Below are 144,179 nucleotides of genomic sequence, written 5' to 3' on the forward strand. Positions count from 1 at the left end.
CAGTAACTCTCAAAGAGTTTTAGACGGCACTACATTGTTTGTGTTCGATTTAACGCACGATTTAGGTGCTGACATGTCACACGTGTATCGAAGAGCTCTGGTAAGGTCGGCATAGAATTGACATTTTTCGCAGCCTACGCGAGCTCTGACGTTGGTGTGTTATAGAGAGCTGGACAGCGTAATAGAATTTGATCACTTTAGAAATGCCGCTATACACTGACGTAGACGAGGGACGAGTTACATATCCTTCTAAAATGTTATGCGGTCGAGATTTGGAATGGTTTGGTAAAGTAATGAGCCTTTCCTTAAAAACAACTATGGCGGCATAAGTAGCAGAGATACTTTGGAAGAGGTGTGTGGTAATAAAATAGTCGGGATGAAGAGACTGAAATATCCTATATTGTTTATTTGCAACACGGACAGAAAAAGCGAACCGGGAAGTCACTGGCTCGCTTTAGCGTAGAGGCACCCGGTAGATTACACATGCACGACTCGTGCGGTATAGATTACACGCGAATATGGCCCGAATTTCACGATTTTGTGACAAAATACGGTCGTTTGCATTATTCCTACAACAGAGTTCGTGTGCAAAGTCTATCGTCAGTAGCTTGCAGTCACCATTGTTTATATTTCGGTAGCTGGCGATCTCGAGGTATTTCTAACCACGATATAGTTAGTCATTTCAGTAAAAGTAACACGCTTGCAAACGATTCCATGGTTTTCAGATGGTATGATAATGCCAAGAAGAATATACTCGAGAACTTTAAGAGCTATGGATTTTGACGAGGGAAAAATTAGGTTATTGATAGAGCTGTAGGAATGTTGTCGATTTTTTCCCCGCCGTCACCTCGTCGCAAAACCGGTCTTACTAGGCAACCATACAAGGAGGTGTCAACCCCTGCTTTTAGCGCTGCACGCTGACAGGTACTCGCGGCGATAACGACCGTATTTGATGTAATAGGTATAATTATGTCCAGGGCGAGATTTGACCCTTACCGTCCAATGGCAGGGACGAGGGGCCCTTAGGTCCCCTATTCTTTTATGCGTAACGCTGATGGTGTCGAGAGTATCACGCACCCCAGCACGCAGTAAGTAGTTGGAAGCCGTCTGCCCGAGAGTGAGGTTGTATATTTTGAGTGCTCCATTACAGCGATGTCCTGCTGCTCGTTCCCGATTAAGTATAATGATCAGAAGCGATGGAGAAAGATGTAAACTTTTCTTCAATAAGAAGGAGAAGTATCGCCATCAAAGGACTCTGGAAACGAAGACACCTTGTCTGTGGACGGGAAATATGGTATCCAACGTTTCAGCGATGATGATGTGGATTCAAAATTACCGTTTAGCAACAGGAGAATGGAGGAGAAGCGGTGATAGACAGTTCGCGGGTACCGCGGAGAGACGCGTGGGGAACCTAGGAGGCTACTGACGGATTTAAGCCAGAATTACTGTTCTACGAAGCAATGCTCAGCGGCTACGCCAGGATGGTTTCTTTCAGGACTGGCCAGAACAAATGGTTCAAAAGGGAAGACAGCTAGCCCGGAGAGGATTCTTTTATACGGGCGTGGCGGACAAGGTCGTATGTGCATGGTGTGGATTAAGACTATGGAAATGGTGTGCAGAAGACGACATAGACTTTGAACACAACAGGTTCAGCCCGTCGTGCGCATTTCTCAAAATCACGTGCCCCGTCAGGTTTGATACTGACATGAGATACTGATAACTGTTTTGTAAACTTAGTTGCTTTGTGGATAGAAATGTAGATGTGCATATTTACGAATAAAATTTGTGAAATGTTGTTTTTACTAGTCTCTGTTGTGTTTTATATAAAAGTGTTGACGTTGTCTACCTCGTGGGTATGTTTTGGGGTGGTTTAAACAACGAGGGATACGGTGTTCGCGCGGTCTAGTATTGTAGAGAGCTTTATATAGACTGTCCGACTCAATATCTTCTTTGTTGTATTTGGTAGAATATAACCGCCTTCCCGTGTTGTATTGTAGAGAGCTTTACATAAACTGGAGGGTGTGTTATTTTTGAGTGTCTTGTTACATTTGTTTTGCTGCCTAGTATTGTAGAGAGCTTTACATTGGCAGTACGACATTTACAGACCTCCTTCAAAATTATTATTCATTCCCACTTTGGGTTTACGATACGAGGTAAAGAACGTAACACTCGGTACCACTCTTGCTGCTTTGCCGTTTTCTACCTCACATTTTGTTTCATGTAGAATATCGCCGTCTTACCGTCTTGTATTGTAGAGAGCTTTACACAGACGGGGTGGTCGTGTGATTAAGAGTGTCTAGGTGTTTCTTGCGGTCTAGTATTGTAGAGAGCTTTACATAGACAGCACGAGATTCCCTAGCCTCCTTCAAAAACTCAAATATTATTGGCACGCTAATGGTGCATTTATGAGGTAAAAACACGTCTGAGAGCAATTGAGAATTTAGCTTGACGGATGGATTCTTATGGTGGTCATTTTGGTCTGTGTGACGTCATTAGTAGATGTCATATCTTGTGGCGCACACACACACACGTACATGCACGAACACGTACTAAACGACCATTACCCTTATTTGTGACAGTTCAATGACCACGTGACGTCAATACCGTCGTTGTAGGGCGTGACGTCAGGGGTGGTAGTATATTTTCGAGGTTGCGTCACCATCAAGTGACGTCACTACCTTCGTTTGTAGGTCGTGACGTCACGAGACCTATCGTCGTGACACGTCATACGTGTATGACGTCAGTGTCGTAGTATATTTTCGAGGTTGCGTCACCATCAAGTGACGTCACTACCTTCGTTTGTAGGTCGTGACGTCACGAGACCTATCGTCGTGACGTCATACGTGTATGACGTCAGTGTAGCAGTATATTTTCGGGGTTGCGTCACGTTACGTCACCTCGGAAATGTGCTGCTACCATACTACTAACCTGCCGACAAAGGACAGTAAAGCAACTAGAGTATCACTGATATATATGTAAAACTAGTAATTGAATCTAAAACATTTTAACTATAGGGGACAACACAATATAAAAATGGGCTATAGATCGCCAACAACTGAAGGTAGATCACCATACTAGGAGCCATGGGGATCTCAAATATGTAGCAAATGCTCATCTCAAACCACAATCAAGCTCCCCTCGTTTGATTCTCTCTGGCGTCGTACTATACAACAAGGATACCTCCACACCTCTGTCACGTTTGTCGATTTATCGCATCGTTCCCCAGTTATCAGCAACCTTACTTCGTTATCACAATCGTTACTTTGCTCCTTCGTTACTTCCTTACTTCGTTACTTCCATACTTCGTTACGTCGTTACTTCCATACTTTCTTACTTCCTTACTTTGTTACTTCCATACTTTCTTACTTCGTTACTTCGTTACTTCCATACTTTGTTACTTCCGTACTTTGTTACTTCCATACTTTACTTCCATGCTTTGTTACTTCGTTACTTGGTTACTTCCTTACTTCCATGCTTTGTTACTTCGTTACTTGGTTACTTCCATACTTTGTTACTTCGTTACTTCCATACTTGGTTACTTCGTTACTTTGTTGCTTCCTTACTTCGTTACTTTGTTACTTCGTTACTTCAATACTTTGTTACTTCCATACTTTGTTACTTCCTTACTTTGTTACTTCGTTAGTTCGTTACTTCCATACTTTGTTACTTTGTTACTTCGTTACTTTGTTACTTCATTACTTCGTTACTTTGTTACTTCCTTACTTGGTTACTTCGTTACTTTGTTACTTCCTTACTTGGTTACTTCGTTATATCGTTACTTCCGTACTTTGTTACTTTGTTACTTCGTTACTTCGTTACTTCGTTACTTCGTTACTTCGTTACTTCGTTACTTCGTTACTTCGTTACTTCGTTACTTTGTTACTTTGTTACTTTGTTACTTTGTTACTTTGTTACTTTGTTACTTCGTTACTTTGTTACTTTGTTACTTCCATACTTTGTTATCACAATCGTTCCACTCGCTCTTATCAGCGGTTATCATGTTCAGTTTCTTTGGAAGACTGACAGCCCAGGGAGCCCAGACCACCCAGGGACCCCAGGCGACCCAGAGCCTCTGTTTTACTGGAATATATGTGTCCCTTACTCTTGCAGACAGTATCTATCGAAACATTTAATAATTCATTTATTTTCTTTTGGCAAAACGTAACTCAGCTTTTACATATGTAGGTAGCAAATGCTCATCTCAAACCACAATCTAGTATATCTAGCTCCCCTCCTTTGAAATGGTTTCTCCCTGATGTCGCACTATAAAACAAGGATACCTCCACACCTCTGTCGATTTATCGCATCGTTCACTAGTTATCAGCATCCTTACGTCGTTATCACCATCGCTACTTCGTTACTTCGTTACTTCCCTACTTTGTTACTTCGTTACTTCCATACTTTGTTACTTTGTTACTTCCATACTTTGTTACTTCCATACTTTGTTACTTTGTTACTTCCATACTTTGTTACTTCCATACTTTGTTATTTCGTTACTTTGTTACTTCCATAATTTGTTATCACAATCGTTCCACTCGCTCTTATCAGCGGTTATCATGTTCTTCGACATCATCTACTCCGTTTGCCACACCGATGGCTACCGCACCCGTTCCCACAGCTGCACTTGGAGGTGCAACGGCAATAAATGTGAGTAAACAAAATATTTGTTAATGTTTCTGTATCACTCATTCAACTTGTTCTACCATATGATTACAAGTTCTTTACACCCTTACCGTCTTATTCCTATGTAGCATGTGATTCAACATGGTTGTGTGCCTTACAAAGGTAGTGGGTGAGTGGGAAAGCACTGACAAGTCAGCATGTATGAACGTGTGTAACCGAAGATCGGTCAGTTTATTTTAGGCGGACACTTTAACCACCAGTCTACGCTGACGCCTTTCACGGGTCGTGTGACAAATGTGCAGACTGATGGCGTTGACGTCAGTCAAGGTACTGTCTTGTCCGGACTCATTTGAAGACAGGTGTCATATGGCTGAGGTATTGCTAGATGCGCAGTTAATGTATAAACAAAGCGGAGTAATTCAGTAATCGTTTACATGGACACGCACTTGAATATAGACATCAAAATTGATAAATAAAGTAGGGTGACCCGTCTTATATTTGTTGTTACAGCTTGTGGAAGTCCGGTTCCAGTAGCTGGAAGAGGAGCTCAGAAGGTCTCAGGAGGAGAACCGGCAGCTGAAGCAGGAACTCAGCCGACTGAAAGCTAACGTAAGCCAAACAAGTTAATGTGAACAGTATAACTGTGAAGTCGTGCATACGGCATTAGCAATATGTCTTCTCTTTGCATAATAAGGTAATCGATTACAGGCCTGCTTCAAATATCTCAGCGCTATTAATGTTACTTCACCATATATTGTGACCACTTCTTGGAAGTTTTTCCTGATTACTTTTTTCTGTCATTTGTGGACACATCCACCTGGACCACCTAGCATTTCCAACCTAATACGCCAAACAATATACAAGAGATAAAAGTGAAGTGTTTTCATCTGTGTATGTGCATGAACACAGGTGTACTCTCTGTTCTGTATCCGTTTGGTTTTACAACAGTCGGCAAACACGGCAACATCGGCGGCAGCAACATCAGCGGCAGCGACATCAACGTTAGTCAGCGTAGCCACTCAGACGGTGCCAGTTGTAAGCATGATTCCTTGTTCTGACTATGACCAATGACTGATTAACAAGCAGCTTTATACCTGATAGTAATTTCAATCAGTTACATATTGTTAAATGTGACGGTAGGAGTTCCCATTCCCCCCATAACAACTAAGATTTTTAAATTAATATATGCTAAAATTATTAACAAAACTTAAAACAACAATTACCAGGGAACTAACAAAATGACTAAAAGTAAAACATTTACGTTAGGTTAAGGTTAGGGTTGGGGGGACGGAAGGAACTCTTTACGTTCTCCCTAACTGGATGTACAAACTGAACTAGTGAAGTCTTAATGTGTAAATGTTAATGATTACACTCGATAAACACTACTTCATCCCTGCAGGTTTTCCTTCCGTATCCGGCATCGACCTCCGCCTCGATTTCCACCTCTACTTCCGCCTTGACCTCAGCCTCAGCCTCGACTTCGACATCGGCCTCTACCTCAGCATCGACATCTGTAGCGACAGTCACGCTGGCGACATTGGCAACTGTGAGTAACCAAAATTTCAAGAACAGTTAAACTCGCTTTTACCATGTTGACCTGACATTTCTAAATGACCTTAAACACTGCAATAAGGATCATCTTGATTCCCTTCATTCTGCATAATCGTCATTTTCCACCCATGTGCAGAACAGTATAATCAACATGCTACCCATGAGGATGTTGGGTTGGAACTTATCTCTGGTAGTGGGTGCTGGACCATCTGATCTATTAAGTAGCCTCCTCCTACCAGCACAAACACTTGGTAGACTGAGTATCATTTTGATATGGAACCCGATTATATGGGCCATTGATCACATTCAGTTTTGTCTGTCTTATCCACATGGCATTATTTTCAAACTATTTTATATCTTCAGTTGCTCACCTCTGAAGATCACAATTCAGTAAACTATGCGTGTCGTAAGATGCCACTAACGACATCGGGTGGAGGGACTCGCTTACTTGCTTCACACATATCATCGTATCCCAGTTGCATAGTTCGATGCTCATGCTATTGATCACTGAATTGTTTGGTACAAACTTAACCAAACCTGCAGAGGTTTTCAATTCTTTGAAGAGAGTCGTCCTTGGGGTACATATTATGCATTTTCCGGCTGAAAAATGTCCTGTGACAGTTGTATCAATGTTTTTTGAATAAAAAGATTGAACAATAAATAAACTCTTTTATTTATTATACGGACCCTACCTCCCGGAGTTACCTCCCTTAGCGCATGCGCACCAACTGGGTAGGCTCCTAGACCCGTATCATCATTCCTTCTGCTGAATTCTTATCAGTGAACAGAATTGCGGGGAGGCGGGAGGGCCTACCCCAAGGACGACTCTCTTCAAAGAATTGAAAACCTCTGCAGGTTTGGTTAATTCTTTTTCAGAGAGATCGTCCTTGGGGTACATATTATGCATAAACACAGACTCCCAAAGACCGGAGGCCAGGGAGGAGGGAATTCTGTCCAAGCACACACAAATATAGCGATCGTATCATGGAAAAAAATTGAACAGACGCCATAACACGCACCTGTCACTTGTCCCAGTTTCGCTTCCGCGAGAGGCATTATCGGAGGGGAACTGACAGGGAGAAATTGTGCTCAAAGACGACCTCTCTAGCATAATGAGACATTGCACGTAGTGCGAATGTCAATGAATCCCCACCCACTAAGTGGCTACATGAGAGCACCGTAGGGAATGCAAAATACCACTCACTAACGATATAGTAACTCCGTAGAGAGAATCGAAGGGGTACAGGTTCTCTGAGTGAGCTCACAGTAGCAGATATGTCAATAATGGAATTATTGTACAGTAGCGTCAAAACAAACCAATAAACCAAGACTCACTCGATCAGGGTGGCAGGACACTGTCCACTGGGAGAGAACAGTGCGACCAAAGCTCGCACGATTACGGGAATCGCGTGTCGAGCTGATAATGGCGTATGGCGTGCTTGGCCGGCTCCAAATAGCGGTGGAGCAGATCTCTTCAATGGGGAGTGCCGATGCAAAAGCTTTTGGCTGCTACTGCCCTGACCGAGTGAGCCTTCAACCCCTCAGGGGAGGCTTGCCCTTAGCCTGATAAGCGGCACAAATACACGAGACTAGCCAGCGAGACAAAGTCTGCTTGCTGCGCTGGCAGACCAGCCTTCCGCCACCGTAACAACAGAACAGCTGGGTACCCGTACGGATCCCCTGCGTTCGTTTGATATAGACTTTGAGCGTCTTACGGACATCAACGGGTGAGTGCTCGTAGGAGTGGTCCCGATGTGGAAGGCTGGGTAAGAGTAGGAAGTTCGATAGGAGCTGTCACATGGAAAAGCGTGATCGACCTTCGATCGGTAAGTATCTGGGGGGCGAATACTGACACGATCCGTGTGAAACACAGTCAGCGCCGGGTCGGACGACATAGCATGTAAATCGCCGACCCTACGACCAGATGTTACCGCCACCAGAAAACAGCTTTCCAGGTCAACAACTGAATGGAAATAGCCGATAGGTGTGAGAAAGTGGGACGGACAGCCAATCGCGAGCACGATCGACAAATCCCAAAGGTGGACTGGTTAAGCCTGAGAGCAGGTCGAATCCGTTCCGGCGCCAGAAAGCGCTAATACGAGGGTGCTGCCCCAGAAGAGCACCATCGACAGGGGTGAAAAGTGGAAATAGCGGTGGAGTAGCATGAATGGTCGGCCGCCAGGCCTTCTTCCAAACGAGCTTGCAAAAACTCCAATACTCGGACTAAATCCGCAGAAAAGGATCTGCAATCCCCTTATCTGAACACCAAGCGTGCATAAGCGGGACCACCTATCCTCGTACTGAGCGTTTGTTGAATCCGCCTCGAAGCCAGAATTGTGTCTGCAACTGCTGCAGGAATTCCAGCGTGCCTCGAGGTTAGACCTGACAGAGGCCAAGCCACCCACTGAATCCGTGGATTTGGGTGGGGCACCGTTCTGAGTGAGAATGTCCGGTCGCAAAGGTAATAGAACAGGAGGCTGAGCCAGAAACCTGAGAATTACCGGAAACCAGCTCTGTGACGGCCAAAGCGGTGCCAGTAGCACAAGCAGCCGAGCTGGCTGGGTGGACAGCTGTGAAAGGACACGGGAATGAGTGGTAACGGCGGGGAGCCCAGAGCACTTTGCCCGTCCAATCCAGCAGGAAGGCGCGACGCAGCGCCCTGGGTCGGTATCGAGAGCAGAACACGGGTGTCTGATCGTCCCGTCGGACGCAAACAGATCCACCTCGAACGACCCGTACAACTGGGAGATTACTGTGAATATCTGCCTGTCGAGCATCCACTCGTGCGGGGCCAGGATCCGGCGAGAGAGCGCATCTGCTCGCACGTTCTCCAGCCCCGGGAGATAAACAGGGAGTACCTGACAATCGTACTGGTCGCACCAGAGGAGAAAGTCCCACGCTTCCCGGAGGAGCGCTGGGGACACCGTGCCTCCCTGCTTCAGGATGTACGACATGGCCGTCTGGTTGTCTAACTGAAGACGGACTACCTGGCCACGGACATGCTCTCTGAAGCGCTCGAATGCCAACCGCACAGCTCTCAGTTCCAACACGTTGATGTCCGGAAGCCGACAGACTGCCCAGAACACCCCCCCAGCCCGTGAGGGACGCATCGGTCTGAACGGTGAGAGCTGGCGTCGGGATTTCCAAGGGGACCCCCCTGGTGAGATTCCCGACATTTGTCCACCACTGAAGGTGAGGTGTCAACCACTCGGGGACTGTGAGACTGCGCTCCAGATCCTCCGTGTGAGTCCACAGCCGAGCCAAAGCTTGCTGTATGGGACGCATCCTCAACCGAGCCCGCCACACTACAGAGATCGTCGCCGCCATATGGCCCAGTAGACGGAGCCAAGTCCGTGCTGGTGCCTGGGGCTGGGAGAGGAATGAAGATACCATCTCCCGAACTCTGGTGACCCGGTCGGGTGACAAGGAAACGAGATCCTTGTTCGTTTGGAATCGCTCCAAGAAAAACCAAGTCCTGGGTGGGTACCAGGTCGGATTTCTTGAGGTTGATGATCCACCCCAGTCGAGTTAGAATGTCTATCACTGTGTGAGTAGCATCTTGACTCGCTGGCTGTGTTAGTGCTCCGAGCAACCAGTCGTCTAGGTAATGGTAACAACGCCTTCCTTGCGGCGAGCTAGGGTAGCTGGGACTAACATGAGCTTGGTGAACACCCTTGGGGCGGTCGATATGCGAAGGGGAGCACCCTGAATTGGTAATACAGCCCATCGTAAAGAGAACCGAAGGTACTGCTTGAACGATGGATGTATGGGTACATGCGAATCACATCCTTTAGGTCGATTGGCGTGAGCCAATCGCCGGGCTGAACAGATGAGATCACCGAGCGCAGTGTCTCCATCTTGAAGGATGGTACTTCGAGCATGCGATTTAACCCCTTGAGGTTGAGAATCGGACGGACCCCGCCGTCTTTCTTCGAGACGAGGAAGTACGTGGAATAAAATCCCGCCTGTTCCTCTCCCGGTGGAATGCACTCGATTGCGGACTTGTCCAGCAGAGCCTGAAGTTCGTCGCGCAATATGTCCGCCCTGGCTTGACATGACGGCACCGGAGTGCGACGTATGCCGGTGAAGTCGGGCGGACCTCGCTTCCACAGTGGGAGATGGCCTATGCTGACCGTGGCCAGCACCCAAGCGTTGTTGGTAGCCTTCTCCCATTCCGGCAGGAATAGAGAGAGGCGGCCTCCCACTCGGATATGGGGTAGGAGCGCGTGTGTAGACCCGAGTAGCGGTCCCGAGTCCTGGAGGCAGGCCAGGCAGAACTGGTGCCTCCGCTCTCATGGGGCGGGTGTGCGCAAGGACCGGAATACCAGGAATACTCAACGGTCCCTGCGCTAACTCCGAGAGGGGGACTGGGAGCCCCTCCCTCTCCGGAGCAGCCGAGGCGTCCGGATCCGAAGCCAGAGGCAACGGATCTACAGACGCCTCAAGGCTGAGGGATCGAGCCGAGCCCGGCGATCCCACCCCCGGACTCTCCGCCCCCCGTCCGGAGTGGGTGAGGAACTCCTGCCGGAGACCTCCAACCGACTCCTGAACGAAGGACTTCACGGAGTCCATATGCTGCTGAAACATAGATTCCATTACCGACATGTCAAAACCACTCGAAGTGGCAGGAGAGGGGGAAGGGCCTCGGGATTTTTTTCCCTTTTTGGACGTTCGTTTTGTTTTAGACGGGGGGACCTGCGTCAGGTCCCCTCCCGCCTCACGCATCTCACGATAAAACAACGTATCGGCCGCCCGCCTCTTCTGGGCCCGGGGGGAAACGGCCAGACAAATAGGGCAGGAATCAGCGTCGTGTCCCGTCTTTTCCAGACAGGCAACACAGTTTGTATGACTGTCGGCCCGTGGGATACTCCCCCCACAGACCGAACAGGATGAAAAGGCCTGAAAACAAACACGCAAGCATGTTAGTTAACGGCGGCCAGCAGCATATAAACACGTAGAAAACATTGAAAAATACGTGAAGGTTACCACGGAAAGTAATAGTTGGTTTTAATACGCAATATTACGACCACGCGGCACGCTAAACTTCCCGCCATGGCAGAGCAACACTTGCGTAAACCACGGGAAAGTTCGCGTATTAGAATTAATACAAAGTCACAATGATGAAACAACCAACTGTAAAGCTTTACTGTTCCTTGTTTAAGGCAAATAAAGACCAAACATACAGGTGGTGTCTCAGACATAGCGGTATTCAGCGCTGTACGGCTCATGAATGGTTACATATAACGTCTGTTCACGGCAGTGACAGCAGAAGGAATGATGATACGGGTCTAGGAGCCTACCCAGTTGGTGCGCATGCGCTAAGGGAGGTAACTCCGTGAGGTAGGGTCCGTATAATAAATAAAAGAGTTTATTTATTGTTCAATCTTTTTTATTCAAAAAACTTTGATACAACTGTCACAGGACATTTTTCAGCCGGAAAATGAATAATATGTACCCCAAGGACGATCTCTCTGAAAAAAAATCCATTATTTACAGACCACCGCCATATAGCTGGGATATTGCTGAGTGCAGCGTTAAACACAAACCATCCAACCTACAGTAACTGGTGATCTCTAGTCTGATTGTATATTGTGTTGCGGACTGACTTAGCATTTAAACTGATCTCATCCTAGTTTTAATGACTGTCGTCTTCTAGCTATACTGACCTTTGCTGACAGCATTTTTTAAAAAGTGTGTATGTATATATTTATTCTCAGTATATAATTATCGTCAGGATATGGCTGGATTATTGCCGATGTGACGTAACATGTTTAACGCAAACTATGTTACTATACTATTGCTTTAAATGGACATTATTTCAGACTCAGGCACTCCTGAACCATCAGAGAGACGCCAGGTACAGGCAGCGGACACAGGCCAGACAACAACAACAGCTGCAGGAGCACCAACAACGCCAACGAGAGCAGAGGGCGGAGGAGCAGCGACGGGTTCGTCAGCTCCAAGAGAGACAACAAGTTCAGAAACAACAGCCCTACCAGGATCTCCTTCATCAGTTCGATGAAGCACAGAGAACTTCAGTAAGATTTTACTTTCACAAGAACTATTATGCTTTACATCGTTCTATTTGTCCTGGTACGTGGGACTTTGTAGCCCTTAGCTACAGTACAGGCAAAGTATTTTCTTTATTCGGAGGCCGTATTCGGAGACCTGCTGGTGTACTCCAGATGACGATGGGTGGAGGATTGACGAGTAGGTTCACTGCAAAGAATTCATTCAAGTTACTGTAGTCTAGTTCTGATATCAAAGTAACATAACTAGCCATTCCACAATTCTTTTCTAGTATATTGTTCATATACCCATGCATGTCGTAAAGATGTTGCGGGTTGCGTGGTCATTCACCAGACTTAATGCAGGAGACCGACGTTAATTCCGCCACTGATTAGATTATCTGACTCAGTCACATGTTTTACATTCCGCCTCCATTCAGCTGAAATATTACTCCACATGGCTATATTCAAATACCAACACATACAACTTAAACATACCTTTGGCTCGTGTGTGACTAATTTCCCTTCCTTGTTTCCTTAGGACAATGTTCACCACTGGTACAGGATCAGACATGCACTACTGCCCAAACACGTTGTTCTGTTCACTTGGCAAATACCTTTATGTGTTTTAAGCACGAATGTATTTTAAAACCGTTCAAAGCGGTAAACAAAGTCATTCGCTTAACATCCATTATACAGGTTCCCTCAGAATCAACAACACCAATACATAAAATTGTTTAACTTGGAATGAACTGTGTGAATGACATTTTCATATTATCTCATCAAAAGGAAATTAACTGTTTTTATGTCTTTATTTTCAAAGTTGCTTTTAGTCTATTGGCGACATACTACTCAGTATTTTTACCTCTCGATGGATTTCTACAGAATTTGAAAATATCTCAAGCAATAAACTATGAATAGGAGTCTCATCACCTAATTCTTCGAGTGAGTGAGTGAGTTATTATTTAACGTCACATCGGCAATAAAATTCTTCGAAGAGATTGTCTCAGCTATGTTGACAATTACAATCTACACATCTGCTTATACATCTGCAGATCTTTCCGTGCTCATAATTTTCATTACCTGATGTTACATGTTCACTAAAGTCTTTCCACTTTAGATGTTGTTACAATAGAACAAGTAACTTTTATACGACAACGACGGCAACAACAACAACAACAACAACCACGCCGTCGACGTTAGGTCATAAGGCCGCCAACTATTGACCATGATGTGTCCTGCCTTCCAGTCGCCAGTCAACCCGCAATAAGTCCTTCTCCACCGTCAATCACCATTTTAACCCTGTGTCACCTCTCCTCATGCAGTAAGTAAACTGTTAAACATGAATCATACGACAGGAATTCTCTTGACTTAAAGGTCTCATGATTATCCCGTATACGTCTAACTGCTCATCTATTTGCATGTAAAATTCAGTTAGATAAATATTTCTTATCAAAATATTTCTTCTTCAGGTGTGGTGACAGTCTCCAACACCCCTGCTAACTTCACCGCTTCATGTATTACGAGAAGGCTGACGGCTAGGGAGATTATTGACATGATGAACTTGTGTCAATGTGGCATCGTACTTCATAGCCTTCACATTCTTCTCTGCAAAGTTCATGCCGTGTGCAAGAGCAAAAGCCTGTTCATAGTCTTAAGTTCTCTCACCTAAAAGTCTCCTCTGTATGGCATCATGATTTATCCCACAAACCAACCTGTCCCTCAAGGAGCTATCCAGGTTATCACAAAAATCACATGTCCGTGGCAGTCGTCGTAACTCTGACACATATGCTGCTACAGTTTCTCCATCATGTCTGTCTCGTTTATTGAATTTCAACTATAACCGAAGGCTGTGGATGTTGATGAGCTCTCATCATTTCTATTCTAAAAGTTGTTTGAAAGTCTTGTCACCCGGCTTTTGTGGAGCACATAAATTCCGTAACAGTGAATACCATTTCTTGCCCATTTCGCTCAAAAGAATTGCCCTCTTCTTATCATCTTACGATAATTCTTATCCCAGATGTCTGTGTCTGGGTCGAACTCGTCAAATTTTCCAAACTGGTTACCTTGACTCAGAGTCGCCATTTTGTCTCACGCCCGTACCTCGTGGTCACTCAATAAATGTAAGTTTTCACCTGAATGCAGCTTTGACAGTTCCAGTTTTCTCCTCGTCGCCGATTTATGTGGAGTCCGAGTGGGAACAAACACTATCTTCTTTCAGAAAGCACTTTAATTTATAAGAAATGTCACAATACATGGGACAAGCAACGGACGCACTATGCTGCAGCCGGGGCATGTCTACAATCGGACTCTGCATTCGGCACCTACACTACCCACCTTCCAAAACACGATAATAATGAAGCGCCCCTAAAATGACTATGATTAAACCATAGTTACAACAGTAACATGCCCTCCCTAATGTCCCTCCCAAGATATTGGAGGTGTTGGAATCTCTTTAACATCGTTAAAACCTGATGTCTGCTCGTTCAACACGTAATCTCATGTTACTTCTTTATCACTCCTGACTGGCTGATAGAATTAGAGTCACGCTTCACCTTACTAAATGTTTTGTAGTGGAATGAAAACAAACTAAAATTCTAAAGTAACCCAACTTTTATTTTCCCACAGTTGTTGATTTGTATATACAATGAACTAATTAATTCAAGATAATGCACGAAAGCTGCAATACCTTACTAAGGTCCGATTATGACCGAATAATTTAACATCCAACACACAGATGTTCGACTAACCAACTAACTATCTCTAACACAGCTAATACCATCTGACATTCTAACTCTACCACTCTAACACACCCTCTCTCGTAGGATTACGAAATACGTTTATATAATAGAAACATGCACGTGGAGTGGCGTATCCGCAAAACGTTGTGTTCGCACGTAAAACACGTGCACGTTGTCCGAGAACAAAAGCAAAACATCCATGAATAACTGCAAGTCCCAAAACGCAACTGTCATGTAACCTCCGAAAACACGTGCATCTGGTGTCTGCGGTCGTAGGGTTTCGAATAATCCATGAACTGTTCTTCAGTCCACTAAGGTAAATCTCGTGAGTGAGTGAGTGAGTGAGTGAGTTTAGTTTTACGCCGCACTCAGCAATATTCCAGCTATATGGCGGCGGTCTGTAAATAATCGAGTCTGGACCAGACAATCCAGTGATCAACAGCATGAGCATCGATCTGCGCAATTGGGAACCGATGACATGTGTCAACCAAGTCAGTGAAACTGACCACCCGATCCCGTTAGTCGCCTCTTACGACAAGATAGTCGCCTTTTTATGGCAAGCACATGGGTTGCTGAAGACCTATTCTACCCCGGATCTTCACGGGTCTGGTAAATCTCGAGAATGCACCTGTTTACAGACGTCTCCGTACTGTGACAATATTAACAAACAACTTACCGCGTTTATCATTCTACTATCCTCTTTCTCTGTATGTCCAGGTCATATATTACCTTAATATTGCTGACTGCAGCGTTTAGCAAAATTCCCTCACACTTCAAACAATCCCTATAAACCGACATTTAGTTGTTTAACTTCGCACTCAACAATGTTAAAGCTATATGGCCGAAACCTAAATTTAAAAAGGTCCACACTCGTGAATTGATTACTATGGTTCTTTATTCAAGTAATTAATACCGAAAAATTACAAATACTACTGATATTTTTTCAGATACCAAGACAATGTTCCTTCTCGAACACCTGCCAACTAAACCGCTTTTTGTACAGGAATTCATTCCCTCTGATACTCTCCATATCCATGACTAAGTACTCCAATACAGTTTCCATAGAAACTACTTTATTGTGTGTGAACTTGAATCAGTTATAATATCCTATCGAGCAAGTAAACTATTTCGACGATTTGAAATTCCCATTACGATCTCAAGATTACGTCTTAATGTAATTTATTTACAGTTGAAATGTGAAATAATCGTCCACTTACAAACCCTAGGTAATGTCCCGTGAGTACATACTGATGACTCGGCAGCTTTGATGTGTTGAGGGATCTTTCATGTTTCATGGCTCACACTCCTACCTGAAATACCCGCTAACACCTTCTAGTTGAACGATGATCTGGTTGTATTCTCAAGCATCTTCTGGGTCGCTTGTACTTGGTGAACGGCTTTTGGCATATAATTGTTTCAAAGCTTTTTTCAGGAAAGGATTGTTCTGGTGTATTTCACAGTAGTGTCTACAAACATATCAAATTACCTTAGACTGAACAATCACCATACATGAAACGTTTTTCATTATCATCATGCATAATGAGTTGAAGACACTTGTTCCGAATGATGAGCGGTACTAAGGTATGGTGCTGGCATCTACAACTAAGATGGATATATGAACGGAATGAGCTAATAAGGTTAGTATAACAACTGCACTTAGAAATTATAACACTCCCTTCACCTTTCCACAAGGCTCCAGTCTGTGGTCATTGTCTGAAAGGTACGTTTCAATGAACTATCTGTATAACCAATGAATACTACGGAAATCTAGAAATATCACTGTAATTCACCTACAGCCTTGACCTGTAGTTGTTGAATAGCCCCAATTGTCCAAATCTATTACCAATAGGAATGTGTCCATTATCACTGAAAAATATGCTTTTATGCATATATTGTCGGTATGCATTACTTCACTACTTACAATTTCATTCGGTTCTAATCTCTTAAATCTGTCACTGATATTACATCTAGAACTTGTCGTGCATCTCTTATGATCCATCATCTCTCTCCAACAGGCATTTTCTCCAAGATCAAATCTCAAGGAATGGACTGACCCAATGGCAACGCTGCTCCCACCTGTCGGTGAAGACAATACAACAATCATTATAATCATCATCAGCACAATGGAGTTAAACATATCAACTGATGTCCCTGTCAATCTTCTTCAATCCAAACCAGTGTTCCTTGTTAAATAATACATTGCTAGTAAATTTAACTGTTGCTAATTTTAACGTAACAATTACACGTCTGGCTTAACTGGGACACCAACCTTATTGTCAATGTTTCATAACCCAATCACCACATATAGCAACCCTCTTGTTTGGCAACACTAACTACCCATGTTGTGGTACAACTTACTCAAAAGGTCTCAGGAAATGTATATTGGTCTCCATTGGGAGGATGGATATATACAGGTATAGTTGAGCCATGTTGCCCTGGATGTATACATTCAATTCTTTTTCATGAAAGATCCTCCTTGGCGTACATATAAATTTAAATAAGCACAGACTACACGTCAGTGTTTCTCTAATGTGCACAATAGAATGTCCAGTTACATACAGCCCCAAATTCTCCCTGCATTGGTCATGATCATTATGATACTTTATTTTGGCCTCTGTCAGAAGAATGAAAATTACAGATGTGGTTGAGCCATGCTACTCTGGATGTATTCATTTGCTACCTTAAAACAAGCTTTGGAATTCCAGGGGAGAGTCTTAAAAGAATTGCACTGTATTCAAGTCAGTTTCATGGAAACAAATCTGTGTTAATAATTTCCCATTCTATTAGCAAATCTAATCGCCAAAGCCAAAATTAAGTATTAAGTATGTACATACCAAGGGGCCATAGCATAGATTCGGCAGTTGAGGCTCGTTATCTTACATAGTCTGAAATCTGTACTGACATTTGGAATGCCATTTAAAGCGTCAACGATTTCACAAACACGTTAAAACTTTGACTATTTCCACACGCCAAACCTGTTCGCTTGTGTCTAAATGAATTTATCCCACTATTCACCAACTTTGAGTAACATTGAACGCACGTGTTAAATGGACGTCTGTATACTAAATATCTACATGCTATTTGTAAGTTGTGTTTTCAATAAAGTTTAACGATTAAATTCATCTTTTTGTCAGCTTTTCACCAGGTCACGTATCGTACCAGGATCCGTTGATCGCCAGGTCGATTCCACATACGCTTGTAAACATCAGCACCCTGTCCGCTCATTCTAAGTGTGAGTGAGTGAGTGAGTTAATATTTAACGTCACATCGGCAATATTTCAGCCATATCGTGACGAGAACATTTGATATTGAATTTAAATATATGTATATTATAAAAAACCTGCCGACGAAGGACAGTAAAACAACTAGAATATCACAGATATACATGTAAAACTAGTAATTGAATCTAAAACATTTTAACTATAGGGGACAACACAATATAAAAATAGGCTATAGATTACCAACAACTGAAGTTAGATCACCATACTAGGGTCCATGGGGACTTACATTACTTTTGCTACCTGCATGGGCCCTAGCTGGATTTATATCTCATTCTGAGTGTGACAAACGTGTACGAATGGCACCACTGCAAAAATGTTTAATACGTCAAGATATGACTAAAATACTGTACACAAGGGTGTCAACCTCGTCACGTGTCCCATTGTTTGGCTGTACACTTCCTTTTTCAAAGTCGTTTCCAATTCTAAGTGGGGAGGGGATCAAGCTACCCTCCTACAATTATATCGATCATTGGTACGCTCCAAACTTGATTATGGCTCCATCGTGTATGGTGGAGCCTGCAACAGTAATCTAAAACTTTTAGATTCTGTCCACCACCAAGGTCTAAGACTATGTCTTGGTTCCTTTAGAACTTCACCTGTTGACAGCCTCTACGTCGAGGCTGATCAGCCATCTCTTACACAACGCCGTATACAATTAACTTTACAGTATATTACAAAACTTTATTCCAATGAGTCAAACCCTGCATATAACTGTGTCTTTAATCCCCTATATGAAGATCTGTATAACAAGAAGCCTTCTCTTGTACCGCCTCTTGGTATAAGAGTGAAACCTTTCCTTTCTGCTGCTGGCATAGAGTTAGAACATATAGCTCCTTCCCGTCTTCTTTCTTCTCCTCCTTGGCAGTTGGTTAACCCACAGGTTGACCTAACTCTGACAAAGTTTAAAAAATCAGAAACTAATGAATTACAATATAAACATGAGTATAATCAATTAAAAAGCACATATAATACATATAAATCCTTATTTACAGATGGGTCCAAGGACGGTGGCGCAGTGGCATGTGCCACTGTCATTGGATCCAGAACAATCTCTTCTAGATTACCATATAACAGCTCTATATTTACAGCAGAAGCGAACGCCATCTTAACAGCTCTCGAATATATTCAAAGGCATCCTAAACATAAACAATATATAATCTTTTCTGACTCTCTATCTTGCCTTCAGGCTATTAAAAATCAATCTTGCAAACATCCACTTTTAATTGACATAATTGAATTGTATAATGATCTTGCTACTGGCCAATGCGACATCGTCTTTTGTTGGTTACCCAGCCACGTTGGCATTTCTGGCAACACAATGGCCGATCTTGCTGCCAAGGCAGCACTCAACAAATCTGTGACACCACTTCTGATCCCATACTCTGATTATAAAGCCAGCATTAGAACCTACATCCGCGATCTGATGCAAAAGAAGTGGGATGCCCAAGTAGGTATCAATAAATTAAATGCAATCAAACCAACTATCGGTTACACCCACTTGGGTTGTCAGTCCAGATTTGAAGAGGTCATCATACGACGATGTCGTATTGGCCACACAAGATATACTCATGAGTACCTATTGAAAGGTGAGGATCCTCCGTTTTGTATCCCTTGTGATGAAAGAATCACGGTCAAGCATGTCCTGCTTGACTGTGTTGAATATTCCATCACAAGGGATATCTATTTCAATGTCAAAACTTTGAAGGATCTTTTTTATAATGTTAATTATCATTTAATAGTTGAATTTTTAAAAGAATTAGATTTGCTTACTGATCTGTAAATAGTTAAATATTTTATTGTTGGTAGTTTAGATTAATAACTGAGATTGTTAGTGGCTGTGCCCTCAAAGGGGGTTGAAGTACTGTAAAATTATTGTCCTCCTGAGAGGGTACGTAAGTCCCAAAGCATTCAAAGTAAATTTACATCTACTGTTATTTTTTATCGTAGAATATATGTTCTTTTAATTTGTGGCTTGAATATCTAAAATTGCTAATAGCTGAGGGATGGTGTAAATCAAGCTAGGGTCCATGCAGGAAGCAAAAGTACTGTAAGTCCCCATGGTCCCTAGTATGGTGATCTACCTTCAGTTGTTAGCAATCTATAGCCCGGTTTTATATTGTATTGTCAACTATAGTTAAACTGTTTTAGATATAATTACTAGTTTTTAAATTATTCTTTGTGATAACCTAGTTATTTTACTGTCCTTCGTAGGCAGGCTTTTATAATTTACTATTACTTACTATGTGTACCAATTAATTGTTCTCGTCACGATATGGCTGAAATATTGCCGATGTGACGATAAATTTTAACTCACTCACTCACTCCTTTTTCAAAACGGATATCATGTCAACATGTTCCCGCATGCTTTTCGAGCTCTGTCGATACTAACGTCTTCACTTCTTGGTAATATGGACAGACCGCCTCCGTGATTCAGCGGTTAGAGCCTCCGCTCGGAGGCGCTCGGCATTAATGGGTACAACAAGGACTGGTCGGCTCGGAGTCAGTATACTGTGTCTGAGTGGGGTATTCATGCTTCACTGCGGCATGGTATCTCAGTGGGCTAGCACTATAAAACCAGCTTAAGTCTGGGCTAGTACAAGCAGCTGCACATACACATACACACGCTAGCACGTCGTCATATGTGCAAAATTTTCTCAAGCACGACGTTAAACCCAATTTCACTTCACCTCACCTCATCTGTAATGTGGACAGCACTAGTATTATGAAAGACAGTATATCGTGTTCCAACCAATGCCACATTTTTAATAAATAATGGCCGTCGGTTAAACATTTCCTAATATCAGTTTCGGAAGTGATTGATTGTTTTAGGCCGACATTAAAAGTTGCATACAGGAAGTGGACAGCGGCCGCGTGGGCTACAATTCCCCAGGCTGTCATCCGCAATCTCATTGTGTCTATGGGCAGGAGGTGTCAGGCAGTAAATGACACTCAGGGGGTCACACGCGCTACTAATTATGTAATGTCAGATGACATTCGATGACTGTGAGCCTCGGCTGGTGTTCTTTATCATTTTATTCATTTTTAGTTCATGCCGTAAATGTCTTTGAAACATCCATTAAAAATCTGGCTTTGCGTTACTTTTTTATGAGTAATTTTTGTTTTGTTTTAAAATTTATGGCTAGATTCGTCCACAATTCCCAACATCAGAAGGGATGATGTAAATCCAGCTAGGGCCCATGCAGGAAACAATGTACCGTAAGTCCCCATGGACCCTAGTGCATTTATGGTGATCTACCTTCAGTTGTTAGCAATCTATAGCCTGTTTTTATATTGTCTTCCCACCTACAGTTTACCTGTTTTAGATTTAAAAAGAACTACTTTTATATTTATACCTGTGGTAATCTTGTTGTTTTACTGTACTTCGTTGAGAGTTTTTTTTTTATACTTTGCCTTTAATTATTATGAATCTATAAATTTATTTAGTCACGATATGGCTTAAGTATTACCGATGTGACTTAAAGTCTCACTCATTCACTCAAATGTGAATGAAATTACGCAATTTTTCTGTCATATCGTTCGAGGCAACCTTAAAATCACCTCACTGGGACAACGTCAAAGAAGGGGCTTTGCCAGTGAGTGAGTGAGTGAGTTTTACGCTGCTTATGACAATATTCCAGCAACATCACGGCGGGGGACCCCAGAAATGGGCTTCACACACTGTACCCATGTTGGGAATCGAACCCGGGTCTTCTTCGTGACGAGCGGACGCTTTAACCACAAGGCTATCCCATCGCCCCCATCACATATTAAGCAGTGACACTAACATCGTTTTAAACATTTGAAAGTTATGTCATTTCTGAATCAATCTATACACAATAAATTATATTTATATTCTGGGCCAAAATCGATTTTTTACAGACCGCCTTAATATAGCTGAAATATTACATTGCAAACATATCCCCCAAGAATAAGCAGGGACTAAATGCAGCTATGATGGCTTGGACAAAGTAACATTTATGAATATAAAGTGTCATTAAATTATCTGTGACAGGAGATATTTTGAATAATTTCACAAAATTTAAATGCATAATATACAATGTCTTCGCATCACTCCTTGTTGAATGAGTACGGAGATAACAATCCACATGCTTGGGAAAGTGTCAATATGACAAAATCTGACAAATATTGCTGAAATGAAAGAAGTGGTGGTCCGATATTGAGACAGCATGGACCACGACTTTCTAACTTCTTTGATCAGTAGTATGCCCCGCCGCATTGAAGCCTGCATTGCTGCCCATGGTGACTTGACAAAATACTAACTGTTCACCTGTCTTTGAATCTGGAGTTATGTTCTGCTAATATTCACATTTAATACGCGAGTAATGAGTGAAAAAAATATATATACAATCTTTAAATTCTCAATAATTTCTGGTTGTACTGTATAACCGTTTCATTTCTGATAACGCTCCTTGTACCTGCTCACAAGATAAAAATAATTTAGTGATTTATTTATGCATCATTTATTCGAACTCTTGTTATGACTTTCATTGTTAGAAGTTGCAGTCATCTCTGACATGAGTCTCGTTGTTGTCTTGAGTGCCCAATATTTTCTGAGATTGGTCCTTTCCTTGCAGAAATAATTAGAATTAATTTCATTCTGCGGTAATATCTACTATGAATTCAGCAGAAAAATATCTGGTATGGTTTATGTATCTCTATTGCTTCTATAGTCACTCGACCTGGGACAATGGAACACTCAATTGTATTTGGCAAATGTGTACTCATGAAATCACGTGAAGCAGATCCTTCATTATTTTTTACATCAGCACACCCCAAATATATCTAAACGTTTTACTTTGAAATTATTTACTTTGCAGTGTACAAGTGAAGCCAGGCAAATAAACGAATATTTGGTGAAATCCAACAATTCATCGAAGATAAGATATACTGTAATTGAAAGCATGTTAGCATCAGACATGGAAAACATAATACAAACAAGATCATATAAAATAACTGCATGTACTGTTTCATGAATGTCTCATGTCACATTACAGTGACACATGTTAAATATATCATTTTAAGATAGAAAATATACAGTTTAAACACTTATTTGGTTTTCCTGCCTGCAGTGGGATTGTAACGGCTTGCTGATTAGAGCCCGAGAAAGACACATTTAAGAAAATGTTGGAAATGGTGAGGCTCAACTGGCAATGGGCATGTTTGAGTGATCGTGTGAATGTGGCTCCCACGGCAATGCGCTATTATTCACGTTATCCTCATGAAAGCACGTCGTTGAAGAGTTTAACGAACTGTTGAAACATGACTTGAAAACAAAATCTTCTTTGTACTTTTTGCCTTCTGACAATTATGTTGCCTCACGAAGTGCCTACCTGTGTTTGTTTGTCGTACCAAGAAGCATAAGTCATTCTTGTGGGTTAAGCTTCATATCTTTAGCAAGCATAAATATTTATATATTGTGATTGCTCCTTTTTGCCTACAAAGGATTAGTAAATGTATATATAGCAACAAACATCGACTGTCAAATACACGAATTCACTTTGATCTGCCATTTCTTTCTCAGTAACCAGCCTTGATCATGAAATTCAGTTGGTTCAGCTTAATCTGCAGGTTTTCACCGCGTGTTCGTACATACATTGTGTGATGTTTAAAATGTATTTACTTGCAGCGTCAACACTCTTACATGTAATTTTTTTTATGATTTTTAATGTTTTAACGACATGTTCGTGAGACATGACATACGATTCACAAAAACGGTATTTTTCTGTTTGTAATGAATGTGTTACGAAGGTTTCTGTGCTTGATTCGGTTAGCCGCCGTTTTCGGCATTTAACTACGTTTTTATTTAAACTGTCAATGTCTGCAACGTCTCTGTTTCTCTCATGTGACTATGCAGTTTGTGGGGTCGACAAGGACGCGCGCATCGAGTAAGGGCGCCCTTCTTAGATGTGACGTTATTGCAGCGGTTGTTTTTAGTGCAGTTCTCATGCAGCGCAGGACATGTCTGTGAAATAATTTAAAAAGGACAAGTCACTAAAACATTTTCGATCAATGGGTGACGATTATTTGAACGGGAAAAAACGGTATTGATTCAGCTACTTATTGTGGCTCTCGTGGCGATTCGCGACACCGAGGTTTGTACTTGAAATGTGGCTTTAGCGGCAATTGGTATTTTTCAAATGTAGCTTTCCCGGGCAGACACCAGTCTGCTCCCATAACAACTACATCCCATTTGAATTACATCCCAAATTAGCGACAGGGGTTAATCAGGGATTAATTATCTGAGTAGAGTCACCCCATGGCATGCAATGAGCACAGCCCATCAGCTCTCCTAGAAGAACTACAGTGGTCAAATTTAATACCGACATGGCTGGTAAAATTAAAAGGGGCACTGATCCAGAGCGATTACTGTTTCTCGCCAACAGTCTAATTTCGACCCCAAGCTGCAAGCTGGTCGGTACCTGCTCCCTCGACAGCAAATTTATAATCACTTGGTAGGTAAATCTGTAATTATAAAACCCCATTGTTTCACGCTGATAACCCACAGTGGGGTCCTGAGTTGTAATTGTCCTTGAGCGATTCACATTCTGATATAAATTGTGTAAAAAAATTCATTACAACAAGGAGCAGAAATTCATCTGTAAACTTATTCAATATTCAATACCACAACAGTTCACACGCTTCAGATCAATGTACATTAACATGTTGATTACTCACACCATACGTGATGGTCTCATGAATATTCATTATCAGCAATGCTATTTAGGTTCATATTGGACGTGGTCACTAGTGACACAGTGAGTGAATATAAGGAGAGTTTTTGAAAAATTCAAGCAGAATTTGTTGATTGCCATAACTTTATTCCCGTGCAGCCTAACCACAGATATTCCTTTTGAAAGCTTTTGCACACTCATATGGAGAAAGGAACCCTGGCCTTCTTGTAACGGGTTAACACTCCCTCCTAAACATTTATACACGTGAGCTATTTTACTATCGGGTTCCATGTAACGAATCACATACCTTTCAGTGTTTAAAGTTTAAGAAAAAGGTACGTAATATTATGCATGTCTCATTTCAACACCAGATAATTCTTTTCACAATGGGTCTATTCCTTTCCTCATTAACTTTCAGATCGACCTGCAGTTACCGATTCGTCAATTGTCTATCCTCATCCCGGTATTGGTAAGTTTTTATGCAAATGGTGTGAAAGTAATCTTGACTTTAATCATAGTGAACGAATTTTCCTGTCACCATGCCACCAAATGAGAGAGTGATACTCAAGACATTTATTGGACATTGTCCATGTCTTTTATATATAAAATATTCAATAATATAACTTCGGTGCCATCAACAAATTAAACTGATTTTATTAGAAATTATACAAGTACATATACAATAAACATCTGCCATCCACTTCCATTGATCTTCAATGGCATCTTCCATTGGAGTTCTCTCCCCTGTACGTCCCACACATGAGCACATGTGGTTTACTTGTCTCTGTAAAATTCCAGGTTCACATATTACATTCGATCCTAAGATTGGCAATCGAAAGGAGTGTGTTGAGAAGTCATGCTGGAAATGTGTTGAGAACCATTTCTTTTTTTCTTTTTTTTTGTATCTGTGATATCTGTCATGCTATGTCAGCCTTTCAGTGGCACTGTAGTGAATAGAGGACAGGAGAAGACCTTGGCTAAAATACACCCTCCATTTACCGAAAACAATTCCACAGATCGGCCGACATTCGGACTGAACGGGGGAGCGTGGCGTCAATGCTGACCGTCTTAATGAGTCCACAAGCCGCCCCACGTTCGTAGAGCCCACGTATGTCACGGAAGGCCTTTTCTGAAACCCTTTAGAGAGCTCATCAAATATTTATCCCAGTTAGCCATCGCTGAGAGGGAAGAGTCGCCATTTGCTAGCCATTTGCTTGTCGAGGCCAGCGCCCATCAGCAACTAGCACCTTGTCGGAGGAGTACCCGGGCACGCTCGACTTCAGGCACCATGATGCAGTGACTCACGATTTTCTTCCCTTGCAACCTGAATTTGACCAAGTCTGCATTGTTGATTTCACGGTAGGCTGCACTAGCCACGTGCACCACACCAGACGCACGGAACACACCAGACGCAAGGATAGCAGAAGGTACACGGACCGAGCTGCAAAGCACTCCACCAGATCCACTCGCTCATCTTAAACTATTACCATGGACTCCATGGAGCGCAGCAGTCCCGTTGGTCCTATTGGATAAAAGGGATTCAACTAGTACAATTAGAGTGCGAATGGTTTCTACCAGCCGCACATGCCACACAGAATGTACCATTAGCTTGGACCGTAAGCATTGTTCTCACCACAGAGCAGCTACCAGAAAGGGATGCACACATAGTTTGGAATGTAACCTGTCAGATGGCGCTACCTTGTCTGCAGACATTGCAGATTGTAGTACGTGAGAAGAGCCTGGAACGGACGTTATTAGGTCCTCCACTCAGCTCAGCTCAGCCAGGTACACCTTCCCCCAATAAACTTATAGTCAAAGAAGTTATTTTTCACGATCATGAGGAATTTACAGCACATATTCAACAGAGTTAAGTTCCATTATTTAAGGCCAGAAACGTAAACTGCCACAGTTTTCGTTTCAAACCAACATATTTAAGGACTTGAATCAGGCAGTAATTCCTTGTAATATCCAAATTGTCTTGGACGCTCGGCACCACAGGGTAAAGACGCATGTACTCCTGACAACAGAGATCTTTCTTTCTCACTGGACAAGGATTTCAAGGGATGTACCGTACCCTCTGGAGCACCGATCAAGTGGAATACTGTTACTGGAGCGTTAAGTGTTCTATGAGGAGATACTGTTACTGGAATGTTAAGTGTTCTATGAGGAGATACTGTTACTGGAATGTTAAGTGTTCTTTGAGGAGATACTGTTACTGGAATGTTAAGTGTTCTATGAGAAGATACTGTTACTGAAGTCTTAAGTGTTCTGTGAGGAGATACTGTTACTGGAGTGTTAAGTGTTCTATGAGGAGATACTGTTACTGGAATGTTAAGTGTTCTATGAGGATATACTGTTACTGGTGTGTTAGGTGTTCTATGAGGAGATACTGTTCCTGGAATGTTAAGTGTTCTTTGAGGATATACTGTTACCGGAATGTTAAGTGTTCTATGAGAAGATACTGTTACTGAAGTGTTAAGTGTTCTGTGAGGAGATACTGTTACTGGAGTGTTAAGTGTTCTATGAGGAGATACTGTTACTGGAATGTTAAGTGTTCTATGAGGATATACTGTTACTGGAGTGTTAGGTGTTCTATGAGGAGATACTGTTCCTGGAATGTTAAGTGTTCTGTGGGGAGATACTGTTACTGGAATGTTAAGTGTTCAATGAGGAGATACTGTTACTGGAATGCCGAAAAATGTTTAGCGACAGTGCAGAATCAGATGTGAGTGATTCTTCTGAACATGTTGTCCATCCGAGACCTTCTAACACAGAGGAAACAGCTATGCGATCTGACAGAGCGAGACATGCTCCGACAAGAATGACTTACAATGCGTTGTGTCAAAGCTCAGTTTACAGGGGACACTATTACCACATGGCACCAGTGACCTACTCATTATCCCAGTTTCACAGGTACCCAGTTGTATGGTACCCAAGGCAGGTACCACTAGTGCACATGGTACCAACCATGAGAAGCTGAATGTTAATGTGTTAAGCTTAAGCACTGTTGAGGGAGATCTTGTGATTGATAATGCAGTATATATGATGGATGTTCCAGCTGATATACATGTAAATGTTTGAACAATCTGTATGCTCTATGGAAGTGGTTCTAAGGCTGTACATGGTATGTGAATGATTTTAACATGTTCCATATTTAATAAGATGTTTGTTCACCACTAAATGTGAGAATTGGTATTATGAAAACGGGTAAATAATGCTTTTATGGTATCGGTTTAGGAAATGGATTGATCACCCATCTTTTTGCAGTGAAGGTTAATCCTTTTACAGTTTTCTATGCCTATAATGTTTACTTTAGAAAGCAGGTATTTTCGCAAGACATCAATGTCCATCGGTGAAGAGAATCAGTAACCTCATGTTCGAAATGTTGATATTCCAGTTTTGAGATTATCGTGTTTACAGACTTAGTGAATATTGTTTGGAAAGTGTAGAGACGACATTTTGTTTTGCCAGGGAGTGTGTTAGCCCTTTAGAATTGACATATATTATTTTTGGTAAGTTTAAGCTAAACTTATGTTGAATTAGGTACCCCCTATATTTTTTGTGAGTCGAACCAACAGACGTTCGTTCAGAATACATGACTGGTTGTGAGGTAATGCGTAGATGTGACATCAGCAGCAGATACACAGTGACGCCATCTTATTGGGGTGAAGAATAAATTGACTCTGGAACTACATCACGCTGTTGTCTGTTTTCAGCCATTTTGATAGCAACGACCAACACCCTCTTTCATGGGTGCAACATTAGCACTGTATGCAGAGTTCTTTTGGAAGAGATGGTGGTCGTGAAAAGGACTGTTGGACTATGAGGTTACTTGCTGCTGCTAATGGATCATCACCATTCACGATAATCATGAATGTACAGACTGACATTTACAGTATTAGGCTACGGTGTCATTGGCGTAGACGGGTAAAAACCTTTGCCATACAGGACACAAGGATGGTGATGGTGACAGGCCAATCACATGACCAGATACTTTACCTATAACGATAAAAGCTCATGTGCAGCAAAGTACCTTTCTTTGAGATGCGTGCTTGGTATTGGATCACACTTGAAGGAGATTCTTAAGGGATATAACATATGTAATCATCATTTACATCTGCTGACCTTAATGAGGTGAAAATGACATTCAAATTGTATCTTCCACATTTTAGACGCCAACTTGAAATAGAATAGTAACATAAAATACGTTCCATTAAACTTTCCATTAGAAACATAAATTCTTAGGCTGATAAGCTGTTGTCGTTTACTTTATTTCATGTTGTAAAAGTAATATTAGTCAAAAAAAACTTTTCGTAATAAGGTATATTTCTTTTTCACTTGCTTGTGCCAGTCGCTGATTCACACAAATGAAGACTTCTTTTAGCAGCTGCACCATGCTATTATAACTCCATGTTTGGGGGAAACGGGTGAATATTCTTAAAACCATAGAGTTATGGCCCCTGGCACAAGATGCAATAAAACATTAAATATTTCTTGATATGCATAAGATTACGAATTATATTTAAGCTTTTTATGAATTCATTAGAAATGATTGAAAATGACAAGGAGATGAACGTTATGCTAGTGGTACAATCAAGAATAAAAGATTAATTTGAAACCACTTCATGTGTTCACTAAGAAGGTGTGAACGGGAGAGTGACGTTTGGAAATGGTAACAACAGATCACGGAAATACATCCAAAACTAACAAAACAGTGATTCAATGTCACCTCTAGGTTTTTCTAGACAGATATATGTATTTGTGAAGCAAATCAACGTGGCTGTGGTTCAAACGTGGTTACTCTGAATTGTTACCCATAGCCCATGTGAAACAGATGGAAAAGTCTCATTAGTATATATTTCAGGTTCAGGTGGAAGGCTAATGAATGGTTATTGAATGGTTTCAGATTATAGATAGACTTCTCCATCCCCGATATTACTGCCAAAAGTACTGTTTAAGATTAAGCAGACTCAGACGCTACAACTGACTTTGGTCGCACCTTACTGGCCAGCGTGAGCGTGGTTCCCAGACCTAATAGGGGATCTCGGAAACCCAGTAATCAAATTACCAGATTGTCCGAGTGAGTGAGTGAGTTAATATTTAACGTCACATCGGCAATATTTCAGCCATATAGTGACGAGAAATGTTTTATACAAATAATAAATTAAAGTTACTAAAGAATCAGTCAGCGAAGGACTGTAAAATAACTAGAGTATCACAGATGGAGTCTAAAACTAGCATGAACATGTAAAACTGTTTTATGTACGAAGACAATACAATATAAAAACGGGCTATAGATCGCCAACAACTGAAGGTAGATCACCATACTAGGAACCATGGGGACTTACATTACTTTTGCTACCTGCATGGACCCTAGTTGGATTTACACCATCCCTTCAGCCATTGGCGACAGAAGAGAAATCTAGCCATAAATTAAAAGCACACATATTATACGATTAAAAACCTGGTACACTTAAATTGACTTTGAAAGTTTTGGGACTTACGTACCCCCTCAGGAGGACAATAATTTTACGCTACTTCAACCCCCTTTGAGGGTACAGCCACTCACAATCTCAGTTACTAATTTAAACTACCAATAATAAAATATATATCTATTTATAAATCAGTTAGCAAGTCTAATTTTTTTAAAAAGGCAATACTTAAATGAGAACTTATATGACTAAAAAGATCCTTCATAGTTTTTACTTTGAAATAAATATCCCTTGTGATGGAATATTCAACACAGTCAAGCAAGACATGCTTGACCGTGATTCTTTCATCACAAGGGATGCAAAACGGAGGATCCTCACCTTTTAATAGGTACTCATGAGTATATCTTGTGTGGCCAATACGACATCGTCGTATGATGACCTCCTCAAATCTGGACTGACAACCCAAGTAGGTGTAACCAATGTAGGGTTTTATTGCATGTAATTTATTAATACCTACTTGGGTGTCCCACTTCTTTTGCATCAGATCGCGGATGTATGTTCTAATGCCCAGATTGGCCGAACCTACTAATACATCCGCACACCAAGCAAGTCCACGGAAACCCAACAATGTTTCAGTTACACGTGTGGACAGTATCAAAACATGCTTGAAGAAACGAGGATACTCCGCCAGGGCAGCTAGCGTTACAAAGATCGACTCGTAACCTATTTGACCACAAATGGCTAAAGTTTGACACTTATGCAAGGCGGAAAGGCTTCACTGCGATGATAGCCACTCATCCTCAAGTGGCGGAATATCTGTGTCATCTTAGACAGACCAGACATCTGAAGGGTTCGACACTATCTACATACCTCGCTGCGATCAGTACAGTGATTACTATGAAAACAGGCATCAAGTTGACGAAAGTACCAGAATTACTTGCTCTGCTGAGATCTTTTAAGCTGGAGGACCAGCAAAATAAATTCAGAGCTCCAGCCTGGGATCTAAATGTAATTCTGCGTCATCTTACCAGTGATGTCTACGAACCACTAGATCAGATTACACTCGAGCTGCTATCACAGAAAACGCTGTTCCTGCTTGCGTTAGCCACAGCAGCTCGCATATCAGAGATACATGCGCTGGACTTTGGTCGAACTTCTTTCGACAGTGGGAAAATAATGCCGTTCATCTAGGACTTAGATGGGAATTAATTGCCAAGAACCAACTACCTGGTCAACCAGATAGACAGTTCCACGTACCAGCGCTGTCTACAGTCCTTGGTCCACAGGATATAGAGGACTTACCCTTGTGTCCAGTCAGAGCCCTGAAGATAAATCTTCAAAGACTGAAACGAGGAGACAAAAAATTACAATAAAGGACGTATCTAAGGCCAGCTGTTGAATCCAGTGGCTTGACCCACCACCAATCTGTCGGATTCTATAAGCAAAAGATCATGAGTCAGGATAAGGAATAATATGTATTTTTTTAAGTAAAATTGATACTATATACTTATCCTGACTCATGACGAGAAGCCCTCCCAACCTCCCCGTTGAAGACAGTTGAGATTTTACAGCAGATCCAAGTGTATGGGCTGAAAATAAGGAGAGAGTGACAAGTATGGACACGTCACATGATATGGTTTGCGCGGGAAAGGGCAAGGGAGGTAACTCGTGGGGAGTGTATTTATACGTCCGCTTCGGGAACTTCAAGGGATTCAAGTGTTCTACTACCATTCGAAAGGGAAAGGGAGATAAGCAAAAGATCATGAGTCAGGATAAGTATAAAATATCAATTTTACTTAAAAAATTACATTTTCTATGTGCAGTTTCTTTATGTGGCCAGTATATGTATAGCATGTGTAACTGTAATGTGGTCTATGACATTTATGAAACAATACATGCAGTTATGTTATATGACCTTGTTTGTGTTATTTTTCATCATGTCTGATGTTAAATCTGCTTTCTATGATAGTATATCTCATCTTGATTGAATTGTTGGATTTCACCAAGTATTCTTATATTTGGCTGGCCTCCTGGAAAGGCTGTTACATTTTTTAAAGTCACATTTATTTGCACACTGCAAATTAGATAATTTCAAAGTAAAATCTCACAAAGAGCAATTCATTTAGATAATTTTCAGGTGTGTTGGTGTTGATTATAGAAGCAACAGAGGCACACAGACCATATTATAAATCTTTTCTGCCAGAAATTTCTGCAGAAAAAAAAATTCTGCCAGAAATTTCTGCAGGAAAAAAAAAATTCTGCCAGAAATTTCTGCAGAAAAACAAAATCTGCCAGAAATTCTGCAGAAATGCATTTTCAGAGCCAATGTGTGAGCTTATAAAAATATGAACACACTTGCACATTATATTTGTGGATTCATCTCCTTGAGATCTTTCCAATGATATAAAAACCTTTTGTAGCATGCTTCCTTCTGTGTGTCAAGTTAGGACTGGCTGGCCATTCCTAAGTTGTCCCGCCCGGCCTTATAGGATAATATATCATCAGTTAGTGTCCGTACAACACTGTCTATATTCTGATCCATGCCAGTAATAATATCAACTCGTGAAACATTAGTGTTCTGGTTGTATTACATAGATGACAATGCGACTATTGCGAAATATACTCACATTCAAATGGAGACATAGCCCGTGTGAAGAAAGTAGATTTTGTGTATCTGATTTTGACGTCCCATTTGCAATGTATACACTGAGCAGTTTGCACAAACCAAGAATATCCAGATCAACAATACTGACATTACACATATGGACTGGCTGCAGAGCTCACCAGACGTAGGGCCGATGGAACATACATGAAGCACCCACGTGTTAGTGGTCGCACTCTTTAGTCCCAGGCTTTGGGCAACATGATCTGGCCTTAGTTCGAAGGACACCATATTCCCCTGCAGCAACACGATCGTCTCATTTTGTCAGTGACGGTGGACAAATACGCAACTGAATCTGACGGTCCATCCACTGAAAGCAACTAGATGATTGGAAATCTGTACATGTATGAGCTATTTCTGTCCCTTTTGGTTATCGTGCACAATCTCGTATTTTCTTTTTACATAATACAATTACTTGACACGTGCATTACTAAAACTACTATTCTCAAAACATATCGTTGTGCTTTGTGAAAGTACGTACAAAATAATGTACTGTGCTCTGGTGCAAGTATTACTGATCACTCACTGAAATCCTTCACATATATCATTCTGGTTCTAATGTTGTGGTAGTAATATGAAAATGGTTACGAAAAGGGTATTGAGAAAACATGTCTTTGATATTTTGTCCGAGACGTACAAATGTAGAAAAAGAGACAGCAAGTGAGTGAGTGAGTTTAGTTTTACGCCGCACTCAGCAGTCTTCCAGCTATATGGCGGCGGTCTGTAAATATTGGAGTCTGGACCAGACAATCCAGTGATCAACAGCATGGGCATCGATTGCGCAATTGGGAACCAATGACATGTGTCAACCAAGCCAGCGAGCCTGACCACCCGATCCCGTTAGTCGCCTCTTACGACAAGCATGGGTTATTGAAGGTTCATTCCAACCCGGACCTTCACGGGTTAGTGACAGCAAGAACAACGTTTCCCTAATCTTAAAATGTATACACCAAAAGAGTCAGTGTTCAATACCAACTATGTCGTAATCACTAGTAATTGCATGTGATTCACATATGTGTGTACCCTGCCCCACTGGTGACGGCCATGTCAAGCAATAGTCATAAAGCACGATAGCATATAACAGAGTGAAATTGGGAACTGGATCTAGCATCATTGCCATTGACGCATCAATTTGGAAATACCCTTTCCATGCCTAGTATGAAACATTTTGAAATCTTTTCTGGGGGTTTTAATCTTGCAAGCTTATTTACATCACAGCAAGTTTCGTATGTCGGAATAAAACGCTATATCGGTTACACATACTTTGGTTGTCAGTCTAGATTTGAAGAGGTCATCATACGACGATGTCATATTGGCCACACAAGATAAACTCATGCATACCTATTGAAAGGTGAGGATCCCCCGTTTTGTATCCCTTGTGATGAGAGAAGCACGGCCAAGCATGTCCTGCTTGACTGTGTTGAATTCTCTATCATAAGGGATACATATTTCAATATCAAAGCAGTAAAGGGCCTTTTTAATAATGTTAATTATCATTTAATCATTGATTTTTGAAAAGAGATAGATTTTTTAAATGATTTTTGATATCTGTTTCGTAAATAGAGACAGTTTTATAATTGGTAGTTCAGATTATGAACTTAGATTGTTTGTGGCTGTATCCTCAAATGGGGTTGAAGTAGTGTAAAATTATTGTCCTCCTGAGAGGATGCCCAAAAGGCCTAAAACTTTCCCAGTCAATTTCGCTCAACCATATTTTTTAATCGTAGTATTTTTGTTATCCTAAATTTTGACTAAATCTTCCTACCATCGCCAGCTGTTGAGGGGATGGTGTAAATCCAATTAGGGTCCATGCAGGTAGCAAAAGTTATGTAAGTCCCCATGGTTCCTAGTATGGTGATCCACCCTCAGTTGTTAGCGATCTATAGCCCGTGTTTTATATTGTACTGTCTGCTTTCATTACAGTTTTTTAGTTTTCCATTCTAGTTTTATATCCATATCTGTGATACTCTAGTTATTTTACAGTCCGTCGATGACTGATTATTTACCTACTTGTATTTATTGTGTATGCCAAATAATTTTCTCGTCAATAAATGGCTGAAATATTGCCGAGGTGACGTTAAATTTTAACTCCCTCACTCACTCGTATGTCGGAAAGTCCATGTTCTACTATGCTTCAGTATGAAACTACTCAATACTATTTAACTAAAAACAACGTTGGTTATGGAAAACATTTTGGCATCCATCTTTTGACAACACAGTTTTCACAAAGAAATGTTAAAGATGTAATATCCGACACCCAGCTGTATATCTAATTCCCATCAAGACGTTTCAATAAATTATGACACTGTAAAGATGATTGTCTAGACATGTCAATGTTCACCCACGTGAAGCTATATTTTTATATCTTCTCTGCAAAGTTCCGGACCCCAAAGTGTTCAAATGCAAGAATAATATTTTGTTACACATCTCGTGTGTAAGAGAAGAATACACGACACTCTGCTCTAGAGGATTCCTTTAATTGATGAATGAAATATTATGACAAAAGACGCATCGCTATGGCCAGTTAAAACTGTGACTGTTACATAGTTTATAACCTTAGTACTCCCCAACGTTGTAATGGCAGTGAAGGATATCTTTGCTGTCTCTATCATTTGATGATTAATACATTACAGTAAATGACGGGTTTACTAATTATTTATGCCATCGAGAAATGACGGATACTTTTGTTAGCGCTGCTTTTGAAAGTAAACAGAAGTTTCAGATCTAGAATAGAATTTAATAAAACTCTATTATCTCAAGGAGAAATTCTAAATTCCAGGAATTGTTGTATTGGATGTAAGAGTTTCTAGATGTGTATGGCTATTATCTCAGTCTCAGGGAGAAGCATGAAATATTGTGATTGTATGAAAGAATTAAGAATAATTACTGTAGCGACTACGTTTGATAATTTGATACACTTGTTCACTTCCTCGGTAAATATTCCCATCAGAGGTAATATTTTGGCCTCGAGCCATAACTTTCTGCACATTGAATTAATAATTGAACACCAACCATAAACTCAGGAATACCTCACAACATTTGAAGTAACATTAGCATTCATATACTGTTTCTAGCTGGGATACACAGTTCTGACGGGATATACATACTGTATCAAACAGTAGCTATTGATTCAATTATCGTCTCTTGAAAGAAGTATAATCTCTATCGTTTCATTGTCTTTGACAGGTACGCAGCTTGATTACTGTATGAATAAAAGCTATGAAACATAAAACTATCTTATCAAAAACGTGTTTCTTATCGTTGATTTTCCTTGCAAAGGGTCCAAGAAAAACAAGAGACGTTTCTGCCTATTGTACAAGAGATGTGAATGTTCAAACCTTTTCAGTAAAGCAAAAGCCCCAAGTTTAAAAACACGTCAAGATTACCACTGATCGATAAAGATGATGATGATAATTATCACATGACCCAGCATATCAACGAGGATATAATTTTGCAATGGAGACATTTTGTTTATATTCAATGAAAACACTTCAATACTACAGAATAATCAATTTTGTTTATGTATAGGTTAATCACTCTTACAAGGTGATTATTTAAATAAACTCTGTGAGGGCTTTATCCCGAGCAGAGTTTTTTTTAAATAATTACCGTAGTGAGGGTGATTAAACAGCTTACACCACGAGGGCATACTTATTTAATGCGCGTGTAATGTATTAGGCATGATGAAGATGATCAAAATCAGTTCAGTTTTATTGTTTTTAAATAGAAATAATTGCCCTAGGGCATGACTTTTCCTGGTGGTTTAACTGCCGAAACAGACTCCAAAATAGTGACAATGCCTTTCGTAGGCTGAACAATGTATGGAAGTCGTCACAGTACAGCACAAACACCAAACTTAAACTGTACAAGAGCTGCGTACTTTCCACACTTCTGTATGGCTCTGAATGCTAAGGAATGACAGAGCACGACATCAACAAGCTTTCTATTTTTCACACCCAAAGCCACTGAAACATCCTAAAAATCTTCTGGCCCAAACAAATCTTCTGGCCCATCAAACCAGCATCTGCTACCATGCTGCAAACTACTGTCCTATATCACTAACTAGCTGTGTTTGTAAAACCATGGAGCGCATGGTCAACAATCGATTGATCTGGTACTTGGAGACCAATAACCTCCTTAGTGACCTCAAATGTGGTTTCCGAAGAAAAACGAAGTACCATTGACCATCTGGTGCGTCTGGAATTTTTCATAAAAAATTCCATCGTCAACAAACAATATACTACATCTGTCTTCTTCGATTTAGAAAAAGCATACGATACAACGTGGAAAAATGGTATCTTAAAGATTTACATAAATTTGGATTGAGGGGCAGATAACCTCATTTCATATCTCAGTTTTCAAACAACAGACAATTTCAAGTACGGGTAGGTTCCACATTGTCTGATTATTTCTACCAAGATCAGGGCGTCCCTCAAGGCAGCATCCTGTCTGTCACCCTTTTTAGCATCAAAATTAATAGCCTCACTAACGTCCTGAACAGTTGTGTAGATGGGCCCCCTTTTCGTGGACGATTTCAATATTTCATCCAGATCCAGACGTATCTTTAGATGGTACTCCCATCAAGGTAGTAGAAGAGGCCAAATTCCTGGGACCTGACATTCTTGCCACACATAAAATATTTGAAAACCAAGTGCTTGAAGGCTCTGGACTTACTAAAAGTCGTTCATATACAGAGTGGGGAGGGGATCAGATTACCATCCTTCACTTGTACAGATCTTTGGTTCGCTCTAATCTAGACTACGGCTCCATTGTTTATGGTGATTCTATCCACCATCAAGGCCTGAGGCTCTGCCTGGGAGCTTTTAGGACCTCTCCGGTAGACAGTCTATATGCAGAGGCTAACGAACCTTGCCTTGAACAACGCCGCATTAAACTTTCACTGCAGTTTATCATTAAACTACGTTCAAATCAGTCTAATCCAGCATACAATTGTGTTTTCAACCCCTCTCTATGAAAACTTGTTTCCTAAACTGCCAAGCCTGGTTCCACCACTTGGAATCAGAATTCAACCACACATATCTGCAGCTAAATTGATCTCAATATCATAGCACCTAACCGACTCCTGTCTTCACCACCCTGGCAGATGGTGAAACCAAAGGTCGATCTTACCCTCACTAAACTCAAAAAGTCTGAAACAAATCCCTTGGTGTTCCAGCAGGAATACATCCAGTTACGTTCCAAGTATGACACCCATAGATCCATTTTCACAGACGGATCCAAGGATGAGGGCCAAGTTGCCAGTGCTACAGTCATTGGATCTAAGACTGTCTCCTCTAGGATTCCCGACAACAGTTCCATTTTCACTGCCGAGGCCAAAGCTATCTTTTCAGCTTTGACCTATATTAAACAGCAGAATCATTCCAAAACCTTCATCGTTTTCACAGATTCACTATCTTGCCTTCAAGCACTTCAAAATGTTACTTCAAGTCACCCAATCATTCTGGACATTTTAGAACTTTACAACGACCTCTCTACTGGCCAGTGTGACATCGTCCTCTGCTAGTTGCCGGGTCACGTGGGCATAGCAGGAAACACAAAAGCCAATGGTGCAGCAAAAGCAGCTCTTGACAAGCCCTTATCTCCACTGTTGATCCCGTACAGTGATTTCAAACCCACTATCAAAAGCTAAACTCAGGACCTCATGCAAAACCGATGGGACACTCAAGTAGGAAGAAATAAACTGTATGAATTGAAACCAACTATTGGTTATACCTACTTGGGTTGTCAGTCAAGACGTGATGAGGTAATTTTACGACGATGTCGTATTGGCCACAGTCGGTTTACTCATGACTATCTGCTGAAAACGGATGGGGATGGACCCCCCATGTGTGTCTCTTGCGATGAGGTTTTCACCATCATGCATATTCTGCTTGAATGGGTGGACTTATCGTCTGCAAGGGACTCACATTATAATGCAACAAACCTGAAAGATCTGTTCTCCCGCGTGAGCGCTCATCTGATAGTGAACTACCTGAGGGAAGTTGATCTGTATCATAAATTGTAACTGTGAAATGTGACTATCATAAATTGTAACTGTGAAATGTGACTAACAAATTGCCTGCCTTTAAATTTGGTGCTATGACTTTTTCTGCTTTTAAATGACAATGTAATGAATATATGTTTTTGAAATAAAACTCATTCCGAGTATGTACTTACAATGTTGATTAATGCAAACTTGTTCTCGTCACTATATGGCTGGAATAATGCCGATGTGACGCAAAACCAAACTCAACCCAACTCAACTCTTCCACATACAGTTCCTTTCAGGTGACTGGACACATCACCCAGTGACAGTACCGACCAGTTGACCCCACCTACTGTACTTAGGTAACGTCCTCATTAGAATGGAGCACTGGGGTAACTTAGTGGTTGAAGTGTCACGCTGAAAACCCGGGTTCGATTCCCTCCATGGGTGCAGTGTGTGAAGCCCAATTCTAGTGTCCCCCGACGTGATATTGCTGGAATATTGCCTAAAACGGTGTAAAACCATACTCACACGCTCACTATAGTCGCACAATGCTTTAATGCATACATTTCCATTTTCTGGATTTACCTAAACGCACATATTGCATCTGTATTAACTTTGCACATTCTTTGTCGTACCAAGATGGCTGGAATCTGTTTGCCTGCATTTAATCCACAGGAGAATATATCATCAGCTAGTGTCTGTACAACACTGTCTATATTCTGATCCATGCCAGTAATAATATCAACTCGTGAAACATTAGTGTTCTGGTAGTATGACATAGACGACAATGTGTCTCTTGCTAAATATACTCACATTCAATTGGAAACTAATAGCTTGGTAGAAAACGTAATTTTACATATCGTTCATCTATACTTTCACACTCTTATCTTAAAACTTGATCATGAATTGATAACTTGATGGGATATGGTCGGAATCAGAATTCGATAGTCTCACAACAAATTTTGTACATCAGATTTTGACCTCCCGTTTACAATGTATACACTGAGCACTGCCTGAAGAGCTCACCAGACGTAGACCCGCTTCGGGCAACATGATCTGGCCTTAGTTTGAAGGACAACATATTCCCCTGCAGCAACATGATCGTCTCATTTTGTCAGTGACGGTGGACAAATACGCAACTGAATCTGACGGTCCATCTACTGAAAACAACTAGATGATTGGACATCTGTACATGTATGAGCTATTTCTGTCACTTTGGATTATCGTGCACAATCTGGCATTTTGCTATTACATAATACAATAACTTGACACGTGCATTACTAAAACTACTATTCTCAAAACATATCGTTGTGCTTTGTGAAAGTACGTACAGAATAATGTACTGTGCTCTGTTGCAAGTGTTACTGATCACTCACTGAAATCCTTCACATATATCATTCTGGTTCTAATGTTGTGGTAGTAATATGAAAATGGTTACGAAAAGGGTATTGAAATACCTATGCATGTACTTTAGAAAACATTGCTTTGATATTTTGTGCGGGACATACACATGTAGAAAAAGAGACAGCAAGAACAACGTTCCCTAATCTTAAAATGTATACACCAAAAATATAGAGTCAGTGTTCGATTCCAACTATGTCATAATCACTAGTAATTGCATGTGATTCACATATGTGTGTACCCTGCCCCACTGGTGACGGCCATGTCAAGCAATAGTCATGAAGCACAATAGCATATAACAGAGTGAAATTGGGAACTGGATCTAGCATCATTGCCACTGACGGATCCATTTGGAAATACCTTTTCCATTCCTAGTATGAAACATTTTGAAATCATTTCTGCGGGTTTTAATCTTGCAAGCTTATTTACATCTGAGCAAGTTTCGTATGTCAGAAAGACCATGTTCTACTATGTTTCAATATGAAACTACTGAATACTATTTAACTAAAAAGAACGTTGGTTATGGAAAACATTTGGCATCCATCTTCTGACAACACAATTTTCACAAAGAAATAACAAGGATGTAATATCCGACACCCAGCTGTGTATGCGATTCCCATCAAGACGTTTCAATAAATTGTGACAATGTAAGGGTGATTGTCTAGAGATGTCAATGTTCACCCACGTAAAGCTGCATTTTTATATCTTCTCTGTACAGTTCCTGATACAAAAGTGTTCAAATACAAGAATAATATTTTGTTACACCTCTCATGAGTATGAGAAGAATACACGCCCCTCTGCTGTAGAGGATTGCTTTGATTAATGTTTGAAATATCATTAAAATGTATGAAATATCATATGGTTGTTGCATAATATATAACATTAGTGCTCCCCGGCACTGTTATGGCAACAAAGAAACTTTTTCCTGCCTGTATCGATTGGTGATTAATACGTTAGAGTGTCTGACGAGTTTATCAATTAGTTATGCCATCGCGAAATTATGGATACGTTTGTTAGCGGTGCTAAAGTTTCAGATCTAGAATAGAATGGAATGGAATAAAAGCATATCATCACAAAAAAGAAATGTGTATGTATCACAAGCTAGGCAATACATTACCAGATCGGTAAAATACACATTGTAAATACACATTGCCACAAATTGCACAACACCATTTAGATACGTGCCACGCAGCGGACAATTATTACCTCGTACTGATTCTAACAATTTGTTATTCATATTAAAAGTTGGACTTCTCCTTTACAAACTTAATGCTACAAGAATCTGTTAGTCTTTTGAAAATAGGCTTGCTTAAAACGCCTGCCAGATAGGAGAAGACTGTTCTCATTGGTGAGGCAATGAGATTTCTCAGAGGTAGTTCTCTGTGCTTTCTTTGTTACTCTTGTCTCATGCAATACACATATTAAATCCAACACTGCATATTCTGTTAGTTGAAAAGAACAGTTTGATGTGACAGTTTGGTTACTATAGAGAAGAAAAAGTTAAAATACTTCGAAAAAAATCACTAGTAGAATTAGGGTAAAACTTTTTAATACTGACATTGAAAGAAACGAAGCTTGCATAAAAAGTGTCTTTACTGAACTTTAATAACAATGCACAGAAAGTTTACATTCCAGACATTGTCACATTGGATGTAGGAGTTTCAAGATGTGTTTGTCTAATATATCAGCCCCGAGGAGAAACATGTAACATTGTGATTGTGTGAAGGGGTGAAAAGTTATAGCGACTACGTTTGATAATTTGATACACTTGAACACTCGTCTTATTCAAAGTATTCTGTTATGTTTACATCGTTAGTAAATATTCCCATCAGAGATAATCTTTCCGACTCCAGCTAAAACTTTCTGCACACTCAATAAATAATTAAACACCTTCCACAAAGTCAGAATGCCCCACGGCATTTGAAGTAACGTTAGCATTCATATACTGTTTCTAACAGGGATACTATGTTCTGACGGGATATACATACTGTATCAAGCAGCAGCTATAGATTGATTAATCGTCTCGTGATAGAAAATTAATCACTATCGCTTCATTGTCTTGGACAGGTACGCAGCTTGACTACTTTCTGAATTGAATATATTAAACATTTTCTTATCGTGTTTCTTATCGTTGATTCTGTAAATAGTCCCACACGAACAAGAGACGTTTCTGTCTATTGTGTAGGTGATGTAAATGTTCAAACATTTTCAACAACGCAAACACCCCAAGTTTCAAACACCACACCTCAGGCATGTATGCGTCAATAATTGTACTGATCGATAAAGAAAATAACGATAATTATCATATGACCCAGTATATTAACATACGAAGGAATGACTTTACAATGGAGAAAACATTTGTTTATCCAATGAAAACAGCCAATACCAGAGAATGAACAATTTTGATTATCTGCCCAAACAGACTCCAAAACAGTGATAAAACTTTTAACAAAGTGACATGTGCTTCAGAAAAGTGATATTTCGCCGCAGTGACAGAAATTTAATGTGTTCACTGAGGTGAAAATAACACTTTGCCAGAACTATTTCGTGAAGTTGTCATCCATAAAGTTTGTGATGTATCTATGTGTCACTCGTAAAAATACCCCGTTTTTCACCTCACTCGATGACAGATAAATCCTATTTCACTAGTCACATGAATTCCCTCTATACATTTTAAAATCAATGATGAAACAGTCGCAAAAAGGGTCATGTTGTTCTGCTGCTGTCTGCTGATTGATACTTGCCATCGTGCCTGTTGCTCAAACCCGCATCTAAATCATCAACGAAGCTGTTTTAAACACAATGTAGTACTTCACATCTCACTGTATTACGAGTATTTATTGGAGAATTACAATGACTTGTTTTTGATTGGCATGTATGGTTTTAAACCAAAGTATATATTCGTTACACGGGTACTTTATTCCAGTATTTAACGTGTGTTCTTTACTAACAAAGTGTCTCCTTTCACGGACTGCTAAATTATTTGCCCCCAAATGTTTTTCTTATCAAATTCTATTTCTATTATTTTGACAAGGCCGCTTTACACCATTTGGAACTGGACCAGTAAACATACACGAACCTATGGTAATCGCCCAGAGTTTTAGAACCGGACCAGTAAGAAGTAACGCTCGTCACGGGCGACTGAAGCCACAGCCAGGAGAAAGGACCTGTTTGTGTCGTGACTTTTTTAAACGAATTACACAGATTGAGCACACAACGTGTTAGTTTCGTAAAAAAAGTGTAAGAAAAGTTCATGCAGCATCAAAACTGCAAAGCCAGAATACTTATTCATTTAACTCTAATTAAATGTAGGAGCATCAAAGACGATGAAGTTGGCAGCTAGTGGAAGTTGATTCCTAATTCAAGGACATATTATAAGAGTAACCAACTCTGATTGAACCCTTATAGATTCGGGTTAGAATTGGCCTTCAGAACTTGGGAGTGAAGTGCGAGAATTGGGTGGCACGGCTCGCAGACTTGGCTCATGCATGTCATCATGTCCCAGCTGTCAGCACGTCCCAACTGTCACCTTGTCCCAAATGTCACCATGTCCCAACTGTCACCATGTCCCAACCGTCACCATGTCCCAACTCTCACCATGTCCCAACCGTCACCATGTCCCAACTGTCAACACGTCCCAACCGTCACCATGTCCCAACTGTCATCATCTCCCAGCTGTCACCATGTCCCAACTGTCATTATGTTCCAGCTGTCATTATATCCGAACTCATGCTTGAGTGAGTGAGCGAGTGAGTGAGTGAGCGAGTGAGTGAGTTGTGTTTTACCCTGCACTCAGCAATATTCCAGCTATACGGCAGCGGTCTGTAAATAATCGAATCTGGACCAGACAATCCAGTCATCAACAGCATGAGCATCGATCTGCGCAATTGGGAACCGATGACGTGTGTCAAACAAGTCAGCGAGCCTGACCACCCGATCCCGTTAGTCGCCTCTTACAACAAGCATGGGTTACTGAAGGCCAATATTTTAACCCGGACCTTCACGGGTCACCAATGGACTGAGAAAATTTGGTGCTCATGATTTCAGTCACTAAATTGTCTGGTCCAGATGTATAGTCGGTCGTTGTACCGCTAGAATATAGCAGTGTTTGGAGTTAAAAAAGGCAAAACCTATGAAAAAAACCTACAAACTGACGGCCGTTACACCGCAGAGGCTAATATTTGTAACAGTACTTGTAGTTGCTTACATGTATTTCCAAGGTCTTATATATTTAATAATCAATGGCGAATGTCAACCCTCACAAACCAGATATGTTTTATGATACACAGTAGACCCATTAATATACACAAACCAATGATTAGTGATTGCAACAACTGGCATGTGTGTGGAACTGCAATTTATCACTCAGTAAAATTGTAAATCTATTCATGAATCTGTTATTTGAACCTTTCCTCCTTGTGGTTGTTTAATAATGAATAATCTTTTAAAAAAGCACCACTGTATCAGTCATGTTAAAAACATCACATGTCACATCTTCACAAGGAAATATCCAGCTTCGCAATTTTATTAAATTTCGACTATAACAAAGTTTGAAATATACCTCTGTCGGTTTATTAATCACAGTCAGGGTTTAGTGGCGATTGGTTAAAAGTTCATCTATTTGGGCATTCACATTGAAGAAACATAATAATGCTAGTATAACAGTGTCAAAATTGGTCTATTTGTCTTCTCGTTTTCACTAAAATTCGAAAATACTCCACAATGCATATTTAACTTTACTCTACTCTAACTAACTCTGCTCGCGCACTGGCGACTTGCATAATATCACTTATCGACTCAGGATGCAAGCTGGTTCAACTGGTCAAGCGACGCTACATGCAATTAAATGCTAGGTTACTTTGCGTCCTAAACGGAATACAAGACTTTGTCGATGTAGGGGGCCTGATAGTGTAGTTACAGCTGAACAAGTCATGTATAATCTGTCATAGGAACCAGCACAAACTGTGACATTCCAAAGGCATTTGTAATCTCATTCGCATTATGTAACCTTCATTACTTCGGCACTCAGCGTTAGTGTCTGGCATCCAAGACTTGCGTAACGTAACCAGCATGTGATATTTTCTTTTATCGAAATTGTAAATTGAACATGCTCGTACTGACTTTCAAATTCCGACAGAAGGTCTCGGGTATATAAACAGGATGGTTGCACAATAGATTCATTCCTGCTTTGCCCGAGATCTCATGTTTGTTTTTTGAGGGCGTGGGCATCCCGATGCTAATTTCCAATCAACAGTTCTAGGACTAAAGACAGTAACAAAAACATACTGTTTTAATAGGATTACTTCAACAACAGACACTGGGAAATTTACTGGTACTTTATTGGTACTGTTTTGTCAGTACACGAGATGAAATAAAGGTTTGGTTCTTCGAGAACACAATCAATTTCGTATATCGGTAGGTGAGACGGTATAAATAAATGTGTTCGTTGCACAACCTTATTGATTCGACCCTGCATTCGATTTATGACCCAACCAATCTAAACAAAAACGTCATAACGTGGAAGAAAGGAACTTAACAAATTGTGGTACTGGTACAGTATCTTCCACTGGGCATGTCAGGTTTGATCATTATTAGTCAGTATTTACACTTTACGGCTCTGCGAAACGGAGGATCCTCACCTTTTAATAGGTACTCATGAGTATATCTTGTGTGGCCAATACGACATCGTCGTATGATGACCTCCTCAAATCTGGACTGACAACCAAAGTAGGTGTAACCAATGTAGGGTTTTATTGCATGTAATTTATTAATACCTACTTGGATGTCCCACTTCTTCTTACATCAGATTATGGATGTAAGTTCTAATGCTAGCTTTGTAATCAGAGTATGGAATTAGAAGTGGTGTCACAGATTTGTTGAGTGCTGCCTTAGCAGCAAGATCGGCCATTGTGTTCCCAGAAATGCCAACGTGGCTGGGTAACCAACAAAAGATGATGTCACATTGGCCAGTAGCAAGCTCATTATACAATTCAATAATTTCTAATAAAAGTGGATGTTTACAAGAAATATTTTTAATCGCCTGAAGGCAAGAAAGTGAGTCAGAAAAGATGATATATTGTTGATATTTAGGGTGTTTTTTAATATATTTTAAGGCTGTTAATATGGCGTTTGCTTCTGCTGTAAAAATAGAGCTGTTATCTGGTAAACGAGAAGAGATTGTTCTGGATCCAATGACAGTGGCACAAGCCATCGCGCCACCATCCTTGGACCCATCTGTAAATAAGGATTTATATGTATTATATTTACTTTTTAATTGATTATATTCTTGTTTATATTGTAATTCATTAGTTTCTGCTTTTTTAAATGCTGTCAATGTTAGGTCAACTAGTGGCCTAACCAACTGCCAAGGAGGAGAAGAAAAAAGACGGGAAGGAGCTATATTTTCCAGCTCGATGCCAGCATCAGAAATGAATGGTTTAAGTCGTATGTATAGTAGAAACCATCCACAAAACCATATGCTTGTGTTACAGTGCGACCTTATAGTAAACTGTTGTATAGTAGAAACCATCCACAAACCCATATGCTTGTGTTACAGTGCGACCTTATAGTAAACTGTCGTATAGTACAAACCTTCCACAAAACCATATGCTTGTGTTACAGTGGAGCCGTATAGTAAACTGTTGTATAGTAGACATTCCTTATGGTGATGCATTTATCGCTGCATGTACAAATAGTTGATTTTGATACACTGTGCTGTAATTATCTATTTATCCTTGTAATCAGATAAAGAGCTGTATGTACTGAAAGGTACTGCTTCATAAGAAACTAATGACTTCGTTCCGTTTGTTCGTATTAAACAAAGCTACGTGGAAACGTTGTGGAAATTGTTGTGTGAAAATGAAAATCGTGATAGAGATGTAATTTATGAAGTTGCCCGTCCGGCTTCGACTCAGGTGTTTATTCCCGTTCCCATTGATACATATCAATAACAAAGAACTATTTGTGACATGACTGACAAGCAATGCCACAACCCTTCAAGCGATATATAATAAATAATAGAACAAGAAAAGTTCCATCAAATATTTCCCGCCTGTTGTATTTTGTCCATAATATTATATAACTAGAGTCCACACGAGTAGCACACCGCAAAGTGTGAGCAGTGAGGTTTAGACTGGAACTGATGTTATTCATAATTAGATGCACGCTCCCAGAACCCAGCACATAATTGTTTGTGAGTAAACGGATTTCACTTGGTCTCTGTTTTAAGCTGACACAGAGTGATGTACATGATATAACTCAATTGGGAGCACTCAATCACTAACTCCCTCACTCATTCGCCCACGCACTTACTCACCCACTCACGTAAGCACACACAACATCTACAATTACGTTTAGGCATTCCTCTCGATAATGTCAACAAGTAAAGACAAAGTCAGATACTATAGATCGTCAGTGTGCCAAACATACAGATATAGATGGCGGCACAGACCTAAGATACAAGGAATTTATGTATTTATTTTATTTTTTAAATTTTTTTTAGAATCCCTTAAACTTCAAACAGAAAATCCTTGGATGAGGAGTAACTTTTTAAAAATCCATCGATAACCCTTTTAGTTTTTTTGAGACAAAGTAAAAGAGTACGTGTCCTATAACTTACCGAGCAATTGTTGCCCTGTCTAACTAAGTTGAACCTATGCTTTGGGGTTCGTTTTCATTATCATTGGGTACGCAGTGGAATGTTGTCCTAGCACATGATGTAGAATTGGACAAGTTTACCATAATAGTAATATTTCAGAGTATCGTTGTGTCCGTCAGTCACATGGCCGGATCTGCCTGAAACATTGTATCTGTTATTAAGGCTTCAGTGAGTACTAGGGTTGGTTTTAGTTGGACTAGAGTCCATTTTGAAGAACTCATACTCAGAAAGCAAACAGCACTGTGCTTCTTTTGTCCCGTGCAGCAAACGACACGCAGTGTTGCCGATACTGCGTTACCTATCTTCTGTAAAGTAAGGTGCAGTTTAGAAACATAAGTGAAAGTCATTTGTATGGGTTTGTTTTCAGACATTGAATGTCGTCGTGTGGGGTCTCACGAACACCTAGTATCATCACTATTTCATAGCAATTCATAAACATGTGCTCTGTCATCGTATCGCATGGTGACAATCACTGGAGCTTGCACGTGACTTTTGAGATGTCAGACTACGTTTTACGGCCACTACTAGTTGTGACGCTGTCGTTGAAGGACGAAGAGGTATTACCCAAGTCAAAAGTTTACTTTTCCTCATTGCCATAGAATATGCCACACAACTCTTTGAACAGCTGAGATGTGACACGTTTGGTTTGGGACATAAACCCAGACTGAGTGGTATTTCCTAACTGAAGCAAATTCATTTATACTTGTTTTCTTGAGCTATGTTGATGTCACTTGGATCCTCCATACATCTGTGTTTCTATACCTGCAGGTAGAATGTTTAAACTTAATTCAGCAGTTGTCAAATTGCTCCAGTGTAGCACTCGGTTATTTACCCCAGTGTCGTTGTCTTCTATTTACCCCAGTGTCGCTGTCTCCAATTTACTCCAGTGTCGCTGTCTCCTATTTACCCCAGTGTCGCTGTCTCCTAATTACCCAAGTGTCGCTGTCTCCCATTTGCCCCAATGTTGCTGTCTCCTATTTGCCCCAGTGTTGCTGTCTCCTATTTACCTATGTCACTGTCTCCTATTTACCCCAGTGTCGCTGTCTCCCATTTACCCCAGTGTTGCTGTCTCCTATTTACCCCAGTGTCGCTGTCTCCTATTTACCACAGTGTCGCTGTCTCCTATTTACCCCAGTGTCGCTGTCTCCTATTTACCCCAGTGTCGCTGTCTCCTATTTACCACAGTGTCGTTGTCTCCTATTTACCCCAGTGTCGCTGTCTCCTATTTACCACAGTGTCGCTGTCTCCTATTTACCCCAGTGTTGCTGTCTCCTATTTCACCCCAGTGTCGCTGTCTCCTATTTACCACAGTGTCGCTGTCTCCTACTTACCCCACCACAGTTTACCCCAGTGTGCTGTCTCCCTATTTACCACAGTGTCGCTGTCTCCTATTTACCCCAGTGTCGTTGTCTCATATTTACCACAGTGTCACTGTCTCCTATTTACCACAGTGTCGTTGTCTCCTATTTACCCCAGTGTCGCTGTCTCCTATTTACCACAGTGTTGCTGTCTCCTATTTACGTCAGTGTTGCTGTCTCCTATTTGCCCCAGTGTCGCTGTCTCCTATTTACCCCCGTGTCGCTGTCTCCTATGTACCCCACCGGCTTATCACAAACCAAAACATTATAATAGAGATAATAATACAATTGCAAAACAATACATCAAAGAGTGAGTGGATTAAAAACACGTATAGACACAGTTTCTGACATATAGCAAATTGTTTCATAGGGAAATGTCCTGGACCAATACGTGAATAAATGTACATAGATCGTAAAAGTTATAGTAAAACTGTAAAACTGTCGCTTCGTCACTAAACTACTAGATTACTGAAACACCCAAAACAAGATTTGTTTTAAGGGTATAACTGAGCGTAACGTGGCTTGTTTACGATGTCCATATCATAACTTGTAATACAGGGACAAGCTATTGACATTGTCTTGTGTATGCAGTAGTTCATGACAGCAAATTTATAATCACACAGATAACCCTCATTGGGACTCTCAATTGGTATTGTTCTTTCAAGAAATCTGCATGAGCGATATGTTTCTTCACATGGAGAAGAAATTCATCTCTAAACTTATTCAATATTCAATACAACAACAGTTAACACGCTTAAGATCAATGTACATTAACATATGGTCACGTGGAAAAGCCTGTGCTGCGCCTGTTTTGATGACGTCACAATATATGTGATGGTCTCATGAATATTCATTATGTGGAATGCCATACATGAGATTGCAACGGTTCATATTGGACGTGGGCTGCAAGACAGTGACGAGTGAAATATATGGTGAGATCTTTTTGGTTAAATTCAAGTGGGAGAATTTGTTGATTGCATTAGGCATTGTTATTGAACGCTTGTGAACATTCTTATGGAGAGTAGAACTGTGGCCTTGTGGTATCGAGTGAACACTCCCTCCTAAATATTTATACACGTGAGCTATTTTACTATCGGGTTCCATGTAACCAAAATATACCTTACAGTCTTTGACATTTGAGAAAATGCTACATATACATGTCACATTTCAGCTCCGGAACATTTTTTCTCAATGAGTGTATTCCTCTTTTTGATTAATTTTCAGATCGACCTGCAATTACTGAGTCGTCAATTGCCTATCCTTGTTCCCGTATTGGTAAGTTTTTCTGCAAATATTGAGAACGTAATCTTGACTTTTGTCATAGTGAACGAAATTTGCTGTCACCAAGCCAGCAAATGGGAGAGTGATACTGAAGACATTTATGGGACATTACCCATGTCAATCCAGCATCATTCGGTTATAAAATATTTAATGATATAACTTCAAAGAATTGTGATGCCATTGACTAATGACGAATTTCATCAGAAATTATACATTCCATTAACATCTGTCATCCACTTCCACGGATCTTCCATGGAACTATCCGCTCTCCAGTCATCTCCCCTGTACGTGCCACACATGAGCACTTGTTTTTTACATGTCTCTGTAAAATTTCCCAGGTAACGTGTCCAGGTTTATATGTTATAATTATTCAATCCTAAGACTGGGTAATTTAAAGGACGTACATGCATTCAGCTGGTCCACCGGGCACTAAACAATGTTTGATATGTGGCAAACTTATATCGTCGCACGATGCTCATGCTCAGTGCTGAAAGCGGCTTGAGAAGCCATGTTTGTTTGGTTTTATCTCGACGCTATATCTGTCACGCTGGTTCTCTAGCAGCCCTTGAGAAACAGGGCATTGTAGCGAAAAGAGAAAAGAAATAGGCTGTAATACATCCTCGATTCACCGCAAAATGTGCAATCGGCTGACATTCAGACGGACTCGGGGAACATGGCGTCCACTCTGTATGTCTTAATGAAACTACACCCGCCCCACGATCCCAGATTCAACGTCACAGAAGGCCTTCAGTAGCCTTGAAACCCTTTGGAGAGCTCATCCAATATTTATCCGAGTCACTGACAGCCATCGCTGAGAGGGAAGAGTCGCCATCTTCAAGTAGACGAGCTCGCCTGGAGCCTAAGTCGAGGCCAGCGCCAGTCAGCAACTGTCACCATGGCGGAGCAAGACCCGGGCACGCTAGACTTCAACTCAGCAGTCACCTTGGTCCAGTGACAAGTGGTCAGCTCAATCTCCCAGTCACCACGATGTAGATGCGGCTTAACAGGTTTCTTGTCCATTGACAGCTATCAACCTTTATCAACCATCGTCAGCACAAGTCATGGCTCACGATTTTCTTCCCTTCCAACCTGAATTTGTCCAAGTCCCCATTGTGTTTTTTCGGTTGAGAACACCAGCCGTACAGACCACAGCAGCTATAAGGATAGCGGATGATACATGGACCGAAGTGCAGAGCAATCCATCACATCAACTCGTTCATCTTAGAAATATTACCATGGACTGCATGGAGCGCAGCAGCCACGTAGACCGCACGGACCACTCGGTCCTTTTAGATAGAAGGAATTCAACCAGTATAGATACACAGCAACTGGTTTCTACCTGCCCCACACGCTGCACAGACTGTACCATCAGCTTGGACGATAGAGATTGTTCTCACCACATAGCAGCTGCCAGCCCGGGAAGCACACATAGTTTGGAGCGTAGCCTCTTAGATAACGTCACCGTGTCTTCAGACATTGCTGATCCTAGTACGTGAGAGGAGCTGTAGCTGGCGTCATTTGGCCTACCACTTGAACCATCTGAACTCAACTTATCCATGTACACCTTCCCCGATAACGTTGCAACCAAGCAAGTTCTTTTTCCTCAGATATCCCATCACAAAGAATTTGCAGGAGATATTGCGATGGCATTAAGCTTTAAGCTCTTCAAGGACTTGAATCAAGGAGGAATTTACCATTGAAATCTCCCTCACTGGACAGAGATTTCAAGGGATGTGCTGTGCCCTCTGGTGCACTGATCAAGGGGAAAACAATTAGAGAGTTCGACGAGTCCGTCCGTTGAATTAACAACCTTCAAGGCCTTAATTACTGACATATTTCTCACGTGAGAAAGATGCTACCCTGTAAGATGGAGGAGGAGGCAGCTTCGGGATCCCTAGTTTCAGCAGCGATGACACTGACACACTGGCTGTTAAACAGAATGATCATCAATCTGAAGATCCTTATCTGGGAATACCCGAGATGACCACACAAGTTCCGGATGGAGTCTGTATGGAATCTCTGATTTCCATAGTGTACTCTATGATGTCCCAAGCATATCTTCACGAACTAATATCTATGCTTGAAAGGGAGACAGCAATTTCAATATCAGTAGCTCAATTATAAGCACTCTTGGTCTGTCATACCTCCATCTACAACACGTGATTATTCACGGATATCTCGGCGATTTCCTTTCTCCACATGCCAACATAGACGATTCGTTACATCACCCAATCCATCTAACTTCTTTGGGAATTTGGGGTTCCTAGTTCACCCAGAAAAATTGGAACATAAGTACATAAGGGTACATCAATGCTCTTAAGTTATCGTTTATATCCTGAACACTGTCAGGATGTCACACACTATGATATCGAAGTTCCTGAAATCTCAACACACTCTAAGGTAATGGATGTTGTTATTGGGAGTACTCACATATATGCAGGATCAACCATTGAGATGCCATCTACGTATCGGATTATTTCAGAATTTGATTATTCAAAATCGAGGGAAACATCTAGACTCTACGGATCTAGCGTTCAAGGAACCCAGTTGGTGGAGGACCCTGACAATGTCATACATGCAACCCTGATCAGGATGTGGTCACCAGATTGTCAATTCTTCACAGATGCTTCTCTCACAGGATGGGGACCTCAACTAGAAGATAAGAAGACAAGGGCTGAGAACTCCACACTTCCAGTTGCCACTGAACTGGGATTTGTCTGTGGTTTTGTGGGCCTATTAAACCATTTTTTTTAAAACCATAGATAATAAAAACTCTGTCTCATCTTGCTTGGAATACTGCATTCCTTATGGCATTGGCCTAAGCCTTAAGGATTTCAGAACCGCATGACCTGGATGTTAGATGGCTTGATGATTCTTGAAACTTCCATCCAGAATCATGATCAGAGCATTACAGGAACTTGGTGTCCGAAACGTTAACCGGAAGTGACGTCAGTTACATGTTGCTGGAGGTGGTGTGGCTGATGGTTTGTTTGTGCCACATTGGTTGATCATTGGAAAACAGGAAGAGACTGAAGTACATTGATTGTTTAAACAAAATAGTTTCAGTTATATTTCACGCAAAATCCTTTGCCTCTTCACCTCATCATCGAACCAGTAGTTTAAATGCTCATTGCATGGGCTCAAATTGATCAGGTTTTTAGTCTTGGTCACGTGTTTCCACGACAGACAGCCTCCATTCGGGAAGCTATGAGGATGCTACCCTGCCTTATTATTTTGGGACTTGAAACCTACCACGTCCAAAGAGCATCGTTAACATACCCATCTTTTTCGCAACCCTATTTACACTCCCAAGTAATAGCTCATAGATACTGACTAAATACGCACTGCCACAAATTGCACAACACCTTCAAGATAATATTTGTGTCTTTGTACCGAGCAGAGGACAATTGTTATCTTCTAATGATACTAATAGAAAACAAAAACTTTATAAGTTGGACCTGTCCTTTACCAACCTAATACTACAAGGATCTGTTAGTCTCTATAAAAAGGTTACTTAATACGTCTGCCAGAAGGGAGGAGATTGTTCTCTTTGATGAGGCAATGAGGAATCTCTCTCAGTTCTCTGTGCACTCTTTGTTACTCTTTCCTCATACCATACAATTAGATGCTTAAATTTAACACTGAATGTTTTGCTAGTTGAAATGGAGTATTGTTGTGTTTGTTTTTCCTTACCATAGACAAACCTGCACACCAAACATAACAAGATAAAGTTAAAACACTTTGAATAATTCAGTCGTAGAATTAAGATAAAATGTGAATACTGACATTGAACAAAAGAAATGTGCATACAGATGAGTCTTTTGAAACTGAAAGTTTGAATTAAAGGAATTGTTGCACTGGATTTAGAGTTTCAAGATGTGTAAGTCTATTATCTCCGCCAAAGGGAGAAAACCCCTAGGAGAAACAGGAAACATCGTGATATGGGTGATGTTGTGAAAACTTATAGCGACTACTTTTGCTAATTTGATACCATTGAACACGCGTTTTATTCAAAGTATTCTGTTATGTTTACATTCTTAGTAGATATTCCCATCTATAAACTGATTAATCGTCTCTTGATAGAAAATTAATCACTATCGCTTCATTGACTTGCACAGGTACGCAGCTTGATTACTTTATGAATGAAACATATTAAATATTTTAACCGTCTTATCAAAAACGTGTGTCTTGTCATTGATTCTCTCTCCCACAAAAAAGCCGTTTCTGGCCTATGTGTTAGTGATGTAAATATTCAAACCTTCCATAACGCAATAAGATGTTTCAAAACACATACTTCAGGCATGTAAATACCCGTGAAGGTCCGGGTTAGAATATTTATCTTCAGTAACCCATGCTTTTCATAAGAAGCAACTAACGGGATATGGTGGTCAGGCATGCTGACTTGGTTGACACATGTCATCGCTTCCCAATTGTGCAGATCGATGGTCATGCTGCTGATCACTAGATTGTCTGGTCCAGACGTGATTATTTACAGACTGCCGCCATATAGCTGGAATATTACAGAGTGCGGCGTAAAACTAACTCACTCACTCATTCACGCATGTATACGTCAGGAATTCCACTGGTCGATAAAGACGATAAAGATAATTATCATATGACGGAGCATAGTAAGACACGAGGGTGTGACTTTGCAGTGGAGAAAATCACTTATGGTCTTGTTTATCCAATGAAAACAGTCAATGCTCTGGGAGGGAGAGAAAATGTTTATTTAAGTCTCACTTTCTGTATATCATCATATAATGCAAACATTTTGGTGAAGTTTTTAAGTGCAGATACCACCCGTTACGTTCTGAGAGACTACTAAAACTAATAAAAACATTATAAACATACAGTATGTACAAACAGACGAACGTATACATTTTAAGTTAACTAAACAAGTACAGTACAGGTATGCATACACACATGCAACAAACATACATACAAACATATATACACACATACATATACACACACGCATGCATACATACATACATACATACATACATACATACACACACGTGTGCAAGCACACATACTATACGTGCACGCACACACATGTACCTACCTACCAACACACATGCACACGCACGCACGCACATATACACATACACACAAACATATTGTGGTAAGGCTCGTAGGCTTGCCTCGTGCATGTCATCGTATCCCAACTACGACTATCGATGCTCATGATTTCAGTCACTTGATTGTCTGGTCCAGATGCAAGTATGTATAGTCGGTCTTTGTTCCACTGGAATATTGCATCGTTAAAAAATCGCTCAAATTGACAATCTATTTGACGGCCGTAACACCATAGAGGCTAATATTTGTCGAAAAGTACTGGTAGCTGTTTACATGTATTTCCAAGGTCTAATATATTCAATAATCAATAGCGAATGTCAACACTTACAAACCAGATATGTTTCATGGTACACAGTGGACCCATCAATAAACACAAACCATGAATAGTGATTGCAACAACATCAATTCATCACTCATTAGAATTTTAAATCTATTCATGAATCAGTTATTTGAGCTTTTCCTCTTCGTGGTCGTGTAATAATGAATAATTATCTTATTCAAAACTCCACTGTATCGGTCAATGTGAAAACAACACATTTCATGCCTTCACAGGGAAATATCCAGCTTCAGAATCCTATTCAATTTTTCTGGAAAAAAACTATTTCAAATCGACTTTAATAAGGGTTGCTATACAGTATACAGTGTTTAAATGACAGAAAAGTGACATGAGATTACAGTCGGCTGCATAATCGCATTCTGGGTTCAGTGGGTTCCACATCTACGTGGGCATTTACACAGAAGAAACATTAATGTCATACTAATGCTAGGATCACTTCAACAACAGACACTGAGCTATCGCTGATAATACTTTGACTGTTCTGTCAGTACACGGGATCATATCACGGTTCGCTTATTCCAGAACACAGTCCCTTCAATATATTTCATCTATTGCTAGGTGATTCGGAATCACAAAGTGATTGAATTAATAACAGTATTTGACTGATCCTGTCTGATTAGGAGCGAATATCAAAGACTATTTTCTTAGCACAATTTACTTATTTGATCACGCTTTCGATTTCTGACCCGACCAATACATCATAAGGTGGAAGAAAGGAACTTAACCAAATGTGGCACTGGTACAGTATCTTCCACTGGACATCCAAGTTGGGATCATTCGTAGTCAGCAATTAGACTTTTCGGCTCCGACAATCTGCAAAACCTTATTGAAAATGATTAAGAGTAAGTGTAATTTGTTCCAAATATATTTAGGTATTTGTGTGTTGATTTGGGGAATTGAGTAATTACGTCCATACGACGACAATGGATATGTAGTTCTGACTGCCCACCGATCATACTCGTTAAAGGTGAATTAGCAGAGAAATTATGTGAGTGAATAAAAGAATCAGTGGTGGTAACAGGAATTAGCGAAACTTGTGAAGGTGAATCATGAATCCAACACTGTTATATTATGCAGGGTTTTGAGGATGTATCAGGGTATGGAGCTGATGAAAACACCCAGGATAAACATACAGAAAATGGAGATTCTGGCCTGCGGAATAGGCGATCCTGTAACAAACGGAATGTGTACATGAACGAAACTATCTTTAACTTTGCAATAAGGGAAATATGATCTCTGGTTCACATTAGGGTTCTTATAACAACCTTCTTATTATACTGTTTTATCCACAAACACAAGTAGCCGATTGTGCAGAAAATGCTTGGGTCCACGTGATCCAGTTGTTGATACTACACATTTGATCAGAACAGTTTTCTACAATTTTCTGCAAACACCAATTACTACATTTTTGTTTAGATATGGATGAGGAATACAGAGTGACTGCATGACAAATGGAATACCTTTCCCATAGTTAACCTTATAATGATGTTGAGCAATATTACAGCAGTGTCAGAGTAGTTTCTACACTGTACACCTTTCGAAGCGCGTTCATGATGCTCTTTCGATGAATATTTCAAAGAGAGTCATATAAGTCTTACTGAAAGGTGGTTGGCGATTGCTACAACCCTTAATGCCTGAGAAAAGCTTTGTGGTAGATCATGCACAATCATTTCCATTTATCCTTGTAATTGTTGTTTTCGTTTTCATCCTGAACAATTAACTTTCCTCTGCGTGTGTTTGTGATATCCTCGACCTGTATTACAGGATATGCCCACCACGCAAACACATGGTGTCGCCATATTAGATATTGATAATGCTAAAAGAATGCGTCCACAAAACCACATGCTTGTGGTACAGTCGTATCAGTACAGTAAACTGTTTCAGTAGATACTCCTTATGATGATTCATTTATCGTTGCATATACTGGTAGTTGATTTTAATACAATGGGATGTAATTATCCATGCATCCTTGTGATCAGGTTAAGAGTGGTGTTTACTGAAGCGTACAGCTTCTTAATGGCATCAGTATTTGTTCATACTAAACAGTACATGAATGTAAATCGTGATAGGGATATGATTTATGAATTTGCACATCCGGCTTCGACTGAGATGTTTATTCCCGTTCCCATTGGATACATTTCAATAACAAAGAACTCTTTCTGACATGACCGACATATATTGTACATATTTACAATAACACGGTAATATCAATTCATGTAACTAAGGGTGGCGGGGTTTTGTAATAATGTTAATGCATATACTGCGGTCTCGTGGAAATGGTTTGAGATTAATGAAAAACGGTGAGTACACAAGTAACTCGGGTCAACAGGAGTATCACACTGCATGGTGTAAGCAGCGAGGTTTGGATTGTTACTGATGGTATTCCCAGTGAGATGTAAACATATGTGAGGAAAATGTTCTGCTCTACGGATTTCGCTTGGTCCATTCATTGAGCTGACACCCAGTGATCTACATGATTAACTCAATATTCTCAATAAGTGTCAGCAAGTAAAGACAGACACCATGGAACGTCTGTAAGCCAAATACGCAGATATAGGGGTCACAACAAACCTGAAATACATGGTAAATATTCTTTTGTAGAATGCCTGGAACGTCCTACAGAAAAAAACCTACAGAGAATCCTTGGATAAAAGAATAACTCGATTTTTAAATCCATTGATTACCCCTTTAGTTTTCAAAGATGAAGTAAAAATGTACGTGCCCTTTAACCTTATCGTGCAATTAGGGACTGTGGGGTAGCCTAGTGGTTAAAGTGTTGGCTCGTCACGCCGGAGACCCGGGTTCGAATCCCCACATGGGTACAATGTGTGAAGCCCATTTCTGGTGTTCCCCTCCGTGATGTTGGAATATTGCTAATAGCGGAGTAAAACCAAACTCAGTCAATATCGTTCAGTTGTTGTCCTGTTATGTCAACCTTCAATAATGTTCACTATCTAACGGAACTGCCAGCATACAAACGTTGAACATAATTATATACTGGTTCGTTGTACTAAGATGACAAAGTCACGGGTAGATTGTTCTCCTAAAACATGATGTAGCATTGGACAATTGAAACCTTCATAAACATTTCAGAAGTATTGTTGTGTCCGTCAGTCGTAGATATATTTACTGATGGCTGGTTCTGCCTGAAACATAGATGTATCATTAAAGCTCCAACTAGATCTCGAGTACTGGACTTGGACTCGCGTCCATTATGACAAATTCGAATACTCAGTAAGGAAACAGCACTCTGCTTGTTGAGTCCAGTGAAGCAAACGACACGCAAGTTGCCTTTAAAGCGTTACCTACTTACCGTAACCTATCTACTGTAACGTAAGGCACTGTTCAGAAAGATAAATAAAAGTTAAATGTCACAAAACGCACTGTCACAAAAACATGAATGTCGTCGAGTGGGGTTTTGCGAACACCTGGTATCAACACTATTTCATAGTGATTCATAAACACATGTTCCTCATTACCAAAGAATATGACACACAACTCTGTGAACAGCTGAGATGTGACACAAACTCACTGGTAATTCCTAACTGAAGGAAATGGATTAATACTTGATTTCCTGACCCATGTTGATGTCTCTTGGATCAGTACAGTAAACAACCCTGTGCACTTAAAAGAACTCACGAATCCGTTGGTAAATGACCAGATGGTGGCCACATGAATACCTGCAAAAACACCTAGTTGCGGTTACAGCAACGTGCAGTAAAACCTTGACAAAGTACTGTGACTATGTGTCCCAGTCCACCCAACTGTGAATGGGTACTTCGTAATGATTGGAAAGACACATTCGCTTGGTGCTATGATCCCCAGGGAGTTAAGATTGAAAATACGATGTGCCGTTGAGATTGTCATCCAGTGATCTAGGGAAAAAACAAAGCGCTTTGAGCATGCATGTAGATAGGATGGACTATAGCGCTTTATAAATATCCATATAATTAAATAAAATATAAATCCATACATGAGTGTTTGTATACCTGCAGGTAGAATGTTTAAACTTCAGCCGTCACCAAATTGTCCCAGTGTAGCCTTCGGTTAGTTGCCCTAGTGTAGCCGTCTATTATTTAGCATGAATTTTCATCATTATGTAATTAACTCTTCAAACTCACTTATACAGTACTCTCCCTAGTGTACTGTGATGTCACTTGCATTGTTACGTCATAGTCCTAACTGCCAGTTCACCTGATGAAGGGACCTGGAATGGTCTCGAAACGTCGTGAGAGAAATTAAAAAGAAGTTTAATCCATAAAAATATCTTGGACGTCTCCTATTTACCCCAATGACTTATCCCGAACCAAAACATTATAACGGAGATAATAATACAATTGCAAAACTCGTGGTTGATGAGTAACATTATATCAAAGAGTGGATTAAAAACACCTATCGACAGTTTCTGACATATAGCAAATTGTTTCTTAGGGACATTTCTTGGACCAATACGTAAAAAAAATATGTACACAGATATCGTCAAGGTTTTAGTAAGACTGTCGCTTCGTCACTAAACTAATAAGTTATTGAAACACCCAAAACAACTGTGTGAGTATTATACTGTGCGAACCACAGTAAACGTGGCTCGTTTACAATGTCCATATCAGATTTTGCAATACAAGGACACGCTATTGACATTGTCTTGTGTATGCAGTGGTTCATTTCAGCAAATTTATAATCACACTGATAAGCCACATTGAGACTTTCAGTTGGTATTAATTTTTCTCGAAATCTGCATGAGCGATTCATATTGCGATATGAATTGTGTAAATTGTTTCTTCACATGGAAAGAAATTCATCTCTAAACGTATTCAATATTCAATACAGCAACAGTTCACACGCTTCAGATCAATGTACATTAACATATGGTCAAGTGGAAATGCATGTGCTGCGCCTGTGTTGATGACGTCACAATATATGTGATGGTCTCATGAATATTCATTATGTTGAATGCTGTATAGGAGATTACAACAGTACATATTGAACGTGGGCAGCGACGCAGTAACGAGTGAAATATAAGGTGAGATTTGTTTTGTTAAATTCAAGTGGGAGAATTTGTTGATTGCATTAGGCACTGTTATTGAACGCTTGTGAACATTCTTCTGGAGAATGGAACCGTGGCCTTGTGGTAACGAGTGAACACTCCCCCCTAAACATTTAAACATGTGAGCTATTTTACTATCGGGTTCCATGTAACAAAATATACCTTACAGTCTTTCACATTTGAGAAAATGCTACATACATGTATATACTGAGTCAAAAAAGAAACTTCACATTCTTCATGGCACTATAAAAGAACAAGAGATGGTAAGATGGTTAAATTGTTATTATTTCATTGCTGAGATCTGTGTGATGTACTCGATACACTGACAGTGCCATAATCAGTTCCATTAGGCTACACCACCGTTCCAAAACATGGGTATACAGAATGTCAAGTCACAAGAATAAAAATGCTAAATTTCTCAGTTCAATATCGTGTATGACCGCCCCGCGCATTCGCCACTGCCAAACACCGTCTCTTCATCGACTGCCTGATACTTGTGAACACATGGTTGGGGATTCTGCGCCATTGCTCTTGCAAGGCAGCGCCAAGTTCCTGCAAATTCTGAGGTTGGTTCCTAAGATCACGAAGCCTTCTCCCAAGTGTATCCCAAACGTGCTCTATTGGATTAAGGTCAGGGGACCTCGATGGCCAGTCCATGACGTTGATTCCAGCGTTTTGAAGGAAATTTCGTGTCAACATCGCGGTATGCGGCCGAGCATTATCATGCTGGAACTGTAAACCTGAGCCATGAGCCGCCATGAAAGGAACGAGTTCAGGGGTGAGCACCTGGTCGCAGTAAGCAGCAGCTGTGAGGTTTCCACGGATGACCAGAAGTCGGGAACAGTTGTTCCCACAGAAAGCACCCCACACCATGCAACTTCCGCCCCCGAATCTGTCGACTTCCTGTACACAACATTGGGCATACCGTTCACGACGTCGTCTCCAGACTCTATGCCTGCCGTCCGCGAATCTGAGGGTAAACCTGGATTCATCGCTAAAGACGACTCGATTCCAGTTTCTCTGGGTCCATCGGAGGTGACGTTGGGCCCACAGCAGACGTTGACGTTGATGAAACGGCTTCAATATTGGCCCACGATATGGACGTCGAGAATGGAGATTGGCAGCCCGCAACCGATTTCGAATGGTCTGTGAGGACAGTCGACCTCTAAACATCTCAGCCCTGGTTCGTGTAGCCGGCAGAAATCTGTCACGTATGTGACGTAGGACGATTTGACGGTCTTCTGCTCGTGACGTCATACGTGGACGACCCGACCTTGGGCGATCAGAAGTGGTGCCAGTTTATTGTAGACGACCTCGCAAGTCATACACAGTACGACGGCTGCATCCCATTGCTCTTGCGACGTCAATAACTGATCTTCCCGCTTGCAACATGCCAACGGCACGTTCACGTTGCACATTTGACAATCGTGGCATTTCAAGTACCGTTATAACTGTGGTTTAAAACCGTTTTTTCAATTATTGAGGCCAATGCAAACACGTGCGAATATCACGTGATCAGCTGCACGTGCAAAACCTGATTTGGCACTAACGTCATTTGCACGAGGAATGGATGGGTGTGAGTGGGTTTTGCTAACGTTTTTCTAGAGTCGACAGATATGGATCCCATTTCGGATACATAGATGTATCATCAGTGAACAATTAGATTGTACCATCAGCTGGACGATAGAGATTGTTCTGACCACAGAGCAGCTGCCAGCACGGGAAGCACGCATAGTTTGGAGCGTAGCCTGTTTGATAACATTACCGTGTCTTCAGACATTGCTGATTCTAGTAAGTGAGAGGAGCTGGAGCTGGCGTCATTAGGCCTACCACTTGAACCATCTGAACTCAACTTATCCATGTACACCTTCCCCAATAAAGTTGCTACCAAGCAAGTTCTTTTTCCTCAGATAACCGATCATGAGGAATTTGCAGGAGATGTTTCAATGCCATTATGCCCCATTATTTAAGGCCTGACAAGAACGTAAACTACCACAGTCTTTGTTTCGAACCAACATCTTCAAGGACTTGAATCAGGTAGGAATATAACATTGAAATCTCCCTCACTCGGCAAAGATTTCAAGGTACGTGCTGTACCCTCTTGAGCACTAAGGTAATGGATGTTGCTATTGGGAGTGCTCACATATGTGCAGGATCAACCATTCAGAGGCCATCTACGTATCAGATTCATTAAAAATTGGATTATTCAAAACCGATGGAAACGGATCTAGTGTTCAAGGAACCCACTTGGTGGAGGACCCCGACAATATCATACACGCAACCCCGATCAGGATGTGGTCACCAGATCGGCATCTCTTCACAGGTGCTTCTCTCACAGGATGGGGACCTCAACTAGAAGATAAGAAGACAAGAGCTGGGAACTCCACACTTCCAGTTGCCACGGACAACAGCATGATAACTGTCTATGTCGACAGACTTAGAAGAAAACACTTATGGACCTTACAACCTTATAAGGACACATCCCAGGGAACATCAACAACAAGTTGACCCTTCATCTGGATGTTTTCACGCAGGCAGCAGTCGAATGGGAACAACCTCACATAGATCTGATCGTGACATTACTCAACAATCATTTGCCGACATATATCAGTCTAGTCCTAGACCTTCATGCCTATGCAGTGGATGCCATTTTGTCATCTTGAGAAGGAAAGATTGCCTCTGGCCTTCCTCCTACTCATCCCACAAGTCCTAGCTAAGATCAGGAACCATCACATGACAATGTTTCTGTTGGCACCAGGATGGCCAAAACGATCAAGGTTCCCAGATCTCTATTGATCTCTTTTCTGAAAGACATACCATCATCCTAAGACAGGCTGCCAATGGGTCTATTATCATACCTATGAGTGTGGATTTTTCCTTAAACGATTTACGCTTGGGAAGGATCCATTTCTTACCACCATGCTGCGTTCTTTTGAACAAAAAAAAATATGAACTGGGATTTGTCTGTGCTTTTGTCGACTTTATTAAACCATCCTTTTAAAACCATGATAATAAAAGCTCTATCTCATCTTGCTTGGAACCATTCACCTTATCATCATCGTTTAAATGCTCATTGCATGGGCTCAAATTGATCACGTCTTCAGTCTTGGCCACGTGTTTCCACGACAGACAGCCTTCATTCGGGAAGCTATGAGGATGCCACCCTGCCTTATTATTTTGGGATTTGAAACCAACCACGTCCAAAGAGCATCGATAACATACCTATCTTGTTTCGCAACCATATTTATATTCTCAAGCAACAACTGATAAATAGAGACTGCTGTCCACCCGAGGGCTCAGTTGACTCGGAGCTGTCATGGGACGCAGACGGAAATAGGACAAGCCCAACCATTGACTCTCTGCCACACGTATGTTTAAATCCATTCGAAAAGCATGACTGACCACCCTCGTTCATGCTTCAACCAAACAGCATCAATATACCATACAAAGATTGTACCAACGCCACCAAATGCATCATTGCATTCTGAAAAGCTGAAGCAAAAACGCAGTGAAAGTACTTCTTTCGGCTGAGAGGGTGGCCTTAAAAGGACGCAATCAGTTGTTGCAATGGTGTGTCCTTGTCGTTAGCTATCGGCAAGCAGAGTGTGTTCTTTTGATGACTAAGCCGTCCTGGCTGTTGAGGCGCCAAGATTGGTAATACCCGCCTGCCAGTAGATGAACGTCTGTGTTACCTGATGCAATATAGTGGGGATGGTACATTGACTGGTGTTTTGTCTCGCAGTTTTAAACTGACAGTCCTAACTGCAGCAGCATCCCCTTCATTGTCACCCACCACGCCACAGAAAGGAAGCACATGGCGCAAGTCAACACCACAAATCAACATCCAAGCTGGGTGAGTGAGTCAGTTTACTTTTACGCCGCACTCAGCAATATTCCAGCTATGTGGCGGAGGTCTGTAAATAATCGATTCTGGACCAGACAATCCTGTGATCAACAGCATGAGCATTGATCTGCGCAATTGGGAACCGATGACATGTGTCAACAAAGTCAGCGAGCCTGACCACCTGATCCCGTTGTGGCAAGCATGGGTTGCTGACGACCTATTCTACCCCGGATCTTCACGGGTAACATCCAAGCTGAAAACACCCACCCAAATCTCAACAACAGGTGCAGTCCAGTCATGTAAAGAAGAAGAAAACCTCTGTCCATCGACATTACCTTAAATATTAAATAGAGACAACCAACAACTTCCTTGTAAGTTCCATTGTAGCAGTCGCAGCTACAACACTATCAGGTATGAAATACTGTAAGGGACATTCTCGCGATCTCGACCTTTGGAAACAAGCTAAAAATGCTAAAAGTGCGAGAATGCGAGATCGTGTATGTGCAGCTGCTTGGACTAGCCCAGACTTAAGCTGGTTTTATAGTGCTAGCCCACTGAGATACCATGCAGCAGTGAAGCATGAATACCCCACTCAGACACATTATACTGACTTCGAGCCGACCAGTCCTTGTTTACCCATTAATGCCCAGCGCCAGGCAGGGTCCAACAAGTACCATATTTTAACGTCTTTTTGGTATTACGCGGTCGGGGATTGAACACTCGGCCTTCCGCTCTCCGGGCGGACATTCTAACCACTACACCACGGAGGCGGTCACATGATAGATGAGATATATCATTCTTACATGATACAGAAAATAGTTACCAAACAAGAACTACTAGCCAGTAAATTGACTAGACATATAGAAAGCAAACCATAAGCACTTTCATTAAATTGTATGCCGTGTATTGATTTATGTTTTGTTTATCATGGGCATATTTTTACCTATTTTGTGTAACGATTTATAGTAGGATTTAATTTACTATGTATGTAACAATCAAAATGTATAATAACTAACCTTTGATTCTGACCAAGCTATAACTTCTATCCAGTACTCATGCAATGGAAGTGTAGTACAATTCGATAGTAATATGGCGGATAGCATGCATATTTGAAATAAGACCAATTAACTAAGAAGCTAATGAAACTAAGATGACAAAAACAACAACATAAAAATAGACTAATACAAATACCCTTCAAAATTAAGCAAGCCCTGTGACACAGAACTGTACATAAAACACAAACACAAGAGGCAGCTGAACTGACAAATAATTGCAACTTAAATACATAAAGAAGTCGTCGTCTGCGAGACCACTATATCCTGATATTAGATAATGATGATTAGTTATTCATTTACGTACACAATATACAACCACTTAATTCATCCCTGTTACATTCCTACTTTCCTGACTTGATGAAATACTCCACAAACGTAGCCCTACTGAATATACATGATGCATGTGAATCGAATCCTTTGACAGTAATTGTACACAGGTGCCTTAAAAAGTTCGATTAGAAAAACATAAAATGAAAATTAATATTCTTCCCACCTCCAATTTTTTGCAAGAAATTAATCAAACGCTGTATATCAATTTAAATCACCTTCACAAGCTCGGCATGCTAAAACTGGAAATAAACCCCCATTCACAGCCCGTGGTACGTGCATTGCTCTGAATAAGTGAGTGAGTTTGGCTTAACACGACTTTGAACAGTATTTATCTTTCAGTTATATCATGGCTTGTAAGCTCGATATAGAATGAAACCCACCAACATAGGTTTCTAGCACGCTCAAAGGACGCAACTCCATTGCAACGCCTCAGACGACTAAGCTACCCGTGATCCCGGTTCAAGATGACTGTATAGGTAATTGGCAGAAAAATGCGAGATCGCGAGATTGCGAGATCACAAGATTTGTCAAGTGTCGCAATCTCGCGTTCTCACGTTCTCGTGTTTTTGAAATCGTTACATAGAACTGTATGGGTAATTGGCACAAAATCATGAGAACGCGAGATCGCGATGTTTGTAAAGTTTCGCAAAGTCGCATTCTCGCATTCTCATGTTTTTGAAAATCGTTACATAGAAATGTATGGGTAATTGGCACAAAAGCTCGAGAACGCGAGATCGTGAGATTTGTCAAATGTTCCCAATTACGGAGATCGATGCTCATGCTGTTGATCACTGGATTGTCTGGTCCCGGCTCGATGTTTTACAGACTGCCGCCATATAGCTGGAACATTGCTGAGTGCGGCGTAAAACTAAACTCACTCACTCCATTGACAGCTATCAACCTTGATGAACCATCATCAGCACAAGTCATGGCTCACGATTTCTTCCCTTCCAACCTGAATTATCCAAGTCCCCATTGTGGAATTCACCACACCAGCTATAAGGATAGCAGATGATACACGCACCGAGGTGTAGAGCAATTCATCACATCTACTCGTTCATCTTAGAAATATTACCATGGACTGCATGGAACGCAGCAGTCACGTAGACCGCACGGACCACTCGGTCCTTTTAGATAGAAGGAATTCAACCAGTACAGATACACAGCAACTGGTTTCTACCAGCCGCACACGCCGCACAGACTGTACCATCAGCTTGGACGATAGAGATTGTTCTCACCACAGAGCAGCTGCCAGCACGGGAAGCACACATAGTTTGGAGCGTAGCCTGTTAGATAACGTCACCGTGTCTTCAGACATTACTGATCCTAATACGTGAGAGGAGCTGTAGCTGGCGTCATTTGGCCTACCACTTGAACCATCTGAACTCAACTTATCCATGTACAACTTCCCCGATAAAGTTGCAACCAAGGAAGTTCTTTTTCCTCAAATGTCCGATCACGAGGAATTTGCAGGAGATATTGCAATGGCATTAAGCTCTAAGCTCTTCATGGACTTGAATCAAGGAGGAATTTACCATTGAAATCTCCCTCACTGGACAGAGATTTCAAGGGATGTGCCCTCTGGAGCACTGATCAAGGGGAAAACAATTAGAGAGTTCGACGAGTCCGTCCGTTGAATCAACAACCTTCAAGGCCTTAATTACTGACATATTTCTCACGTCAGAAAGATGCTACCCTGTAAGATGGAAGAGGAGGCAGCTTCGGGATCCCTAGTTTCAGCAGCGATGACACTGACACACTAGCTGTTAAACAGAATGATCATCGATCTGAAGATCCTTATCTGGGAATACCCGAGATGACCACACACGTTCCGGATGGAGTCTCTGATTTCCATAGCGTACTCTATGATGTCCCAAGCATATCTTCACGAACTAATATCTATGCTTGAAGGGGAGACAGCAATTTCAATATCAGTAGCTCAATTATAAGCACTCTTGGTCTGGCATACCTTCATCTACAACACGTGATTATTCACGGATATATCGTCGATTTCCTTTCTCCACTTGCCAACATAGACGATTCTTTACACCACTCACTCCATCTAACTTCTTTGGGAATTTGGGGTTCCTAGTTCACCCAGAAAAATTGGAACGTAAGTACATAAGGGTACATCAATGCTCTTAAGTTATCGTTTATATCCTGAACACTGTCAGGATGTCAGAACTATGATATCACAGTTCCTGAAATCTCAACACACTCTAAGGTAATGTATATTGTTATTGGGAGTACTCACATATATGCAGGATCAACCATTAAGACGCCATCTACGTATCGGATTATTTCAGAACTTGATTATTCAAAATTGAGGGAAACATCTAGACTCTACGGATCTAGTGATCTAGGAACCCAGTTGGTGGAGGACCCCGACAATGTCATACATGCAACCCCGATCAGGATGTGGTCACCAGATCGTCAATTCTTCACAGATGCTTCTCTCACAGGATGGGGACCTCAACTAGAAGATAAGAAGACAAGGGCTGGGAACTCCACACTTCCAGTTGCCACGGACAACAGCATGATAATTGTCTATGTCGACAGACTTAGAAGAACACACTTATGGACCTTACAACTTTACGAGGACACATCCCAGGGAACATCAACAACAAGTTGACGCTTCCTCCGGATGTTTTCACGCAGGCAGCAGTCGAATGGGAACAACCTCACACAGTTCTGATCGTGACATCACTCAACAATCATTTGCCGACTTATATCAGTCTAGTCCTAGACCTTCATGCCTATGCAGTGGATGTCATCTTGAGAAGGAAAGGTTGCCTCTGCCCTTCCTCCTACTCATCTCACAAGTCCTAGCTAAGATCAGGAACCATCACATGACAATGTTTCTGTTGGCACCAGGATGGCCAACACGTCAAGGTTCCCAGATCTCTATTGATCTCTTTTCTGATAGACATACCATCACCCTAAGACGGCCTGCCAATGGGTCTATTATGATACCTATGAGTGTAAGCGATTTACACTTGGGCCGGATCCATTTCTTGCCATCATGCTACGTTCTTTTGAATAACAAAAAAATATGAACTGGGATTTGTCTGTGGTTCTATCTCATCTTGCTTGGAATACTGCATTCTTTATGGCACTGGCCTCAGCCTTAAGGATTTCAGAACCGCATGACCTGGATGTTAGATGGCTTGATGATTCTTGAAACTTCCATCCAGAATCATGATCAGAGCCTTACAGGAATTTGGTGTCCGAAACGTTAACCGGAAGTGACGTCAGTTACCTGTTGATGGAGGTGGTGTGGCTGATGGTTTGTTTGTGTCACATTGGTTGATCATTGGAAAACAGGAAGAGACTGAAGTACATTGATTTTTAAAAAAAATAGTTTCAGTTATATTTCACGCAAAATCCTTTGCCTCTGCACCTCATCATCGAACCATTAGTTTAAATGCTTATTGCATGGGCTCAAATTGATCACATTTTTAGTCTTGGTCACGTGTTTCCACGACAGACAGCCTCCATTCGGGAAGCTATGAGAATGCTACCCTGCCTTATTATTTTGGGACTTGAAACCTACCACGTCCAAAGAGCATCGTTAACATACCCATCTTTTTTGCAACCCTATTTACACTCCCAAGTAATAGCTGATAGATACCGACTACTCTCCACCCAAGGGTTCAGTTGACTCTGAGCTGTCATGGGACGCCGACGGAAATATTGACTCTCTGCCTCACGTATGTTTATACCCATTCGAAAAAAAACAGTCCTGGCCTCACTGGGTCATGATTCAACCAAACAGCATCAATATACCATGCAAAGATTGTACCAACGCTACCAACTGCATCATTACATCCGGCAAAGCCCAAGCAAAACACACTTCCCACGGCTGAGAGGGTGGCTCTCTGAAGACGCAATCAGTTGGTGCAATGGTTTGTCATTGTCGCTAGTAATCGGCCAGAAGAGTGAGTCACTTTGACGACTAAGCAGTCCTGACTGGTGAAGGACCAATATTGCTATTACCCACCTGCGTTACCTGATGCAAGACAGCGGCGTGGTACTTTGGCTGGTGTTTTGACGCGCAGTTTGCTGAACTGACAGTCCTAACTGCAGCAGCAACAACCCCCTTATTGTGAACCACCACGTCAGAGAAAGGAAGCACTAGGCGCAAGTCAACACCGAGGCTGAAAAGACTCACCTAAATCTTAGCAACTGTTGCAGCCCTGAGATATATGGTTTTGAGAAGCCATGTAAAGAAGAAGAAAAAGTCCCTCCCTCGACATTACCTTAACTAGAGACATCCAGCAACTTCCTTGTAAGTTCCACTGTAGCAGCCGCGGCAACAACACCACCAGGTCTCAGTATTTCACAAAGACGCTCTCTGCTGTGCAGTTGATCAGCAAATCCAGGCTATTCTGAAACAGGCCCGTCTGAACTGAGAAAGTGGATTGCCTACCCTGGCCTCTGTGGTGGATGCTTTGATGTCTGGCCTGTTGGGTGAAAGATCATAAATAGAGGGAGCATCATTTGATTCGTTTTATCCCCACAACCATGAAGCATGCACTAAAAATGGTGAATGGGTGGGTCAAATGGCATTTGCTCAAGTCCAACCTGTTGGAACAGAAACGGCTCCACACACTTTAGGATATAGATGCCATAATCCGAGAAGAAAGTGTTCCCTTTAGGGACAGAGAGAAGCAGTATAACACCTTGTTACAGCAGACCTGGGCGTTTCAAGACAATGCAGCACAACGAACCAAAACACGACCCCATGAAGCAGCTGGGACCTCCATGACTGGAACCAGTATGACAACTTGTATGACTTACAGAAAGGTTCTAGATAAATGAAGTGGGTCATATTGTTTCCAAAACCCTACAATCAAAGGCAAGCATCCAGGCACATCCTGACTTGGGACAATTCCTAGTGAGTCCTGATATATAATCGATATAGACTGTCCCCTGTATCATGTCTTTTCGCAAATATCTTTTGAGGTTTTGATATGTATACATATAAAGTGGGGGTGGGTTTCTAACGGGTATATCTAACACACTTGCATGCATGTAGAGTCGGAGAGGTGGGTGGGTGTTCTAACGGGTATAACTACGAGGGGCGTTCAAATAGTAGTCAGCCTCACCTAGCATATGATACAAATGCAGTTGTTTTTATGTTTTATTTTTCTACATATTATCTGTCAGCCTCAAGCAAATTGGTTTTGCTATGTTGCAGCCTCACGATCCCATTTTGTGAGACTTTGTATCTTGGCTTGGTACTCCCCAAAAACGTAAAATCTGCGATCAAATGCATCACAAACTTCAGGAAACAAAATATGCTATGTTTGAGATTGGTAGAAGTCGGCTAGAATCAAACTTAGATATAAAACTGCACAAAAAAGCAATTTGAAACTACAATCGCTTGTTCAAATGACTCCCCATTCTGTTTACTGAAAGAACTCGAGAAAGAAATGATGGATTTTGTTCAAATTTGGTACCAAGGTTTATTGACTGGAGATTGGAGATTTACCGACACCACATGAATTTTGTGACCTTGAGGTCATTTTAAAGGTCACAGCGAAGGTGTAACTGTTTTGCACATGCCAAGCGTGGTAGCTGCGAACTCAGGAATGTATTAACATATTTTGATCCAATTTTATATCAAGGTGTATTGGCGGGATTCCCCCAACACCAATTGATTGGGAAACTTGTGCTCATTTTAAGTTCACAGTGAAAAGTGTTTTGCACTTTTTAGTGCGAAAATACAAGACAGAACTAATATGTTTTGCTTAAAGGTAGTACCAAGATGCGTTGGGTGTATCGTCTAACGCCAGTCGAATTCAGTGACCTACGGATTATTTTCAAGGTCACAGCGAGTATTCTTGGATATCTCCTAACATAATGGATGGAATTTGTTCGCATTTTGTATCAAGGCATCAGATGACAGTTTCGGTAACGTTTACATAATTTTCAGGGTCAGACAGAGGATAATTGCTACATTCAGATATCGACATGTGGCGGGGGTAATAGCTATATGTTTGTGACAAACGCTTTGTCATTACTAATTTTCAAATTTTTGTCAGGATATGGTTTCTATAATTTCATGTTAATTCTACCAGCTGTGAAATTATTCGTGACACGTCTTAAAAAAGCCAGAGATTATTTGTGTATGTTTCGAAAATTAAAGTTAATTGTTTTTCATTATGGAGTTATTTTCGATGTTGACGCAAGGACATATTTTACGAGCAATAGCTTTTAATAATTTAATTTTATTTCTATTACATTTTGAAGTTCTTCATAACATATCCCAAAATAACAGGATATTATTTGTTTACGCTTTGAAATGTACGTTTCTTTTTCTTCATTTTCGAATTATTTTCAATGTTGACGCAATGACATATTTGAAGTTAATTTAATGTTTTAATCATATGTGATTTATTATGATTTATGTTTCGATCATACATTCATATATTGCGTTGTCATAGTTTAACCTGCTTCGTATTATTTTCTTCATCATATTACTACATATTATTGTATTTTTATGAAAGGGAATTTTAAGTTACATTTGCTTAGGATATCATAAATCGCTGGCGCCTGGTTATTCCTTGCCACATAACAGTCAATCTGTCTCCTCATTTGTTGTATTTGATTGATGCATTTAAAATAAAATGTAGAAATGATATTGAATTGCATCATTTGCTTCAAGGAATCGATCAGATGGGCTCGTTATCAAAGTAAAGTCAAAACTTCTTTCTGTAAGGTATACAGTGGAAGTTGACACCTTAATTGTTATGGGTAGACCAAAGAAATCATTTATTTATTTTCACCGCTCAAATACAACAAAGAATTCAACGGGTGGCATTAACCTCAAAGAATGATAATAACAATGCTTATAACATACGAGGGCAAATTGATCGGGGATAATATGTTTTCACGCGATATGCACCGGGTAAAATATCACTTTGTCATGGTGACATGACATCATGAACAATATTATGACGTCACGTTGCTTCTAAGAAGCCGCCTTCTAAATACAACGATGACGGGGAGCCTGCCTTTGTTGGAAAGTAGATTATCGCATAATTTCCGCAATTAAAGACTTCGTGAATAAATAGAAAATTATATTCGTGACAATAATATGCTAGGTTAACGAGCTAAATATCGGCATATCCCTTCTCTGATTTCGAAAATACCAAGATTTAGGCATTTGTGTTGTAAACTAATATTTATCTTCTATAAAGTCGGCTATATTCAAACCATGAGAAATGTCGTCAAATAATGTCTGATGACAGTTACCAACGTCCCAATAGTGTCCATATATTTTAGAAATCTATAACAATAGAGCACAACCTCACTACTTTTTTTGATAAATGACAAAGGATTAATCAACCATATTAAAAGGTTTCCAGGGTTGAAGGACGAAGCTCATTAAAATCTATTGCCAGCTCCCTTTAGAGGCTGATAAAAGGTTCCAAAATGTGGGTCATAAATGCATGAAAGTTTTTATTGTTGTTCATACCCATTAGGCCTCCCGCCTCTACATGTATTTGAGATATAACCGTTAGAACCACCACCACCCCTTCTATGTCTTAAAGTATGCTAGATATACCGTTAGAACACACCACACCACTTTTCTGCCCATTTATTCAATTGGGTTAAATCATAGTTTAGAGTTGCTTCTATGGATTTTACATATTTTCCCGCAACACCGATTGATGTGTCATCGGCCAACATTATTGTGATATTTTGTAAATTTCCAGGTAAATCATTGATATATACAAGGAACACAAATTAACCAAGGTCAGATCCTTGAGGAACCCCTGCAGTAACATTTAGTTTTTCATAATGTTCCATTAACAGCAACACACTGTCGTCTATCAGGGCCCGGTTGTTCAAAACTCGGTTATCTTTTAACCAGCCGTTAAGTACATTTAACCGACTGTTACCTAATAACAGAGGGTTATCTTGTTGTTCAAAACTCTGTTAACTTTTAACAGGCTATTAACGTGACGTTAAGTTAACACACCTAAGAACCGCCGCTTACTTTTTAACAGTGTGGTTAACTCGCAAAATGGCGTTCATGGCTAATACTGCTTTCATGATGCCAGTTCAGCAAAGAAAGGATAGGGTGTATCGTGGACTGGACTTCGATATTGGAAATTATTCTGACGAAGAGTTACATTCGAAACTGTATCTATGCACATCATAGGAACTAAAATACATGTTGTACAAGTACATGATGCCTACGTTTAATCTTTTAACACTTTTGGAAAGGTTTATATATGCTTTACTACACTAAATGTCTGAATTTCTTCTGTAAATATTATTCAAACAAACACTTTCAAAGAATATAACACGTACACCCTATACCCACGTATGATATGATATTGAATAAGGCTACATGTAGATAACTAAATTAGTTTCATGAAAAAATATCCGAACGATTACATTATGATACTGATATGGTGATTGTGTATACTCTTATTCTACCGACCTTCACCTCAGAGAAATTGCCAAATACACTCCCATTTTAAGATAGAAAAGAAGCCAGAAATGCCGATTATTACCGTTGTCGTTCTGCGTGATTTTGCGTCAGTCATGGCGTCACGCAGCACAGAAACTTGACAGTTTCGTGTAAACACATCACATTCCTGTATTGTATCTATTTTTAATTTCCTATTTCTTGCTACTATGCTCTTTCCATGCAAATGGGTGTCTGAAAATTTGAGAAAATGCTACACAGTGTAAAGTCTGAAATTTTCTTTGTTTACATTTCAAACAGGTGTTGTCTTTCGAGCACAGCAGTTGTTTCCACCCCCAATATCTTTCGTTTCTCTTTATCTAGACACTTGGTATTGGTGCGAAAAAGACCAGTTGTAATTAGATTCTAAAATGTATGAGGAATTCAGTAGGGCTGGGACGAGTAGGAAACCATGGAATCGAGTACCCGCATGTACGTACCCGAATCGGAATCGAGTACCCGGAAATGTAAGAAATACATTCGGGTCAACTTTCTGAATATTCAATCACGATTTGACAGAGATTATTGTAGAAAACTTGAACAGTTGGTAATAAGACATTAAAACTGACCCCAAGCTATTTAATTTACGTCTGTTTAACCAATATAGAGAGTAACACCATTACTTACACGCCTCGTTATAACAACGAACGTTTTGTTCCTGCTGCTACTGTAACTTAACTACTCACTGCTCATGCACCGATAAATTACAGTCATTAAAACTATGCTCCATTAATTGGACAATACCAATGATGTACAAACCCGTGAATTTCCGGTTTAGAATATGGATCGTCAGTAACCCATGCTTAGCGTATGAGGCGACTAAAGGGATCGGGTGGTCAGGCTCGCTGACTTGGTTGACATATGTCATCGGTTCCCAATTGCGCACATCGATGCTCATGTTGTTGATCACTTGATTGTCTGGTTCAGACTCGATTATTTACAGACCGCCGCCATATAGCTGGAATATTACTGAGTGTGGCGTAAAACCAAACTCACTCACTCACTCACTCTTTGATGTAAATGTGTCTTACGTCAAAAATGAAAAAGAAAAGCTATTGTCTGCCCTTGTCATTACAGAGCTCTCTCCCTTTCCAGATACTCGATTCCTAGAAATAGGACTCGATTCCAGCTGTACCCGACCCGGATTCGAGTACCCGAGTATCCGTCCCAGCCTTAGAATGCAGTGATTCGTGAGTATGAAATACAAGTTATGTAACTGGCGTTTCAATACCGGCCTTCGCGAAACGTGATTTTGTAAACACTATCCAATAGGGCGCAAAGTGCACTTGGGCGTTCGTGTGAGTGTATTTATGAAAACATCTGAACACGATTCCAGGCTTATCGGCAACGTTTCAGAATTATAAGTGATTTTATTAAAAACTGATATCATTGTTAATTAATATGCTATTTTTGAAAGTCTGTACTCCAAGTAATTATCCGATTTTGTTTTAATATGTCCGTCTGGCATCCCTTCCCATAGATGGATTTTAATTATATTTTTACTAATCATTTCAGCAATAGGCCTAATTTCTTTTTCATTCGTCGAATGTTTTAATTGAAGCAAATCATCTATTAAAAATGCTGTATTAATTGATGAAAACTTAGTTAGCATAAACATTGCTCTCGCAACTGATGTGTAGGAAAATAAACATAACATTATTATGTATCTATTTCTGTTGTGAGTGATATGCAGGCCTACGTCGTAGTAACTTTGATTAAATGTTATATTTGAATATCGAAACCTTTTTGTCACAGCGAACACAACACTATCTCTTGTCATATTACACGATAATATTTGGAATGTTTAACTTATTTTATAACAATATCTGAATGCTAATGTTATACACTGATAGGTTCATAGAAGGAATACTATGGCACAATAGTATTTCTGTGCCGAATCGTTGCAGCGTTCTATAATACACTTATGAAATATAATATATGTTTTCCGACCGTGAAGTCGTTAACAAGAATTATGCATTTTCTGCAGTCACTTGTGAATTGAACTAAATGAAGGTTCATCTGATTAATGAGTATCGAGGAAATTATGTTCATCTATAAATTAGACGCAGCTTCACGTTTTTCAAGGCATTTTTCCGGAATATGCGTCTGTGAAGGCGTTCAGATAATGATGATATTGCACAGTATTATTCATGAGATTCTTGTCAAAATCGGATAATAGATCGATTTTATTCAGCAATGTTGGCCCTGGGGCCTATAGTACAGTTACAGTTTGATACATTGCACGTGGTGCTAGTAACATATTAAGTTTCTATTGGTATTGAATGCATATTTCAGATAAAAGCTATGGTATTAATTACACAACATGTATATTGTTTGATGTTACAAGATTTGGCAATGTGCGTTCATACATTACAATTTTGACAGACTTGGCAAATAATTAATAAATGATATTGATAGCATCTTCACGACTTGGCCATACAGTCATGACAATTTAAGGAGTGAAAAGTGAGCGATGGGTCTTGTGAGAATTCAAAGATTCATTAAGACTGTAGCCATCTAAGCGTAACTCTGTGTGTAATATTTATACATTTTCTATCCACTGACAACATGCTTCTAATATTAATATTATTTTCATGGATTCATCATATTTTATCTATAACTGTGCAATAGTATTTCATTAAAATGTCTTTTCTGTTGCTGGAATTGAAGTAAGTCCCACACAGAGCTGGGATCATATGTCTTTGAAATATAAATTATGCAAACGGCTGGAACCTTGTGTTCCAATACAAAACGTTCGTAACGCTACGACATTCGCATGCCTATGATAAACTATAGAGTTGGCCTCAACCATTGACTGGATTACATTCTTTTCGTCAGCAGAGAAATTTCGACTTCTCTTTTTCCTTGGGGTGCAGGCGACAGTATGCGTTTCCATTTTTAGTAAAACGGAAGTAAACAGAACACGGAACTATGGGATATATGGAAGCTAACCAGTGACGTTAACCACACTGTTAAACTTTGACGGCGACGTTAGCTAACGGCATGACTAACCATGTTCTGAACAACGCATATTTAACGTTCGGTTACCTAACGGCCGGTGAAGGATTTAACCGGCCGTTAGGAGTTAACCGGCGGTTAAGATAACCGAGTATTGAACAACCGGGACCAGATAGATAGTTAGTTAACCAACTAAGTACGTTTCCACGAACACCATCATTTTCTAATTTGTGCAATAAACCTTTATGCCATGCCCTGTAAAAAGCTTTTGAAATATCACAAAACAGCATACAGTAAAGGTGGTGATTATCTAGGACTGAGCATATATTATGATAAATGTCTGTGTTGAGATGTAGTAGAATGACTAGCAGTAAAACCTGACTTGAATTTACTTAAAATGTTATGATCATGGAAATGGTCGTGCACATGCTTTACCATTATTCTTTCAAGGATTTTCCAAAGGATAGGTAATATTAAACTAATAGGTCTGTAATTAGTTGGGAGGGATGCATTTCCTTCTTTCAAAATAGGAGTAACATTACCCGTTTTTTACAATGTAGAAAATACAGTCACTCAGTGATATATTATACAACAAACAAAGAGGTTCAGCTATAGATGTACAAATTCGTCTTAACACTCTAATGTTAATGCCATCAGGTCCACTAGATTTGTTTGCTGGTAAGGTCTAATCAGATACCTCCTTTTCGGTTACAATGACATTTGTTATACATTATATATACAACATATTCATTTAATGTTTGAGCTTTATCCAAATCTGTAAAACCTGAAGGTATCCCAGAATCATCAGTGACAAGAAGGGGAATGGGTCCCGATGAAGTAGTAACAACCTGATTGAGTAGACTGAAGTGATAAATAGTTATCAAAAATAGATTAAAAGTTTCCCTTGGCTATTCTTTTCAGATTATTTAATTATTCCTTTGCTTTTTGTATTTAAATAGCTCAGAAGTATTCAGAGATCGAAATGTTTTTTTCCTTAGACGTTCTCATTTCTTTTAAGTATGTTACGAGGGGCGTTGAAAAAGTAGTCAAACTAATTATGTTCTCGATGTCCAATATTTGAAAAACAGCTTCCATTTTATTTTGAAGGAATCATTAGCAAAGTCATATCCAAAATTTCATGTGGGTAATGTGGTTAACGAGATATTAGTCATCACAACATTGGGGTATTATGTTTCTTGCAAATTTGCAGAAAATGGAAAACGATCTCCCATTTGGTATCTAGTAATAGTAATAGTCCGCTTATATGGCGCTCACATCCAGGCACATTGCCTGCTCACAGCGCTACGTACATTACTATCCCTGATCATAGGACACTATCGTAGTTTCCGATACTTTTTCAACTCCCTGGGGACTGTACAGCCATGCTGCCTGTTAGGCGCAATGGACTAAACACTCACATTGACAGCACATACTCACGGGTACCCATTTTACAGCTGGGTGAACTGAGTTAGTGTAGATCTAAGTATCTTGTCCAAGGATACTACGCAAATGTGCCCCATCTCGGGACCCGAACCTAGGTGCCTCCTCGAAACAGGCCCTGATAGGCAGACGCCTCACAACTGCACTATTGCGCTATCTCTTGGATAATGGTATACCCTCAGATAGTATCATATAAAATATGTTCAGCATAATATTGGATGACTTCCCGTCATCATCAACATTCAAAGATTTGGATTGCTTGATTTACATTTAGACGGGGACTGAGGACACCCTCATTTTAAATTTTCAAAAACATTGTGTCCAGATATACAACATATTGAGAGCTGACACTTGTGTGACCATTCAGTATTTAGTTTGAACCCTTGACACCATGTATGAATAAGTGAAAACTTTAGGATGAGTTAAATCCTTATGATGACGTCAACTGAAAGGGGGTGGGTAGTGTCTCCAAAACAAGCCCTTTCAGTAAACATGAAGGGGGAGTCACTTGAACAAGCGATTATAGTTTAAAATTGCTTTTTTGTGCAGTTTAATATCTAAGTTTGACTTTTACCAACATACAACATGTTTTTTGCATATTTTGTTTCAATTGGTGTAGGGGGATTCCCGCCAATACACCTTGATATAAAATTGGATCAAAATCTATTAATTATTTCCTGAGTTCGCGGCTACCAAGTTTGGCATGTGCAAAACTGTTACACCTTCGCTGTGACCTTTTAAATGACCTCAAGGTTAAATCTCGTCAATAAACCTTGGTACCAAATTTGAACAAAATCCATCATTTCTTTCTCGAGTTCTTTCAATAAACCGAAGGGGGGTCATTTGAAAAAGCGATTGTAGTTTCAAATTGCCTTTTTGTGCAGTTTAATATCTAAGTTTGATTCTAGCCGACCTCTACCAATCTCAAACATACAAAAATGTTTCTTGCATATTTTGTTTCCTGTAAGTTTAATTTGTGATGCATTTCATTGCTAGTCAGCTAGGCTATTCCATTTGTCCGAACCACAACATACGGAGACAGATCATTTAGCAGACCGGGTGCTGTACTCTGGAATTGATTACCTGAAAATGTCAGAAAATCGGAAAATATCAACAGTTTCCGATCGTGTCTCAAAACCATCCAAACGAACATTCGACTAAGCGCACATGAGCAGGACTCTGGATATGTAGCGCTATACAAATGTCTAATTTGATTTGATTTGATTTGATATACCCGTTAGAAACCCATCCCCACCCCACCCTACTTTATATTTATACATATCAAAACCTCAAAAGATATTTGCGAAAAGACATGATACAGAGGACAGTTTATATCGATTATATATCAGGACGAATATCATTTTCGTCATTTTGTCAATTCATTCTTGGGTTATCGCGCTAACAATTTTTATATTGGTAAAACCCTTAGAATTTTGCTGTAACCTTGAAACTCATCTCAAGGTCACTCCATTTCACTTGTATCGGTGAATCTCGCCAATATACCTTGGTACCAAATTTGAACAAAATCCATCATTTCTTTCTTGAGTTATCGCCCTAACAAGCTTATTTGATGTATGAAATGCAACGAAAAACAAACACCCGCGTATTTACGAGTGATTAAAACTGTTATTACAATTTACGTAAATATTTATTACATTTTACCGCAACGAAAATTATTACAATTTACGTCAATTTTTATTACAATTTGCGTATTACAATTTACGTCAATTTTTATTACAATTTACGTTTTTACTACAATTTACGTCAAGTTTATTACAATTTGCTGCAAGTATTACAATTTGCGTTTTTATTACAATTTACGTCGTATCACCACAAAAACACGAAATCGTGAGAACGCGAGAATGCGACATTTCATTTTCTCACGTTCTCGCGATCTCGCGATATCGCGTTTTAGAGGCTTTCGTTTCGTATGCGTAATATCATAAGGTCAAGGCGCATACGCATCTTAGTAGTGCTGTGGTCATGCTTCTTTCATGCTTCTCATTTCCCAAGTAGCATTTAGCAAAATTATGACATAGCTTGAAAATGATATGTAATTTACATACACGATGTGTAGTGTAGTGTTTACAAGTCCGCTCCCGTTGTAACAATTTCATATGTACTTAAAAATACTCAACATGTTAAATTTTATTCAACAAACGATATTGTTAATATGAATGTCCAATAAAAGTGAAAACTTGAAAGTGTCCGGAAACTGGAAAAAATGTTAACGTCAGTGAGTGATAAAATAGTGCTTAAAGCCGCATCAATTCGCAGCTACACCGTCAGTTATAGAAATAATCACCGACCAGTGAGTTTCTCCATGATGCGATATCATATACGGCTAGCATATTCATTCAAAGAAAATTCTAACAGACCAATTTGTAGCAGTCGGCTAAAATGAGCATTTCTGATGTTTTACTCGACACCATATTCGCTGGTTTATAAAATATTAATTAAAAGATTTTCTTCCGCTCCCGCCTGACTACAAAACACTCTGTCTTACATGATTCTTTCGTGTCCAAGTACCAAGAAATAAAAATACATTTGTACCAATAATATTTGTGTTCCTCTAATATTTTCTTTCCCTCCCGCCTGACTACAAAACATCCTGCTTTATATTATTCTTTTGTCTTCAAGTTCCAAGAAATAGAAATACATTTGTATCGATAATACTTGTGTTCCTGTGGCAGCCATGATATAGTGGAGTTCCAATGTGTTATTAACCACAGACTACGGGTTATGAGTGAGACATCTGTTTAGTTCCATATCGTGGTGTAAGAAGACACCCTGTAATAACAATAATATACACAATATACATAACATAAAATCACATCTGATGAACATGTCATCATAATAGATATAGTGCATAAAAGTGCACGTACAGGTATTACGCGATGCAATATAACACAGGTAACTTACGTGATCACATGTTTACAGCTACCATTTTTTTGGAAGTCGCGGTAGCTGAGTGGGTTGGGCAGCTGACTTTGTGTGCTGGCGATTAGGTGCCTGACTCTGAGGGTGTGAGTTCGAATCCCGGATGGGGCTCAACTCAAAAAGTACTAGAATTTGTACTTTACTAAGTGTAATCCCAAATATAACATATGTTACATTTGATCACTTTCTAAATGACATTGTGTACAGTGATATACAAAATGAGTGTTGGCATAAAGACTTATAATAATACATGGTATAATAATGAAATAGACAAGAGATACTGTTCAAAGAAACCTATCCTGTGGATGACACGAGAGTGTGTCTGCACATCCTGCAGCCGGACAGTCAACGCATGCAATAATCCCATATAAGTACAGCACACTGATCAAATGTATTCAATACATTACATTATACGTAATAAATGATGTGAGATGAAATTTGGGTTTAACGTCGTGCTTGAGAGTATTTTGCTCATATGACGATATGCATGCGTGTGTATGTGTATGTGCGGCTGCTTGTACTAGCCCAGACTTAAGCTGGTTTTATAGTGCTATCCCACTGAGATACCATGCCGCAGTGAAGCATGAATACCCCACTCAGACACATTATACTGACTCCGAGCTGACCAGTCCTTGTTGTACCATTTAATGCCGAGCGCCAGGCAGGGGCCAACAAGTACCATATTTTAACGTCTTTTTTGGTATTACGCGGTCGGGGATCGAACCCGCGACCTTCCGCTCTCCGGGCGGACGTTCTAACCACTACACCACGGAGGAGGTCACATGATAGATGAGATATATCAGTCTTAAATGATACAGAAAATAGTTACCAAACCAGAACTACTAGCCAGCATATTGACTAGACATATAGAAAACAAACCATAAGCACTTTCATTAAATTGTATACCGTGTATTGATTTTTATTTTGTTTATCATGGGCATATTTTTACCTATTTTGTGTAATAATTAATATTATGATTTAATTTACTATGTATGTAACAATCAAAATGTACACTCTTCAAAAAAAAAGAAACGCAAAACCCAAATACCAATGAAAATTTGGTGTTATTCCAGGACGTGTAGATCAGCGGAAAAAGAAGATACATGAATGACATTTTGTGGAGCAATGCATTGCTATCTTGCCCATATTTCATGAGAATAACAGTCATCACAGTCATTACTGCTGTCCACCAGGTGGTGTTGAAGTCAGTACCTCGTATGACCACCTCCAGCTGCTACCACTGCCCGACACCTCCTGGGTACAGATCGAATCAGTCGTTGGATGTTTTGTTGTGGAATCCTTCTCCATTCCTCCTGCAGCATGTGGAACAACTGTTGAAGATTCTGTGGTGGAATACAACGTCGACGTACCCGTCTATCGATCTGATCCCAAAGGTGTTCGATTGGGTTTAGATCCGGGGATCTGGAGGGCCAGAGGAGGGTATTGATGTTGTTATTGGCCAGGTAGTCCACGGTGGCACGTGCTGTGTGGGTCCTGGCGTTTTCCTTTTGGAAGAGCTGCCATTGACGGTCAACAAAGTGAAGGACGTGCGGACGGAGAATCCGGTCGATGTATCGATGGCCGTCAGATTGCCTTGGACAAGCACAAGTTCCGATCTGCGGGTGTATGAGATCGCTCCCCACACCATAACACTCTCGCCACCGAATCTGTCCACCTGTCTGATGCAGTTAGGAGCAAAACGTTCATGACGTCGTCTATAGACACGGTCTCTATCATCACGTCGCCTAAGGAGATAACGGGCTTCATCGCTAAACCATATGCGCCTCCAGTTTGCCAGGTTCCATGGCAGCACCGTGTTATACCATCTCACTCGTCGACGTCGATGTAGTCGTGTCAAGGAGAGGGCAACTTTTGGACGTTTGGCACGTATTCCTACTTCTCGGAGACGGTTCCTGATTGTCTGATCGGACACTCTTCGGGCTCCAAACTGTTCTTGTGCTGTGTCCCGGGCGGTACGATGGCGGTCACGTAGATGGGTTACCGGATGTACCGATCTTGGGCAGGTGTGGTGACTCTAGGTCTTCCTGATCTTGGACGGTCATTTGTCGAATTTGTTTGACGAAATCGATCCCACAATCGAGTTATTGTGCTGGGATGAACGTTGAAGATCCTTGCCACCTCACTCTTTGATTCGCCAGCTTGCAATCGACCAATTGCCTGATTTCGATCGGCAGCGTTGAGACGTCCCATTTTCGCGTACAGTACTTGCAAAGATCGTGGATGAAATTGTGAGATTCATTTGGGTCTTTTATAATCACATGCTGTACTCATGGTTTGCACGTGAGAAACAATCATTGTGCCTGATATTCGTGCTGCATGACATCCACGCACATCATGACAATCCTGATTAATAAAACCGTTCAAAATCATTTTTGGTTTGCGTTTGGTCAAGCGTGATCTTCTAAAACATTCCAGAAACAATGTGCTACCCTAAAAAATGTTTGAGTTTACATATGTGTACAAAATTGTAAGTATCATTTTTGAATTTCATTTTGCGTTTCTTTTTTTGAAGAGTGTATGATAACTAACCTTTGATTCTGACCAAGCTATAACTTCTATCCAGTACTCATGCAATGAAAGTGTAGTACAATTAGTTAGTAAGATGGCGGTTGGCATGCATATTTGAAATAGGACCAATTAACTGAGAAGCTAATGAAACTAAGATGACAAAGACAACAACATAAAAATAGACTAACACAAATACCCTTAAAATAAGCCAGCCCTGTGACACAGAGCTGTACATAACACGCAAACACAAGAGGCAGCTGAACTGACAACTAATTGCAACATAAATACATAAAGAAGTCGTCGTCTGCGAGACCACTTCATCCCTGTTACATTTCTACTTTCCTTACTTGATGAAATACTCCCTGCACAAACGTAGCCCTACTGAACATGCATGGTGCATGTGAATTGAATCCGTTGACAGAAATTGTACACAGGTGCCTGAAAAAGTTCGATTAGAAAAACATAAAATGTAAATAAATTTTCTTCCCGCATCCCATTTGTTGTAAGAAATTAATCAAACTATGTATATCAATTTATTGCGGCCTTACCTTCACAAGCTCGGCATGCTAATACTGGAAATAAACCCCCATTCACAGCCCTGGGTACGTGCATTGCTTCGAGTTTGGCTTAACACGACGTTGAACAGTATTTATCTTTCAGTTATATCACGGCCTGTCAGCTCGATATAGGATGAAACCCACCAACATAGGTTTCTAGCGCGCTCAAGGGACGCAACTCCGTTTGGACGCCTCAGACGACTGAGCTACTCATGATCCCGGTTCAAGATGACTGAATAGGTAATTGGCAGAAAAACGCGAGATCGCAAGATTTGTCAAGTGTCACAATCTTGCGTTCTCCCATTCTCGTGTTTTTGAAAATCATTACCTAGAACTGTATGGGCAGTTGGCACAAACGCATGAGAATGCAAGAACGTGAGATCGTGAGATTTGTGAAACTTCGCAATCAAACGTTTTTGAAACTCGTTACATAGAACTGTATGGGTAACTGACACAAAAGCGCGAGAACGTGAGATCGCATGATTTGTCAAATGTCGCGTTCTCGTGCTTTTGTGCCAATTCCCCATGCAGTTCTATGTAACGATTTTCAAAAGCACGAGAACATGAGAATGCGTACAGCAGTACATCGCCATCAGCAAAATCAACCTCAAATGTCAGATTTTGTCCAACAACCTTGGCACTCTTAAAATAGTTGTGGAATTCCTTGCTTTCATCATCATATTATTATTATCTTTTACAGATTAAAGACAATATGCAGCAGAGAGGGTTCGGGTGATCCTGGCACAGTCAGGCTGGTAAGGCTCATCATCAGCTCAGGGCCCTCGCACCCTCTACACGCAGCGCCGACAGCGAATGGGACTTCTCCCAGGAAACACTACCTAGTCGAACCCACCAAGAACTTTCCGGATAATATGAAGGCTCCCCAACACTGCAGCCTTCTGCATTACCCAGAGTGTCAGAAGGGCTGTGCTCACGGTGGAGAACCCGGGCACTCTCCTGATCTGCGCCAAGAGATCAAGAGGTACCAAACCAAGGGCACCGAGAACAATGGGGAGCCTGACGACAGTGTATTTGGGATGCAAGCGAGACATTTCAAAGGCGAGGTCCACATACTTAGTATGCTTTTCCTGAATCTTGCCAATCACATTGGTGTCAAAAGGGACCGAAAATTCAATGATATATATAAATTCATAGGCTTTATCAAAAAGCACAAGATCAGGTTTGTTTGCTGGAATTCTCCTCAGGCTGTATATGGGCCTATTCCACAAAAGTTTGAAAGCATCATTTTCCATGAGAGCACCAAACGAAACTGTTTCTCTGAGATTTTGCTATTGGTGAGACCGGTGTTGAGCTTTGTTGAGCTTTGCTTCGGCCAGAATTCTAATGTCATCGTTTTTCAACGCTTTACGCTGCAGTCTGCGAGATATGTACTTCAGGGCCAAACCCACCAACCCTGCCACTCTCGCTTTTATTTCGATGCCTAGCACCACGGGTGCAACAACGACGGTTGATAACAGCCTGCCACCTGCCGCGCCTAATCCCATGCCAGCTGCCATAATGCAGTGTCGACACCATCCATAGAATTTTTTTCTGCAATGCCGACCATGTATCGCGTTCAGGGTCTACTTGTTGTATGATGTCGCATAACTGTTGCAAACGAAACCCAGTGTTTTTGTCACGTCATCCACAACCGCGTACAGTCCCATCCTGTATATATGCCTTTCATAAAGGGTATTTAATTGGTCATCCGTCAATAAATGATGAATAGACTTTAAGCTGATGAGGTATAAGTGTTTGTATGTAAAATTTGTATATAAATTTACTGTTACGCGGACCTGTGGAGAACCGAGAATGAATGTGTTGGCACGTTGTATCAAGGACTTTGTTGGGATAACTGCCGTGCGAACGACCTACGTTTGGGAAGGTTTATGCACAAGAAAATCTCATTGTGATAGTAGCAGGGGACAAAGCCATCGCTGAGGGGTACGGGAACTTGTTTTGCATTCCGCTCGAGTTCGAGCTGCTCCATGGGCACATGCCATTTTATCAGGCCGCACTGGGTGACCGGCTGGAATACAAACTCATGTTCAACGACTACAGCTAGAATTCGCAAGCAGTACTCAGGAAAGCTGTCCATTCTGTACGATCACATGCTGCGGCACCGGACGATTGTCAAGGACAAGAACGACATGTTGTGGAACATCAAAATGAACGTGAAAGCTCGATCAATGAAAGGCTTTTAGTCATTCCCATGGAGGAATATGAGCCGTTCAAAGAAACAGCGAATTCACTTGGAATCCCGAGATCACAAAAGTTGAAGTGACCATCGAGGGCGTGCCCAACCAGCTGTTCATTCAGGGCATGCGAGCTCACCAGCAGTGGGACGAGATAAACAAACTACCAGCCATCCAGCAGCACATGCCAGAAGTCAACCACATCATCAAAAAACTGGGTCTATCCTACGTATTGTTCTGTATTTACCTGGATAACCATTACGCACTGTAGCTGGACATGCGATCAACTACAATGACAGCAACTCAATATAGACAATGGACGATTCGTGCAGGTCCTTTTTTGATTTACCGCGTGATCCGCACTGCGTGATTGTGTATGGTCAGATTTGGTGCAGCAAGATGGCATTCATGCTGGACATGCTGGAAGGCTACTATCGTGACGTGTTCGACCATGTCATCATTCTCTGCTCCACTTTACGGGTGAACAAGACGTACACAGAAAGAGCGCGGATGATGAAGAACCTGGACGTGCACAGAGTCGATCCGGGAATTCGTCTGCAGGACTGGTTACACGCTAACCATGACAAGTTGAAAGGAGAATCGACGCTGTTCATCCTGGGTGACTGCAGCACCAACAAGGAAATCGTGAAAAAGAGAGACGAGCTGACATACCTGGCCTTTTTGGGCCGACACACAAAACGCAAAAAACGCAAGAACACGAAACCTGTGGGTTGGGGTATGTGGTTCGTTTGATGTGACGGGAAAACGAACGATCCCGTGGTCTTCCAAGGTCCCAATGCGGCCGAAACATTTCTCACGTCCCTGCAACACAAAGAGAGAAAAATCAGGGAAGCTTTGTCAGACTCTGTCCCTATGGATATGACACCAGAGGATGAGCTTGCTCTTAAGAAGGCTAGGAATTGCCACTTGTGCAACGAACCTATGTGCGATGACGATGGAGAAATTGAGAAAACGTGTTAACATGAAGCTAGTCAGATCCAGTGAGGAAGAAAAACTCAGGAAACTTATAGCCAGCCCGGCATTCAACAGGAGCAAGCTAATCAACGATTTGGCAGCGCTGCACATGAACAAAAGCCACATCAAATTCAACCAGCCCATTTACGTGGGGATAGGCATCCTCGACTTATCCAAACACTTGATGTACGATTTCAGCTGCAATGAGCTGAAGAAGCAGTACGGCGACAGTACTGTACACGGACATGGATTCCTTGCTGATGGAAATTCACACTGAGGACGTGTACGAGGACATGTAGAAAAACACGCATCTGTACACCAGCAACAACCCTAAAGATCACCCTATGCACGACACCATAAACAAAAAAGTGCTCGGCTCATTGTGTGTGCATATATAGAGATGTTGGGTTTTGTATAAACATGCTCATTTTTTGTGTATAACAAATCAACAGACATATTTTGTGTATAACATTTTGCATAATCAGACAGACATGCGTTTTGTTTATGGTGTATAGCCTGACAGGTTAGAAATTCTGTCAACAATAGCATGACAGGCAGCAGACACATAGGTGTTACATTGAGTTTTGTCTGCGATCGAACTGCACAGTTAGAAGTGACTCGGTAAGAAGAACGTGTGGTGAAATAGACAAATGAAATTATACAAACAGTTAAATCGGTAATCTACTGTCATAATATATAAACAGCTCGCGCCTGTGAAATATCAACAAAACATTAGAAAAATAGCTCACACCAAAGCCTTCACCGAGTATTCACCAGACAACCCGCTTCCAAGCTGCGTGAACCTATTCACTGCGCATGTGCTATGAGCGCAGCCCAGCTGTTGAAACCACTTTTCCCCCAAGCGCTGGGGGGAAATTAGTGAATCTTTTGAACTTCGATTTCGGGCGGTTTTTATCGCGTTATTTTTCAACTTTATAAGCTGAAATTGCATTTTTGATGATTTGTTTCGGTAAGTCCATACCGAAAGGTATCAGAATCAGCAAAGTTGTGTTTTACGTTGCATGTACCTTTAAGTTTATATATGAGTATCACATTTTAGGGTGTTCCCATACTTTTTTGTTTTGTTTGAAGAATATTAACCGAGGTGATGACAGCACTTTAAGACATTGGCCATTAAAAGGATCCAAGCCAATCAAATCACTTTGATTTGATTCGATTTTCATGGAAACAATAACAACCAAACTACTTGCATTACACAATTTGTATTAATAACATCGTCTTCATTAAGATGTGTTCATAGATCCTGTTATTCTGAGCTTGCAACCAAATGCGGCGCATCATTAGTCATGTCTAAATGAAGTAAATATTGATTATCTGTTCAAAATCTTCACAGAGCCAGAAGCCCCAATTAAACGTAGAAGCCAATTTGTATACAAGCCATCGTATGTGTTCCGCTTTACCCATTACAGTGCATGACTGTAATGTTAAACATTGGTTGTTGTCAATGCACCCGACCCAATCTTGCCCTGCTGATAGTGATAATAATACATTCAGAAACCACCAGGAGACGAGTGAAGGATGTTGCTGTCTATCCCAGAGCTGGTGTTCACCTTGAGTTGTATATTGATGCAAGGTACGTAGAACATTAAGTCACTAGTCACGATCTGGTTGAAATTTTGGCGACATCAAGTATTTGAATTTTTACTCCCTTATTAAATGGAAAATCTAATCCATGTTTAGAAGTAAGAAAACAAATGCATGTGTGTATGTGTGTGTGTGCGCGCACGTATATGTGCGTCAGCATGGCGTGTTTGCGCTTGTGTTCACGTGTGTCTGTTTGAGGAAGGATTTGTTTGTTTGTCGCACTGAGCAGTGTATGATCGTGTTTGAACAGCGATTTACGACTTACGCAGTCGGGATACACTGACATGTATCAACCTAGTCAGGTACATCGGCCATTCGATCCCTTCAGTCGTCTTTAGGTCAAGCCTGGGTTGCTGAAGACCAATTATTTATTACGACTTTATTTATTATTTTTATACTCGTCACGATACGGCTGCAATATTGCCAATGTGACGTTAAATTCTAACTCACTCAATAACAAACCTACTGCACTGAGGAAGGACGGGGCATCACCATGTTATTCTATCCTTGTCTTCCCTGTCAAATCCGCAACTGGCCTAAGCTATATGTCACCAAGAGTTGAACTCATCAATGTTGGTTATTACAGTTAAGGTGCATGTGTTATTACTCGTCTTTCTAGCTATGCACACATTATAACAATTGCATTCCAGGAGGTCGGCTACACGTCAAGGCAGAAAATATCATGCTCAACAAATTAAGTATCCTAAGCACCACTTACACTTCCTACCCCAATCATGGAGGCAGTGGTGGTGTTGCTTACCACTCTCCCTATGCCAATGATGGAAGCCAGAACAATTGGCCAGCGAGAAGTAATTATCAGAAAGGCCCGTTCTGGCAGGGAGACCTGCAAGGTTTCTACATCGTACACAACATCTCTGTCATAAGTGACACCTTTGGTTATGGTGAGCCATTATTCGTGGTAATAAGCAGATTACCACATTCTATTTTAACAGGAATCGCATTTACCAAGAAAAGATGACCGTTACCTATACATTTCACAACACCCCAATAAACTTTACTTCTGTAGACGACCAAGATCCTTTAAATACATTGAGAATACATCAATAATGTATTATCGTATAGAACACATAGCAAGTAGCAGACTGTCTATTTCATGTTTGAACATTTTACCTGTGCCTCTTTGTGTCAAGGTTTTAAACAGCCTGTCGGAAACGGTACTAATCTATTGAGTCAGGTATACAGTTTTACTGCAGACACAAGTATTATCCCTTAAATGTTTCAGCTCCAGAGCTCCGTGGTGCATACATTGGTGTATCGTCAGTAGACGTTGGTTGCCCGGATGATGACGTGATCTGGTGTGGTCAATGGCCGCCAGATACGTTAACCGGAGTAACCTTGACCTTCAACTGTACCCATGAGCAGCCTGTGAGATTTGTGAGGGTATGGAGAAACATCACAGGCTACCTGGCTGTACAGGAAGTGGAGGTGGAGGGCACTCCAAGAAGAAAAAACGGTAAGTATTTGATATTTACAGTTCATCCTCCTGTTATCACACGCATTAAAATCATATGATGTAAAATGACACTTGCTACCCACATACGCACCCAACGGTATTTATGCTCATCCCAGATGTTTTCTTCCATTGTATGTGAGAATCAATGTTACAGTGCTTCAAAACACCAACCACTTCTGCTGTTTATCTCCTTCATTCTAGAATATTTCTACTTTCTGTATTTTAGCTGCTAAGTACGACAAGAGTCTGAACAAGAAGCTGACCACACCCGCGACCTCAGTGAAAGCCATATCAGCCAATGACTGTGGTATCCAGTGTCACAAGACCCAACCTTGCCTCGGTTTCAGCTACAATCCATCTGGCGATCCACCCTGTCTCTTGGCACCATCTACAGCAACGACAACAGCCACCGGCTGGGTTAGCTACGCCATATCTACCTGCTCCCACAACATCACGTGTGATCTGACAGATCAGTTCAAATAATGGGGGTTATTTACGTGAGTCTGCAGTGCCAGTATCTAAGAGTCTATCACAATATATCAGTACATTCTGGTAGAACTGTAGGAAAGATCTGTCTGTCAAAGTAGAAATATCGATTCACAAATAGACGTAATGCCATGTAATATATGATTTCAGAAAGCACAGACTTTACTATCCTACAAATTAGTCTCGTAAATGCTTTCGGAGGAAAGCATTCATTCAATCACACTCCCAGACAAAGTGCCATAAGAAGAAAAACAGATGCGTAATGTTTGTGAAAAATCACGTCAACACCTTCTCTTCTAATGATACTTCAATTTCACATCCTTTTTACCAATGACAAGTGATATTTCTTCAACAGAGAGGATTTCGACCAAACTGAGTTGTTTGGGGCTGTTATGCAAACATTTGGAACAATACAGCTGAAAGTGTTACAATAATATCCTACTCTTACATTCTATAACCCTGCAGTAAGGGACTGCAAACATCCTTGTAAAGTAAACTAGCTGACTGAGTGAAGCTGAATTTTACATGATGTTTCTCGACGTGATGACATCTTGTTTTGTTTCTTATGGATTTCATGGTGATACTTTAAAACATTTTAATATACCATGTCCTCCCTATAAGGACTACTTGGTTTAAGAGTATACATTTAATTGTTGGTTATAAGTTCATTTGGAAACATTGTTTTTCATGTGTGCTGATGTATTTGACCTTCTTGTTTGTTATTGGCAATTGAGCCATGTTGGCTGTCTTTGTCCTGTCTTTCTTCATATAGTGCTGTAATTATAGAAGGTTCTGTAGATACATTATCTTGATGTGTCTGAAGAATCAAAACGTTTAAATATTTAATCTTAATTACGAAACTAGGCAGATCATGACACCGATTCTTCTTTGTCTCCATATTTATTCTGTATTGATAACACCTTTTTATTCACATACCAGTTTAACATTCGATATTTTGAACCAAACTTCTTGTTTACTGAATATGCCAACGTCTCAATGACGCTCCTGACACAAGCTGAAGTGATGATGACGTCAACTATGTAATACACAAGAAGCTATCATCCATAAAATTAATATTTTTTTTCTTGAATGGCAAAACATAGTTTGAAAATATATTCATTACATTTGTTGAAGGATTTGATTTTATGAGTGTGTATTTTTGTATGTGTTTTTTTCTAATATGTATTTGCAAACCCCAATACCCAACTTTCAATAATATAACTAATATCCGTGAATGTACATTTACTAACATATGGCTTATTGAGTAGAATAGGCCTTGGCAAAGAATTAGCATTCCTACCATTAATTAACTTTTCATGACAATTGCTGAAGAGCCATTAGTTTGATTTATTGTATTTGTGTCACTTTGTATGGACTTTACTTTGGAAGCCGTCAGTGTAACTGTAACCTGTAGACTCAGTAATGCTACATTCACTTTGCTTCAATGTTTCACATGGCTCTCAGTCTGTATTCAATCCTTGTTTTCTTTTTTATTTAGTCAAATAAAACGTTACGCTGTATCGCATGGACTCTCAGTTAGACTTTCAGTTGGACTCTCAGTCAGACTTTCAGTTGGACGCATGGCTACTTCCTGCGTGCGTACGTACAAGTGAACAATTTAAGCTGTTAAAATATTCTCAGGTGAATACCTTTGAATCCAAGATCTTCAAGATAACATTAAATTCAAAATTGTAGTACAATATTCTTCCGTTAGTTCAGTTCAACAACTAAACATTGAACTAATTCATATACAGGCAGGGTGTCCCGGTGAACTACATGATCGTGAAAGGCTTTGCATGTTATTCTGAGTGGTAAATAGCAGCTCCATAGCAGAACCATCATGGCGGAGGCACGCGTGTCGGTTGTATAGACAAGTTACTGGTTGGCCATCGGGGGCGTGTCGATTTCCAAAACTGAAGGTCGAAGTTCAGCCTTGAAACCTGCAACAGAGCCTAACAGTGATTCAGTGAACTGAAGGTTTAGGTTTATCTTCATAAATGACAACACATGGGGTCAAAATGTGGGACAGCAGCAACAAATAGAGATATATCGAGCATGTGCGTCCTACTTTTTGTCACAAATGAGGACCTTCACCAGCCAGAGCAAGAGAGCAACATGCGAAAGTAATGTCTTTGATACCCATTATATCATTATTATCTTTAAGTTTGAGTCCTTTAGAATGAACTGTTATGACCGCCTTGTTGTATTAGAAAACCACAATGTTCGAAATTATACGGTTCTATACCGGAATTACGTCACAATACGATTCGAAGGCGTCATCAGTGCCGTCCGGATGACGAACAAACAGTGGTGCACTTGGGGTGATATTTGCGACAAATCCACAGAATTTATGTACTCTGTTATTCCTGCGAAGATCAATGATTATGTTGAGAGACGCAGGATTCGGAATGCAATAGCAAAACGGCAAAACGTTTGTTAAGTCATGTATACTACCGTTCTAAATAGGACTAAATCACAGCTATGTCACATCAGTCGGAATGGTAGACACAACGCGTGACGAGCCACAGAATGACTGCACAACTGCTTCTCATTGATGGCGTCAACGTTGTTGAACCAAACCTCCCCATGGTGTCCTAGACAACCTCCCGAGCAACACAACCTCCCCATGGTGCCCTACACAACCTCCCGAGCAACACAACCTCCCCATGGTGCCCTACCAGCAACATAACATCCGAATGGTACCCTATCAACAACACAACTTCCCCATGGTGTGCATTCAGCAACACAAACTCCCCATGGTGCCCTATCAGCAACACAACCTCCCCATGGCGCCCAATCAGCAGCACAACCTCCCCATGGTGCCCTATCAGCAACACAACTCCCCCCATGGTACCCTATCAACAACACAACCTTCCCATGGTGCCCTATCAGCAACACAACCTCCCAATGGTGCCCAACACAACCTCCCCATGGTGCCCTATCACAACAACCTCCCCATGGTGCCCTATCAGCAACACAACCTCCCCATGGTGCCCTATCAGCAACACAACCTCCCCATGGTGCCCTATCAGCAACACAACCTCCCCATGGTGCCCTATCAGCAACACAACCTCCCCCATGGTGCCCCATGGTCCCCATGGTGCCCTATCCCCATGGTGCCCAATCAGCAACAACCTCCCCATGGTGCCCTATCAGCAACACAACACATCAGTAACCTCCCCATGGTGCAACACAACCTCCCCCTATCAGCAACACAACCTCTCCCATGGTGCCCTATCAGCAACACAACCTCCCCATGGCGCCCAATCAGCAGCACAACCTCCCCATGGTGCCCTATCAGCAACACAACCTCCCCATGGTACCCTATCAGCAACACAACCTCCCCATGGTGCCCTATCAGCAACACAACCTCCCCATGGTGCCCTATCAGCAACACAACCTCTCCATGGTGTGCATTCAGCAACACAACCTCCCCATGGTGCCCTATCAGCAACATAACCTCCCCATGGTACCCTATCAGCAACACAACTCCCCACGATGCCCTATCAGCAACACAACCCCCATGGTGCCCTACCTACCTATCAGCAACACAACCTCCCCATCGTGCCCTATCAGAACCTCCCCGTGGTGCCCTATCAGTAACATAACCTCCGAACTTGCCCTACCATGGTGTGCATTCTATCAACAATACAACTTCCCCATGGTGTACATTCAGCAACACAAACTCCCCATGAAGCCCTATCAGTAACACAACTCCCCACCGTGCCCTTTGCTCATCACAAACGTCCCTATGGTGACCCTCAGCAGCAAAACCTCCCCACGGTTCCCTGTCAGCAACACACAATTATCCTACGCCCAGAAGGGAACAACTAGCCTTGAACCTTGAACTATGAACCTCCAACTGTCGACCCGGATGCAACAGGGAGCAAGGTCAAGCTCCTTACATTCACCTCTCTGGTATGAAGAAGGTAACGTGCGTGTCAAACGCTTGGGTAGACTTTGCACCATAGGCAACTGCAAGATGAATGTCATTATTGTACGGTCTCTTCGTTCATTATTTTTCGCCTACACTGGGGACAACTGAATTTAACAAAGGTTTCCATCAGATAATATGTAAACATCAGTCATCTGAACGACACCTATCAAGATCGTCACACACAAGATACAGATTTCCCAAACTGTTTCTTGTGATAATTATCCTCCTCGTTATGCTACCGCATGAAGTTTGGTAGGAAGTATACGAATTATCAAATATCATAAGTTATACACTGGATTTGTATTAATATTATGTATGAGGAAATGTCTCTTTTTCGACAATGTTATCATCACACTTTGATGCAATATAATGCGTTATCTATATTTGAACATTAGGAGCTATCTGCCTTGCATGCATTCTCTCCCAACAGAGGCTATTCCCGCGTAACCTCTGTTATAATAAGGCCATATTTCCCGATTCTCGTAAAATCCCAAGGCGGCAAAAACTCGCAACACAATTTATTTCCATTCTTTCTATCAAATCAGAACACATGTTACATCGACTTAGATCCAATATGGCGGCCGCCATGGAGTTAGTTCTGTCTAGAAGAAACGTTTGCGCATCGCTCAGGGGAAGACTTTCTAGTTTTCCCGAAGCATACGGAAATAATCGAGGCTTTGCGAATGATCACTTTTGAAAGAACTAAATCTGATTGCAACCAATCACGAATCCTGAACACTCGCACCATGAAAGGGACGTATTAGAACAGAGGTTACGCGGGAAGATATGACTTGAGTAACCTTTGTGGGAAGAGAATGCCTTGCATGAGACTATATTGTATAATATAGTGGTCTTTTATCTTCTCCGCAATTGTATAACATTTGCACTTCATCTATATATACATGCCCAGATTCCGACAAACTACTATACGTTAATACGTCCAAATAGGGGTCTGCGTTGAAGACAACATACGATAAATAATATCCCTACAATAAACATGTGAACAGGTGTGATGGAAGAGGGAACAAACACATAAAAATGTAGTGCTAACATTTATTGTTTTATTTTCTGTAATGCATAGGTTTCACCATTTCCTGGTGGCATTTTAAGTAAATTTTATGCTGTTAGAACAAATTTAAACATGGTCATCTGTTAAAAATGACTTAATTGCGGTGGCCATCTTTGTTTACAGCTGAGGGAGATGAAAGTAGTCCGAAAATATTGACCAATCAGGAATTGTTGAAAAGTTACCAAAATGATACCTCCTAGGATATATGAAGTGATTTCCTCTATATGATGTGAAGCTGAATCATCAACAAGAGGTAGAAGCATGATGTCTGTAATATCCTGATGTATGTAACTCATAATTACTCAGTGGGTACATTGGCTGCATGAAACAAAGATGTTTAGAACATACTGATTATAGAAGGAATACTATCTACAGTTACATAGTTTGCCTGGTATTCAGACCAGAGTTCATTTACATCCATTCTAAATGTTTTACTGTAAGACAAGTAAATGCTTTCCACATATATTTAATCATTCACCTGAAGAAAGGACAAGGAAAAGCCCAGATACGTTGTGTATACAATGGAAGGAAGTTGGCAGCCATACTATTTTGTCTTACACACACATATTCAATGCTTAATATTCTGTGTGCTCTTTTGGGTGTGCCTGATTACCAGATTTGCATGATGAAATAGTCATTCCAATATTCCAAGATTCCGGATATACGACAGTGTCAAGGTAATCTTAAACATACTACAAGCAAATCACTTTAGAATTTATAACACCAACGTGGTAATCCAGCAGCCTTTCCATTTTTATGGCTTAAGAAAACTCTCTGTCTGGAACTTCTCCGATAAAAGATCACCAGTGAAAGACAATTCGTTACCATGCTCACAGGTATGAGAATCTATCAAGTCCTTTACAAAACAAAGTTTGACTCAGCAACAGCAACTAGATTCAACAGGTTTCGGAAATACATGGGTATCAAGTGTTATTGTATTCAGTGGAGACCCACGATGTAAAGCTGTTTCAAGCTATTCCAGAACGTTTTAAATCCCCATATACAGCTTCCATAATATCTCCACTCAGTTTAATGTCACAGGCATGTTTCTTCTACACACAGTTCCTCTCAGATGACTGGACATATTTTTTTATATAGATAACTTAATGGGATATGGACGGAATCAGAACTCGGAAGAACTGTCATGAAATAGTCTATTATACTACAACCTGTGAGACGAAAGTAAAGTTGGTATATCTGATTTTGTCCTCCAATTTACAAACTATACATTGAGCAGTTTGCACAAATCAGGAAGATCCAGACCAACAACGTACATTACACATGTGGACTGGCTTGACTCCGATTGAACATACATGGGAGATCCTTGGGTGACTGGTTGATGACCGCACTATTCAGTCCCAGGCTCTGGGTCGACTCGATCTGGCCTTTGTTCGAAGGGCAACATATTCTCCAGCAGCAACAGGAGGTATGTATGTATGTATGTATGTGTGTGTGTGTGTATGTATATGTGTGTGTGTATGTATGTGTATATATGTTTGTATGTATGTTTGTTGCATGTATGTATGCATACCTGTACTGTACTTGTTTAGTTAACTTAAAATGTAAACGTTCGTCTGTTTGTACATACTGTATGTTTATAATGTTTTTATTAGTTTTAGTAGTCTCTCAGAACGTAACGGGTGGTATCTGTACTTATAAACTTCACCATGGTTGACCTGGGACGTCCGCTCGTTCGTTTGCCTTGTGGGTTCCACTGTAGAGCTTTTCGGGTGGTGTTTTCTGGGTCTTATCGTGGGGTGTCCCCAATCCATGTCCATTTTCTAGCAGGAGGTGGTAGCTGTTCTGTTCTTTTTTTAGCTGTTCTGTTCTTTTTTTAGCTGTTCTGTTCTTTGCCAAAGTTCTTGGCCAACAGATTCTGATGACCTTGTGCAGTGAGTTGTTGACGAAGGACTGGATCATCTTTTCTGACCAGACTTGTGCGCCAAGTTTCAGCTCCGTAAAACAACATCTTTCAAGTTGGGAGTTGAAAATTCGCATTTTCGTCGTCATCTTGATGTTCTTGGCATTCCATGCTCTTCTAAGCAGGTTGAAGGCGGTTCTTGCTTTGCCTATTCGGACTTTGATGTCTTGGTCTGTGCCACCAGTTGTTCCCACTACACTTCCTAGATATGGGAATGATGGAAATATTGGAAGAATTAACCTAAGTACCAGTTTCAAATGTAGTGTGCTTTCCTAATTATGCATTTTGGCAGACATCTAGACGTTTTCGCTTCCCTGTGAGAAAATCTGCTTGAGAGAGTTGGCATGTGAATCCGCTTCAAATTCATGTTTTAGTTTTTTCCTTTGATATGAACATGGATTCACCTATGTTATTTTGTTTCATTCAGACAAAAAAACTCAACAAACTCTAAACGGATACTCACAATGAAGCTTGTCCAAGCCGTTCTGATACTAGCTGTTCATGCATTGGTCATCTCTGCTAAAAGGAGACGTGTTCAATTCCTTAACTGTCCATCCTCAAAACCGAACAGTGATTTAATGACAACACCCACTCGAAGCAGGATCGAGTGCTCTGTGATGTGCCTGAATGACCCACACTGTCTGTCAGCTTCCTTCTGCAAGACTAATGGTGCCTACACGTGTCAACTGAGTGGTTTTTACCCAGAGTGAGTGAGTGAGTTAATATGTAACGTCACATCGGCAATATTTCAGCCATATCGTGACGAGAACATTTGATATTGAAATGAAATATATGTATATTACAAAACACCTGCCGACGAAGAACAGTAAAAATACTAGATGATCACAGATATGAATATAAAACTAGTGAACAAAGCTAAAATAGTCAAATCAAAGAAGACAATACAATATAAAAATGGGCTATAGATCGCCAACAACTGAAGGTAGATCACCATACTAAGGCCCGTGGGGACTTACATTACTTTTGCTACCTGCATGGACCCTAGCTGGATTTACACCATCCCTTCAGCCATTGGCGTTTATACTGAGATTTAGCCTGACATTAAAATGACAAAAATACTACGATTAAAAACCTGGTAGACTGAAATTTACTTGAAATGTTTTGGGACTTACGTACCCTCTCAGGAGGACAATAATTTTACGGTACTTCAACCCCCCTTGAGGGCACAGTCACTAACAATCTAAGTTTACAATCTAAACTACCAACCATTAAAATACATCTACTTACAGAGCATATTAATCAAAAATCAGTAATCAAATCAATTTCTTTTAAAAAAACCAAGAATTAAATGAACATGAACAGTGTTAAAAAGATCCTTAACAGTTTTAACATTAAAATATTTATCCCTTATGATGGAGAATTCGACACAGTCAAGCAGGAGATGCTTGACTGTGACTCTCTCATCACAAGGGATACCACAAGAAAAAAAATGGTGATTTCCAAAAATTTCCAATTTGGAAATATCATCTTTCCAAAAATTTCCAAAATTGGAAAGATGATATTTCCAAGGTTTGGAAATTTTTGTGGAAATTTAGGAAGGATTTTACCACTACTTCTTTCAGTTTATCCTTTTCCCAAGGATCCCCGTGAGTGTATAGACTGTGTATTCGTCCTCCTAGGAGTGTATTCGTCCTCCTATGCGAGCAACTATAACCAGGGAGACTATAAGACGTTGTAGATTATTCCTGGTATAACTTCTCTCGTCTGCATCCTTGTTGTTCTATGTGTCAAAAATTGACATTAACTGTCATATTTGCCCTGATATGGCTAGCATTTTCCAAAATACAGTTTTAAGTGTATGGTTTACTTATTATCCACAAAAGCGCAAATAGTTTTTGACCTGTCACGGTTTGCATAAACACAAATTACATAGACCTACGTTACATCATTGATTAAATAAAAGTTTACCGGACCCACTGACTGACTGGCCAGGGTTTATTACATGTCATAAAAGTGAACCCTTGCCAGGGAATAATAGGCTTATTGTAGTAGAATACATTCTTTAATGGTACCCTCTAATTAACACCTGACACAAGGGCTGGACCGTTTGGGTGGTTTATCATTGCGAAATCAACAGTCAACAGACCATGAAATGTTGTTTTAAGACTGTAGGCGAATAGAGAGCAACCCGTTTGGGTTTGTGGTCAGAGACGGTGTTATGCAGTTGGTGTATTCACGAAATATCATGAACTTAATAATAGATAATTGGTTATATTGTTCACACACAGGCGGACTGGGGCAAAAAGAACCCAAATGAATTCCTTCTTAAAAACTTCATACTGTAACTAATTAATTTGGTCATATACAATAAAAGGTGACTAAATGTCGCTATTTTAGATAACGTTAAATAATTTCTAGAGAAATCACTACACAAGTTCATATCACAGGTGATTCCAGAGACAAATAGTTTATCAGATTCTAGTTTATGAAAAGCATTAAATTCCAAACAATTCTCTAATGCTCAGGAATTATTACCACTTACATACCATAGTTTGAGATGTCGACTCAGGAAGCCGACCTTTCGATTCTTATAAGGCTCAGGACATTGACAAGGGGTACGCTTTAAAGTTTGGGTGTTATTTTAGCACATGGCTAATCTCATGTGACGTGTTATTACAAGCTGGTGGTTGATGGAAGTGAACACATCGCACACTGAAGCCGATCGTGTAAAAACATGATCAAAACAATCATATGGTAAACACATTTAAAAGGGCACTGATCCAGAGCAATTTCCGCGCACTGGTTGTTGCTTTTGTTATTGCTTTTCTCCCCTGAACACCCGGATGATATCCCAGTATTTTCGATTGGTTCGTGACCTTTGCTGCGCAACCCGCATGCGCAATTGATCGTATAGGTGTAGATTGATCAACAAAAATAAAATCTTGTTTTACTCGATAATATTTCCATCATTTTGATTATAACAAATGAAAACAGTTTGAAGTTTAATCATCTGCCATGACTGAAAAATAACGAAGTCAATGTATGTGTCAGGGTAGAGACTGCGATCTGGTAGAATCTCCGATCCTACCAGTAGAGATTGCGATCGGAGTCTCTACCATTCCTGCTGGCAGTTCGTCTCGTATTAGTTCGTATTAGTGTTGAAGAATTTTACTTGTTCTGTACTTCTCTCAGGTGATTGCATTAACATAACTACCCTTAATTGGTGCAGCTAGTTATCCCATGTTTGAGAGCGAAACTTCGCGAATCAGTGACCAAGACGCTGTCAAAAATGGGACACTACCTCCACATAAAGGAACAATATGCCATTGATCTGCAGCTGACAAAGAATCCTGTTCCATGTCAAGTGTCTTTTAACAGTCTAATACCCGAAAAGGGATACATCGATTCAGTTTTCACATTGGTGTATAATCTCATTGGTAAAGGTAATTTAATTAGCCAATAATGAGCATTTAATCCACTTGTGTTTTTCTTGGCTTGGTCATCTCCTCCCCCACCCTCCCCACCCACCCGTACCATTGTCTTGCTAATTAACATGGTCTGGTGATCCTCTTACGCCTTAAATAAACAACTTGCCCGACTGGTAAAGAGGAACACCCCCATCAACTTACTGGCGGTTAATACATTGAAGGAAAGATGTTGTTTTACACAGGTACAGGGTACAGGACAGGGTGTAATCAGTATAGATTAGTAAATCTACATACATAAACACTACCTTTTGACAAATCCGCTGTGAAAGAAAAAGTAATTAATCAATCAGCGTGTTATCGGTTAACCCTTTGATCAATGTTTGTTTTGTATCTCAGCTGATAATTCGTCTTGCTGCAGTTCCATGAGCATATTGCATAACATGTAATACATTTGTCACATCAGACCTTAATTCATAATGCTGAGTAGATGTATTTACTCCAGACACAAGAAATGCGAAATGGGAACCTTTGGCGGGTAACTTGATTGGTATTACCATCATACCTGTTATAAATTCATTAACTGACCATCAAGTGAATGATGACAAATAACATGTGTAAGTTTATACCACCAAACACTCAGCTGGTTACAGCAAAGGGGTAGTAATCGCTGAATTGCATGCAATGTTAATTGCCTGAAAAAGTTATGGGCCGACACTGTTTGGAGGATACGAACGGAACTTAACGGAACGCATAAGAAATACATATAAGCATTGGATGTGTACTGAAGTTAAAATTGTATATACCTGAGTACAGTTTCATTTGTCATAAATACAATATGTAATAGACATCATATGTTCACATGGCATGATTAAATATCGAGGTAAAAAAAACACAGAAATAAGATCAAATTGGAAAATTGGATCAGTCACTATGCCATCTATGCATTAAAAAATCCGAAAAGCATATACAGTGTACTCTGTCAATACCGGCATCAGTCGGGACCAAATAAAAATGCCGGTTTTGACAGAGTGCCGGTTTAGCTAGGTTCGCTTATGACGCCTGCGCACACGGAAGTTCGCTGTCGTACTGTCACTTTAGCATTAACAAGATGTTTGAATAAGAAACAAGGCAGTGTCTGAATGCACATTCATGTTGTTTAAATCAAATAAAAATGTCTGAAATCTCTTAGTAAATTTCAACTGATCATATATTATCGGCAGAATTAAAATTATAAACTATTTTTCGCAATGTTACTGAAAACAACGATTCTTGTTTATGCTTCGGCAGCGGGTCTACAATAGAGCAAAGAGCAAAGTAACGATGTTTCAAACATCGAGGAAATCATGAAATATATTGAAATCAACAATAACATTCATAAAAGTTGTCAAACGTACATATAAAATTACTATTTCCATACTTTTGTGCGATCATGCAATGTAAGTCAAGTCACTGACAAGTTACATCTCGGCTTTCACCGCCTCCGTCTTGACGCCCGGACACGACGCTTAATGTGAAAATATATGCATGAAGCATTTTTGTCATAGGCCATAACCTAGCACGATATGTCCAATACGTTCCATAATTTACGTATAGGTAGCGATGTCTTTCTTAATATGTTCAGAATAGCATTATTTTACCCAAAACCGGTATCCATTTCCATAATATGATTGGCTGCTTAGGTCACGTGTCTGATTTTGACCAATCACGACCCTTATAAGCAGAGTGTAGTGAAAAAGCGTCGTTAGAAACAAATCTTTATCCAATAAAATCGCTTCTTACAAATGTGAAAATACTCGACACGTGCCACTCACTAATTAACAAGAAACTGATTGACACTTCCCGTTTCTGAATAATCTCAGGAGTCAATACCCGCGAATCAACACAATGTAAACATTTGCTTGTTTATACAGTCAAACTGCCCACTACATGTATTAATTACTCAGTGTAAGTGTTACGTACCACTCACCGATTAACAAGATACTGATTAACACTTCCCGTTTCTGAATAATCTCGGGAGTCACAGCGAATTGTGTTCTTACATCATTTGGACCTAATTGCATCAAAGGGTTACGCCGTCTTTCATGTGCCGGTTTTTACAGATCCGTTTTCATAACAACTTGTTCGTTGGGACTGAAAAACAATGCCGATATCCTGAATAGACAGATGCCGATGTTTACAGAAGTTTCTAAATGATAATAACGTGCATTTCTGCCGGGACTGAAACTTTGTGCCGATGTAGACAGAGTGTCGGTGTTTACAGAGGCCGGTATTGACAGAGTCCACTGTACACTGCTTGTATACTTTATTGCAATCAGACAGGAACTACTGGGGTATTCTCAAATACATGTAACAACATCTGATGAGCATCCACCCTTCCTAATGTCCCGCTGTTTGGGTTGAAGACATTTTGTCAAGGTGGCCAGAAGCCCAGTCCCTGTGTCCGTCATGGTTGAGGGAGCAGATACCGACAAGCGTGCAGTTTGGTTTGGTAATTAGACTGTTGGCGGGAAACATTAATCGCTCTGGATCAGTTCCCCTCTTATTACATGGGGATATATACATGTAATGAGAAGAAGCATGAAAGTGTACATTCGATTTCGATTAAATAAAATCTGTCCATATAGTCTCCGTTACCACTCGTGGCTTACGCCTTCTATGTTTTTTATGTGTTTTATATTTCAATGTTTATATGCTGAGACTGAAATGAAACACTATCTTTATACATATATTTGGCTCGTTTTCTCATTTGGTGTGCTGTCATTCGCATAATCCGGAATATCCTCTTCTATCAACACGTAGGCCTGTCATTGTCTCTATAATCCAATGTTAATTTGCTAACGGACGGGACATCAACATTTCTCTTAACTCATCTGTTTGGACCAAAGGTCGATAGAGGGAGTTTCCATGTATATTCTCACGCCGTTATCAAGATAACAGTTACTACAACCAGGTGAACAGAAGTATATATGCATAGTGACTAGCAGCAAATTAACACCAGGTAATTCAGCAACTAGCACATCGTTGGGGCCAACAGGAGAGTAAGATCAACAAGTCTAAATCCACTCCTTTGTCCAAGTGATGGAATCAATGAACATTCAATCAGCTTGTCTATCCTGAACGTTGTACATCGGAATGCCGCTCTATGCAATAAACATGGAGTTGTTATCACATAAGTGGTATGTTTCGTTGTGTATCCCCATACTGTTTACTGCAGTATAAGTGGAAACTGCTTCACTTTGCGAATGACCAATCTTTTGAAGTTGATTTAAGTTCTACTTAAGTAAATTGCTACCTAACAGATTCATCTCAGATTAAAACATCTCATTCCAAAGTCGTGTTTTCTATTTCAGGTTCTAAGAAATACTGCATTTTTACATATTAGACATAAATCTATCGGTACCAGTTTGACGTGTCTGGTCATGAGTTAACTAACATAGTGATTATATATTTTTGACCATTACATGTGTCATTCACACGTCATGTATGCCATTCTAATGTTCTCTGATCCATTTCATCATACAGCATTTATTTCATTCAATGTTTTGAAGCTCATATGAAAACATGAAAAATGTTACTGTTCCAGTTCCTTTTGAAGAATGAAATTATTTTTGTTTTGGAGTGTTCCAACCAATAAAGTCATTATGGTTACAATCGGCCTGATTTTAATTAATACATATCAAGTTAGATGTTATACACGCGTGCATGCACACACACCCACAAAAACATCCGTAATTTGTGAATTCTGTTCGGACGATAAAGACATATCTAATTTGATGAGAATCACTCTATAAATTATCTTCCCTTACTCTGAGAGAAGCATGGCATTATTCATTCATTTTTAATAAATTTATCTGCATAAAAGAAGGTATTATCAAAATGTGAAACAAACTTCCGTATACTACCATTTCACAAACATTGCGATATTGACCATGGAATAATGTTAAGTTTAGTCTGTTTTCAATGTCATAATATGTGAGGTTCCTCATTCACACATACATACAAACTGACAGCATAAAACAAAACAATATGCAACCAACCCAATGTAATACAATACAATTTTCCCCGCCTGTGCATACCGCACTGTTGACGAATCTCTCAGGTGTGTTAGAGCAATAATCACATCGCTACATGATTAACAAACCTACAGCTCAGCAGATTTTAATAACTTACCTTTTTAATCAGAAAAATAAGAGTTATGGATGTCTACTTCTTTATTGAGAATAACACGAAGTTTCGGAGCATATGCTTGCTCCTTCATCAGGTGAAAATCAGGTCACAGTAATGCATTCCACTTCTTAATGCCCATCAAAGATTTAACTTACTTCCAGAGGCTTCTTTAAGAGGCATAAAAACGTGTTAATTAACAAGGCAGTAGGCCTTGTTAATTGGTGACTATTAACTGCCTTGATTCACTCATCAATCAACAAGGGATTAGGTCCTGGGGCGTGCAAAGAACAATAATTTACCATCACCCACCAGTTATCTCCCTTTGTAGATATATTCCAAAATTGTACATTTTGGGAATCTCATATTTCTAAAATTGGAAACATTGTTCTTGAATATGTCATGCTTCTTGCATATTTCATGCAATTCGAACAGTAACTGTTTGACTGCGTTTCTACTTTTTAACACATCCTTGCACTTTGCTATTGCTAGAAGACTCTGAAAATTTACTTAGGTAAATAGGTAAATACAGTTTTAGCACACAGCAAATGCTTATATGTATTTCTTATGCAACAATGAAGTTCTGTCCGTATTCTCAAAATAGTGTCGGCCCATAGGTTTTCACATGCAATACAGCAATTAATACTCCTTGTTGTAACCCGTGTTAGGTGGTATAAACCTACACATGTCATTTGTCATCATTCACTTGATGGTCAGTTAATGAATTTATAACAGGTATAATTGGTGGTAACACCACTTAGATAACCCGACAAATGTTCCCATTTTGCATTTCTTGTGTCTGGAGTAAATACTCAACATTATAAACATCGATCAAACGATTAACCCATACTTTTATCTTACACAGCGGATTTGTCAAAGGTAGTGTTTGTGTATGTAGATTTACTAATCTATACTGAATACACTCTGTCGTGTCTGTGTCTGCGTAAAACAACTTCCTTCTTTCAAAGGATTAACCGCCAAGACATTGATTCTCATTATTGGCTAACTAAATTAATTTTTTGTAAAGAATGGCGGACATTATGCAATTAGTTCCCAGGTATGCTATCTTTGGTGACCAATGAGACTATATACCAATGTGAGATACCTGAAACGATATATCACTTTTCGTAAACATGTATTAGACTGTTAAAAGACACATCATTTGGAACTGCTGCAGGTGAATAGTATATCACTCATTTTTGTGGATATTGATGGATACATTCCTTGAACAAAGTAATCGCCTGACATTGTTCTTATAACTCTAATCTGTTTTAATTTTAATAATTGCATTTTGTTTTTTTTTCATTTTCGTAGCATTCCACAGAATCATTGTTTTCGTCGTGAAGTAATGACACATACACTAGGGCGTGTGCGAATTATGATTTACATTGGCAAACTATAAAATGTCTAGATATTCCAGTTATAAGTATAGGCAGATCGCCTGATTTTTATTTAGTTTCAAAATGCATACAAGTATGATAATAAACTAATTAGGATAATAAGACCAAATATAAAGACGCACGTTGACTAGTATCTACATACTGGTGAGTGGACGTTTACCACGTGAATGTAGCAAGAAATTTATTGGGCAGTATTGTCACTTCCTCGCTTCCGAGGAAGAAATCGTTATGTTACAAGTTGTGTCATGCCAAATCCTATTGGCCATTACTCAAATACATGTTTAACTACGAGTAGAAAGTAGTTTCGATTTTCTAACTTGATGAAAACAAACCATAATCTCATTAATTCTTTAACAGACTTTAGCCCGTGATGTTACGATTATTAAAAAAACATCAGCCAGTCTGAGGATAAATGCTATTTAGGTTTGTTTTCACCGAGTTACAAAATCAAAACTACTTTCTACTGGTAGTAAAATCTGTATTTGATTGATGTCAAATAGGATTTTGAATGACATATCTTATAACATAACAATTTCTCTCGTGGAAGCGAGGTGGGTGTCAATATAATACTACTTACAATATTATTGCCACTTCCACCACAACCTCGCTTCCGAGAAAGAAATCGTTATGCTTCAAGTTGTGTCATGGGAAATCTTTTTTGGTCATCAATCATATATTTATTGTACTACAACTAGTAGGTTGTTTTGATTCTTTAACTTCCGCGAAGCGATCTGAACATATTTAAGATATCATTCCAAGCTTCCACAACGCTCGCTTCGCACTCACAAACATAACCCATCTAGCACGAACTACGGGGTCCGGTGGAAGTTAGTGCATGGTGACACCATCACTCGACCCCCTAGGAGGGCAACGCAACGATTGATGGCAACGCAACGATTGATGGCAACGCAATGATTCGTTTTGCCTCGAGTAGGTTTCGTTGTTCAGACCATCCTTTAATGTTGGAATATGGGCGAAAAGTAAATATAAAACAACATGAGCGATTCTGCCCTCTGTGTATTGTACTTACCATTGAATCAGAGTACCAATTCTTTATTAAATGTTCATTTTACTGTGATCTGAGAAACAGCCTGCTACAACAATACTACATAAATAATCCATGTGAAACTAAATTTATGAACTTATTATTGTCTTCCAATTCTACAACTGTTAACAATCTTGCTAAGTTTATATTTTTTGCATTGACAAAAAGAGCGAAGTTGTCGAATATAGAGTATAAGGTTAAATAAGACATTGTACATGTAAGCATACAGCTTAATATTATATATGGCGCTGGATTGTATTGTTATCTTCATAATTGTATAACGGGTCGGTGGCCCTTGTACGAAATTAACTCTCACTCACTAGATATAAGCTTACGATGACACATACTTAAACTAAACGTGACAAAATTCACTTTTCACCCAAAACATTGAACATTTAAAATGTGTTCACCACTGCAATTTCGACTAGTCAAGTCGATTATCCTTTCGTTAACCCCTTAAACAATCATTACTAAAACAACACCAAACATCAAAGACTACCGCCAGTCGCCTTAACGACCCCATGAAAGACTCCATGCCGCCCCATGCCACTATTGCAATTAGCCCATGCAGAACAATAATTTACCATCACCCACCAGTTATCTCCCCTTGCGGATATTTCCAAGATTGGAAATTTTGAAACATCATCTTTCCAAAATTGGAAAGTCTTGGAAACATCATCTTTCCAAAATTGGAAATGTCTTGAAACATCATCTTTCCAAGACATTTCCAAGCTTGGAAAGATGGATTTTTTCCAGTGTCTACTTGGGTGTTCCACTTCTTTTGCATCAGATCACGGATGTAAGTTCTAATGCAAGCTTTGTAATCAGAGTATGGGAGCAGAAGTGGTGTCACAGATTTGTTGAGTGCAGCCTTAGCAGCAATATCAGCCATCGTGTTCCCAGAAATGCCAACGTGGCTGGGTAACCAACAAAAGACGATGTCGCACTTGCCAGTAGCAAGCTCATTATACAATTCAATAATTTCTAATAAAAGTGGATGTTTGCAAGAAAGATTTTTAATAGCCTGAAGACAAGAAAGAGAATCTGAAAAGATGATATATTGTTTATATTTACGGTGTTTATTAATATATTTAAGAGCTGTTAGTATTGCGTTTGGAAAATTGAACTGTCATTGGGTAGTCTGGAAGATATTGTTTTGGACCCAATGACAGTTGCACAAGCAACCGCGCCACCATCCTTGGATCCATCTGTATATAAGGATTTATAGGTATTATATTTATTTCTTAATTGACTAAATTCTTGTTTATACTGTAAATCATTAGTTTCGGATTTTTTAAATGTGGTTAATGTTAAGTCAACGTCTGGCCTCACCAATTGCCAAGGAGGAGAAGAAAGAAGACGAGAAGGAGATATATTCTCCAGCTCAATGCCGGCAGCAGAAAGGAACGGTTTAATTCTGTGCCCAAGAGGCGGAACAAGAGAAGGCTTTTTGTTATATAAATCTTCATAAAGAGGAGTGAAGATGCAGTGAAACGCAGGATTAGAATCGTTAGAATATAGCTTCGTAATATACTGTAATGATAATTTTATACGGCGTTGGGTAAGAGAAGGCTCATCTGCCTCGACGTAGAGACTGTCAACAGGAGATGTTCTGAAGGACCCAAGACAAAGTCTTAGGCCTTGGTGATGGATAGAATCCAGCAATTTTAGGTTGCTTTTACAGGCTCCACCATATACGATGGAGCCATAATCAAGCTTCGAGCGGATAAGTGATCTGTAAAGGTGTAGGAGCGTAGCTTGATCCCCTCCCCACCTTGAATTAGACACGACTTTCAATAAATCGAGTGCCTTCAGGCATTTAGTTTTTAGAGATTTAAAATGCGGAAGAAAAGTTAAATGAGAGTCGAAAATGAGACCTAAGAACTTGGCCTCTTTTACAACCTTGATGGGAGTGCCATTTAAAAACAGTTCTGGGTCTTTATGTGGTTTATATGTACGGCAGAAATGTATGCAATTAGTTTTTGATTTAGAAAATTTAAAGCCGTTTTCAAGACACCATTTATTTATTTTGTTTAAACACAACTGTAGTTGCCGTTCAATAGTATGCATATTCTTACCGCGACAAGAAATGTTAAAATCATCCACAAAAAGTGATCCATCAATGGAATCGTTTAAAACCTTGGATAAACTGTTAATCTTAATACTAAACAATGTTACAGACAAAATACTACCTTGTGGGACACCCTGATCCTGATTATAATGGTCAGACAGGGATGAACCCACGCGGACTTGAAATTGCCTGTCTGTTAAAAACTGTGATATAAAAAGAGGTAAACGACCCCTTAAACCAAAATCATGTAAATCCTTTAAAATGCCATGCTTCCAGGTGGTATCGTACGCTTTCTCGAGATCAAAGAATATCGATACTGCATGTTGTTTATTAACTATAGCATTTTTTACAAAGGATTCTAATCGTACCAAATGATCAATGGTACTACGATTTTTCCTGAAACCACATTGAATATTTGTTATTAGGTTATTGGTTTCAAGATACCATGTTAATCGATTATTTACTATTCGTTCCATGGTTTTACAGACACAACTCGTTAAAGAGATTGGTCTGTAATTAGACGGATCGGTATGATCCCGGCCAGGCTTTGGTATAGGGACTACAATGGCATTACGCCACGAAGGTGGGAAATTCCCTGAAGTCCATATTGTGTCAAAAATATTTAGAAGAGTTTCCAAACATGATTCTGGTAAATGCTTCAAGAGCTGATAGTGTATATTATCAGCTCCTGTTGCTGTAATGTCATGAGCTTGCTCAAGGGCATTGTGGAGCTCATGTAATGAAAATAATTCATTATAGTCTTCGCCATTGTCCGAGTTAAAATTTATTCTCTTCTTCTCCTGTTGTTTCTGATATTGTTGAAATTGTGGGACGTAATTCGACGAAGAAGAGTGTTTGGCGAGCGTTTCACCAAGCTTATTGGCAATGTCAGACTTACCAGTTAATATATTGTCACCATCCTTCAGATGGTGAACAGTAGATTTGGAACCTTTGCCCTTAATTCTTTGGATCATGTTCCACACCTTTGAAATCTGTGTACGTGAATTTATGTTAGAAACATATTTCCTCCAAGACTGACGCTTATTCTGCTTAAATGTACGTCGAGCCTTGGCATTTAGAATTTTTACTTTATTCAAATTATGGACAGTAGGATGTCGGCGAAAATATTTTTCAGCTTTCTTCCTGCTCTTTCTGGCCTGTTTACATTCATTATCAAACCATGGTTTACGAATATGTGGAACCGCAGAGGACTGAGGAATTGTACTGTCAGCAATGTCATTAAGGATATCAGAAAACGACTGAATAGGATCTTCACTGTTCCTAAAACGATCATGAGTTAATTGTTCAGCACACAAAGTCTCATATAATGACCAGTCAGCCCTGGCAAAGTTCCTTCTTGATAAAGGTGGATCATCCCCAGGGTTGACTGTTTTGAGAATGGTGGGGAAGTGATCACTCCCACATAGGTCATCATGGACCGCCCATTCAAATTCATTATACAAGCTGGAGTCGGCAATTGACAGATCCAGGGAAGAATATGTTCCCGTAGCTGGATGTAGATAAGTGGGAGAATCATCGTTATATATACATAGGTGATTATCGGAAATAAATTCCTCAAGGATTTTGCCTTTAGTATTAGTATGGCCACTTCCCCAAAGCGGATTGTGGCCGTTCAGATCGCCCATGATGAGACATGGCTTCGGTAGTTGATCAAACAGATTTTGAAGATCTGATTGTTGAATATTTGAAGAGGGAGGTATATACAAGCTGCACAATGTCAGAGCAATGTGCAGAGTGAGACGCACAGCAACAGTTTGAAGAGTCGTATTTAGAGGTATAGGGCTATGTATGACCCTCTGATAAACCAAAATAGAAGCGCCTCCAGATGCTCGATCTCCCGGAGGAGAAAAAGAATGATAATCACTATAGTGTCTCAGATTAAAGCTATCTGTAGTTTTAAGATATGTCTCTTGAAGACAAAATGCTGACGGATGGTGATCTTGTATGAGTAATTGTATCTCATTAAAGTTAGTTTTCAATCCTCTGCAATTCCACTGCAATAAAGTCGACAATTGAGTCATGGTGGCTCAATTGGCGACCGTTCACGTGAATGGGAGGAGGAAAAGCTCCTCTGCCTGTCCTGAGAGGACAGAGTGACCTCCATATCAAGAGGCCCAAATGAATTTTGGAGAGAAACCTCCGGAGGTGATGGGGCAGAATGTTGGTTTCTATTTAATTTTTTTCCTTTCTTTTTCTTCTTTTTAACTAGATCAGCTGATTGGGAATTTGCTGGTTGTGAAGCAGACGTTTGTGAAGTCTCAGGCTGAAGTTCAGTCTGAGACCCTGACGTAGATTGACTGACTGGGGAAGTAGACTTTGAAAAAGTAGTTTTTGTGGCTGAAGAGACAGGTTTTTCTGACTTGACCCATGTCAAGTCAGTTTGACAAGCAGTGGAGGACACCGCAACAGAGCGGGTGACTGCAGCAGAATAGGTGATATTTGATGGAAGTGATGACTGAATTGTGAAAAGGTTCTTGGCCTCAAGGTAAGACATATTCTTTTCACATTTTATTTTCATTATTTTTGATTCCCGTTGAAACACAGGGCAGGATCTGGATGAGGCTGGATGTGAACCAGCACAATTAGCACATTTGTAGTCCTTTTCGCAATCTGTAGTTTCATGGAGGTCACCACAACGATGACACACCACAGAATTACGACAAGAGTTGGATCCATGTCCGAAGCGTTGACACTTGTAACACCGGAGTGGACTGGGGATATACACATCCACCCGATGTTAAAATAGCCTGCTTTGATCGACTGTGGAAGGGATGATCTAGCAAAGGTCAGGAGATATGTATTTGTGTTTGTGGTTTTGCCATCTTTTTAATAGAAAAACGTTTCACCGCCGTAACGGCCTGGTCTTCAAGTTCTGCAGCTATGTCCTCCTCTGACATGTCAGAGAGACAACGAAGCCCTGTCTCGTACGATACCACGGCACGAATTGAGAGTCCTGTGCACGGACACAGCAACCTCAACATTAGCAAAAGTTTTGATGGACAAGAGATTAACAGATTGCTGTCTCCGTGCGCACTCCACCAGAAGTGAACCACTACGAAGACGGGTAACATTTTTAACTTCCCGCATATCCCATGGATAGCTTTAGAAACAGCAAATGGATTTAGTTTAATGGGTAGAAAGTCAGAAGCTTCGATCACTAAGAATCTAGGCCAGGAATCAACGTTTGACGAAATTGTTTCAGTTGGACGATCTAGTTCGTCCAGGCGTCTCTTTTTGTCATAGCGAGATGAACCAGCTTGTGGGGATGCCATAATGAAAGGAAAATAATTCAGCATCCCTGCTCCCCACCCACCATGGAGTGTCAACAAGGACGATGTCAAATAGCACCGGATCTCCAAGATGCCAACACCAGGGATACAGGGATGTTATACGCCAGCAAATATGACACATATAGCAATATTTGTGTACCAAATCAAATGCCAGGGTGGTTCTGCCCATGACAAGTAACTGGACACATATTGAATGTGGAGGTCAACATTGCCAGATTGGCCCATGAGCCACCGCCTTCTGGCATAGGACTCTAGGCAGTTGAAAGTAAGCAATACTTTATATACAATAGACCAAAATAACCAAGACCAATTTATAATTTAAATGTGCAAAAATATTCCTCATGCACAGGGCTTGGCGTGACCAGCCGATTGATTGAACCGGGCCAGTTCAACCACCCGTCTAGGTGAAGTAAGGGTCGAAGTGGTGTGTTGGGCAAAAGGAACACGGTTCCAGGCTCCCAGTGCCCTCAACCACCAGACTCCCGTCCTCCACCGACACAGGGGCGCAACCCACGGCAAACGGGTTGGTGGACCAAAATATCCCCCCCGGGTCCACAACGGGGGGTTGAAAGGCGCTTAGCGTGACCCAGCACCCACCACGAGGAGGTGGCCTTTCATGGGTGCCTTTTTACCCAGAGGGAAGATGTAATGAGGTTTGTGCTGAGGATGCCTGCAGTCTGTCAGCTATGGTAAGTTAAAATATTCTAAAGGGAAATTGATCTAGTTGGTTGGTTGATTGGTTGCTTAGTTGTTTAACTTCGTACTCAGCAATGTCCCAGCTATATGGCGGCGGTCTGTAAATAATCGAGTCTGGAACAGACAATCCAGTGATCAACATCATGAACATCGATCTACGCAATGGAGATGCGATGACATGTGTCAACCAAGACAGGTAGTCAGACCCCTCGATCCCGTTAGTCGGTTTTTACGACAAGCATGGGTTGCTAAAGAGCCATTCTAACCTGGTATTGTGCCCAGATCTCTGCTGCACCACCCGCAAGCACAATTGGTAGTATAAGGGCGTATCCATACACTGACCAGCAATGATGAAATCCATCTTCGTCTTGAAATTAATTGGGTACTATAGTTATCTTTTTGACGTATTAATGTGATTATTATGACAACAAATGAAAACATTTTGAAGTTTGACTTCATCTGTCAGAGGTAAAAATTGTTAATATTGACAGTGTGTGTGAGTGAGTGAGTGAGTGAGTTTAGTTTTACGCCGCACTCAGCAATATTCCAGCCATATGGCGGCGGTCTGTAAATAATCGAGTCTGGACCAGACAATCCAGTGATCAACAGCATGAGCATCGATCTGCGCAATTGGGAACCGATGACATGTGTCAACCAAGTCAGCCAAACTGACCACCCGATCCCGTTAGTCGCCTCTTACGACAAGCATAGTCGCCTTTTATGGCAAGCACATGGGTTGCTGAAGACCTATTCTATTGACAGAAAACAAAGTGAATGTATGTCTTTATATTTTTGCCTCATAATCCTAGCAAAATTCAAGCGCGATCAAGTGAGTGTTGTCTGTTTCACATTGAAGAATTTCATGGCAACAAATTAAATGAAGTGGACCGATTATGTTGAATGCTAAAACAAATGAATAAAACCGAAATACAAATATCAAAATTACAAACGACTAAAGTTGTAGCAATAATATAAGGCTATTACTACGTTCGGGGGATGTATCCGTCAATATCCACATACAGGAACGATATCCCATCTACTCCATGTCATGGGTCTATAAAGAATCAAACACTGAAAACTTGTATGTAGCGTTAAAGGTGAGGTGAAATGGGGTTTAACATCGCGCTTGATAATATTTCGCTCATATGATGACATGCATGCGTGTGTATATGTGGCTGCTTGAACTATCCCAGACTTTAGCTGGTTTTATAGTGCTAGCCCATTGAGATACCATGCCGCTGTTAAGCATGAATACCCAACTCAGACATATTATACTGACTCCGAGCCGACCAGTCCTTGTTGTACCCATTAATGCCGAGGGCCAGGCAGGGACCAACAAGTACCATATTTCAACGTCTTTTGGTATGTCGCGGCCGGGGATCAAACCCACAAAATTGCGCACTAACCACTACACGACGGAGGTGACCGTGTAGCGTTTTAGTGATAGTTTCTCAACTGGTCACCTGATTTTATATGAGTTTTTTCACATTGGTGTATAGTCTCATTGGTCACCCATGACAGCACACCTGACAACTATTTACATGATGTCCAACATAAATTTAGCAAGACAATAATGAGTGAGTGAGTTCAGATTTTAAGTCACATCGGCAATATTACAGCCATTTCGTGACTAAATCAAGTTATAAATATATTAACAATTAAAGGTAAAATATAAAATTCTGTCAAAGAAGGACAGCAAAACAACTCGATTAGCACAGATATAAATATAAAACTAGTAATAAAATCTAAGATATTTTAACTATAGATGAATATACAATATAAAAACAGGCTATAGATCGCCAACAACTGAAGGTATATCACCATACTAGGGACCATGGGGACTTACGACAACAATGAGCAAACAATCAACGTATTGGCGGTTATTTGAATAAAGGGCGTTGTTTTTACATCACGTGACGTGCATAAAGTACAAATTCAATATAACAGAATGCAAAGTAAGGAATACGTTTGGCACTAGTCTGTGTACGCATATAACAAGGCAAGAATGGCAAGTGTGCCAAGGTGGACAGCTGCCCAGTCTCCGTGACCGTCACGTTCGAGGGAGCAGGGACTGACCTCCTAGTAATAAGACGACGTAATTTGATTGTTGTCACAAAACATGAATCGCTCTAGATCAGTGCCCCTTTAACTAGACTGTGAGTGGAAAAACATATGGTAAGAGAGTGATAAGGTGAGCGAGTGAGGTAAATTAATTATAACTTAGCTCTTGAGGAAAGAATTAATTAGGATCATTACATGAAAGATAAAATATAATACTTTCTTCACATTTTACAAGGTTTTATAGTTTTGGGTGAGACTTACGATATGATCGTGAAATCTGAAAGACTTTATTCGTTGCATGTCAATCCATGCGAAAACGGTGCGACTTTCGTTCCTCAGAACAGAACATGTCTCTGTGCTGATAGCTTTGTTGGTGATTACTGTCACAGGCGCTACAGAAGTGAGTACTGAAACAACAAAGGCAATACTAAGTACGCCTAACATCTGAGGATAGAAACATCTGCATTTTCTTCCAGCAATCGGGTCATGCATGTCATCTCCATGGCACGTCAGAAGCTCATGAATCCTGGTTTGAATTCAGGTTTGCTCCTTTATGCTGCTAGGTTTGTTAGCACCATACCTATGTTCGGGGATTTACCAACATAGATAGTATATTGTATTGTTCTCTTTGAAAATATCGTTTTATGATAACATGCTAGTTCTACACTGATAGTTTTACTGTTCTTCGTCAATAGGCTATTAATTTCTTATCTTATTGATCTACAATACAATAATTAGTTGTTCTCGTCACGATATCGCTGAAATATTGCCACACCAAAATAAATAAATAAAGCCCTGTATCATGGCGGGGTTCAACAGTGTGAGGGTTCAACTGAAGTGAAAGTGAGTGAATGAGTTATTATTTAACGTCACATCAGCAATATTTCAGCCATATCGCTGAAGTGAAAGAGTTATATACAGTTAAACAGACAATTTGTTTCATTGGCCCATTATCAAAGTGACTTCGTGGTATGAATGGTTTCCCACGACGCATTGAAATCATCAACTCATAACAATCATTAGTTAAAGAAATTGCACTTGTATCTTGGTACTTACATGCACATGTCATCCAAAGACATACATCAGACTCACAGTGATATACAATAGCATGTTAAGTGCAACTGCATACAACGGATATTTCACGAACTAATGGTAAAGCTTTGTAAATACGCCATAGCATGTTCAGATGTCTCGGCTTTTCTAGAAATTTCATTGACTGCACTGCAAATAAGTGCTACACATTTTTTCCACATCTTTCATACATGTGTCATTAGACTCACAAAGATAATACAAACACCGATAGCTGGGATATTAAGTGTAACTCTAAACCATGATATCACAGACAAATGGTAAAGCACTGAAAATGCTTCTTGGCACGTAAATATTTATCATGAGTTCTTGATTTCAGTGACGACAAGCCACTTAATACATAATTTTGTATTTTGTATATATGTAATTTCTATTTTATCTTATTCCAGGTTGTGAGGCGACACCAGGAAGGTATGGGCTCTACCACATTCAGTTTTGGTCAGACTATATCTTTCAACGGAAATGCAGTGGAGCAATTACCAATTCACTAATCGGGCATATGCGTGATTATAATTATACCAGAACGTGGCAGGCAATAAGGAGTGGTGTTCCCTTTGTGCCAGGAAGCTTTTACTTTCTCGGCCTGGAACGTTTACATCAGTTGAGTGAGTGAGTGTGTGAGTTATTATTTAACGTCACATCGGCAATATTTCAGCCATATCGTGACGAGAACATTTGGTATTGAAATGTAATATGTGTATAATATAAAACACCTGCCAACGAAGGGCAGTAAAACAACTAGAATATCACAATTAGATTTAAAACTAGTGTGGAAGGTTAAAACTAATAGCACTATTAGGACAATACAAGATAAAAACAGGCTATAGATCGCCAACAACTGAAGGTCGATCACCATACTAGGGACCATGGGGACTTACAGTACCTTGGCTACCTGCATGGACCCTAGTTGGATTTACACCATCCCTTCAGCTGCTGGCGATTGTAAGAAATGTTAGCTACAATTAAAATGACAAAAATGCTACGTTTAAAAATCCTGGTAAGTTTAAATTGACTTTCGAAGTTTTGGGACTTACGTACCCTCTCAGGGGGACAATAATTTTACAATACTTCAACCCCCTTGAGAGTACAGCCACTAACAATCTAAGTTACTAATCAAACTACCAATCATTAAAACACAGCTATATACAGAATATATTAATCAAAATTCATTAATGAAATCAATTTCTTTTAAAAAACCAAGAATTAAATGAAGATGAACAGAATTAAAAAGATCCTTAACAGTTTTAACATTGAAATATTTATCCCTTATGATGGAGAATTCAACACAGTCAAGCAGGAGATGCTTGACTGTGACTCTCATCACAAAGGGATACAAAACGGAGGATCTTCACCATTTAACAAATATTTGTGAGTATACCTTGTATGGCCAATACGACATCGTCGCATGATGACCTCTTCAAATCTGGACTGACAACCCAAGTTAGTGTAACCGATATTGGGATTTATTTCATGCAATTTATTAATACCTACTTGGGTGTCCCACTTCTTCTGCATCAGATCACGGATGAAAGTTCTAATGCTAGCTTTGTAATCAGAGTATGGAATAAGAAGTGGTGTCACAGATTTGTTAAGTGCTGCCTTAGCAGCAAGATCGGCCATTGTATTCCCAGAAATGCCAACATGGCTGGGTAACCAACAAAAGACGATGTCGCACTGGCCGGTAGCAAGCTCATTATATAATTCAATAATTTCGAATAAAAGTGGATGTTTACAAGAAATATTTTTAATAGCCTGAAGGCAAGAAAGAGAGTCAGAAAAGATGATATATTGTTGATATTTAGGGTGTTTTTTAATATATTTTAAGGCTGTTAATATGGCGTTTGCTTCAGCTGTAAAAATAGAGCTGTTATCTGGTAAACGAGAGGAGATTGTTCTGGATCCAATGACAGTCCTTGGACCCATCTGTAAATAAGGATTTGTATGTATTATATTTATTTTTTAATTGATTATATTCTTGTTTATATTGTAAGTCATTAGTTTGAGATTTCTTAAACCTTGTCAGAGTGAGGTCAACTTCAGGCCTCACCAATTGCCAAGGAGGAGAAGAAAGAAGACGGGAAGGGGCTATATTTTCCAGCTCAATGCCGGCAGCAAACAGAAATGGCTTAATTCTTAAACCAAGAGGCGGAACAAGAGAAGGCTTTTTCTTGTACAAATCCTCATAGAGAGGAGTAAAGACACAGTTAAATGCAGGATTAGACTCGTTAGAATAAAGTTTTGTTATATATTGCAAGGACAATTTTATACGGCGTTGTTTAAGAGATGGCTCATCAGCCTCGACGTAGATACTGTCGACAGGAGAGGTTCTAAAGGACCCAAGACAAAGTCGTAGACCTTGTAGGTGGACAGAATCAAGTAATTTTATGTTGCTTTTGCAGGCGCCACCATATACGATAGAACCATAATCAAGCTTTGAGCGAACCAATGATCGATATAGGTAGAGGAGGGTAGTTTGATCTTTCAACAAATCGAGTGCCTTCAGGCATTTGGCTTTAAGGGATTTAATATGCGGCAAAAAAGTTAAATGTGAGTCAAAAATAAGGCCCAAGAACTTGGCCTCCTTTACAACTTTGATTGGCGTACCATTTAAAGATAGTTCTGGATCCTTATGAGGCTTATATTTTCTACAAAAGTGTAGACAATTGGTTTTTGACTTGGAAAATTTAAAGCCGTTTTCAAGACACCATTTATTTATTTTATTTAAACACAACTGTAGTTGCCGTTCAATGGTATGCATATTCTTACCGCGACAAGAAATATTAAAATCATCCACAAAAAGTGATCCATCAATTGAATCATTTAAAACCTTGGATAAACTGTTTATCTTGATGCTAAACAATGTGACAGACAAAATACTGCCTTGTGGTACACCCTGATCCTGATTATAATGGTCAGACAGGGTTGAACCCACTCGGACTTGAAATTGTCTGTCTTTTAAAAACTGTGATATAAAAAGAGGTAAACGACCCCTCAAACCAAAATCATGTAAATCCTTCAAAATGCCATGCTTCCAGGTGGTATCGTATGCTTTCTCAAGATCAAAGAAAATCGATACAGCATGTTGTTTATTAACTATTGCATTTTTTACAAAGGATTCTAAACGTACCAAATGATCAATTTTTCCTGAAACCACATTGAATATTTGTTATAAGGTTATTGGTTTCAAGATACCAAGTTAATCTATTATTCACCATACGTTCCATGGTTTTACAGACACAGCTAGTTAGAGATATTGGTCTGTAATTCGACGGATCTGTATGATCCTTGCCAGGTTTTGGAATGGGGACTACAATGGCATTACGCCACGAGGGAGGGAAATTTCCCGACGTCCATATTTTGTCAAATAAATCTAAAAGTGTGATCAGACATGGCTCAGGCAAGTGTTTCAGTAGCTGGTAATGAATGTTGTCATCACCCGCTGCAGTGTCATGAGCTTGCTCAAGAGCTGTATATAGTTCATGTAATGAAAACAGTTCATTATAGTCTTCACCATTATTTGATTCAAAATTAACTTTGGTCTTTTCCTGTTGTTTCTGATATCTCTGAAACTCAGGGACATAATTTGCCGATGAAGAATTTTTGGCAAGAGTTTTGCCAAGTTTATCTGCAATTTGAGACTTGTCAGTAATTAAATTATCACCATCTTTAAGATGGTGAACAGCAGATTTTGATCCTTTGCCTTTAATTCTTTGAACCATGTTCCATACCTTAGACATTGACGTACGTGAGTTAATTTTGGAGACATAGTTCCTCCAAGATTGCCGTTTATTTTGTTTGAAGGTGCGACGTGCCTTCGCATTGCGCATTTTAAATTGATTTAAGTTGTGGACAGTTGGGTGATGGCGGAAATATTTCTCTGCCTTTTTCCTCGCTTTTCTAGCATTTTTACAGTCTGCATTAAACCATGGCTTTCGCACATGTGGAGTTGTAGAGGACTTTGGTATACACTCATCAGCTATTACATTTAAAACGTCAGAAACACTGAAACATTCGGGTCTTAGTTTAGATGTGCATAAAGTTTGAAATAAAGGCCAGTCTGCCTTCGAAAAATTCCATCTTGTAATAGATGGAGAATCAGTTGGATAAGTTTCTGATAGTGTCGTGGGAAAGTGATCACTGCCACAGAGGTCGTTGTGTACTGACCAGTCAAATTCATTAAGTAGATTTGAGTCTGAAAGAGAAATCCAGAGAAGAGTAGGTGCCTGTTGCAGGATGCAGATACGTGCTTGAATCATCATTAAATATGCACATGTCATTATTTGAGATAAAATCTTCCAGGATTTTGCCTTTAGTGTTAGTATTTGTACCACCCCAGAGCGGATTATGGCCATTAAGATCACCCATGATAATGCAAGGTTTCGGAAGTTGATCATAGAGAGCTTGAAGATCAGTCAAGTGAAGTGTTGAAGAAGGCGGGATGTACAGTGAGCATAATGTAAAGACTCACTGCAATGGCTTGAAGATTAGTTGTAAGTGGGACAGGGCTGTGAATAACATTCTGCTTAACAAGGATTGATGATCCACCAGTGGCTCTATCACCCGGAGGTGAGAAGGAATGATATGCAACGTACTGACGTAGATTAAACGTATCTGTCTGTTTCAGATATGTTTCCTGCAGACAAAATGCTCGTGGTGACAAATCTTGGACTAAAAGCTGCAATTCATTAAAGTTAGTCCTTAACCCTCTACAATTCCACTGTAATATATTTTGGGAATGATTCATGATTTGGGTGCACTTATTGGCGATCTACCACGCCTTGATTTAGAAGGCGATGAACTCCCTGACCGGTGATGGATAAGTTCGGATGTATCCATATCTTCGAGAGACCCATACTTGTTAAAAAGCTGGATGTCATCTTTTGAACCTTTAGCGATTCTATCGCTATGGTTGATTCTATTTAGTTTTTGATTTTCTTTCACAGTTTGCGTAACTTGAGTTCCATGAACAGATTTAGATGGACACGAATCTGATTTGGATTTTGAATGAACGGTTGTACCGGAGGACTTCCCTTTATCTGGTTGAGTCTTTGGACAAGCAGAATTCTTCTGTGAAGAAGGCATAGACTGAGGTTGAGAGGACGTCACTGTAGCTTGTAACACGTCTGCAGTCTGGGTAGCAGATTCTCCTCGTGTCAACAAGTCTTGATTTGGGATGGGTTCAGGAGTAGAAGATTTTATCCATGTCAGCTCTGTTTGACATTCAACTGAGGCTGTGGTCGTGAGTGGTCTTTTAGTAACAGAAGCATAAGAGTTACTTGGGTAAACAGATGGAACAAGTTTCTTAGCTTCAGCATAGCTGATGTTTTGAGAATGTTTTATTTTATTGACTTCCATTTCCCTCTTCCATACCGGGCAATCTTTTGAAGAGGAGGAATGCTGTCCTGAACAATTGACACATTTTTTAAAGTTGTTTGTACAATCTTCTGAGCACAAGTTATAGGGTTTGAGCAAGAATTTATCCCATGACCAAATTTCTGGCATTTAAAACACCTCAATGGATTTGGAATATACAATTCAACTTGAAGATTGCAATACCCGGCTTTGATTGATTTTGGTGCCGTTGGAGAGACAAATGAAAACAAATATGTGTTTGTTGGAATCACTTCTGAATTCTTACGCCTCGTAAAACGTTTCACGTACGTAACACCTTGATCTTTGAGTTCAAGCATGATGTCAAGCTCCGTCATGTCCTCCAAAAGATGATCTCGATCCCTGACAATGCCTTTACTTGAATTCAGTGTACGATGGATTGACACTGAAACAGGGAATCCAGCCAAAGTATCAATTGACTGCAGGTTAGCTGCTTGATGTCGTTTACTACATTCAATGAGCAACGACCCAGATCTCATTCGCTTGATATCTTTAACATCTCCTGCAATACCATACACTGCTTTAGATACAGCAAACGGATTGAGTTTAATTGGCTTTTTGTCTGGAGATTCTATCACTAGAAATCTTGGCCAGTAGTCTATCTGTGTCAATGGTCTATAAGTATCATTTGTGCTTTGATCATTATCAAGCTGACGTTTTTTTCTCAGGGGGGTTTCAGGTTCCATGTTAATGTATAAAAGATTCATCAACCCAGCTCCCCACCCACCACGGTGTGTCATAAAAGACGGTGCTATATACAAGTGGACCTCCGACTTGTAGCACCAAGGATACTGGGATGATATACTCAAGCAGAAAGATTAAACAAGTAATCAATCTACCAGATTGGCCCATGAGCCATCGCCTTCTGGGCATAAGACTCTAGGCAATGTAAATAGTACATATTTCAAAATCAAGCGATGATTTATAAACAAAAATGCGTCAAGACCTAAAGTCAAAAATGTAATACATAATATAAATTTTGTGCAGATACAATTTAATGCACAGGGCTCGACATGACCAGCCGATTGGTAGAACCGGGCCCATTCTACCACCCGTCTAGGTGAAGTTAGGGTCGAAGTGGTGTATTGGGCAAAGGAACGCTGTTCCTGGAGCCCTTGCCCTCAACCACCAGAATCCCGTCCTCCACCGACACAGGGGCGCAACCCACGGCAAACAGGTTGGTGGACCTAATATCCCCCCGGGTCCACAACGGGGGGTTGAAGGGCGCTTAGCGTGACCCAGCACCCACCACGAGGAGGTGGCCCTTCATGGGTGCCTTACATCAGTTGACACAACAGGGTTCGTACAACATGTCTGCGACAGTAGACACTGAAGCTGATGATCTCGGGGTGCTGTGGTACAGAAACATTCGTGTGGACTCAGAAGCAGAGGGGTATGCGCTGCACTGGGATTACTTTGAAACGGGCGATATGCCGTACTTAGTCAACGTTAGTATTTTCCAAGACGGCTTTGGGGGTGCAGGTGATGAAACCAAGAACTTGAACGGAGCTCGGTTTGGAACATATGACAATGACGTCAATGGATGTGCCGCTGTGAAGAATATTGGATGGTGGTACAACCCACTTGGATGTATGATTCTTGACTTTACTCCAAATGGAGCGTACTGGCCAGTTAACCGAAACGGAACAACAGTTTTCTCCGTTTTTCAAGCTTATGCTGTGGCCTGTGAATATGTATGTAGAAGATGACCTCATGTTTTAATCTGACTACTTCGATGACCACATGTACTTAGAAAGTGAGTGAGTGAGTTGGGTTTTACGCCGCACTCAGCAATATTCCATATACATAGCTGTGGTCTGTAAATAATCGAGTCAGGACCAGACAATCCAGTGATCAACATCATGAGCATCGATCTACGCAATTGGGAACGAATGACATGTGTCAAGCAAATCAGTGATCCTGACCACCTTGAGAGCAGCGTTAAACTAAACTCACTCACATGAGAGGCAAGAATTAAATCCCGTCATATAATTGTTTGCTCAGCATTCAAGAAGTTTGTTGGTCAATAACAAAGCATACAACTTTATGGAGAAGTTCTTGTTTATTGCATAGAGCAACGTTATGGTGTAGATACTTCCACTATTTTCAAACTAAAAGTGAACTAGCTCCAAGGCTAGGCGGACTGAAAGCTGCTTTGAACCTTGATAAACATCAATAGTTATGAGCAGTTAAGAAAAACGTATGGGCACACCTCACACAAGTCAACCAACTTATGTAAGCTGTTTTGCTTAAGACTCTTTTGTCAAATTAATTATTTTCCTAAACTGGTACTATGATTTTTGACATTCTAATTCAGCGCTAATCTGCAGTGATGACATTTATCATGTGCCTTGTGTTACTGTATAATAACAAAACTAAAAACGAAAGTGTATGTTATTTCTCGCAAGAATAATGTCGTCTCTGCATATTGCTTGTTCACAAAGTCATGACTGTCTTAATATTTATGCAAAAATAATCGTTATTGGTGTAAATATACAAGGGCCCTTAACTTAAAATTAAAGAGAACTCTTTCACGTCATCAGGAACCGTTTAACCATTTGTAAGTTGTCCTTCACAACATATTGAATACACTTGTTCTGATTTTGGTTTATTAAAATAGTTAATTATGCCTGTATGGTTGGAAAAAATGAAAGTCATGCAAAGATGTGCAATTCGTTTCCACTGCACAACGACACAAACACATTAATACATGCAGTGTACACCCAAGAAAATTAAAGTTCTCTCTCCAACTAAATACTAAAAGGACAATTAGTGAACCGCAGAGACGACCACTTTATCAGGCGGTCAACAATGTGGCAATGGTAAAGGCTGGCTGCTACAACAAATATAGTCTTACATATTATTTCCATTTTATTGCTTCAAAATTATATTCAGTATAAACACGAATATTTTATCAGAATATAAACAATATATTTAGCAAGTTCTGTTCTTTCCAAAGTATCATGCTAAAAGAAAGCGTCTCCAAGGATCTCTTGCCTTACATTCCCCAGTCTGGCAGGAGTATTCTTGGAAACTAGAGATTCCCGATTTCTAACGTCATTTGGTACCTCTGTAGCCCTATTTCTAATATATTGCTAGCAACGTGAAGATTGAAACTGGTGTGTTAGACTTTTATCTCTTGCCAAATTGTAGAGGACAGCGTTATGGGGGAGTGAGAGGTCGAGTCAGTTGAGATTTCATTCATGTCATGACAGGTTTTTACGTTATACATTTATTGATTTGAATATTGATATAAACTGTTCTCGTCACGATATGGCGGCAATATTGCCGATGTGACGTTAAATGTTTACTCACTCACTGTCCTCGTTGATGCTCAATAGTGGGTGGGGAGCAGGGATGCCGAATCTTTTCTTTCATTATACCACTACAAGCTGGTTCATCCCGAAATGAAGAAAAGAGAATAAATATTTGCAAAAAAGTTAACTTGTTAACTTGATTTAAGACAGTAAAACGACAAGAATATCACAGGTAGAACTTTAAAACTAACATGTAACTTAATACTACCATTCTGGACAATACAATATAAAGAAGGGCTGTAGCTCACGAGCAGTGACAGTGAGTTAAAAGTCATCTTTGACGAAACGATTGTATTTCAGCCATGGCGTAACTGGAACAAATTAAACAGTCGCAAGACATAAAGGTAACTTATAAAAAAATGTCAACAAAACACACATGCAACTTTGAGGAGGCTACACTGTTCAGTCAAAAGAAAATATGAAACTCTGCAAGACTCATGGAGCGCTGTTTATTCATACTAATTTATTGTTTACTTAATTTATTATTTACGTATTGTGCTGACGCAGAACGTTCCCGAAACAAATCGATAAATGTGTTCTATGATGTCAGCATATAGACATACTAAATACTGGTGGATCGTTTTAACATAAATATTGATTACATTTAAGTTTTTTTAAAGGAAATTGAGTTGATTTGAACATTTTGATCAATATGTCCACTCCGATATATTATAGGGGAAAAAAACGATTCCTGTCACGTATGATGTCTCGACAAGAATGTAGAGTTGTGTGCACTGATACAGCCACCTAAGTTTTGGCAAATGTTCTACAGACAAAAGATTGAGAGATGTTGTGTCCATGCACTCGACGTGAACGACTACGGAGACGGTTGACGATGTATACGTCCCCACAAACCTCATAGATACCATTAGAAATAACATACGGGTTTAGTTTGATGGATTGGTAATCAGAAGCTTCAATCATTAGGAATCTAGCCCAGGAAATAACGTTTGAAGAATGAGTCTTAGCTGAACGATCTATTTCGCCTAGAGGACACTTGTCTTCATTTCGGGATGAACCAGCTTGTTGTAGTGGTATACTCAGGCCCTCCTATCTATTTGTCTAAAAAGAGGCATTATTGGATGTAAAGTAAACTATAATGTGGGTTTAGCTACCACATGCGAAGGAATAGCATTAAATGTGTTGTGAATGCAGCAACTATCGCTGTAAAAGCGGTTGGCATCGGAAGCACTATACAGCCGCTATTGGAACCTAAAGCATCGGCAGCCGAAAACTTTCGGTCATCTCCGATAATTTCCGCGTTTCGCCGAACAACGCCAACACTTCCTGTCGTCACAGCGAGCGAAAAATGGCTGCCGACAGAGGAGGAGGGAAAAGGGTAAGTGTTTCAATCAACGCTTAGCTCCACATACTGTAATTCTGATTTAGAAGGTGGTGTGCATTGAACGCATGTTATCATCCCCCTTTGATAACAATACTTCATCTTCGTAAAAAATGTATTTAGTGTCCATTATCTGCGTTTTTGTATGGAAGTCGAACGGATTTCAAGATGAGGTCGGCGGAATGAGGCTACCAACCTCCTTCGTTTTGAGTGAATCCTTACATGGCTTTAGAAAATTTATCGTGAAGGGATTCAGTGAGGAGCAAAGTGAGACTCAGTGTGAATATGGTATTCGGGGTTATTACGGACGATGACGACTTGAGCAATATTTTCATTGACCGGCTACGTCCGAGAGACCGCAGTTGTATTTTGCCCCATACTTGTAACGTATTCATTTTTAAACTGGAGGTGAGTGCGAACAGTATGCATTTTATTCTAGTTGTGATTGAACCTATATTAAATTGTGTAACAGATACACTTACCAGACCATCATGTTTGTTTTGGGAAATACAGTCGCCGAGTGTGCTTGGATTTGGTGGACGGATGGGCGAGATGTCTGACAGTTGTGACCTCCCTACTGTTGCCGAAACTCCTTCGACAGAGATTATACATGGAGTCTGACCAATACCAAAGTCTTCCAATGTGCCAGAGTCACCAGCTGTGATTCTCACACAAAGAGGTAGATTATTGCCCTTCAGTTTCAGTTCTCTTTGGGTTTTTTCGGTTAAATTAGATTGTAAAGATATGTGACAAACATGACACACACACCCCTTTTCATTCCATGTTTAAAATATAACTCATAATAATTAGTTTTGAATAATATTTTCTGAATTTATTTCATAATGTTATTCTCTTGGTTTGCCACTTACAGGTCACAGTCTGCAGAAGTGTTCAAGACTTGAGCAACAAGATGACACAAGTTTCCTGGATGTGTCTCACTTAGATGAGACACCGATCAAGCTTCCAGGATAGGTGAGACATTGTTTGTTGCAGCAGAGACTGAGCACAAACCATCTTTACAGTGTGGGACCTGAGGGAAGATTGTCAAGACCTAAGGCTCCTTGAACCTGCAAGTGAGGCGCCACACTAAAGATGTCAAATTCTCATGTGAATTGTGTGGGACGTTTTTCCTTATCAACCAAACGCTGAAGGAACATGTTGCTAAAGTACACAAACAGACTGGTTTGTCAAGTGCAAGGTTCGCAGTATAGTTACAACATTTCGGGGTATGGAGGAATACAAGTCTGCTCCATGACCCAGATAGCAAAGGTGTGTTGGGCCAATGTTGGTATATGGTTGGTTGGTTGGCCAACAGTTTGACAACATTGGCCCAACGTTATCTTAATGACTTAAAAGTAACGGTGGCTTTTGACACGTTGGTCCAACGGTGGGCCAACATTTGAAAAACTCTGCCTATTTGCCCTGATCTTACATCTATTTCACAAAGTTGGGCCACCGTTGGCCCAACATTGTGAATAAAAGAGTGAGCACACGGCCATTTATAGCCATGTTTTCTTATAAAGATTTTGATGACAGTTGAAATAATTACACAGACAAAAAGAATGAATCCATTTCCTTGTCTTTCAACTATGATGCAGTGAATTTTACAGCGTTGTTTTCTCCAAACTGAATACCAAACTTGTCATCATTGATAGCTTTACCTGATATTCAAAGAGCAGACGACACTACATTTCTGGAGGCCTTCAACTGGTAAATATGCATTGTTATTTCTGCGAATATATTATGAAATAATTGGTTTAAATCATCATTTAGGCTAAAGAAACTGACACATACTGTATTGAAAGGCAATTGATTGAGTGGATAAAAGATTTAATTGACTCTTTTCTTTAGGTAGCCTGTTTTAACCACTTTGATAAAATCTCATTTCATTTTAAATTATTTAAATTTATTATGTTTACTTTATTAACATTATGTGTTTGTCAGTTACACTCCTGTTTCCATATACAACTCTCTCTATTATTCATCTTTACAACCAATAATTGCTAAACATCATCATATCAGATATATGTGTCACAGTTATAGTAGTTATGCGTCATATCCAAATAAAACTTTGTTTGAACAGCATTCTGGAAGTTTGTGAGTCAAAAATGAAACATACAACTCTATAGATGACAACTTCTTGTTTATTGTATAGAGCGACGTTTCGATGTAGAGTCTTACACCGTTATCAAGCTAAAAGTGACTACACCCAAATGATGAGAAGTATATATACATGTACATAGTATGTTTTGTCAAATAAACATAATTGGGAGCGGCCAAATGGATCTAGTGATGAAACCAATTAACAAGGGAGGGAGGAGGGGGGGTGGGGTGTTAGGTTGTAACAACCTGATAGGGTGATTTGATAGAGTCTATAGTTTGATTAGTTCTTCATATCCCATTGGTATGAAGTATCCTTGGTCTCTATTGATCAAAGGTTAGTGGCGGCTGATTTTGATGGCTTCCAAAAGTTTTCTTTTTGTGAAGTCCTGATTCTTGGTGGATAAGATTTCGAATTTGTCAAACCAGCCCCTAAAACTAAGTTTGGCGTCATCTCAACCCTGATCAAGCACGCTAAGAACATTGCACCAGCGGCCATGACCTAGAACATGAGCGGAACCACCTACAACATGTCTTCACGAGCCTTAACCAGTAATCCACCAACACATAGTCTGTTTGATTTCATTTGAGACCAGGGGCCGTGGGGTAGCCTAGTGGTTAAAGCGTTGGCTCGTCACGCCGAAGACCCGGGTTCGATTCCCTACATGGGCACAATGTGTTAAGCCCATTTCTGGTGTCCCCCGCCGTGATATTGCTGGAATATTGCTAAAAGCGGCGTAAAACCAAACTCAGTCAGTCAGTCATTTGAGACCAATGAATTGCTCACTAACACAAACTCTAATAATTGCAACAAAACCAAATTTTGCAGTCACATGAAAACGACAGACCAATGAAGAACTAATCAAACTATAGACTATCAAAGCACCCAACAGCTTGTTGTTACACCTGAATCCCCCCTTGTTTATTGGCTTCATCACTAGTTCCATTTGTTGTTCTTAGTCCCCATCTGGCCTCTCCCAATAATGTACCAGTTGTTATTCAATTACATGTTGTTGTTAATGTTAATCTGCTGATTGTCAAAACATACTACGCATATACTTCTCATCATTTGGTTTTAGCTTGATAACAGTGTAAGAATCTAAATCCGAACGTCACTCTGTGCAATAAACAAGAAGTTTTCAATCATTAAGTTGTATGTTTCAATAAAACATAAGGTCAAATACTATGTCCTTTTACGATAGTTCTCATGTCTAAAATTATGATATCTGACAGTTTCATGAAAATTTTGGGTTGTTTTTTTCAGGAGCAGTTCGAAAAACCTGTCAGCGGCTACAGCCAAAAGACCTAAGACAAGAATATTTTCAAGAAATACAATAATGTTCAAATAACAATGAAAAAAAAGAATTAAATAGTTCACTTGATTAACTTGTGTTGTTTATATATGTTTCTGATTGCAGAGGTCAAGAAAGAGCTAAATGTTGAAATACAGTTGTGCCAACATAAGGCCAACTAAATCACATCGTTGGGCCAAGTATGGGCCGTGGTTTTAGTACAAAGGTCAAGAAAGAGCTAAATGTTGTAACATGGTGGTGCCAACATAAGGCCAACAAAATCACTACGTTGGGCAAACTATGGGCCATGGTTTTGTGTGAATTTTCATTCGTTGGCCCAACAATGAGCCAACATGATGGGCCACTGTGGAGCCGATGAGCATATCCAAGTGGGCCCATCGTCAGGTTGACAACCATGGGCCAACCAAACCGGTGATTATGGGCCAACTATGGGCCAACATATCATTGCTATCTGGGGATGAGCATGCACCCAAATACAGGTTGTGGTAAACTCAAGACATTTTTTCATTGGTAGAATGAATGACCATGGCCAGTTGTCAAATCCCAAATACGTAATTTGGAAACCCGACTTATAATTGCCACGATAACCATACCACCTTTGCTTATTTGAAGTTCATTTGTTTAGATTTAGTAATAAAATTTCCTCAAATCTTTTTTTCTGTTGTTAGAGGTTGTAAATTCTTGTTGATGTTGGAAAATACTTGTGCATGCTTGTAATGTTTGTTCATGTGACTTTGTGTTTTGAAAGTAGTAGGAAGGATGCTTGGCTAACCAGGTTAGCTATATGATAATGGCAAAGATAACTAACAAATAACTGCAATGATATGTTTAATGTTGTTTTTATCAACCATGTTAACTTGTAATAAAGATATATTTACAGACATATATGAAGTTCAAGTGTTTTATTCATTGACAAATCTGAATATGACTTTCTTTGTCCAATGATAATCAGTAGATAAAAATGTCTTATTTTCTGTTTACGTAAGACAACATCACATCATATCCAACTTTACAATTCCCATATTTACACATTATGAAAGTGCATATGTAAAAAACATAACAGATTCAACACTTTGAAATCTGTTCATCACAGTGGGCAACAGAAAGACCAGCTCTTATAAGTCGCTTCATCTTGCTTTCCTTGACTTTGTGGTAGCTCCAAGACCAGGTTCATGCACACTTGACATAACCTTCACTGGTTTCCTCGCACAATGAGCCTACTGGGGGCATCAAACAAGTGGTCCTGTAATAGGATTGAAGAACACTTTTAGTGGAATGCAATGTGTGTGTCAGTGTGTGTGTGTGAGTGAGTGAGCGGCTTAACTTTGACGGAAGAGGACCAACATTATTATACTTGAAAATATCACACCAAGACCTCTGCAAGATAGCAATCAAACAGTTAAACCTGTGGAATCACACTGTAAACCATGGCACACTGATCAGTTAGTCATCTAAACAATAAGCTACCACACTGCTAGATTCTACATATTTAATAATGCTATTAATAGTAAAAAGTAATGGTAAACAAAACTGTCAGCCAGTGTTTGTTAGAAAACGCCATTAGTTAAACATATATAACTTTTAAATGTCAAACAACACCAGCCTTCCTAGTATGGTGTGGGACTTACCTGGTTGGATCTTGTCTTACAATGCTCTCCCCACAAATTTTGGACGTGTTGACATGTAAACCCACTGGAGGGAAGTGGACAAGTCAACCAGTGACAGAAGGAATTTCTTGAACCCGTAACAATAAGAAATATAGCAATTTCATGAAGTTAGGAGAGTTAACGTTTAATCAGCCGTAGCTTTCATTATGGATGTGTTCATATTACAATGATCTGTAGTCCACAGAGGAAATTCGAAATCAACTCACCTGTATACCCATATGTATCATCCTGCATCTGTCAATAGCTGATATCCCTGGGTCATCACACGCCTGGAACCACTCACGAACCTGAAATGTGTTTAATATCTCTTTACCAAGAGTCCAATTTCAACCAATTAACATGTTAATCAACATTGAGATACCAAATGCATGATCATCATATATTCTAATGCAAGTTACACCTGACTACATATGAAATAAGTTACATATTTGCGCAATTGATCATGCACACCTCTTAAGTAATTCAGAATTAAAATCAACAACATATCCTTTTATCAAGTTGTCAGCTGAAAACAGCCATAAACCAACATTCCCGATATTCACCGTAATTTCACTTGGCACAACTGTACTCGAGATCTAAACAAGAACACATTCACTACTACATATCTTAGACACAACATAACATAAACTGGTACCAATGTGCGATTTGGAGAAATCAAACCCGCCTCGATTAACTTTCAGCCTGCAACACTTCTTTCAGACACAACTGTGTAACCTAACTTGAGGCTGAACAGTGAACACACTGACGAGGCCGAACCCTACCCATTTATTTACGGTAACTGATTAAACAAAACACGTATTCCACATCAAATGACAAATCCAGCTGCATATATACATGATGGTTGATCAATGATGTGGGTGTTATGCATAAAAGTCAAGACTTCAACCCGGAATATACAAAAGAAACTACTCACCTTGTCACTTGTTTCGTTTCGTCCGCCATTTTGTCGTACAATGTTTTTCCGGAAATGGTGTTGTCATTCAACTACGATCGGTTTTTCACGGATACAGTCGAAGTTATTCCGCTGCATTTTACTGAGTTTCGCATAGCGGCTGTACGCGTATTCCGCTAACAGCCGCTGTCAAATCCGATAGTACCTCTTTTTGTTCGTATATGAACTGCATTAGATAGCAATACAGACGCTATGCTACCAATACGCCATCATTATGATCTCATTTAACGCTTTTTCATCACATAGATAGGAGGGCCTGATAATGAAAGAAAAAGATTCGGCATCCCTGCTCCCCACCCACTATGGAGCATCAACGAGGACAGTGAGTGAGTTAAAATTTAACGTCACATCCGGAATATTGCCGCCATATCGTGACGAGAACAGTTTATATTAATATTCAAATCAATAAATGTACAACGTAAAAACCTGTCATCGAAGGACAATAAAAATACAGTATCACAGCTATATAAATTTAAGATTAGTGCGCTATCGTAAAATGAAATCACTATAGACAGTACAAAATAGAAACGGGCTTTAGATCACCAACAACCGAGGGTAGATCACCATACTAGGGACCATGGGGACTTACAGTACCTTTGCTACCTGCATGGACCCTAGCTGGATTTACACCATCCCCTCAGCCGTTGGTGATTGAAGACAAATCTAGCCATAAGGTAAAAGCACACATATTCAACGATGACAGTGTCAGGCTGCACTTTATACCATGATGCCACCAGCTTGGATACAGGGGTGCTATACTGAAGGGAGTGTGACGCTGATAGCTGATAGCTGTATTCACCCCCTATTTATCGTGCCAGACGGGATCTGCCCGTTACAAGAAACTGGAGTGAGTGAGTGAGTAAAAATGAATAGTCACATTGGCAATATTTCAACCATATCATGACTAAAACTGCTAACACGTTAATACGTTAACAATAGATATTATTAGAGTATACAATCTGTCGACAAATGACAGTTAAACAACCAAAATATCGAAATTTTAGATATTAAACCTAGCATTTAATTTAAAATCATATGACTATGGCTGAAGTTCCATACAGGCAGTTTGATTTGTCGGCCAGTACAAACGATCAGCGCCAAATTTGAACATCGCACAATTGCTTGTTTGAGTGGCATTTTAGAAGTTGAGACGTACAATATGGACCAAGTTTTTATGGATAACAACTTCTTTTTTTCGTGAGTGCGACGTTTCGATACAGATTCGTGTACCGTTGTCAAGCAAGAGTTGCTTGACAACGGTACAAGAATCTGTATCGAAACGTCGCACTCATGAAATAAAGAAGTTGTTATCCATACAAACTTGTTCCATATCGCACAATTGAGCGGGGTTATACCACCATGATGCATTATTTTCAAGGGCACAGCCGTTGACATCATTGTCAAATGTTCCAAAACGGGCTCCATTTAAGCTCATAGTGGGATCCCCTTCTGCTCCGAAACCATCCAGCAAATAATCGATGTTTTGATCGGTAGGTGGTATTTCTTTCGACCTTCCCCCAACGCAATGCATAGCCATTTTCAGATGAATCCACCCGGACTTTTCTGTACCATACAGTTCCTTGTACTGTAAGTTTAGAATCAAATAGCCACACAAACATATCATACACGCCCTGCTTTGTTAATTGGTGTTGAGCTTTAAGACAAAGAAAAAAGTAAAAGTGCTATACAGGAATACCTTCCGTCAGTTGCTGCCATGAATGCATTTGACTTGTATCAACCCATGAGTCTAACCTGTTGAATACGTGAAATCTCTATGACATTTCGATTCAAAGATGTAATCACTTCCAAAGGGCTGGACCAGATGAGACTTGTATTGTGGTGTCACAGTGCAATCTGGATTATAAGAAAGATAACAAAATCATAATAGCTAGGAGTGAGTGAGTGAGTTAAGATTTTAAGTCACATCGGCAATATTTCAGCCATATGGTGACTAAAGTAAGTTATAAATATATCAACAATTTAAGTGAAATTATAAAATTCTGCCGACGAAGGACAGTAAAATAACTAGATTATCACAGATATAGATATAGCTAGGAGTGAGTGAGTTAAATTTAACGTCACACCGTCAAAATTGCAGCCATATCGTGACGAGTCAAATTATAAAAGCCTGTCAACCAAGGACAGTAAATTCTACCATGGCTACGTGAAATGCTCAAATGTGATTGGTCAATCAATAAAATCAGACGAAATCAATTTGGATTGAAAATGCGTCTGATTTCACGGCGCTTCACTGCGCACGTATACAACACTGCCGCACTACTTCACCTTGGCCACCAACTTGACTAATATCAACACAACAGACGTGATGGAAATGCTAATGAAACATTTATTAAAACTCGAAAAATACAATTATACGATTTCTCCTCCACAATATTATTAGGGAACCTCACTATCATAACTATTAACTTCTATTATAAAATATTCAAACTCAATTACAATACACAGCCCCAAACATAAACAAACAATATCTAACATATAAATCAGAAAACCTTGTGGCTTGTAAAAATACATCCCTATCTATCCCTATTTGTGCGGCAAAACATTCGTAAACATTTACCTACCTGGTAAATTCTATATTTGTTTCCGTTTAGAATGGGAAATTCGCAAGATAACGGTCAGGCGAAACACAAAATTTATGCCACTCATACTCCATCATGTCCAGCTGCATCGTTCAAAAATTTAACCACGAGAATTCCGCGCTCTGCCACCTTCCCCGCAGGGCTGTCACTGCTATGTTCGTACACTTTGAAAAGCTTGGCCACAATCCAGTCCCAAATGATGAGAAAAATGTTCCAAGGAATACCAAGTTAGTCGCATGTACACAAAGCAGCACTGTCACTCTTTTCGTCGCATGCCGGGGTGGAGGCACCTACAGCCTATGTAAGTGAAATCATGATCCACACTCGATGGTCATAGAAATCTTTGAATAGTGGTCGTAGGTCGATCAGAAAAGGATCTATTCTTCTATTCTGCAGGGTTCAGATTCGACATTCAGTCAAGTATTTTCCACTGTCACTCAAAATGTAAACACTGGCTGTCCGCCATTTCAAACTGATGCGTAACTGTCAACAACTACAGATTGCACTTCCAAGAATTTATTTTAGGTCAGACGATTCCATTATAGTGTGGCCAGGGGGTTAGAGTAACACGGCACGCAAAACAATAGGCTGGTTTCGGCCGTGTGGAGTTGGGATTATATAAACCAAGCTCTTAGGTATTACATTATTGCATTGAATAAACAGTAGTTAGTTTTCTTTGGACAGAATATTATATATGTTGCAATGTTTAAAAAAATACGAACGGCGCCTTCCTCTCCCTTCACAGACGAGTTCAATTCGCCTCTCGGACCATGCCGGATTTCGCAGTGTCTTCCGTGGAAGGAAGGAGTTCGATTTTAAATCGGTTATGGTAGAATGGAGATAAACGTATTGTGTTGGAATATTAGATGAATGTTAGGCAGAATTGATAGTCTCTAAATTAATGCGTGAGGTTTCAAATGATTAATTTAGAGACTATCAATTCTGCCTAACATTCATCTAATTTCCCAACACAGTACGTTTATCTCCTAAATAGCTAGATCATCACCGATATAGATATATAACTAGTATGAAAAACTAAATACTTTTAACTATAGAAGACAATACAATATAAAAATAGGCTACATGTTGCCAACAACTGAAGGTAGATCACCATACTGAGGACCATGGGGACTTACAGTACATTTGCTTCCTGCATGGACCAATAATAGCTAGGAAATATGGGGATTTATTTGATATGATATCCAACTGCATTGCATCTAGAAAAATACTTGTGATCCCATTACCAAAAGGGTTATGCACAAATGATAACTAGCTCATAATACAGTACGATTCATTTGATGGTATATTATGTCACGAGTCACGTGTTTGTCTACATATTTAAAAGCCTTCTAGAAATATACACCTGGAAAAAAAGTTAAGCACCCCTAACTATGTTGACTGCTAACAGAACTATGTTCATATGATGATGAGTATGGTAAAAATTGGAAACTGTCTCTATACACCATTCTGGGCATGTCTAGAAACAAATCCTAAAAATGTTCATGAGTGCATTGCGAGCACGTGCCACATGTCAGTCTTTAATCTGTGTGGGTCACACGCTTCCATAGTTGTTGGCACTATTGTACAAATAAAGATTATTACAGATGGCTAAGTATCGGTATGCATAACTCTGGTATGTCCTTTAAAGCAAGTGGCTGGGAAATGAAAGCCATTACACAGTTGAGAGTCGTAAACACTGTTCATTACTGAGGCTCACTCGATGACATCCACAAGCACTGTTTTGATGCACCGCTAGTTACTATTTCGCATGGTTTCAACGAGAACACTCAGGAATTGCTTAGGAAATGCCGAGCACAACTCTAGAAGGGTCATCAAACGCCCTCTACTGAGCCATCATTGCCAGCAAGCATGTTTGGCTTGGTCTTTAACACGGCAATAATGGAATCTGAGGAATTGGCAAAAAATACATCGGTCTGATGAAAGCTGATTCCTTCTTCATGTAACTGATTGACACTTAAGGATTCTGAGGCAGTGAAATACAGTATTTGCAGCAAAAAACATCCACACCTGTTGCCTTTAGTTTTGGTTTCGTCATGATGTGTTTGTGTGTGTGTGTGTGTGTGTGTGTGATGAATTTCACGGGTATCTCCCACGCCACTCGAAGATAACAGATACTGGCGTGGTGAGAAGAAGGTTTCATATCACAGAAACATTCTCCCTTGTGAGACATCGTAATGTACATGTTAGACGATTTGACCCGCTCGATACGCGATATGGTATCACATACTGCATTAAGCTTCTGTTTCAGTGTGCGAAATAGTTTCCAAATTTTGCAAGCCAGTCGTGATGGCTATGCCTGAAAGTTACTAGCCCACAGAATAATTCACTAGTCCGACATAAGTCATCATTAAGCTGCTAATATGATGAACATTTTCATCCGGACATAATCTTGAATGATTTAAAAGTGTATTATAACTTAAAAAGTCGGAGAGAGTGAGAAATTTACAAAATAACCCCATAGAAATTCACTAGCCAGTCGGGCCAATGACTGTGGAGATTTACTGGCCCGACTTGATTTTTACTAGCCACGGGCTAGCGGGCCATTGGCTATTTTGCACACTGTTCTGATGACTGAAGTTTGTAGTCTTTGAACTATATTGTGCTCTGTACATTGACTGTTTTGACAAAGCACTGTTTACAGTCATATCTCCTTGATATGGTTTCACAGCTGTTACGGGTCATGTGACATGGCCTCGTTACTCTTTAGAAGCGTGAAACAAGACGGCGTGGGCACATACAGCAACTCAAAACACGTTGTGAAGAACCTCTTCGTGGTGACTGCAGGGTAACGCTAATAGCTCTTCCCCCGTGTCGACCCGGGGTTGAATTGGCATGACATGCGCGCAGTTAAGGTTAACATTAACGTGCTTTCCAAAACATTCAAGTGCTAAAGAATAATCAACCTTTCTTAATTTTGAATATCAGGTTTGGGAACTTCAGGTGTCAAAGTGAATAAGTTGATTGTGCACAAAGTGCATTTGGAAAGGTTGTGTGCCGAAATATATTTCCAGATTCAATACATATATTCGGCTTCCAAACTCACATCCGATATTTGACCTTCATTAATTCACATAGAACGAAATGAGGGGATATATGGAGTCAAAAGTACAAAGACAGCAAGCCCTTGTTAACCTATCACCGGTTAGCCTGACTACAGTCAAAATCCCTATCAAAATGTTCATTTTTTTTCCCAATGCCCAAGTGTACACCTGAAGGTTTTTTTTTCAAAACGGATGTGATGTCAGCATGGTCCTGCCTTCATTATGAGTGAGTGAGTGAGTGAGTGAGTTAAGATTTAAAGTCACATCGGCAATATTTCAGCCATATCGTGACTAAAACTAGTTCTAAATTTGTAGTACATACATATAATATATAAAACTGTCAACGAAGGACAGTAAAACCACTAGATTATCACAGATTGAGTTAAAACTAGCTAACATATATCTTTAAAAGTAGAAAATTATTTCTGGACAATACATTGTAAAATTGGGCTATAGATCGCCAACAACTGAGCCTTAATTATGAAAAATAGAAAGAGCAGTAGTCGCGTTTCTTGTGAATATAGGAGCTGAACTGACAGTATCCGATGCAGATGGTGACAACATTCTTCATTTGGCTATTTTGGGGCGAGATGCGGAGATTGTGAAGTATATCCTCACAAAACATTGTTGGCAAACATTAGAGAAAGTAACGAAATGACATCACTGTTGCTTGCAAAAGAATCAGGGGCAAGAGATGTGTTCGATTTGCTGATACAGAGGAGCCGATGGGTCAGTAGTGAATACTAATGGTGACAACGTCCTTCATGTGGCCTGTCGGAGAGGAGATGAAGACACTGCTATTACTCAGCATGCCGATATATCCACCAAGAATAAACAGGGACTAAATTCAGCTATGATAGCTAGGACAAAGTAACATTTATGAATAACAAGTGTCATTAAATCATCTCTGCGAAAGGTCATATACTGCACAATACACTAAACCCATATTGTGGAATAATTCCAAACCTCGCTCACATTGCACTTCTAACATCTACTAAAACCCGGATATGTTAACATCGGAGTGAAGCTCCAATTCCTCTCCCGTTTTGCAAGTGCCAAACGTCTGGTGATTGTGCCAAGACCTGTACATGCAGCATGGTAGGCTGTTACAGCGGGGCTCCCGACAGCCCTGAACGCGCTAACGCAATTAAGTGTGCTAAAATGTCTACATTACAAGAGAAGAAAACACTCATTATTGACAAGGCTCAGAAAGCACGAAGGACTATGTTGACATCACATTCGTTTTGCAAAGAAACCCTTCTAGTGTACAGTCAAGCAATGGGACCCTATCGGAGTGGATCACGCATTCGTGTACAGTATTTTAGTTATATCTGGACGTATGTTACATTTCTGAAGTGATGGCGTTCGTGCACGTATGGCACCAGAAACCGAGCGGATAGTGCCGTGATTCTTCCAAACTTATGTAGAATTCGACCTGGCGATCGATGGATCCTGGTACGACATGTGACCTGGTGGAAAGTTGACAAAACTACGAAGTTGTTCATTAAAACTTTATTGAAAGCACAATTTACAAATAGGCACGCAATTATGTGGTATACAAACGTCTATTCAACACTGCGTTCGTTCAATGTTACTGAAGTTTGGTGAACAACGCGATAAAACCATTTTGATACAAGTTAACAGGCTTTGCATATGGATATATATTGAAAGTTTGTGGAATTGTTGCCGCTTTAATCGGCATTCCAAAATATCAATTCAGATCTATGTTAGCTAACGAACCTCAACTACCGAATTTAGTATGCCACGATGTCATCCTTTAGTAAAGTAAATACTTAATGACAAAATTTCGACTTTGGCGATTGTATTTGGAGGTACAATTGGAAATTGTAAAGAAAGATCTGTTGAAAGTTTCCATGAAAGTGACTTTGATACAGTGTAATCCTTTTGAGACTCCCATTGTGAATTCGAAAGTTTGTTTGAAAGTATGAAATGAATACATCCAGAGTAGCATGGCTCCACCACATCTGTATGTATTCATTTTTCTAACCGAGGACGAAGTAAAGTGTTATTATATGATCGTGACCAATAGAGCGAGAATTTGGGACTGTATGTGAACCTTTACAGGTATGTAGACTAAACTAGAAATTTAATTCTATAAACTTAGAAATACACTGACATTAATTCAGTACATATTTAAATTTGAATGTATACATCCAGGGCAGCATGGCTCAACTACTCCTGTATATATCCATCCTTCCTATGGAGACCAATATACATTTCATGGGACGGTTTGAAAGCGGTAACACAACATGGGTAAGTTGTCTTGACAAACAATAGGGTTGCTATGTCGTGATTGTGTTATGGGCCACTGACAATAGGGTTGGTGTCCCATTTAACCCAAGCGTACGTTGAACTAGAAATAAAGTTTACTGGCAATATATAAGTTAACAGGGCATCTACCTCACTTTATTATTCTCACACCAAGAACTTAGTTTATATGGAGCACTGCTTTCAACAGCTAAGAAATATAACTTACTTTATTATGTATTTCACTACATCTGCACAGGAGAATTCCCGGCGAAACATAAGTGGAGAAAGATTGTAGTAAATGAAATAAGTAACCACGAGGAAGAAGTATGGAAATATATTCTATCATGCAGAGCTGACTTGTCTCAATACTCGAAAATCCATACAGCACTTTCACCTCGTGTGTTATAGAGCATGGCATTTATACATCTAGAACTGAGAGAAGAATTACAATATGTAATAAGGATTGGATCCGGAAGCAAACTATCAAAAGAATGTAAAAAGTGTAATATCTTTGCTAATGATTACTATCACCACGTTATCCTAAACTGTGGATATCTACCTTCAGCGAGAGATATATTTTTCTCAACTCTCAATATAGAGATGATGGAAGAGCATGACATGCTGGCATTATTCCTTGGGGCCAATAACAATATTGATGACATAACATGGCATTTTACTATTATAGAATTCTAAAAGTATTTGCATAAGCTAAAAGATATCCTCAATCACCTGTGGTAATAATCTAACCAATACCCGACTGTAAATAACCTGTATATATTTGGGGAAACGTTCCCATATTCAATGTATGTACATATATATATGTGTGAGTGTATGTTGAGTGTTCTGTTAATTATATATTTATATACGCATTATGTTTTCATGATCTTTGGACCTATCTGGAGGAAATAAAGACATCCATCCATGCATTCATATGTTAACTATCGTACTGATGATTATAATGATTGTTGTATTGTCTTCATCGACAGGGGAGAGCAGCATGGCCATTGGGTCAATCCATTCCTTGAGATTTGATCTGGGAGGAAAAGCCTGTTGGAGAGAGATGGTCGATTATTAGAGATGCACAACAAGTTCTAAATATAATGTCAATGAGAGATTTTAGAGATTAGAACCGAATGACATTGTAGCAACTGCTATAACGTGTGATGTCTTGATGAGCAAAGTAATGCATACCGACAATATCTGCATGAAAGCTCATTTTTCAGTGATAATGGACACATTCCTATGGGTAATAGATTCTGACAATTGGGGTAATTCAACAACTATTGTTTAAGGTTGTAGGTTAATTAGTGATATTTCTAGATTGCCGTAGCAGTCATTGGGTAAACGTATAGTCTACTGGAGCTTATCCTTCAGACAATGACCACAGACTGAAGCGTGGAAGGTGAAGGGAGTGTTATATTTTCTAGCATTTCCATACCTAAGTGCAGTTGTTATACTAACCTTATTAGCTCATTCCGTTCATATATCCATCTTCGTGGTAGATGCCAACACCATGCCGTAGTACCGCTCATGATTAGGAAAAGTCTTCAACTCATTATGCATGATAATATAAAACCCTTCATATATAGTGATTGTTCAGTCAAAGGTAATTTGATATGTTTATAGACACTAGAACGATCTCTTCCTGCAAAACGCTTTGAAACGATTATATGCCAAAGGCCGTTCACCAAATACAAGCGACCCAGAAGATGCTTGAGAATACAACCGAATCATCGTTCAGCTGGAAGGTGTTAGCGGGTATTTCAGGTAGGAATGTGAGCCATGAAACATGAGAGACCCCTCAACACCTCAAAGCTGCCGAGTCATCAGTAGGGTCTCACAAGACATCCATGAAGGATTTGTATGTGGACGATCGTGCCAGGTGTACATACAAAACAGACTGAGTTCATACCTACATGTGAAGATGGAGGAAAAAGTGTATGCAGAGAGTTGAATATGGACTAAATGAAGGTATTAACTCCTAAACATGAAGCGGTGTAGT

At 40.1% G+C, this 144,179-nt stretch overlaps 2 protein-coding genes and 1 long non-coding RNA gene across 5 annotated transcripts; 2 read left to right on the top strand and 1 right to left on the bottom strand.

Annotated features, from left to right (window-relative positions):
* Nucleotides 1-50,273: 50,273 nt before the first annotated feature.
* Nucleotides 50,274-93,530, top strand: LOC124262459. Of its 3 annotated transcripts, none has more exons than XM_046696966.1 (6): nt 50,274-50,327; nt 50,620-50,670; nt 89,960-90,038; nt 90,700-90,951; nt 91,293-91,523; nt 91,750-93,530. In XM_046696966.1, exons 3-6 carry the CDS (start codon nt 89,984-89,986, stop codon nt 92,004-92,006), a joined length of 795 nt encoding a protein of 264 aa, XP_046552922.1. In that variant the 5' UTR covers nt 50,274-50,327; nt 50,620-50,670; nt 89,960-89,983; the 3' UTR covers nt 92,007-93,530. The 3 variants fall into 3 exon arrangements, with proteins under 3 accessions (XP_046552922.1, XP_046552923.1, XP_046552924.1); XM_046696967.1 differs by lacking the exon at nt 50,274-50,327 and adding an exon at nt 50,401-50,472; XM_046696968.1 differs by lacking the exons at nt 50,274-50,327; nt 50,620-50,670 and adding an exon at nt 85,430-85,514.
* A 1,145-nt stretch (nt 93,531-94,675) lies between these two features.
* Nucleotides 94,676-95,617, top strand: LOC124262488 (proline-rich protein LAS17-like). The gene has a single exon (XM_046696993.1). The coding sequence runs from the start codon at nt 94,676-94,678 to the stop codon at nt 95,615-95,617; it is 942 nt and encodes a 313-aa protein (XP_046552949.1).
* Nucleotides 95,618-132,512: 36,895 nt separating this feature from the next.
* LOC124262454 lies at nt 132,513-133,353 on the bottom strand. The gene is made up of 2 exons (XR_006894595.1): nt 133,254-133,353; nt 132,513-132,868 (listed from the first exon to the last, which is right to left on the bottom strand). It is a non-coding gene; the product is annotated as an uncharacterized LOC124262454 (long non-coding RNA).
* Nucleotides 133,354-144,179: the final 10,826 nt, after the last annotated feature.

Source organism: Haliotis rubra, unplaced genomic scaffold (genome assembly GCF_003918875.1).
Source record: "Haliotis rubra isolate DU_JTF1 unplaced genomic scaffold, ASM391887v1 Scf84, whole genome shotgun sequence".
Taxonomy (NCBI): domain Eukaryota; kingdom Metazoa; phylum Mollusca; class Gastropoda; order Lepetellida; family Haliotidae; genus Haliotis; species Haliotis rubra.

Bases quoted from the DNA above. Each gene is read 5' to 3' on its own strand.
- LOC124262488 (XM_046696993.1), top strand. From the start codon at position 94,676: ATGGTGCCCTACCAGCAACATAACATCCGAATGGTACCCTATCAACAA.
- LOC124262459 (XM_046696966.1), top strand. From the start codon at position 89,984: ATGTTGCTGTCTATCCCAGAGCTGGTGTTCACCTTGAGTTGTATATTG. The intron at 90,039-90,699 runs GTACGTAGAACA...ATTGCATTCCAG, and splicing joins GAGTTGTATATTGATGCAAG to GAGGTCGGCTACACGTCAAG. The intron at 91,524-91,749 runs GTAAGTATTTGA...TCTGTATTTTAG, and splicing joins CACTCCAAGAAGAAAAAACG to CTGCTAAGTACGACAAGAGT.